At 39.1% G+C, this 121,896-nt stretch overlaps 5 protein-coding genes and 1 long non-coding RNA gene across 7 annotated transcripts in view; 2 read left to right on the plus strand and 4 right to left on the minus strand.

Moving 5' to 3' along the window:
- The window catches only part of ITPKA (inositol-trisphosphate 3-kinase A), a 69,764-nt gene extending 63,377 nt beyond the window's left edge, over window positions 1-6,387 (minus strand). The window contains exon 1 of the mRNA XM_058162056.1: window positions 5,569-6,387. Within this exon, the coding sequence (XP_058018039.1) occupies window positions 5,569-6,021 (453 nt within the window). The 5' untranslated portion in view covers window positions 6,022-6,387. The remainder of the gene's footprint in view (window positions 1-5,568) is intronic.
- Window positions 6,388-26,766: 20,379 nt separating this feature from the next.
- Window positions 26,767-57,560, minus strand: RTF1 (RTF1 homolog, Paf1/RNA polymerase II complex component). Its single transcript, XM_058162055.1, has 18 exons — window positions 57,344-57,560; window positions 46,198-46,308; window positions 44,891-45,038; window positions 42,439-42,640; window positions 40,518-40,638; window positions 38,339-38,450; window positions 36,339-36,474; window positions 35,767-35,944; window positions 34,556-34,638; window positions 34,121-34,208; window positions 33,914-34,021; window positions 32,097-32,174; window positions 31,135-31,256; window positions 30,820-30,877; window positions 29,457-29,534; window positions 28,572-28,667; window positions 28,179-28,290; window positions 26,767-27,590 (listed from the first exon to the last, which is right to left on the minus strand). Exons 1-18 carry the CDS (start codon window positions 57,419-57,421, stop codon window positions 27,484-27,486), a joined length of 2,016 nt encoding a protein of 671 aa, XP_058018038.1. The 5' UTR covers window positions 57,422-57,560; the 3' UTR covers window positions 26,767-27,483.
- Window positions 57,561-57,685: 125 nt separating this feature from the next.
- NDUFAF1 (NADH:ubiquinone oxidoreductase complex assembly factor 1) lies at window positions 57,686-68,698 on the plus strand. The gene is made up of 5 exons (XM_058162058.1): window positions 57,686-58,419; window positions 60,507-61,080; window positions 63,130-63,315; window positions 64,514-64,588; window positions 66,964-68,698. Exons 2-5 carry the CDS (start codon window positions 60,583-60,585, stop codon window positions 67,102-67,104), a joined length of 900 nt encoding a protein of 299 aa, XP_058018041.1. The 5' UTR covers window positions 57,686-58,419; window positions 60,507-60,582; the 3' UTR covers window positions 67,105-68,698.
- Window positions 68,699-68,843: 145 nt separating this feature from the next.
- Window positions 68,844-82,845, minus strand: NUSAP1 (nucleolar and spindle associated protein 1). The gene is made up of 12 exons (XM_058162057.1): window positions 82,633-82,845; window positions 82,093-82,149; window positions 81,613-81,786; window positions 80,485-80,656; window positions 79,480-79,554; window positions 75,760-75,872; window positions 72,619-72,684; window positions 72,331-72,530; window positions 71,799-71,980; window positions 71,424-71,537; window positions 70,921-71,011; window positions 68,844-70,455 (listed from the first exon to the last, which is right to left on the minus strand). The coding sequence occupies exons 1-12, from the start codon at window positions 82,732-82,734 to the stop codon at window positions 70,368-70,370; spliced, it is 1,434 nt and encodes a 477-aa protein (XP_058018040.1). The 5' UTR covers window positions 82,735-82,845; the 3' UTR covers window positions 68,844-70,367.
- A 127-nt stretch (window positions 82,846-82,972) lies between these two features.
- On the plus strand, window positions 82,973-105,063 carry OIP5 (Opa interacting protein 5). 2 transcript variants are annotated; one of them, XM_058162060.1, is made up of 5 exons: window positions 82,973-83,451; window positions 85,675-85,741; window positions 89,806-89,925; window positions 94,284-94,365; window positions 103,822-105,063. In XM_058162060.1, the coding sequence occupies exons 1-5, from the start codon at window positions 83,118-83,120 to the stop codon at window positions 103,972-103,974; spliced, it is 756 nt and encodes a 251-aa protein (XP_058018043.1). In that variant the 5' UTR covers window positions 82,973-83,117; the 3' UTR covers window positions 103,975-105,063. The 2 variants fall into 2 exon arrangements, with proteins under 2 accessions (XP_058018043.1, XP_058018044.1); XM_058162061.1 differs by having other exon boundaries at window positions 82,978-83,391.
- Window positions 105,064-112,905: 7,842 nt separating this feature from the next.
- Window positions 112,906-121,150, minus strand: LOC131187619 (uncharacterized). The gene is made up of 4 exons (XR_009152588.1): window positions 121,023-121,150; window positions 117,085-117,193; window positions 115,912-115,995; window positions 112,906-113,274 (listed from the first exon to the last, which is right to left on the minus strand). It is a non-coding gene; the product is annotated as an uncharacterized LOC131187619 (long non-coding RNA).
- Between the last annotated feature and the right edge of the window lie 746 nt (window positions 121,151-121,896).

A 121,896-nucleotide genomic window follows, 5' to 3' on the forward strand; every position in this document is an offset into this window, starting at 1 on the left:
CTGAGAGTATTTCAGCAGCTTGTGCACTTCTATTAGCATATGTCAGGTCAGGTCTCCTTAGCAAAAGGATGGCAATCTCCCTCTCCCTGAGGCAGGTAAGAGAATTCGCTAAAGCAGGGGTCTCCAACCTTGGCAACTTTATGATTTGTGGACTTCAGCTCCCAGAATTCCTCAGCCAGCATGCGCTAAAGTAAACAGATTTCAGTCTATTATAATAAACACATTAAATGACTTCCATAAAAATTATGACTAAGAGCTTGTTCTTCTTTTAAAAATTGACTTTATATATTAGAGCACCTGCTTAACTGCAGAGCAGATTTGTGAAGAACATATTATTGCCAAAATGGGTAAAACACATGGGCTAATCTTTCCAGCCCTTTCCAAACAAGTCACACTCACAGTATGAAGCATTTTTAAAACTGTTATCTTAAGACAAAAACTTTGTATACTAGAATACCAGCCGATCAAGAAACTGTTAAGTGTATTCTAATTTAATAGTAATACTATATCAGAATCCAAATGTGACTCAAAAGGCTGTAAAAATTCAAATAATGACAGAGTTATAAAATGGCTGGCAGCTGTTATAAAAGATTTTTAAACTCATAAATATTTTTATATCTAGAAACATAACACAGCTTCTGAATCGGTGTTTCTTAAGTGTGGCAATTTTAAGATGTATGGATTTCAACTTTTAGAAAGGAACGTGCTGGCTGGGGAATTCTGGGAATTGAAATCCATACACTTTAAAGTTGCCAAGCTTGGGATACACCACCCTAGATATACGAAATAATTTTTCAAAGGAAGAAGTCCATTACATAACAATGAACACTGAAACTCATTACACTGGTTTTGCACTCCTAAGACATCTACTAATTTCAGACTGGAAATTACCACCCAATGTATGAAAATTGTTGTATTAATGTATTGTTTATTATTAGAGGTTTTGCCCACCATTAATTCAATTAAGTTGAATACACTACTTTTAGTCATGCCTGAGAGTAGAATTTAATTTAGATGTAACGCAGGTTCTGTAGAGAAACACAAGCAATTACCTGGGGTAAGAATGCTCTGTATTGACTTTACGAACCAGTGCTTCCATATATTAAAAGTAAATCTGCCCAACTATTTTCCAAGCTTTGATAAATCAATACCTTTTCTCAACTTCTGAGGAGTTTAGCACAATATCAAATTTGCATCTTTGTTTCCCTTCCATTCCTGTTGATATTTATCCTAAACATTTCCATGGAGGAATGGAGCTGTGTGAAATTGCTTTGCTTCCATTTTTAGATCCGAGTTGTGTACGCATCATCTGAAAGGGTTCCCTTCTTAACTCCTCCTTCCTGATTCATGGCAGACCAACTTTTATAGTTATGTTCCTGCCCTTCAAATCCAGTTAGGAAGCTGGATTTAAAGAATAACTTTTTAAATTCTTTAAATTGAAACCAATTCAATCAATTCTACTGCACCTTTAGTAAGAATACAAGCCTACCTTAAAGAAATATTATGAGGATTTCGACACTCAGGATTTGTTTCTGAGTTTGGGCGAAAACAGGAAGCTGAAGTTAATTAGCTCAGGAAGGATTCAGGCATTGTATGCCAAAAGGGGAATGGAAAGGGTCTGTATGAAAAAGAAAGACAATGTAGAACTGGACAACCATAGCTAAGCCCTGGCAGCAGTCTTTGAGACTGTGACATTTGGGGAAAGCATGCACGCTGCCAGACTCAGCCAGGATTATCCCATTCACATGCTATGTCTCTCAACATGGCCCATGAAGATCAGAATTGGTTATAGGGAAGATATAACATAAACTAAAATGCCCTCAGACATCACCAGCCTAGAAGTTTAGATTCAGTTCCAAAAAAGAGCCTTGGAGTACATGAGGACACAACTGTAGCTTAAAGAAGTTGACTTTTTTTCTCCCAAACCATGCTGCTGCTTGATCCTGAGAAAAAAGGACACTTGTATTAAGAAGCCGCAAACAGATGTTGCATTCATGTAGACTTCAAAGCTGCTTTTTTGAAACTGAACCTGAAAGCTCTGGACAGCCTTAATTCCTGCACAGTCTCAAATATTACTATGTCTTTCCTCCCTCCCAAAAAATGCTGCTAAAAGATAAGTTTTCTTTAGAGCAGGGGTGTCCAAACTTGGTCCCTTTAAGACTTTTGGACTTCAACTCCCAGAGTTCCTCAGCCAGCTTTGCTGGCTGAGGGACTCTGGGAGTTGAAGTCCAAAAGTCTTAAAGGGACCAAGTTTGGACACCCCTGCTTTAGAGCATTATAGCCTTCCTCTTGTTTTCATCCTCAAAACTGAAAGAACAATTTAAAGAAATACTAAAAGCTAATCTTCTTGGGTTCATAAATTTTATGCCAAATACTTCATATTTATAGGAAACAATTCTAGTCGTTCCTGGCTCAACACCTGGCAAAAGATTCTGTAATCAGTTCCTAAAGTTGTTATGCAAACAATGAAAACTCTTGAAGAGTCACTGTGTTTATCATCTGTTTCCATTATTAAAATAATTCTTTGTTTTTTTTATTTATTATCTTACACAAGGGGAAGGACGCATTTTTAAATACCTAGCTGATAAAAAGTCTGAACTGGACCTTGTGAATTGCCATTAAACCAACCATTCTGGCTTTGAGATTTTGGAGCTATTGCCTCTGATGCTCTTGGAGCAGCTCGTGGAAAGGCTGGTCACATCAAGCATATCTCCTGCAAGTGGTTAATGATCAGGGTTGCATTATTGAACAGGCAAATAAATTCCTGCCTAAAGTCTGTGATTAAAAAGTGTTGTATAATTGGCCATTTTCCTTTCAGATTTTCCAGTTACAAAGAGCTCTCCTCAGAGACCATGATTTTTAAAATAGCATTTCCATGCTGAAGGAAGTATACTCGTGACGTCTCGCCTGGATTACTGCAACGCTCTCTACATGGGGCTTCCCTTGAAGGGCATCCGGAGGCTACAGTTAGTCCAGAATGCGGCTGCGCGGGTGATAGATGGAGCCCCTCGTGGCTCCCGCATAACACCCATCCTGCGCAGACTGCACTGGCTACCTGTGGCCTTCCGGGTGCGCTTCAAGGTTTTGGTGACCACCTTCAAAGCGCTCCATGGCATAGGGCCGGGTTATTTACGGGACCGCCTACTGCTACCAGATACCTCTCACCGACCCGTCCGCTCTCACAGAGAGGGACTCCTCAGGGTGCCGTCAGCTAGGCAGTGTCGTCTGGCGACGCCCAGGGGAAGGGCCTTCTCTGTGGGGGCTCCCGCCCTCTGGAACGAACTCCCCCCAGGACTCCGTCAACTTCCGGACCTCCGAACCTTCCGTCGCGAGCTCAAGACACATTTATTTACCTGTGCAGGACTGGCTTAGATTTTAAATTTATAGGGGTTTTAAATTGGTTTTAATATTTATATTTCCATTTTTAATAATTGGGCATTAGAATAAGTTTTTTAATGATTATTTTAATTTGTATATAGATGTTTTATATGCCTGTGAACCGCCCTGAGTCCTTTGGGAGATAGGGCGGTATACAAATTTGAATAATAAATAAATAAATAAAAAATAAAAATAAAAAATAAATTATTTTTCTTCATGTTAATTTTAAAGCAATATTTATATGTAATGTACAATACTGTGTGTGTATAGGTGTATTAAGTGAGGCATCAAAACCTCTAAGTTTTCCAATGATCTAGAACAGGGTTTCCCAAATTCCCATGAAGTGACACAGACAGAATCCAGGGAAAGATCAAGTGAAGAACCTTTTAGTTGTACATTGGTGCAATAAATCTACTTTTCCTAAAACACTAGTTTCAAGTGAATAGCATGGTGTGGAAGATGCTCCAATTTTGTTTACTTTTTGCTTTTATTAAAAAATAAATTTTCATTGCATTGTTTATATTGTTCATTTGGGTTCATGTTGATGTTTGATTTTTTTAGAGGTGGTTTGTACATTAAGATGTCACTAAAGAGAATGAGAAAAAAAGTTGTGAAACCTATTAATAGACAGAAGCAGAAATGAAATTTCAGGTGAATTTACTGGGCTGTCCAAGGTTATCACTATGATTTCTTATTTATACATTCAGTTTCTAAGATCACGACTTATAGGAGATATTACCGTCAGACGTGTTTCGCATATATTTTCAGTTCTTAAAATTCCTAATATTTACTAGACACCCAGCTTATTTTCTTGCTACAACTGAAGACCAAAACTAGAATGAATTAGTCCAATCAAGTTGTGATTTAGGAGAGCAAATGTGTCGAGACACACGTTGTGTTTCCAACTCAGAAATTTTGGAGGTTTGTACCAGATTGTTTCAGATCAGCCATAGTCTGCAGAAAACAGCTGGACCACTTTCCTTTCTCTGCATTTTGGACTAAGCAAAATCTGAATGGGCAAGTAGAACAAGGCTTCTTCCTTCCCCTGGGAATTGCCAGGGCTGCATAATCAGCACCCATCTTCCCAGCACCTTCCCTTCCTCAAGCCACTGTCACCAACATCCCAGCGTGATAGAATGATACATCACATCAGCCTGTCTGCCACCCTTCTCCCAATAGCTTCTCTGTTTCTGAAGAGAATGTTCTTGCCTTTTTCTGCTCCCCCTTTAAACCTTCCCCCTGAAACAAAACAGGCACATTTTGTTCTAGGCACAGACCAAAAAGCACCCAAAACATCAAGTTTTGCCTTGCACACAGACTCCCTGAACCAAAGTATTTCCGATATGGGACCATTCAAAACCAACATTCCTACTTTTTCTTAGCATACTCGCTTCTGAGAAATACCTGCAATTTATATGTCCTCCATCAAGGGCTTCAGGCAGAAAGGCGAGGCAGAGAACATTTGCTAAATGTTGAGTTATACACACAAAAGAAGAAGAAGAAAGCAACTGGGATTGTCCACCCAAACTGTTTCTAAGAGGAAAAAGCTTACCACAATACACAGTATTGTCAATCAAACTGTCCATCCATTCCACAAGTGCTGCTTCGACCAAGGGTCCCCTGTGAAAACATCTGCTTTGCATACTTTGAGGTTCAGGGAAACTGGTTTCCCTAAGCAGTTGACATATAAAGAGTGAAACATCTGACAACTACAGGTGTGGTGTTTCCCCTTGAGTCAACACACGTTCCACACAGAGAGGAAACCCTGCATTCAAACTGATCATACTTTTAGATAATCTTTCTCCTACTTAAAATCTACGTGGCATTTCTTTCAAAACGCCTATTCGTTGATTTCAGCTGCAACCATAGGCGCAGCTTCTCCGAAAGGAAGACCCCCCCCTCCCTTTCTCTGAAACTGCCCGGGGGTGGTGGTGAAGGCCTTCTTTTGGAATAAGGAAACCCCGCCGCTCCCCGTTTGCAAAAGCCAAGGAAGGAAAAACGCCCAGCCAGCTCTCGATTAACCAGGTTGGTATTTCAGCAATCCCGAATCAACTCGACTAACTCTTCCAAGGGCTTCCAAAAAGGCCGTTGCCGGCAAGCCAGGCAGAGCCCGTCGGCGCCCCTCCTCTTAAGGCAGAAGCCCCGCTCCCGGCAGCGGTCTCTCCCGGCTCTTCCCTGGCCGTCGGGTACCTGTTGCGTCTCCTCGCCGTGCTCCAAGTGAACGATCCCTTGGCTCCTGCCTTCCGTGTCGCTCAGCAGGTCATCCTCGGAGTCCTCGAAGAGCGACGACGAGCCCGTGGAGGAGAGCGACGACGTCGAGAGCCGCCTGGAAGATTGCAGCAGGTGCAGCGAGCTGTCCGTGGTCAGCCAGGCACCGTTGGGCTCCGTCGGAGGCAGCAGGGCAGGACTGCGCTGCGCCTCTCCGCCGTCCTCCTCCGAAGTTACGGTCAGCTGCGGGATAACCGCTTGGAGCACCCCGTTGCGGGGACGGCAGCTCTTCCGGGCAGGCTCGGGCAGCTGCCGGCTGGCCATCGCGCAGCGAGCCTCGAAAAGCGAGCACAGCTCCCCCACGCTCAGCTGCCTCCTCCGGCCCAGCTCCGGGCTGCTCCCGCCGCTCCCGTCCTGGGCTTCTCTGGGATCCATAAGGGAAAGCGAAGGCGTTAGCGATGCCGGCACCGCGAAGTGTGCAGGGGGTCGGGTCGCCCAGGCGGAGAGTCCGGGGCAGCGGAGCGCTTCGGCGACTGCTCCACCTGGCACCTCGGCGCCGGGAAGCACGCGACTGAAGAGGGCTCGGGCTGCCGCTGCATGGCCGGCCTCAGCCCCGTCAGGCCGATCCCGCCGTCCTCTGACTCATCCCTGGGAAAGTGCCCGAGTTGCTTCACCGCCCCTCAGTCTGACCCATATGGGTAGATTGCTCGGCAGCCCCACGCTGCTCTCGGGCGGCGTACGCAACCGGGAGAAAGGAGGAGTCTGGAATGTGCGTAAAGGAGGGCCTCGCTCGCTCGCTCGCTCACACCCACACGGAGCCTTTGCTCTGTTTGTTTTGAGGTAGCGTCGCCTCTCCTTTTTTTTTTTTTTTTTTGGTTTCTCTTTCAACGAAACCTGGAAATGTCTCTCCAAATTCAGCCGATTTAAAAAAAAAAAAAAAAAAGGAGAAGCGTCACCCCGGCAAGCCGCAGACCTGTCAGGGAAGCAAGTTTCTCTCGGCTAATGCAACTGCTTGGCCCCGCCTTCCCCTGGGCTCCTGGACGGTACAAAGTACGGCTGGTTTCCCTCGCGTGTTGCGCGCCCTCGGCCCCGTCTCGCCAAAGCTGGAGCGTCTGTGGAGATTCTCGGTCACCCTGGTGGTGGTTGTCCCAAAGGTGCTTTTTTTCCAGAGGCAACTGGACTTTCTTGTTGTTGTTTTTTTCTTTGAAGACCTTTTGCTTCTCATCCAAGAAGCTTCTTCAGGTCTGACTGGATGATGGAGAATGGAGGGATTTCTTCGCCAAAGGACTTTTCCTTGGAGATCTTCAGAACTAACTAACCCACAAAACCAACTCTGAGGGGCGTGCATAAGTGCAACCTGCGTGCCTACCGTCCCTGTCCTAATATTCCTTTTTACTTACACTTTTCATGTATCCAAATTATGTTTATACTTTTACTTGTTATCTTATATATCAGGGGTCTCCAACCTTGGCAACTTTAAGCCTGGTGGACTTCAACTCCCAGAATTCCCCAGCCAGCAAAGCTGGCTGGGGGATTCTAGGAGTTGAAGTCCACTAGGCTTAAAGTTGCCAAGGTTGGAGACCCCTGATATATATGATTGACAAAATAAATAAATAAATAAAAATTACACATATTGCCTTATGGGTGAAGTATATGATGGAACAGATAGACCAAATCAAATGCTGAATTATGTATAGATAACTGGTACAGCTTAGTTAGAGCTGCAACTAACCCAAACGTCTAATACGTTTCGCTTCACATCCAAGTAGCTTCTTCAGTTCTGACTGGATGGTGGGGGAATGGAAGGATTTATATTTCTTGCAGACAGCTGGTCATTTGCATTCTTTTTTAGAGAGTCCTACTTGGAGGTTTGTCTGTGAATAAGCTCCACACACATTTGCACTATTAGGTGACCCTGAGGACACAGACAAACCTCCAAGTGGCCTCAATAACTCTCTGCAAGGAATATAAATATTTCCATTCCCCACCATCCAGTCAGAGCTGAAGAAGCTTCTTGGATGAGAAGCGAAACGTCTTCAAAGGAAAAAATAAAGTCCAGTTGCCTCTGGAAAAACCACCTTTGGTCCTCCCACAAGATGGTTTTACAAATGCCAGGAAGGGAAAGGAACCTCAAAATGCAGTTATAAGAAGCGAATGAGTCATAATCGCTGTCCCTACATGGTTCAAGTAGCCTGCCCTACTTTGAGTTATTTAAAACTTAGAGCTTTGTCTATTCCGTCCTGGTGCTTTGCAGACAGGGCCCACTTTAACTCCCCAATTACCTTAGAAAAGCTGCCTTCACTGTGGATGTAAATAAAATGATACCTTAGTTTTTCAATGCGGGTCATTACTGCTGATCTTATTTTAATTAAATATATATTCTGAGTACTAAAAGAATTTGGTTTTCATTTTTTCTTTTCCTCCTCCCCAGTAGTGATACTTTATTTTTAGTTTGGCCAAAACTCTAAGAAGCCTTGATAGGAAGAGGTTTATTGATAAAAGAGGAAAGTATATTAACTTGAGCAGAAATTCTATATAAAAGGGATTGCAATCAATAGCAAAAGGTTAAATACAATTATCATAAGCAGAAACTGGAATCTGTTTATCCACCTTTCTCTCAACAATTATCTAAAGCCTACAGTCTAGATAATATGTACAGGGCTTAATTTAATAAAATTAATTTAATAAAATGAGGCCATTCAATTTGAAACTAAACTTCAGGAATGCTAAACCTCAGCTGTCAAGCATAGGGCTGCCTCTACAGACAGACAGAGTAGCTTTTGCTTTATCCCCCTCACTTACTCCAAATTATTACAAAATTTGTAGGTCAGGAATTGACAACTGCAATCTACAAGATCAAATTTTTCTCCTTCCATTACATAGGTTTCCATAGGTTTCCTATGGTTTCCAGCATAACTTTTTTTCCCAACAACTATCACCATTACCTCCTAGTAATCAACATATTTCACACCTTCAAAGCAGAGCAAAAAAACCAAAACCATTATTTGTAATATTCCTCATACTTAATACCCCTACGTTTGTTTGGAATTACAGTAAGTATTCTGCAATCAGTTATGTAATCAAAACAGGTTACTGTGGAGTCACTGCATATTGGTCAGAGTAGCTCCTAGTAAGACTCTTTGAAAATAGTACATCTCTAGGCATCTTTTGTCCATTGTCCTTGGTGCCTGAGAGGTTTCTTTGCTTCCCAAGGACACATCGCAGCATAGCAAATTTGTACACAATGATTTATTGTAACACATACCTTTCCCAAAACCATGTCTATGGAGTTTCTTAGTCATCCAGGTCATAGTTATCCCAAAGGTGCTTTTTCAAGAGGCAACTGGACTTTCTGGTTTTTCTTTGAAGACTTGAAAGAAGCTTCTTTTTCTTCAGAGCTGGCAAAGCTTCTTGGATGAGAAGTGAAACACCTTCAAAGAAAAACCAGAAAGTCCAGTTGCCTCTTGAAAAAGCACCTTTTGGTTCCCCAACAACAGGCTATTGCTCTGGGACAAATCCACCTTTCTAGGTTTTGCAAGGTGATTTTGCCACATAAATGTATATTTTAATACTCGGTCCTTTATGCTTAGCCTTTTAATGCTCAGTTCAAACAACAGATTCAAAGTCTATAAAGTAGTATACAACCTTTGTCTTTTTCCAAAAGTTGCTGCACTAGTTAAGATGATGTGCTGCTTCAGTGTGATTGTTCCTTTTGTACTTGCTGCCAAGTTCCAGTCCAAGCTCCAGCAGAACTCCCAACAGGATATGTTGCTCACCTTAACTTGTGGTCCTGCCAGCTGAATGATAGTCCACTTACTTGTTAGCAATAGCCACCATTCTCCACACACTGTCTCCTTTTATCACTTTTTCTCCTATACCTGTTCCCATTGCCTTATAACTGCTTTTGTAAGCTAAGGGCTGGGTGAGATGAGGCTTCCTCTGGATGACTGCACATTCTTGAAAACTGTTGTGACCCAGTCCCAAGTAGGTAGTAGAAAACTCAGTCAGTGAAAAAACAAACAAACTTTATTCGTACAGCTGAGAATTACTTCATTCTTAGCATAGTTCAACTAAATTAAAATAAATTCCTCCCAACACAAATTTCTCAGTCCTATTACCAACCTTGGTTTAATTAGGCAAACTGCCAAAGGCCTTTTTTGGCAAAAGTTCAGAAGACGCTGATAAGAAACAAATGCAGCAAGACAAAGATATCAATATTGTTTTCCAGCAAAGAGCCCAAACGCCATTGCTGGTCTTTTAAGCCTTATGGGAGGGGCCAATAATCTCTTGGCCCTACTCCCGAGTTGTCCTCTTTGCTTGAGCTGCTCTTGCCTTTTGGCAGCTCTTTTCATGCGTGCATTAGGAACAGACTCCTCCTGTTCCTTTGCCTCAATCTCTGGAGGCTCTTGAGTCCGCACCTCACTCCCCGATGGCCCTGGCCCCACCTCAGCCTTCGATGCAGAGCCCTCATCCGGGCCTTCCCCAGCCTCCAGGACTGGCCCACGCTCTTGCTCTTCCTCAGCCTCATCGCTGTCCGACTCCATTGCCAGCTTCACAGACTGCTGGCAGACCATAACACTAACACCAGAGTGGGGCTCAATTATCACAGGCAGCTGGAATGCCAGTTTGGATGTTTGTGAGCAAAGTTGTGAGTGAATGTATGTATGAAAGAGGGAAGTGGGAGTGGGAAGTGTTTCTGCCTGGCTGCAGCTGCTTTTTCAAATTGTAGACAGTAACCTCAACTTTACTTTCTCACAGTGCCCAAGATGCAACTCAGCTTTACAATTATATGGTATCTGAAGTGCCCAATGGAAGAATACAAGTGTACTTTTAAAATAACACTTTAGCAACTCTATGATTCAAAGAGACTAATGGCAAAGGGAGGCAATTCCTTATTTGATAGGAGAAGACAAAGAAAAGCTCACATTATACACATATCACATCCAAGCTTATCTCTTCAAACATCACCTCTTTCGTTTTGAGATCTCATCAACCCATCCAGCCATAACCTCAATAAATTTAAGAATTTCTTCCTCCTTTCCATCTGATTCAGACATTCTTCATTATCATCTGTCTGTTGGTCTGTCTGTCATCTGTCATCTATGTGTCTGTCTACCATCTGTCTATCTATGTCTATAGAGATTCTCAGTCTTCCAGGTCATGGTTGTCTCAAAGGTGCAGGGACGATCCTACTGCAGTTCACAAGAGAAAAGCCAAAAAGCACAGTTTAGATAACGAGTGAAGATGTAACCTTGTCATTTAATGTTAGAGCTTGTCAGTTTTTCATGCAAAAAGCATGCAAATGTTACATGAAAAACCAATAAATGGAAAGTTATTGGTATTAATAAAAAGATAAATGTATAATGATTGGTGGGGCACCATTCTCATTGCTATATCACATTTTGCAGAAATGTTATGGAGCATAATCTCACATTGCCCTCATACTAATCTATTAATAACATCTCTTCCAGGTAACTATTTGGATGTAATATACCAATTTAATGTCACTCTCCTTGCATCTGATTCAAATCCACACATCGTTTATAAAATGGCAATTTTTTATTCTGGGACAGTTTATTAGGAAACAAATAATCTAATTTGGGGTTCGAATAGTTGTTTTACAGGCTTAAATGCAGTTCTGCTGCTATATTATCTATTTTATAATTTTTATAATGCATTGTTGTTTGTTGTATTTGTAAGGTTTTCTTTTTCACCTCTGGTCTAGAACTAAAATGAAAATAAAATATTTATCTATCTGAATCACATTTGAAGGCATATAGACGGAAATAAATAATAGATTTTATATCAAATTAAGACAAAATCACATGCAAAAATTCCCAGATGCTTTGTTATTGAGTTCTCAGATTATTGTACCCAATTTTTACTCTGTTGTTACCATCATAACGTTTCGTTAATATCAACATTACTGCTAGAATTGTTCAGATTTAATGAATCAAAAGAGCATAATTTATTCAAATTTGAAGAAAAAATATGTTCATCCTCTGTTTTCACTCTTTGAGATCCTAACTTTTGCTACTTTAGGATGTTTGATATATCTTGACTCATTGAATATTTCTTCCACTCTACTACCCAGAAAACATATACAAAAGCTCCTTATAATATCTCATGACTATATTGCTAATTAATTAGCCACACTGCTAAGTATGTGCAAAGGAAATGGGATCCAAAGAAGAAATGTACATAGATTTGTATTAAATGTTTTGTATGTTACATTAGACAAAATTGAAAACAAAAATGCATGTTTGGGGAAACGTGCTCCAAAATGCAGACAGATTTTGGCACACAATTATTAAATCTCAAATCCAACAAACCAATGTTGACATGTTCTCAAAAATAAATAAATAAATAAAAAAACAAGGAGAAGCTGAATCTGATATATTTGCAAAACCAAGAAACTCACATTGATACATTCAACCCTCCCTCGTCTTTCTCTTTCCAAAGTGGAAAGCAAAAAATATTTGAAGGGCAACACATTTCCTGAAGACTGGATTAATGTTTGATGGGGATTAAAATTCTGTAGATTTCCAGGGTAATAATCTTCCTTTCTTTTTTCTCCTTCCTTTTCTTTTCTGAAGGAAAAAAAAAGCTTGAATGATAACTGCAAGGAATAAATTAACTCAGTGCAGTCCCAGAGGCAGAACGATACTGCAGGGGTCTTCTGCATCATCAACTAACCACAGCAGGAAGATGCCTTGTCAACAGTTTCAGGAAGATGGATTAAGTTGTCTTCAAATTTCCCCCAAAAACCCTAAAGATAACCCTTCTGAATTAGTCTTTCGTGGTCTAGCTTTAAAATGCCATTTCCCACTTTCTGCCAACACAAACCTACCAGTTTGGACAGTCTGCAATGTCTCATAGCAAAAAGTGTTTAGGACAGGGAATTTTTCCATCCATCACTGGCCATCTCAGGCTGCTGTAGACATGCAATCCCCATTCTGGCTTGATTTTTAAAATCTTTAGATGATTTTATGAGTTTGTAATCTTTATTAATTTTAAAGGGTTGATCGTATTTTAATATTCGGCCAAATTGAATAAGTTTTTTAATGTTTGTTTTTAATATTGTATGTTTTGTTGTTGTATTTTATTCTGGCTGTAAACCGCCCTGAGTCCTTCGGGAGAAGGGCGGTATACAAATTAAAATATTATTATTATTATTATTATTATTATTATTATTATTATTATTATTATTATTATTATTATTATTATTATTATTATTATTATTCCGCCCTGATTTCTGGCTATTGTTTTGCAAAAAGTTTTTTTTTTTTACAAAGAAACAAGGGCCTCCCCACAAGCACAAGAATCAACCCTATCACTTTTCTTGCCAACCTGGACAGATCTGCTAGGCCAGGGGTCAGCAACCTGTGGCTCTGGAGCCGCATGTGGCTCTTTCACCACTCTGTTGCGGTTCCCTGTCACTCAAATTATGTGTCACAACTGCCAATGTGCAACACCTGCTGGCACACGATTTATTGAGCTTTTCAACCCCGGGTAGGCTAATCATGGATAAATCCAAGAAAAGAAACGTTTCAGAAGAAAACAGAATGTTTAATTTAACTACATATGCTAGTTTTGTGGCCGCTCAAGAACTAGTCAGGCATGGGAAGGGTTTTGGGGTTCCTGGTGTTTTCTTTTCTGTGGGAGACGGGTCCAAATGGCTCTTTGAGTTTTGTGGCCGCTCAAGAAATAGTCAGGCATGGGAAGGGTTTTGGGGCTCCTGGTGTTTTCTTTTCTGTGGGAGACGGGTCCAAATGGCTCTTTGAGTGTTTAAGGTTGCTGATCTCTGTGCTAGGCCTTGGAGAATTGTCTAGCCACAAATTTTCCTGTCTCACAGAGATGCTCCATGGGATCAGAGAACTATCGAGGGGGGAGGGGAGGGCATGCTGTATGGAACTGAATACTTTCAGACATGCCTTCCCAAAGACTTCACAACATGTGCCCAAAGTATATTTCTAAGCGTCACTTAGGTACTGGTAGTCCTCAACTTATGACCACAATTGAGTCCAAAATTTCTGTTGCTAAGCGAGACATTTGTTAAGTGAATTTTGCCCCACTTAATGAACTCCCTTGCCACAGAATCACTGCAGCTGTTAAATTAGTAACACAGTTGTTCAGTGAATCTGGCTTCCTTATTGACTCTGCTTGTCAGACGGTCGCAAAAGGGGATCACATGACCCCAGGACACCACGACCGTCATAAATATGAGTCAGTTGCCAAGCATGTGAATTTTGATCACAAGACCATGGGGATGCTGTAACGATCATAAGTGTGAATAACTGTCATAAGTCACTCTTTTCAGTGCCGTTGTAAGTTTGTACAGTCACTAAGTGAACTGTTGTAAGTCAAGGACTACCTGTACTAATGGGGAGGGGAGGAGCTTTACACAAGAAGTGGGTCTGCTATCAGCTCTTTCCCCCTAGTGGGTTCAGAGAAATGGTGCCAAAAGAATCGTTCTATCCCTTTTGCCAAAAGTTTTTTTTTTGCAGAAAGTGAAGAGGAACTAAAGTGTCTCTTGATGCAGGTGAAGAAGGAGAGTTGGCTTGAAACTCAACATTAAGAAGATGAAGATCATGGCATTCGGCCCTCTCAATTCCTGGCAAATAGATGGGGAAGAAATGGAGGTAGTGGCAGATTTTATTTTCCTGGGCTCCAAGATCACCGCAGATGGGGACTGCAGCCAAGAAATTCAAAGACGCTTGCTCCTGGGGAGGAAAGCTATGGCAAATCTAGACAGCGTACTAAAAAGCAGAGACATCACCCTGCCAACAAAAAGTGCGTATAGTCAAAGCTATGGTTTTCCCAGTTGCAATGTATGGCTGTGAAGGTTGGACCATAAGAGAGGCTGAGCGCCAAAGAATTGAAGCCTTTGAACTCTGGTGCTGGAGAAGACTCCTGCGAGTCCCTTGGACTGCAAGGCGAACAAACCAGTCAGTTCTAGAGGAAATCAACCCTGACTGCTCTTTAGAAGGCCAGATTCTGACGATGAAACTGAAATACTTTGGCCACCTAATGAGAAGGAAGGACTCACTGGAGAAGAGCCTAATGCTGGGAAAGATTGAGGGCAAAAGAAGAAAGAGACGACAGAGAACGAGATGGCTGGGTGGAGTCACTGAAGGAGTAGGCATGAGCTTAAATGGACTCCAGAGGATGGTAGAGGACAGGAAGGCCTGGAGGAACATTGTCCATGGGGTCACGATGGGTCGGACACGATTTCACAACAACAACAACAATCCCTTTTGCCATCTCTGGCAAGAGAAGCAGAGAAGGGAGAAGAAAGAACATGGCAGGGTTTGGGGAGGAGGAGATTATAATCTTGGTATAAAAAAGATTCTCCCATAATGTACTGCACCCCACACACCATGTACACACACACACACACACACACACTTCCATTCACATGGTAAAGAAAGTGAAATAGAAGTGGCTCTTTAGCCAAGAGTGGCCTATTCCATAGAGAGGTGACTGTTGAAATTAAGTTAAACAAGGGATGCAGTGGCTCAGTGGCTAAGATGCTGAGCTTGTCGATCGAAAGGTTGGCAGTTTAGCGGTTCGAATCCCTAGTGCCACGTAATGGGGTTACTTATCCAAGCTTCTGCCAACCTAGCAGTTCAAAAACACGGAAAAAATGCAAGTAGAAAAATAGGGACCACCTTTGGTGGGAAGGTAGCAGCGTTCCGTGCGCCTTTGCCGTTTAGTCATGCCGGCCACATGACCATGGAGAGCGCTTGCTCTTCGGCTTTGAAATGGAGATGAGCACTGCCCCCTACTGTCAGGAACGACTAGCACATATGTGGGAGGGGAACCTTAACCTTTACTTCAGAGGGAAACAACCACCTTGTCCCCAGCCCCTCCTCTCCCCATTTCCACTTCTGTTGCTGTGAGTGGTAAGGGACGCCTTCAGCCACCAATACCCACACCAAAGGAAGTATTCCTCACCCTGCCTTTCTCCTTCCCTGTGTTTCTATTGCAGACAGAGTCTTATTCTACCTCACAGCTGAAATGCAGGGGTTAGAATGCAGATAGTAGGTTTTCATCACTCTGCTAAACAAATAATTCCCTCAACACTGTCAAACTATTTACTAAATCTGCACTACTATTAATCTTCTCATCATTCCCATCACCCATCTCCTTTCACTTACGACTGTAACTTTGTTACTGGTATCCTTACGATTTATACTGATATTGATTGTTTCCTGATTGCTTATTTGTAGCCTATGACGATCATTAAGTGTTGTATCATTTAGTGTAAAATTTGTACTCTATGACTATCATTAAGTGTTGTAAATGCTGTACCTTGATGAACGTATCTTTTCTTTTATGTACACTGAGAGCATACGCACCAAGACAAATTCCTTGTGTGTCCAATCACACTTGGCCAATAGAAAATTCTATTCTATTGTATTCTATTCAAGGTGTCGTATTTTCCTGTCAGCTGACATACCGGAGAGCGGTACTTATATATACTATCATGCAGAATAACCCAAGTGTCTGATGGCAAGAGAATCTCAAGGTCACCTCCCACCCCCTTCCGTTTTGCAGGGAAAAAAATAGTTCTGCAAAATTGGAGGAAGGGATATGAAGTTTTGCCTTAGCAAAGAGCACTGGGTAGTCGGATGATTTAAGGTAGTTTAAACAAATACTTTCAATTATACATAGAATGGTCCGATTCTGCCCTCTAGTGGTCAATTACTAGAAAACTGAAAATACATTCTATGTGCATTCAGTACTCGGGTAACCCTCCATTTACAACCACAAGTGAACCTAAAATTTCCATTGCTAACTGAGACGGTTGTTAAGTAAGTTGTGTCCCACTTTATGAACTTTTTTTGCCACAGTTGCTTAAGCAAATCACTGCAGTTTTCTGCAGCCTTCCTCTACAAGAGGCCACATGGGGCTGTCTCAGAAATGGGCCCCATTTTGGTAGTGACCGCATTTCTCAGATTACCAATCCCCATCCCCCAGAGTTTTGAGGGGTCCTCAGTGCTCTCTGAACTTGGTTATTTTCTTGCAGACATTTCATTACCCAGAGTAGATAAGATCAGTGCTAGTAGCGAGAGAGTTTTGCTCCCAATTTATATTCTAGTGGCTTGCCTTGTCAGGGGTCTTGGTAGCTCTTTGATTGGGCTATTATTGATTGTTAGCTTGTTTGGCAGTTTTTGATTGGGGTGTTGTTTACTTCTTGATTGTTGATCTTGGTGTTAATCTCTGTCCATTGGGATATTGATTGCTGGTAGGGAGGTGTTTTGGTCTTTTTGTTCCCTTTTTGGCTTGTTAGTTTTCTCTTTTGCACAGTATATAGAAGTTGTTTATGGAACACTGCTTACAGAGTGAGATGGCGCCTATTACATTTGTGTTTCCTGTTGCATTTTGATCTTTGTCTAGAGCCTATTTTGATTGTGATTTTGAATTACCAAAAGAGGACTGTGTGAAGGACTTGACTTCCTTCCCTGAATTTCTATCCTACCTCTTCAGAGTCTCACTTCCACTTCCAAAGAATGCCACAGGGAAAACCATTGCTGCAGAATTCTGTTGTTTGTAAGTATAGCATATCACACCAAAAAGGTAAAGGTTTCCCTGTCAATTATATATGACTCTAGGGCAGGGGTCTCCAACCTTGGTCCCTTTAAGACTTGTGGACTTCAACTCCCAGAGTTCCTCAGCCAGCTTTGTTGGCTGAGGGACTCTGGGAGTTGAAGTCCACAAGTCTTAAAGGGACCAAGGTTGGAGACCCCTGCTCTAGGGCATGGTCAGGGGTGAAAGATAAAAAATTTCCCAACCAGTTCTGTGGGCATGGCTTAATTGGTGGGCATGGCTTGATTGGGTGGGCATGGCCAATAACAATAATTAATTAAAATAATAAAGTACACAAAACAATAAGAGGTACCAAAAACCAATTTCACACACACACTACACAACACAACACAACTGACTCACACACACACACAAAATGCCACATACAGCTTTGTGAGATTTTGTGTGTTTGTGTGGTTAGAGTGAAACACTACATAAACACACCAAATCTCAGAAAGCTGCACAAATATTTTATTTTATTTTAGTTATATTTTTAGATAAAAGCAGCTAAATTTAAAACTTCATTAACTTTAAATTGCTATGTCTAAAAAAAAACTCCTAAAAAAAACCCCAATTAACTATTTTTTTAAAGCTCCCCCCCACAAAAAAAACCCCAGTTACTTACCCAATTGAAGAGACAAGGCAGGCAGATTGAGTTGCTCACCGATGAGATGGATTGCAGGCAGGCAGATTGAGTTGCTAGCTGATGCAACTAATTGCAGCAGCCAAAGCAAAGCAGGAAAAGCGAACAAGCCTGAAAGAAGCAGCAAGCAAGTAGGCAACTGTGGACTGGGAGATTGGGTGGGCATGGACAGAGGCCCCAGGGATTTTTGCTACTGGTTCTCCAAATTGCCCACCCCCATTGCTACTGGATCGCCCGATCCAGTTTGAACCAGGAGCAATTCACCCCTGGGCATGGTGCTCATCTGTTTCTTGGCCGAGGGAGCCAGTGTTGTCCGAAGACAATTTCTGTGGTCATGTGGCTAGTATGGCTATACACCAAAGGCACACCAAACACTGTTACTTTTCCACTGAAGTGATACCTATTAATCTACTTGCATTTGCAAGCTTTTGAACTGTTAGGTGGGGGAGCTGGAGTAAGTAATGGGCACTTACCCTATTGTGTGGAGCTCAGGCCTTAGCTCTACCTGACAAGCTCAGCATCTTTAACCACATAGCGTCTGAACATTTTTCCCAAACCCCTCATTTTATCTTATCTAGTTTATTGCATATTTCTTCACTGCTGGTTCCTTTACTATCAATTGTCAATCCTAAAAGGCAAACACTGATTACCAATTTAATGTCTTCATTGTCAGCAAATAAGTCTTGTTGCTATACCTGCTTTCATTTGTTTGTTTCTCATCAGCATAATAAAAGTTATGGATGTTCCCTCCTCCAATTTAAAGGTGCTCATATTCTTCCAATCTCTTGATATAAATTCAGCAAATAAGTTGAATAAATAAAGAAGAGAGTACCCAACCTTGTGTCGCCTTTGCTGACCAATATGTTTTGCAATGTTTTGTCTGGATGCTTCAGGCTACTTTCAGATAATTTTTTCCTTAAATCTGGATGATTAGGATATCTTATGAGGTGAGTGAGCCCAGCTGGTATCTTTAAGTGGTGCAAATGGATCTAATGATTGCTTCTCCTGGGTGCTTTGTCAGTTTACTGAGCACAGGAGTCTCTTGTCTATGGAGATTCTCAGTCATTCAGGTCATGGTTGCCCCGAAGGTATTTTTTTTCAAAAGGCAACTGGACTTTCTTAGAACTGAAGAAACCTCTTGGATGAGAAGCAAAATGTCTTCAAGGAAAAACAAAAAAAGTTCAGTTTTTCCTTTTGGAAAAAAAACCCCCATCTTTGGGATAGGCTGCTCATGTTTCCCTATCATGAATCCTGCAAAAATAAAATTTGGTGATGCTATTGGGGGGGGGGGGAAGAAAAGAAAAGAAAAACTACTATACAAACTTCTCATAAAACTAAAACCTCATAAAACAAAAACCCTACGGCATCTCAGAACCCCTTCACAACTGGATAACAATACTTTCTTCACATGTTTTAACCTCATTGTGCACTGGTTTACCCTGTCCTCTATTCCTCATTTGACACCTCCCAAATATATAGAGATGCACCATTAGCAGAAAAACAGGTGCCTGACACGCATGGTCACATGCAAATATCCTTAGATGTGTTAACTTCCATACACAGAAGATACCGTAGATTATAATCGCTGAAGATGAGGTGGGATTTCAATCTCCATGCCATGTGAAAGCTCCAGAGATCAAGGCCTTTGTGACATCCATGAATCTTTCTCAAGTAATATGCAGATGCACTGCTCCTTATGTTTTCAGTTTTCAGCAGGTGCTTAATCCTAACTGAAATTTTAGTTACAAACAAAAGAAAAAGTACCAGGCAGAAGCATCTTCATGACTAGTGCCAGCTTCTCAATGTCATGCTTGATAGTTTAGATGGTGTATTTGGGTCCTTTGGCTTGAGGATGGAAGAGATAAGGTGAGGGAAACTGGATTGGCTAGGAAGAAGGGGCAGGTGGTGGGCAGAAGGTGATATGGTGGGTGACTGGAGGTAGGCTGCTCTCAGGGCAGGAGACCTCAGTATTTATTACTGATGTCACCTTCCAGCCACCTGTGCTTTGCCCCAAGTGTCACGGTTCCGAGCAGTAGTGGGTTTCACTTACCTTCGCTACTGGTTTGGAACTGTGAGCGCGTGCGTGTGTGCTTGCTTTGCTTGCGCAGAGCTTCTGTACATACGCAGGGCATCCATGATGACGTCTGGGTGGGTGGGCGGAGCCTCCCCGCCGCCACTATCAGTTTACCTGAACCGGGAGAAACCAGTAGAAACCCACCACTGGTTCTGAATAATGCTCCCAATTAGTTCAAGCCTCTGAACCCAAGGCCTGGTAATCAGAGCTCCGGAGATCCTGGTTTTCTGCTTAATACTCTAATCACCACTTAGAATGAGACAGCAAGTTTGATCTTGAATCAGAATGTGTACTCTCTACCTGTCAATCCTAGTGGGTCCCCTGGTTTTTTTTCAGTAATGAAATGGCCCCAACTGATGCCTTTAGCACTACTGGATAGGATTACTTCATAGTAAAACAATGCAGTTATTTCTCTGTCCTTATTGCATCAACAGAGAACTGACCAATCTTTTTAGAATGAAAAGTATAGGTGCCAGTCACCAGACCTGGGAAATTAAATTATAAACAAAACAACTCTTGAGGGGAAGTTAGTTATCCATTCTCTTGAAAAACAAATGTTTCATTTTGAAATTTCTGATAAATGATGTTCTAAGAAGGGTGTAAGAAGATCCCAGGAGAAGATCCCAACTTAATTCCCCCCTCCCTTACCTATTGAGGTACTTAAGTCTGGGCTCATCCTGTATGTCTCCAGAATTATCAAAGTAATATTCTTGACAGGTCTAGGGTAACTTACCACAGCCAAGTTGCCATGGGATAACTCACTGTGGGACAAGAGTAGGAGCTGTCCCGCAGTGAGTTGGCCGTGGAGAAGTGTCTCATTCTGGTTTTGGACATCCTGAAAAGGTGAGAATAGAATAGAATAGAATAGAATAGAATAGAATAGAATAGAATAGAATAGAATAGAATAGAATAGAATAGAATAGAATAGGATTAGATTAGATTAGATTAGATTTTTTTATTGGCCAAGTGTGATTGGACACACGAAGAATTTGTCTTGGTGCATATGCTCTCAGTTGTACATAAAAGAAAAGATATACACAAAGTTGCATCTGAAAAAATCACAAGACTTCTGGAACACTGTCCTTTGGACAGATGAGACCAAAGTGGAGATGTTTGGCCATAATGCACTGTGCCACTTTCGATGAAAATCAAACACAGCACATTAACCCAAATGTCTTATACCAACTGTCAAGCATGGTGGTGAAGGGCTGATTTGGGCTTGTTTTGCAGTCACAGGTCCTAGGCACCTTGCAGTCATTGAGTCAGCCAAGAATTCCTCTGTACGCTAAAGTATTCTAAAATCAAATGTGAGGTCAATTGTCCGACAGTCAAAGCTTGACCGACATTAGGTCATGCAACAGGACAGTAATCCCAAGCACAATGGCAAATCTACAACAGAATAGCTGAAAAAGAAAAGAATCAAGGTGTTGCAATGACCCAGTAAAAGTCCAGACCTCAACTCGACTGAAATGCTGTAGCAGGATCTCAAGAGAGCTGTGCCAATGCCCACAAATCCATTCTATTGGGAATGGATGGGCCTTCCACTCCTGGCCAGTGGTGAAATGTAAAATTTGTTACTACCAGTTCTGTGGGCGTGGCTTGGTTTGTGTGTGTGTGTGTAATGTGACTGGGTGAGTGTGACCAACTTTTTTTTTTTTTTTTACTTTTAAAAGCATTTTTTCTACCACCTCTTCGGCTGAAGTGGTTGTAGAAAAAATACTTTTAAAACGCTCCTCTGACGATCCCAGCTGAGCCGTGCGATCATCAGAGCCTTTTTAAAAAACTTTTTAAAACATTTTTTTCGGCCGAAGGAAAAATGCTTTTAAAAGTAAAAAAAACCACACCTCTGATAATTGCGTGGCTCAGCTGGGCATGGGGTGGGGGAAGGATTTTTGCTACTGGTTTTCCGAACCACCCACCACCATCGCTACCGGATCAGGTGATCCAGTCCAAACCAGGAGCATTTCACCCCTGCTCCTGGTCCTTTCTTCCCAGATTTGCAGAAGACTTAACATACGGTCTTTTGAAAATGGACAGCTTGGACCAAAAAGAGGAAGAGGTTTTATTAAAAATGCTGCAATCCAGGTTTTAAGAGACTGTTTTTGATTCCACAGAGACAATTTAAAGTGACTTGGTTTTTGCTATTCCCAGTTCAGATGCCTTTACAAAATTCTCTTTAAGACTTATGAGAATTCATAAGGAAGGGCCTTGATTGTGGAGCTTCTTCCCTGGAGTTTCTCCCCCTGTTCCTTACTGCTTCTTTTGAATGAAAGCAGCTTCTTTTAATGAAGAACACACTTTTGTATTCTAATGAGGTATTGGACAGAACAGCCAACTGATATCAGATGGTTTTTGACTGATACCATCCATTCCTTTGCTTTTTGTTTTTTATGTCAAAATATTATTTCATGAAAGCTGGCATTCCAAGAAATACTTGGAAAGTGGAATAACAAGACTTATTTTTTACAATGAATTCCAATGACCTTAAAATGTTTTAGCACTGCAATTTACAATAGCACAGAAGAGAGTTGAGCAAAAATTTAAGAAAGGTTGCTGTGGATAAGAAAGATCTTTTTTCTTTGGCAAAAATGTCAGTTCATCCCTCACATAATAGTACGGAATTTTGTATGCTTGAATGGAATAGTTACGCATAGATCATGGATTGAATAGCTTTGGTCCTCCAAAAATATTTAAAGGTGTTCATATTTGATAAGCCAAGTCAAGAAAAAATAAAAGCAAATCCCTTGTTGTTTAATAAACAATTTAGCAGGTAAAAATTAAAAAAAATCTCAGTGAACTGAAGCAATATTGTAAAGAAGAGTGGACTAAAATTCTTCTGCAATGATGTGAGAGACTGATAAAAGTTTTTTTTTGTTTGTTTACATTTATATCCTGCCCTTCTCCGAAGACTCAGGGCGGCTTACAGTGTATAAGGCAATAGTCTCATTCTATTTGTATATTTTTTACAAAGTCAACTTATTGCCCCCCCAACAATCTGGGTCCTCATTTTACCTACCTTATAAAGGATGGAAGGCTGAGTCAACCTTGGGCCGGGCTTGAACCTGCAGTAATTGCAGGCTACTGTGTTCTAATAACAGGCTTCTTAACAGCCTGTTATTAAGTCATACAAAAAACATTTACTTCAAGTTATTACTGCTACAGGTGGTTCTACAAGCTATTAAATCATAAAGTGTTCTTAGGTTTTTCACACATGGCTCTTCCATTTTGGTTTTCTTTATTAAAAAAAAAGATGACATGGTGTAATATGTCCTGTTTTGTTTATCTGAAGCTGTATTTACCTATTTTTAAGAACTGCTGAGGACCAGATGATTTTTATTATGTCCTGATATGTAAAACCATAGAACTCAGAGGGTGTACTTTCTTTTTCACATGACAGTATATCCCAGATAATGTGCCATTTCTAAAACCACAAACAAGAACTTTGCTTTTTCATGCTAGTTAGTGAAAGGCTATAGCTCTGGTTTTGCCAAATTATACCCCCTCCAAGATTGGGAATAAATTAGAATAAACTGTCCCTTCCTGCCCCCTCCCCCAATATATTAGTTTATATTATAGAGATACATGGCTACTCTTAAAAGTGTTAGTATAATTCCCCACATTTAATCCTGCAATTATCCTTGAATCCAACATTCCTTGATTTGCTTCCTTATATTGCATATACTTATGTTTTTTTACGTCAAAATCTGATCTGCAGTTTGCTTAATTTTTATGACATGTTTTCAAGACTCATTCTTACCACTATCTGTACCTTTCTGATGTCCCAATCTGATTTATTGAATCACCCTATGGTCTCATTTGGTTTGCTACCACTTTGAGTTTATGTTCCACATTTAGGAACATAAATTTATGTTGCGTGGTATAATCAGATACCTAATTATTTTCAGTATCATAGCCTAATTATGAGCTAAGTTTTGGGGACCATGATTATTGCAGTCAAACCACGAATTGAAATTATTTTGGGGAAGCTGTTATATGTTGTAGTTTAGCTCCTTATCTTTATTTTTTTAATAATAAATTGTTGTAGTTTAGGAGTAAGTAATGGCTAAACACCATTTAGTGTTGGCCATTTTATGTGTATTTATGAAATCCAAACCTATTGTGATATAACATTTAAAGAATTATTTTTGTGGTACTTATTCTAGAATAAGATAATTATAGAAACTACTTTTTCCTCCTCTCTTGAAATTTATTCTGTATAACAACACACTATTTTCATCAGTATTATAATTCTCATGGCATATAGCAGCCGATGTTGCCTGTTATTCTTTAATTATATATTTCTATCTTTATTTTGGGCTTTTAAAAATAGTAGCAGTTCATGGCTAAACATGTCGTGTTAACCAAGTGGCTTTTCTGTTTTATGGGTGCTATTTCCCACTTCAAAAATAATTATACTTTATTGCTAAAACTGCTTTAACGTTTTGTGTGCATCTGATTTTATATTCTGCTGCAGAGGTGTGAAACTAGAGGTATATATGACTTGAAGAATATCTAAAATGGAATGAAATGTTTTTTTAATATGATAGAAGCAAAACACTATTAATTACATGGAAGTTAATCATTATACATATATAATTAATAATTTCAATTAAGATAACTTTATTTATTTTAATCTACTCACTTCTGCCTATTTTTAGAGGACTGCTACCTAGCATGTCCTCAAAGCTTAAGAACATCTTTCAAATTCAAACTCAGAAAGTATGTTTGTTCTCCTGCTTTTATGTGACTGATGTATTTCAAAATATAAAGGAATTCCTAATGTATCTTCTAGCTAATTTTGATCTACCCAGAATTGCCACAGTCATAAAGCATTAGAAACATAATGTCTGATAAGGTAACTGAAGAATAACTTTGAAAGACTGGGGACAACTAAATTTAAATTTTTTACTGTTGTTGCTCAAAAATAAGAATTGTGTATTTTTGGTGACTGATAGCCAAAGGACTGAACATGAGCATCTTTATTAAAACCAACCAGAGTTTATTTATAGAAGTCTATACATTGTAACGAATGCTGCGGAGACATCAATGAATTAAAGCAAATAAACCCATCCCTCCAAATGAGACTGTGGTGTCATCACTCACTGTCACATGCACTTAAAGAGGAGAAAACATTACACCTTCATACACAATTAGTTCCATAGCTATCTGAGAAAAAATACTCCTTCGATGTATTATTCTCACTGAAAAAGATGGTGTACAAGGACTCAACTATTACCTCTGTGAAAAACAGAATCTCATTTCTGAGTTTAGTACATAGGGGATACATTGGGACAGCTACCTCATTCGTGTCTTTAAATTCCCCACTTCTTTTGAGTAGTTCATCTAACTCAGTATTTCAAACCTCAGGAACATTAGGATGTGAGGACTTCAATTACTAGAATTCCTCAGCCAGCATTCAATTCTGGAATTTGGTCCACACATCTTAATGTTGCTGAGGTTGAGAAACATTGCTCTAACCCAATTGGAGGGGAGGAAACCAATGCTTTATTTACAACTTAAAGAGAAAAAAAATCTTCTGCACTTTGATTATAAGGCCAATGTCATATAGTCTACCTCTGGCTACAAAAGTCTGTCACGGACTGCCATGATATAATTAGGTAGAAACATAAGACGCTAAATCTTTGCTTGCTCTTTTCTTTCTCTCATGTCACAGCTTTATAGAAATTCTTGGGCAATCAAAAACCTGTAAAAGTATTGCAAATCTATTTTTCTACATCAGAAATATTGGTATTGGGGAACTGGCTACTACAAATGATATTGGCATGGGGGGAAAAAATCAAGTGATAATATTGCTTATTTACACAGTATATCATGATGACTCCCAGTTATACACCGGCATATTCCAGAAATCCATTTAAAAAAATAACAGTCCACAAAAGCTTGAGAAATGTAGTTGAAAAAAAAAAAGAAAAACAAAACAAACCAGAATGATTACATATTTACACAACAGTCCATAAAGCTGTGGACTATCTAGTAAATAAGCCATACACTTCACACAATGTGACAAGAACAATCTACGGAGGAGTTTCCCCTCCCCTTTCATTTCATAGGTTTTACACAGATACATGTTCCCCTTGCATTAAATAAACAATTAAAGAAAAAAACAGATTAAAGCATCAAGAAGGATACTCACAGATCATAGCCACGATATTCAAATCTCTGTTTAGATGTAACCACAGATATTCTGGGCTTAAAAATGCTTCATGTACGGTCTCCTTCTGATTCTTGGGTCAGGAAAATATCCTTTGTTTAGGTTTCCCAAATTGGCACTAGTGAAACCTCTCATTATTCATGTACCAAATTCAGTATAACCCATGGTAGTTCATTCTGAAATTTTTCTAAATGACATTCTAAAATGTCATTTATTTACACATTGATCTTTACCCCTGAGTGATTATCAAGCAGTCATGTTTCCTATTCGAGCACTCCACATGTACAATCCTTTGTTAAGGTTCACAACCACACGTGTTGTACCTACTAATGTTATATAGGTCAAAAAACTGCAATTTAAAATAATCTCCCAATTCTACCATATTCTTCCCATTCAGCATTTTCCCCAAAAAGTATGCAAACAAAAAGATATCTAGCCTAGCCTAGAAAAGATGAGGCTGAGCAGCAAAGGGGATGACCACACATATTTCCATTTCGGGGAGGGGGAAGGGAAATGGAAGAGAAGATCCAAGTAGCAGCCAGAGAAGACATAGCATCCTACCTTCCTATAACAGGTTATTCAACAGTATATATATTACTGTATTATAAAACCAGATATGGGAGGGAGAGACGGGAGGCATTTTTATAAAAAGAAAACAGAGAAGTGTGAACTTGCACAGCTATTGTTAGCCAGGCCCTTTTTGTTTGTTTGTTGTTTTTTTTAAAAAAATCACATTTACTAAATTGCCCCTGCTGTGTCAGATGCTCAAATGTAGCTGGTAGAAATTCCAGACATCTTTAAAGAACTGTGACAAATACAAATTTACTGCAGGTTAAAAATGATAAAAAAACATCTGGAAAAAAGTTCACACAGCCCACCCCACCCCCACAAAAATGTACACTTTCACCCGAAACCTGTTTGTAAATATGTCCCTCTCCAAAGCTAGGAGCAAAGGGAAAGAAGAAGAGAGAAAAGTGCAGGTGACCTTCACAAGAGGTCTTGTGCCACTCGCGGGTAAATTCTCCTTGCCTGGGATGGTGGAAAAGCAAAGTGCTAACACTGCTCGGCCACCAACAGATTCCTGCAGAAATCCAGATTTCAAGTTAACACTGAATACAGACAGCCAATTCCAAACAGCTGTACTTCCAAAAGGAAAAAAAATTCCTTCCCCTCCCTAAAAATAGCATGGATCCATATCTGTGTATCGCAGGAGGAAAGAGCAATAAGGGAAGTCTATACAGCAAAAAGTCAGTGATTTATATTACAGATGGCTGGCAATTTTAAAGAGTCTCTTCCTAGCTCTGTAGCTGCTGCTCCAACCCAAAAGGGTCAACTGAAGTAGAAGGGAAGAAAATAAAGGGGTGTAGAGAAGATCATGTAGCATGCAGGATCAGAAGCAGCAGAGAATAGGAATGCTCAGATCAGCCCCCGCCTTTTCTTGTAGTCCTCTAGGTTCAGTGATCGCCGAGGGGCACCATCTTTTGCAGGGGGAGCCTTAGAGGTGATGGCCAGTGTTTTGGACTCTGTGGGAAGACAAAGTGCACACAAACAAATAACTCAACTGGGGGAAGAAAGCTGCTGAGTAACAGGCAGCTAAGCCAAAATAATTTTCTTTAGAGCAGGGTTCCCAACCCCTGGTCCATGGACCGGCACCAGCCCGTAGCATGCCAGAAACCTGGTCCGCACAAGCAAAGCTCCATCTGTGGGATGCAAGCCGTATACTAAATCACACCCCCACCAGTCCACAGAAAAAACTCTCTCCACGGAACTGGTCCCTGGTACCCAAAAGTACGCTTGGGGGCTGCTGCTTTAGAGAACAGACTTTCCTATCGTAATACCCCTTGATATGTTGGATTATAATTCCCAGACTTCCCATCCTTCAGTTCTTCATTATAATTATTAATTTAGTGTGAAATAGGCAGCATATAAGTTTGGTAAATAAATAAATAAATAAATAAAATACATAAAACTGCTAATCGTATTAGCAGATGGTGGTTGCTTACCCACATTAGGTTTTTGCTCAAATACTACACTTTTGTGAGAGCTGTCAGCAAAATTTCCCCTTTTTCTCTCAGTTTGCTTTTCATCCCTTCAAAAGCAGCAGCACCTACCTGAACTAGGAACCTGAAGGTCAATTTTCACATCAAAATCGTGCACTTTGAAAAGATCCTCTGAGAGATCACTGGCTGATTTTGAATTCATATCTTTGTCTTTACCCTGGCTCTATAAGAGAAATACGTTTTTAATATTGTTAAAATATGATTTTAATAAGTTTTTAGTATTTTAGTAAGTTTTTTATATTGTTAAAATAATATTAAAAGACTTGTGGGCTAAGATCAAAACTGCTGTTACTTTATATCTTGGCTCAGGAATTCTGGGAGTTGAAGTCCACAAGTCATAAAATGGCCATAGTTTCCCACCTCTGCCTTATATGACTGGAATTCTACAGAATTAAATTTGTTTAAAACTACAGGACAGGACATAATGAACACTTGAGGACTTGCCTTGGTCATGTCCTTTGGAGCCTCAGGTAACACACCAGATCCATATTTTGCATTTAGTCGAGCAATGATAGCAGCCTGTACAGCAGGATCCCTAGACTGTGGAAAAGATTTATTATTGGTTGGACTACTATTTCCCTTTACAATGTTATCCTCATTTGGTGTATTCAATAACTATATATAATTAAAACAGAATGTACTGTCTTTTCAAATACAATTAATTTTCAGTAATTTTCAAAATGTTGCCCTAATCTTAAAATAGGTATTTGTATATTAATATAATCTCTATCACTTTACTGTCACTTAGAAAGATGGTAAAAACAGAGTTCTTCCTCGCACAGTGACACTAGTGAATGGGATTGAAGGGCATTGATTTTGATATTGTTTTTTTCTGCTTTTATAATTTAAGCCACTTAGAATCTGACGGGTAAGCAATATATAAATAATTGTATATACTGTGTCATAGTGGCACAGTCATTAGAATCCAGAATTGTAGGCTAAATCTGAATTCCCACTTTCAAAAGTTCAATCCTGACCAGCTCAAGTTGACTCAGCATTCCATCCTTCTGAAGTCAGTACAATGAGAACCCAGAGTGTTAGGGTTATATATACTGACTCTGTAAACCATTTGGAGAGAGCTGTAAAGCACTATGATGCGGTATATACGCCTAAGTGCTATTGCTATTACATGGAATTAAATTAATTCTGCTGAAAAATCTATGCTTTTTTGCATCTGATTATAGACCAAAGCATTATATTAATTTTAATTCATATTAGCTTATGCTTACTGTTACGTGTGGGATATTTGAATGGCGACTGATATCCAGCATCTCAGATATAAATTCCTAAATATATTCTTCACTGCACTCAACTTTGCATTTTACTTACATTTGAGACTATTGTAGGTTTACATTGCCGTCTAGTAAAAGGATCCATTTGCTGGTTTTTCATACTGTGGCTTTCAGCCTTCAAAAACATAAAGTACAAAGACACATTTTTTATGTTAAGCTTCCCTTTCTCGGCATTGCCTCAATAACATATAGAGATAGACTAGCTTTAGAATCAGGCAGCCTGCTTCATTCCAAATAAGCTCTTTCTTAGGTGGGGTTCTTAGCTTCATAAGGTGCCTCTGATAAGTCAATGCAGGAAAAAGAATCACTCAAGAAGCCTTTGGACTTTTTATCAAAGGTGAGCTATGGTTCCTGGTAATGAAAAAAATATCATCTCTGCCGGTTATTAGAGTTAACACTAACCTCTTGTATTTCTGATTCTTGACTCAAAGAATAGGCTCTAGGCATTCTGGATGTTAATTAGCATTTCTTAAATGATTGAAATGAAGCCAAAATACCGTAGAATCAAAGAATTCTGAGCGGAAGTAGCCCTACTTTTGTTCTGCAAATGTTGTGGAATATGCAGTGCCATAACAGATGGGACTGAGAGCATTTCTTAGCTCACACAGCTAGTTTGTAAATAGATTTTTGTGTCTATATATGGTTATCAAGCATAAAAAGTAGCTCTGCCTCCTACTCCTGCATCTTGAAGACAAGGCACTTTTTCAAATGCTTGCTCAAATTCTGTAGAAACTCACTTTTTTGCCCATCCCAATATTTATTTGTTGCATTACCATTGCTAATTCAATCTCCTAGTTGAGATTCTGTGGAAGATCACTTTAGATCAGGGGTCTTCAACCTTTTCAACTTTAAGACGTGTGGACTTCAACTCCCAGAGTTGAACTCTAGGAGTTGAAGTCCACAAATCTTAAAGTTGACAAGGTTGGAGACCCCTGCTTTAGATCGAACCACTACTGGGACTTCAAAGTAATCCCCCATCGTTTACTAAATGTGACATTCAGAATTAGCAACCCTCTAATTTCAAGGTCTTTTTTTTCTTTAAAACAATGTTTCTCACCCCCAGCAACTCTAAATTATGTAGACTTCCCAAAATTCCCCAACCAGCATGCTGGGTTCATTATTCACAAAAGCATATTTTGCTATCCCAACTTTATAAATGGACCAGGAAGTTTTTTTTCTTTTGTCTTTTTTTCTAATACAAATAGTGTTATCGTTTTCTGCCATCAAAAGTGAGTACTTTTTAATCAGCTCATGGCTTAAAATATTAGTACGGCAGTTTAGAAAATCATATACAACTGAACAAAGCAGTGGTTTCCCCAAATGTATTTGTTAAATTCAGAAAGCCGCTTTTTCAATAAAAATGCATTTTGTTTTTCGTTTGCTCCATGAACATTACTTACCACTAAAGCTTTTTCAGATTCCACAATATTCCATTCTCTATTTCTCTGGTTGATATAACTGAGAAAAGAAAGATATTTTAATGATTAACTTTCTCAATCTGCTGTCATAAAGTATCTTCTTCTAGAAGTCATATCCTAAAATGTATTCCTGCTTTCAATAATTGCAAGGAAGCATCATTTCTAAAAATGTAACAAATTTCTTATTAAAAACCATTAGCATGATTTCTCTGAAATAATATCACCATCAACCCTGCCCTAAATTAAGAAGGGGATCTACTGATGTACTTTTCTTTCCAAATTTTGTTAGATACCAACCTGATGGCTGAAATGTTTTTTGTTCTCTGACGATCTAAGGCTTCTGCTCTTTCTTCTAACTCATTAAGCTGGTCTTGAATTTGTTTTGCTCTGTCTTGATCTCCCAGGTCTTCTGCCATGGCCTTTAACAAAGAATTATTTATTAGTATTGCACTCTCTCCATCGTACCAGCAGTAATGGTGACAACTGATTAAAAGGTATAAACATGTTTTATTATGTCAAGTAGTTCTTGATATAAGATATGTTTCAATAAACAAATTCCTTGACTAGGTTATATCTAGGAATCAGGTTATACCTAAATTAGACCCATAAGAATGTAACTGAAATATTTTTGCATGTTGTATCTCTTAATAGTAATAATTTTAGTTATTCTCTCACAATGTAAGTTGTAATATGCCACCTATTGGCAGTGATGAAGACATATGATGATTTACACATAGTCCTCAACTTAAGACACAATTGGGACCAGAATTTTGGCCCCTAAGCAACGTGGTTGTTAAGGACGTCATCATGTGACTGAACCCAATTTCATGACCATTTTTACTGCTGTCATTAAACGAATCACAGGAATTGTTAAGTGAATCACGGTCATTAATCAACTGGCTTTCCCAAGGAAAGAATTATGCCCTCTTTTTCCATCTTTCATTGCATCCCCCGCCTTCACTGTTAGCATCATAGACACCTGTTGTTGCCAAGGAAACTCCCAGTCTTTTTTTTGTTTGTTTGTTTTTTACTCCTACCCCAAACATGTCTACAATTCTGTTTGGTCTGACACAGGAACAAAACAATCCAGTTTCATTCTAAACCCAGAGCAAAGCATCTAAAATATGCATTTTGGTTTATGTATGAACCAGCTGAAAACAGCTGCTCCATGCACAGCACTGTTTTAGGTACAAGGCAATTTTCTCTCAAGAAGCCCAAGAATTTACTGAAAATCTAGCACTTTAAGCAATACTATTTACCTTTTCTTTTAGTAGCTGAGTTTTCTTCATGGCATAGTTTGGTGGTGCTTTTCGGAATCTCTCCTTCTCCTTTACTATCTAAAAATGGAAAATGAGAAACTCAATATTATATTTAACGCAAATTTCTTGATGGTTGGCCAACAATCTCTGCAAATAACCCTTGTGGCAGTTTTTATTTTATTAAACTCTTTATAAGACACATTATACTGCTAATTGTATGTCCTTCTTAACCCTATATATCTTATCTATATTTATGTAGTACAATAATACCGTTTCCCCGAAAATAAGCCGTAGCATGGTTTTTTTACACGTGCACCTAATATAAGCCCTACCCCACAAAATAAGCCGTACTTAAGAGCCTGCACATCCAACTGGAAACCCATTCTGTCTGGTTGCTTGCGGTGCTGTGTCCACAAGGTGAGGCAGGGGGAGGAGCCACCCCAAGCACCCCACACCAGCTTACCTTGGGGCCCTCATTGCCAGGCCATCAACACCCTGACACCTGCCTCGTGGCGGCAGCACTGGCAGCAATGTGGAGCAGGAGTCCACATGGCCGCTGGCCCATTTCTTCTGCTTGGTTGCAGCTGCAAAGGAGCAGGAGGCCGAGTGATGTGTTGGTGCTGCCACCACAACACGTCAGGTGTCGGGGCACAGGTGGCTTGGCTGCGGGGGCGCTGGGGTAAGCCAGTGCAGGGTGCGGGAAACAGCTCCACCACCACCCCGCCTCATGGCAGTAGCACTGGCGCACCACGCACCCTTCTACGCTGCCATGAGCAAGCAGAAGAAGTGGGCCTCCTGTACATGGGGGAAAAAATAATACACCCTCTGAATTTATTTTGGACCCCCCCCCAAAAAATAAGACCCGATCTTATTCTTGGGGAAATACGGTAATAAAAATACTTTAGAACATAATCCGTTATGTTGTATAGTGGCTACAAGTCTACTGATAGACAAAAAACTATTAAGAGTAAGCTCTGCTTAGGAATAATGGAAAAATTTATTCTTCAATGGTTATACTAATTAGCATAATATATATGCTAACATATGCACTTTTGTGTGAAGTGTCTCATAGCTACAAAAAAGTAAAAATGTGTATTTTGGGAAATCAACATGAACATTTTACAAATTTATTTCTTAAAAAAAATCATAAATGAGCTGGAACAAACTAAATATCAGAATAAGATCATTGAAAACTATTTGGGATTTGACAGAGTTTGATAATCCTGACTATAGAATATATTTAATAAAGCTATTTTAAAATTGGAAATTAACTTGTCCAGAGATTATTTTTCCAGAGTTGATCGCACAAATATCTCTTACTACTTTAAATTTCTTGTCTATTTTGTGTGTGTGCCTTTGAGTCAGATGCCTTGACCCTGGTGACTGCCTGACGAAATCCCTGAAGTTTTCTGGGCTTTTTTCAAAAGTGGTTTGCTTCCTAAGGCCAAGAGTGTGTGACTGGCCCAAGGTCATCCCGTTGGCTTTGTGCCTAAGATGGAAAAAGAATTCATGATCTCCCAGTTTCTAGCCTGATGTCTTAATCAATACATCAAAAAGTCTCTAAATACAGAATCTTTTTTTATAGTGATGCTCAATTCTGAAAGGAAAAGTAACGTCCGGAAAAAAACAGCTGAGTTTGATCTAATCAAAGGTACCAACTGTATCTTTCATAACATATAAATATGGCTTTCAAAATCACATTATTTTTATAGAACCAAAATATGGCACCGGAGAATGTCTCTTTTATAACCTCACCTACCTTTACATTATGGACCAAATGAATGGTTCCAGCTCAAAAGTACATTTTCTTCATTTACCTCCTCAATGTCCTGGTCATTGAATTTATAGTTGAGGGCTTCTTTGATGGACACTTCTTTCTTGTTTATTTCGTCAAGGGTGGGTAACTGCATCCCAGCAGAAAACATCTAATTGAAACAAAAGGGGGGGAAAAAAGATGTCATTGAATTTTATTCACTGCGCAGCCCTAATTTCTTGATAAAGCAATTGAAGAAGTAGAAACTTACGGCTTCCTTCCACTTCATGAATTCATTCTCTGTGAATTCCTGATTGGAGACAAACTCTAAGCGGAACACACGTTGATCATTACCATGTCTTTGAAAAGAAAAAAAGATTAACTGTAGCTTTATTTATCACCCAAATTTTGGAGGAAGGAAGAGTGATCAAAACACTCTTGGACTGATTACTTTTTATTAGTATTAAATCAGTTCAGTTCTACTTTATTACAAAAAAAATGTTCTAAATGCACTTTTACTGCTGAAAGTAAACTATTGGTCCCAACAGGACAGACATTCTTTACTCCAATATTTGTTGGATTTTTCATTACCCTAGAACTTATCCTAAGATGAAGTGTATCAATTTTCTCTTGATTCAGGATAATTACACACTTTTTATACAAGGATACCACACCCTCAAGATGATAAGACTTTCAAATATCTCACCTTAACTGCAGCCCTTTGTTTGTCCTGGTAGCTCCAAGCTGATATACTTTTGCTGTCTCTACAACACCAGTTATTTCTGCCACCTAAACAAATGGCAATAAAACAAAACAAATGACTTTTAATATATACATACATTTTCTCAGCAAAGCAGAAAAATCAAAGCAAATCTAGTGAGAAGTGATAATAGAAGGAGCTGAAGTAAAATGTAAAGCATATTAGCTAATTTGCAATAATATTCTTAGTTTATCATACACTTGAGACAGGATTACATAAGAACTTCATTTAATTTATTATCTGATAGGAACTTACAATTTCTTCATGAATGGGACAGAAAAAAATTTAAGATTAAAAAAAGGTTAAGCAAAGCTCAACAAATGTGTATATTCTTCATCTGAAACAATACACAACATTCCATATTAAATACTTAAAAGATGGTTTGCAAATGGAATGACTCCTTCCAGCGGTGGAAGACCAGTATCTGGCAGAATGACTATGCTTATAGTCTTTTTTATTCATTCCTCCATTCTTGTTTTAATTACTTCTTTTAAAAAGCTAATTTGGAGAACTGGTGTTCTCCAAAGGAACAGATTTGATATAAATTATTTCTAGGGGGAGAAGCTGTAAAGGTTTCTTTCCTTACCTTCCATTTTTGAGGATTTAGTCTGGACCTATCCTTATTTTTTTAAATTGAGTTTGACTGCTCAAAAATATTTTAATTATTCAACAAAATTATCTATCTATCTATCTATCTATCTATCTATCTATCTATCTATCTATCTATCTATCTATCTATCTATCTATCTATCTATCTATCTATCTAATCTCCCTCCCTCCCTCCATGCATCCCAAATATACCAGTACGATAAATAAAGGAAGATTCCCAACTTCTCTCTTTCCCTAAATTGGAAATGAAATGGTCACAAAGTAAACAAATGATTGAGAGAGAAACAGACAGACATTGCAAATATTATTGGTTGATGCTGTCCCATTTACTTAAAGTTCTCTCATGCAGCGATGTCAGTGTTACTCTCATTGTGGCATGTGTTGTTGTCTGGTAAGGAAATCTAGCCACAAGTGTGCACATTGGTTAGAAAATGAGCCGTACCATTAATTACCAGCTTTTGCATTGTATTTTGAAAAAGCACCATGAACAAAACTTGCTTTTCTTATGACCAACAAGAATAAGGGAAAATACTCAAGGGTAGGCTTACTCTGTAAACTGGTTTGCTGTTGTGGTTTCCTATTCCAATGCGCACAAAGCAACCAGTGACTGTTTTGGCAAAGAAAGGCATGTGACACCATCGCTCTAATTTGTGTCGGGATAATCGAACCCGATTCAGTTCTTCAGGTAGAGACACTGGTTGTGATTTAGGAGGAATTTCTTCTTTCCTGGTTTGATGGGAAAGCAAAAGCAACTGTAAGGAAATAATTCACATCTTAAAACAGTCTGAAATTACCACATTCATATACTAGAAAATAAAAATGACTAAATTCATAAAAGTGCAGGCATTTTAATTAAATATATTGATTTTTAAATTAGGGGCTCAGTGAGCAATCTCTAGAATGCTGTGAGCACTATCAGTTTTATTAAGTTATTTAACTAGATAAGGGATCCATCCATTCTATTATTTATTATATTTACAAATCAGTTTTGTTTAAACAATAATTAACCAAACTATGAAGACAGAAATCATTAAAGTAGTAATGTAAATTTCCAGATCTAAAGAAATACTAAACGTTCAGTTGTATCTGCTACATATCAAAGCAGATACTGAATACTTACTCTTCTTCTTCATCAGAAGATGAAGATCTGGATGAATGATCCGTTTTCTCACTAGATTTATCATCTTCTTCCTCTTCTTCATCATCTGAGTATACTTCACTTGTCTTTAATGGTTGCTTCTTTGCAAGTAACTCAGCTACAATGGAAAAAAAGCACATCTGGATGTATAAAGCTGTATCTGGCTTAAGTCTGGTCCAATGCAATCTGCTCACATTCTCAGGTCTTTAATGGAGCACTTTTATGAATTCTGCCATATATATCCAGCACTGACAGTAAATTTAATGAGACGATATAAGTGCTTGTAAATGAAGTTGGGCTACAGGTACAAATGGAGGATCTTGTTGATGTACCATCTGTCCTGCTGTTTTCCAGGACCTTTTATTGAGCTCCTATACCTTGTAGCATAAAGTAGGCATGTGTTAGATATCTTGGTTGTTTCAAAGCAAGTAAACATAATATTAAGATGGAAAATATTATTCTGAGTTGTCTGCTGTGGCCAGATTACTCCCTAGAACTGTCACCACCCAGAACATCTAGAAACTGAGAGGTCCAATTAAAACGGTCTGCCCCAGGCCCTTTTGGATCTGATGTGGATTTTTCCCTAAGCTGATATTTCATCGAGTGCCAAAATAAGCTATGGCATCTGGAAACAACAAGAGTACTTGATATGGTCACCGCCTAGTAACCTTTTTCTGTCTGCCAATCCCAGATTAGCTTTCTGGGAACTCTAAGAGATGAAGCAACACAAGCAATGCTTGGAGCATCCAAAGAGCACCACAATAAGTAAACTTGACTGAGCTCATGTTTGAGCCTACATAGAGAGAACAAAGTTGAAGAATCAATTTGTCGCCATTGTTATATCACTGGGTTGTTATAAAATGGCACAATTTAAAATTGCATGCCCCCTGTTTGGAAAAAATTAAGCTGCTGTGACTCATTCGCACATTTTTTCAAGAGTTGCTTAAATTTGAATCTAGAGAGATTGAGTAATGCTTTACAATATGATCTAAGATTCATCTTAATGTAATGGACTTCAATGAAGTGAGTATGGAATCTCTGATATTTGCTCTATCATTTATGGCTTGGATCCATGTCTCTTTTTTGGCTCCTCTGGGTAACTGTGAAAGGCCTGATTAGCTGCACTTTGGGGAACTGTCAACATTTTTCCAGGAAAGGAAGTCATACCAGATGCCAGTGGGACAGCCTCTTGTGAAGTGGCTTTCCTTGGACCTAGGTATCTTGGATGATAACTGCCACGGTCCCAAAATAATGGTTGAATCCTTAGAATCCCCTAAGGAAGACATTTATATGGACTTCTTCCATTCTAAATTCAGGCCTAGGCTTGGGACAGAAATGACATTTGTTGCTTGGGGGATGACAGTCAGGATCTGGATTGGGGAACATTCTCCCCTAGCTCTACCTGATCAAATATATTTCTATGCAATAGTTTTGGAACTATTTGAAATAACAAGACAGATCCAAAACAGCTCTTAGCTTTTTTAAAAAATACAAGGAAAATGAGTTTCACCGTGGGATAATTACGTTCACTGAAAAATAATTTAATTCAACTGTAAATATTACTGACCTGAGAAATCTACAATATATTTAGAAATATTAAAAAAAGTGATAGCTAATTTAGAAATCTGGAAAGGGAATTGACAAATTAATGGGAGATCAAAATACCAATAACAGGCAGTCATAATGGTCATTGCACTATGTCCAGGATGCTACGATGCCTTTGAATACCACTGCTGGAGAAGGACTTGCTGAAGGATATCTCAAAAGCATCTGGTGAGCCACCACGAGAAAGAGGATGATGGACCAGATTATGTTTATGCCTTCCGTCACAACTAGGAATATTCAAAACAGTCAAGGATGTCTTTCCATCTTATAAATGGTATATAAAGAGTTAGTAGGGAGCTCAGTGGAATCTACAGTGTATGGTTTATGTTCATCCTATCTTTTTTTTCTTTAACTAAACAATATATGGTTGAACTTACCTGTTCTGTTCTTTCTTTTCTCCCTTTCTGCTTTTAGTTCTTCCATAGCCTGGGATTTCTTATCCAATTTTTCATCCCGTTTTGACCGTCTCTCTTTATTATGTGACATTACCTATAGAAACATATAATTCCAACTATCTTAAAAGATATTTGGTTAGATTTTACCAAGAGATGAGTCTTTGCAGTAGTATTTTGCCTGAGGTTTACTCTTTTATTTTAGTATTTTTAAGCAAAAATCTTTATTATTTTTCCATACTTCTGTCAATTTGTTTCATTCAAGCTCATAATTCTTATGCTGTTTAATTATCTTTTGATTTTATTTCTCTGTATAGTATTAGCAATTTTATTGCAGTTTAAAATGCAGGTTATTTGAAGAACAGGAAATAAAATATATTTTTACTGTTGGTGGAAAGGGAGTTTATTTTAATTTTATTAATTAGTTTAATAAATATCCTGCTTTTCCTCCAGGAATTCAAAGTGACATATAATTTTTCTTAAAAAATAAAATAACATTTCTAAAAAAATATCCTTAGTAGTTATATCATTAGTATAAACTACACAGCAAAGTATTGCTATAAACTGTACTATATAACTAAAAAAATTAAACCTAATCTGCTATGCAAAAAGTTATATAATTGTTGAAATCCACCGTGAATTTGCATGAATTAGTGTCAGGCTAATTCACTAAATAAGCAAATAAACTTAAGTTTTTAAAAAATAATTACACAATATACATTCAGATAAATAGTTAAAAATGTTCAATTCAATAATTTTGATGCATAGATTTTTAAAAAAAGAATATAAATAATCAAAAGGAAAACCAGGTTTTCAGCAACTGTTCCAGTCAAATGTAACCATAAAACTAAGAGAACTTAGAAAGGGGAAGGGCATGTTAAAAATAAAAGAGGCAATTACAATTAATGTTTTTTTTAAAAAAAGAAACTAAAAAGAAAAATGATTAAGACAACTAATATTGGCATTATCTCAAGCAGGGGAAAATTAATCCTTTGTGACAAACTAATCAGACATTCTGAAGTTAAGCGTAGATGAACAGTCTTATTGATATAACTCTTTAAACAACTTAAGATTTTATCCACCCTCTTCAAACATTATATTGTTAAATAAATGTTTCTTTGTTTATTTTTCAACCTAATCTGTGTGTAAACATTCTAATATCATGCTTTGATTATCTGGAATATATTGGTCACCAAGATATGTAGATTTTCCAGTTGTTGGCATATTTCATTTTGTTCGCCCCACTTGAACCAAACCTTCCAAAACCCACAATATCCTTGCCAGTTCATGTATTCCTTTTAGCACGCAATCTACCACAACCTAAACAAAACAGTCCATTCAAGTCCTGACTCCTACGAATAAGGAAGCAGCAGCTACTAAGACGATTGCTGGACTAGGTGGCAGCCACAGGATGCACATCAGCTCTTCTGAAGCACCATCACCCACCCCTCACCAGCATTCACCTGATCCCAGTCCTCCATTCAAACAGGACTCCTACACCTAGAGTTGCAGCCACAGCCACTGCAATGCAGAAAACAGGCCAACTACCATCTTTTTCCAAGAGTAGACCACAAAATGGAAGATGGCAAACAGGCTGTGGCCCGCTGCACATTCAGAGGCAGGCCAAATACCACCAGACAGCTTCAGCAAAAACAACTAAACCACAGCCCCACCTGCCACGCCACTTCACACTATTAAGGGCTCCTAATGCCAAGATGCTGCTGTCTGCAGCCAGTTTGCCAATCCCGAAGCTTGGATAGGTCCAGGCAGGGCTGCTGCAGTTCCTTAGCCATGCATTACTGCTACCACTTCTCACAATTGAGTGGATTTTAATACTGTATTATTTTTCAACATAGGCTGGCAAATAATTTTATGCCAGCTTTCGTTCATGTAACATTGGATATAATTCATTATGAAACATTTGCATTTGCTTTTGCTGCAACAGGCAAAGCAGTTATATTATCACAATTAGTTTTATCAAAGATTGCGGTACAAATAAGAGACACTATATAAATACTATATTATATTAAAATACTTGATTACAGCATTAGGGACTAAATATTTATCCAGTGTAGTTAGATGAATGGTAATTTAAGCAATCTTACAAATATGTTTAAAGTAGTGTCAATGTTTTAAAATAAAGTGTTATTTGTATGTTTCTTACCTGGGATTCCTGGATCTGTGTGAGCTTTTTCTTTTCCTGTTCTTCTTCCTGCTTTTTCCTTTTCTTTTTTTCTTTCTTTTCTTTCTTTTTTGCCGTCTTTAATTTTTTCTTTATTTCAAACCTGGGTTCAATCAAAGGAAAAAATACATAGGAGTCTCCAACTAATTCAGGAAGGAGCAAACTGGTAAACTGAATTCAAACTTAATGTAAGATATTTTTTATTTTTTTAAAGGCATGATTAAATCTTTTGTAACAGCAAGTGTTATACCACTGCGAGATGGGTTGCATACAAATTTAATCAGTAAATAAATAACAGTTGCAGGAAATGAGATTTTTTTCCAATTTAAACTATGCAAATTACTGGCACTATTAAGTACTTAATTGCTTAATTCCAAAGTAGAAACTAATATGTAGAATTAAGAGATATAATGCTTTTTTAAAGAAGGAAAATAACTTTTGTCATAAATAATGTTCATATATTTTATTTATTTAAGTTTATTTATAACTCTATAGCAACTCTGGGCAGTGTATAGTAAAAACATTTGAAAAATAAAACTCCCCAAAGAAAAGCAATGTTTAAAAGAGAAACATACAGGACCTGCCACCCACTTTAGCTCAAGGCCTGGGGAAACAGCCACATTTTAAAAGCTCTTTTGAACAGGTAGGTGTCATATGTATGTTGAAACAGTCAGACGTAGAGCTGTGGAGAATCTGCCCACTCTTCCTCACTAGCAAATGTAATGGCAAGAAATCAGGCCAGCCTATTAGCTGTTTGGAATAGACTGGATTTTTAGTTTCCTGCTGATAATGACAGTTGGATCCTAGTAATTTGCTGTGAGTTGTTGCATGTACAACATGTAGTTCTTACGACAAACAAATGTAGATTTGTAAATGCTTTTACATTTGGAGGTTTAGCCAGGTTTTTTTCCCGAGAGACAGTCAAAGTTATGTTTATGTGAAGATATGCTATATATATTTTGCCTGAACTGAGTTGCATTATTATTTCTATAACATTTATTAACCTCTCAATTGTTACTAGTGTTGTGCAAAATGAGTACCCACTATATAAAGTGTTTTGAGTATGAAGATGGCCAGGAACAGATCAGGCAGGATTGAGAAGTGCTTTTGTTTGTGCACAGCCCTGGAAAATATATGTTCCAACAAAGGTGCTCCAAGCTGGGATACTGGAGGAAAGGGTAGCAGCATCCAGCAGCAGAGAGAAAGGAGGCACACAACAGCACAGAATTCAGAGGAGTGTGAGGTAGTGATGGGGGGAAGACAAGGTGGGTCACACAGGTTGATCAGACCTGTGAATTCAATTGTGAATGGTGACTAAGGGAAAGCAAAAGGAAGATGGATACTAGGAGAATTATTAGGTGAGCTAGAACACAACCATTAAGAGGAGCAGGGGGAAAGGGACTACATACACCAGCCTTTCCCTCCTTTATACTCATCCATATTTGCTTCAGCTGAAACCTCATCCACTTTGGATGGAACATGACTCACCTAGAATGGTGTGACCGAATGTCAGAGCAATAACATTTTAGTCCATGCATGGAGCAAAACCACATTTCTCATTTTATCCAACCCTCTGATTATACCCCATTATTTCTGTCATGATCAAGTAATAGTGTTGCCTTTGTGGGGGGAGACTTAAACATGGATCAATAAAAGTGAAACGAACAAGGTAACGTCTTATACTTTAATGATAATTATTTATGCATCTGCATTCCTTCTATGGCTTTGCTTGTTTTTCACAGACAAAACCAAACACTAACCAGAAACCAATTTGCTGACATTTTGTCAGAAACCTGGAAAATGATATAAAGTAAAAGGAAAGAAAACATTTACCTTAAAAAGTCCAAAATGAAAAGAATGTTGCATAAATACAGTAATATGAAATGGCTGGAGAAAAATTCACCTTTTCTTCAAAACTTCTCTCTTCTCTATTCGATTAAACAATTCCTGTTCTCTTTCTTTTTCTGTCATCTGTTCTAGGCGAGCTCTATCTTCTTCATCACCCATAAAATCCTCCCCGTAGCCATCAGTAAACTCATCTTCAGAGGAAGTTTCAGAGTCTGAGCTACTGCAAGAGCCATTAGTTTCAGAGTCAGATACTTCTCCTGAAAAAACAAACAAACCAGAGAGAATCATGTACTGGAAGGCATTCAAGGAACTCATAATTATGAAAGGCTCATAATAATTTCTTCTTACTCATGCATCTCCATTCTGCCTCTGCATACCCAGTTACATTTGGATTCTAAGCTTTTCAGGCAAATGCCTACCATTTAAGCTATTTTAGAAAACAATACATAAAATAATAAAAATAGAATGCCTCCTATGCTTGTGAGGAAGTCAGCATGTATCGCTGACAAACCTTGAAACTGTTAAAGAGAATACACTTAATACATCCTTGTTAATTATTGCTGAACTGTGATTACTTGGATTAACTGGATGCCTATGGAGATCCTCGGTCCTCTAGGTCATGGTTGACCCAAAGGTGCTTTTTCAAGAGGCAACTGAACTTTGTTGTTTTTCTTTGAAGACATTTAGCTTCTCATCCAAGAAGCTTCTTCAGCTCTGACTGGACTGTAGGGTATGGCAGGATTTATACTCCTTGCAAACAGCTAGTCATTTGCATTCTTTTTGTAAGTCATTAAGGTCACCTGGAGGTTTATCTGTGTCATCAGGGTCACCTGAGTGGTGCAAATGGGTGTGGATCCTTCTTAGAACTGTTGAAAGGACTGTGTTGTAGATTGGAGATAGATGAGGTCCTATCCCTCCTCTCTGTTGAGGGAGGGCTGTTTAATTTTGACATAGATGGCCTTTGACCCATCTTTCAAACCAGAGGTCTTCTCTGTCCAAAATGTGGACTTTGCTGTCTTCAAAAGAGTGAGCTTTGTGTTTTAAATGCAGGTGGACCGCTGAATCAAGTCCTGATGGGTTTGTTCTCCTATGTTGTGCCATGTGTTTATGAAGTGGTTTTTTGTTTCCCCAATGTACAGATCTGCACATGGCTCACTGCACTGCACATATACCAACTGAGCAATGTGGTATAGGCAGAATAGACAGGACAGAGAGTATGAAGATATTCGATGAATAGGATTGGTATAAACTGAACTTACCTATATTTTCTTTTCTTTTATTAGCTCTTTAGCTAATAAATTCTGTACTTATTACAAATGTGCTTATCTTAAACTTAACAGTGATGTGTGTGTGTGTGTATCTTAATATTGGGTTTACTTAAGTAATATAAAAATAAAAAAATTACTTTGAAAGACATTACAGGTATGAAATGCAATATAGAAATTCCTATTTGCATGTAGCTATAGGAATATAGGTAACAGGACGAGGTCCAAGTTATAAAAAATATAGGTAAACATCGCTTAACTATTCTCTTGTTTAATAACCATTTGAAGTTACAACATTGTTTTATAACCAGCCCTCACATTTAAAACCATTGTAGCATCTCCATGGTCATGTGTTCATCATTTGGACACTTCACACTTAGCAGGCATTTACAACTGTTGCATCCCATGTTCATGCCATGGCCATTTGTAACTGTCATAGCCAACAAGCAGTCAGTGAAGAAACTGGCAATAAAATTGCAGATTTCATTTAATGACTGTGGATGATTCATTTAACAGCCTTGACAGAAATGAGGTTATCAACCCTATTGCATCACATTTCATTTAATGACCACATTGCTTAGAAATAGAGCTGTCAGTTCCAATTGTGGTTATTAAGCAAGAGCTTCCTATACGAACAGGAAATATTTAGAATTGACTTTGAAAATGAAACTAATTATCTTTTGAATAAAGACATAAAGCACTTTTCCTCTGTCTTCTTTATAGCCAAGTCTAAAAAGAGCTTGAAATGGACTTCTATTAACTTTTGGTGTATCAACCAGGCCCATGGTTAACAAATTAGCTACAGCTATAGTTTTCAAACTATGTTCTCTAGGAACCCAAGGGTTCTGTGGGAATCATCCAGGGGTACAACATGACATTTCTATTTACTCTGTATGAAATGTATTATTTTCAAATAATATGTATTACCTGAAACAATTTTTAATGGATTTTCACTGATTTTTCATACTGAGAAATTGGACAACTGAAATTTGAAGACTACTGAACTAGAGAAAAAAAAATCTAATCTCAAAAGAACATGACTTCTTACGATACCCTGAATCTCAAACCAACTTACAACACTTTAAACAAACTTATTTGAACCCAACTTGTACAGTTATGGCTCAGTAGACTGTACAAACCAAGAAAATTGGACTGAGTTACTGATGGGTAAATATGCTATGTAAATTCAGCCCATATATGAATTCTTCCCATCACTAATACGCTCATCCTTTTTTTTGTTACCTTCTTCTGGTGCTGAACTCTCTGGAGAGGTATCTTTATCAGAGCTGCCTGATGAAGCTGCTTTGTTCATCTGTTTCTTCATGGCTCCCTTCTTCTCTACTTTTGCAGCTTTTCCTTTCTTTTTGGTTTTAGTACCCCCTACTGTCCACTGTAGCATAAAAAGAAAGATGGGAGTTATGAGACAAGGCTGAAGTATCTTCAAAGATTTCATGAAATGAAATGGACAGAAGTTTGGATTTTAATGTAAATAAATAATGTAAATATATGTAAATTTACATATTTGTTTTCTGAGGTTTTCGCGGGTGTTTGTATGTAGGTCTTTGGTTATTCGGGTTTTCTCCCGCGTAAAATTGGAAGTGTCTTGGCGACGTTTCGACAAAGTCTCATTCGTCATCTTCAGGCTTCAGCCTGAAGATGACGAATAAGACTTCGTCGAAACGTCGCCAAGACACTTCCAATTTTACGCGGGAGAAAACCCGAATAACCAAAGACCTATTTACATATTTACATATATATTTATATGTAAATATATATTATGAACAAAATTTATTTTAATTTATTATTATTAAAATTTATATTATGAACAAAATTTAATTTGATGAGTTAAAAAATTACAGCTACAAAATAAAAACAATATTATATTATAACTATATACAAATAAAAAGCAGAATTAAGAGTTTTATTTTTTTAGAAAAGCAAATGAAGAACTGAACACGTATTTTATATACTGAAAAACAGCTTCATTTAGATACAACACTAAACCACTGTTTGCTACCGTTTATTACTATAAGAGCAAGAGCAATTGCCTCCCTGTAATTGGAAAACTCCACTTGAACCTCAAACTATTATCAATTTAGCATGTCATTCAAAATTTTAGCTACAGGTAACTACATAGTGAAAAGCCAATTTTATTAGTTGCAGTTTGCCAACAATATTGCACACTTCTCTTAAGCATTTTCCTTCAATAAATAAAATTCAGATGAAAATTATATTTACATTGGAGATGATAGGATTGAACTTCCTGATAAGTTAGATAATCAATCTTTGCATGTTGGAGTTTCCCTTTAAGATTTCTTTGTTTTAAGAGCAACCATTTTGAGAAACCATTATGAGATAATTTTTCCACAGGAATCAAGGGAATATTAGCTACTCCCCAGCTGATATACACTGTCACAAAGCCATGCAGTATCAAGTATATTTAGCCTTCACAAACGTGTTTCATATTTAATGTGAATAATCTCAGCAGCAGAACTGAATTAATTCATATTACTTTGTTTTATTAAATTTACAGTTAAACACAAACTAACCTCAATATCACTATCTGAAGTCTCAGAGTCTGAAGATGCTGTAGGCTTGCTAGCAGGTGCTTCCTTTTCTTCAGAATCACCACGTTTCCGCTTGGCCAATGACAGGAGTTCCTGGAAGAAAATACAGAGTTCCTTAAGCATGAACTCTCTCCAAAGTTGAAGAGAAAGAATTTCCACTCAAATACTCCACTCAAATCTCCCATCTGAATCCTAACAGAAAGTTAAAATAGGATGCTTAAAGGAATGCTTAAATGCTTTAAAATAATCTGTCATGCTAAGTAAGGTCTGCCATACAAACCAAAATGAAAAATGTACATAGGAAATGTCCTTCTTATTAAACTCCTACTCCTTCGAATTTCTTTCTGAATAAAGTTCTTGGGAGCCTGACTTTTCTTAGTTAATAGGAGGGATTCTTATTATCTGCAGTATTCTATTTTTATGTTTTGATTCTTATTAAGTAGGATTGCTCACCAGTTTCACACAATATTAGAACAAAGAAAGGCAGAACTGAAGAACTGAAGAAGTACTAACACTATGTCATATGTAGTTCCACAACTTGGTAGTAAAACCATTTTTCTTTTTAAAATCTGACTTCAAACGGTTATCAGTAAAGCGTTTTCAGACATTTAAAAATGCATTATAGCAATAGCACTTAGACTTATATAAAGTTCTTTAGTGCTTTACAGCATTCTCTAAATGGTTTACAGAGTCAGCATATTTCTGCCAAAAATCTGGATCCTCATTTTACCGATGTCAGAAGGATGGAAGGATGATTCAACCATGAGCTGGTCAGGATCAAACTCCTAGTTGTGGGCAGTTAGTCTGCAATACTGCATGCTTACCAGTGCACCATCGGGGTATTAACTGAGTATTTGGTATTGGTGAGTGATGTGGTGACTCAGTGGCTAAGATGCTGAGCTTGTTGATTGAAAGGTTGGCAGTTCAGTGATTCGAATCCTTAGTGCAGTGTAACGGAGTAACCTCCCGTTATTTGTCTCAACTTCTGCCAACCTAGCAGTATGAAAGCATGTAAAAAATGCAAGTAGAAAAATAGGGACCACCTTTGGTGGGAAGGTAACAGTCTTCCGTGCGCCTTTGGTGTTTAATCATGCCAGCCACATGACTACGGAGATGACTACGGACAGCACTGGCTCTTCAGCTTTGAAATGGAGATGAGCACCACCCTCTAGAGTCGGGAAAAACTAGCACATATGTACGAGATTTGGTATTGATATTATAATAACTAAAGATTAATTGAAATATTTGGCAAAACAAAGATCAAATTCCAAGATTACACAAGGAATGGGAATTCCCTTTTTTTAACCCATGCAATTCTTTAAAATACTTTGGAAAAGTCACTAAGCTTCTGGATAGGAGAGGGAGGCATATGCAGAAAGTTATAGTCATAGGAAAAAGTAAGTACACATTACTGAAATTCTTAACTTGTTAACACACTTTAACATATAAATATTTAATCTTCACTTCAGTAATATTGATAAAGGGAATGATAAAACAAATGTTATATCTTCATTTACATGAAGTCCATTGCCTAATTTAAATAAACATAAATGTTCACATTTGGAAAAAAATAAGTCCATCCCTATGTTTATCACTACCTCAAATAACTAAACTTAGAATCATGTGCCCCAGATCAGTGCAAATGATTGCAACATCATTAGAGAGAATATGGGAGAAAGGACATCTTAGCAAGTTCAGCCTGAGGTCAGAATGCAAATAGCTGAAAGAAGTCTGTAAGAACTCCAGAATTTCATTTTATAACTTGGAGATACCACACACACACACACACACACACACACACCCAATCATAGTGCCAAAGTGCATGAGACTACCATTAAAAAAAGCTGTACAGATTCAATCTGCAGAAGAAGTTCTGCCAGGAGGAAACTATGCTAGACAAATCAAACTTTACTCCAGCATGAGTAAAGTTCTTATGAACACTTAGGCAAAGACTAAGACTTCTGGAACATTGTGCTCTGGACAGACAAGGCAATGACAGAGCGATTTGGCCATAGTATCAGAAGGCATGTTTGGCAAAAATCAAAGATAATATTTTACTAGAAAAAGCTGACACCAATTGTAAAGTGTGGTGCTGGAAAATATGGTTTGGGGCTTTGGGGTACTTGAGATTGCTTTTCATTTTAAAACATCTTGCTCATAATTTAAAGTCTTTTAGGAGGTCTGAATTTATAAACATTTCACAATAAACTGAACTACATTAATTTGAGATGATTTAGAACCTGCATTCTTTGAATACGTTTATGGTACAATTCTTACTAAACCTTTTGTTACTGAAACACAAACATGGGGAAAAATCACTCAACTTTAAAATTCTGTTGAACAACAAACCACAGATGCAATAAGTGTGTTGAAAGAAAATAAAATCGTTTGAAGTGAAATGGCTTGTATATAGGTTCTGCTTTGCAGAAATAATGTATGATATTTAAACATCCATCACAAAACTATTAACCCACCCGTAATTGATAAATGCAAATTATTTAATGGAGTTCCTCTGACAGTAGGAAAAAAGAGTATTAAACATTTTTTTTCCTTTCTCTAACTGTTCTTCCAGGGTAAAGACATTTTTCAACTTGGAAGTTACAAATAGACTGGGACCAGATGAAGCTTAAAAAGTATTAGTCTTTTTATTATATATAAGATATGATTTTAAGAGAGATGGCTGCCTTTGGCTCAGGGTGGTGGTGGTGAGGAGTTCTGCACGGCACCTTCAATACACCCCTTCTGGTGTATTTTTCTCAATTTTATTTTCAGGGGTAATTATACTGCATTTCCCACAAATTTTTATTGTTTTTATTTTGACTGCATCTCCAACGATCCATCTGTTAAACTACTGAAGTTCGCAGATGACACAATAGTGATTGGTCTCATTCGAGACAATGACGATTCCACATATAGACGTGAGATCGAACGACTAGCCTTGTGGTGCGACCGTAACAATCTGGAACTGAACACACTCAAAACTGTAGAAATGGTGGTAGACTTTAGGAGAAACCCTTCCATACTTCCACCTCTCACAACACTTGACAACACACTATCAACAGTAGAAATCTTTAAATTTCTAGGTTCTATCATATCATGAGATCTAAAATGGACAGTTAACATCAAAAACATCATCAAAAAAGGACAACAAAGACTGTTCTTTCTGCGCCAACTCAGAAACCTCAAACTGCCCAAGGAGCTACTGATCCAGTTCTACAGAGGAATTATTGAGTCTGTCATTTGCACCTCTATAACTGTCTGGTTCGGTTCTGCAACCCAATAAGAAAGACACAGACTTCAGAGGATAATTAGAACTGCAGAAAAAATAATTGCTACCAATCTGCCTTCCATTGAAGACCTGTATACTGCACGAATCAAGAAGAGGGCTGTGAAAATATTTACAGATCCCTCACATCCTGGACATAAACTGTTTCAACTCCTACCATCAAAATGACGCTATAGAGCACTGCACACCAGAACAACTAGACACAAGAACAGTTTTTTCCCGAAGGCCATCACTCTGCTAAACAAATAATTCCCTCAACAATGTCAAACTATTTACTAAATCTGTACTACTATTAATCTTCTCATTGTTTTCATCACCAATCTCTTCCCACTTATGACTGTATGATTGAAACTTTTTGTTGCTATCATTAAGGGTTAAATTGCAACCTATGACCATCATTTGTGTTGTAAATGTTGTACCTTTGATGAAGGTATTTTTTTTCTTTTTCTTTTCTTTTATGTACACTGACAGCATATGCACCAAAACAAATTCCTTGTGTGTCCAATCACACTTGGCCAATAAAGAATTCTATTCTATTCTATTTTCCTTGACTATCTTTTTCATTATGGGGAGGGGGGGATTTGGGAGAAAAACTGTTGCCCTTAAATTACAGAAATCATTCTATTCTATTCTATTCTATTCTATTCTATTCTATTCTATTCTATTCTATTCTATTCTATTCTATTCTATTCTATTCTAATTTCTATTCTTCCTTAAGAGCTGTGGTGGCCCAGCCAGTGATTAAAATGCAGTACTGCAGGCTAACTCACTGGTCATTCCAGGAGTTAGATTCTGAGCAGCTCAAGGTTGATACATCCTTTCATCCTTCTAACAATTTGGGTAAAATAAGAATCCAGATTGTTGGGGGCAATATGCTGATTCTGTAAACTGCTTAGACAGGGCTGTAAAGCACTGTGAAATGATATATAAGTCTAAGTGTTTGCTGTCTATCCGTCCCAAAGTAATGTGATCACCTTTTAAGCTCTTCTGACAAACGAAGTCAATGCAGAAGCTAGATTCACTTAACAACAGAGTTCCTAACTTATCAACTACAGTGATTTGCTTAACAACTGAAGCAAGACAGGTCATAAAATGGGGCAAAATTCACTCAATAAATGTCTCACTTAACAACAGAAATTTTGGGCTCAATTGTGGTCTGAAGTTGAGGATTACCTGTATATAGTACCATAGTTGCACGGAATGATTAATGTTTTAATTTCCATTCTAAGAGAATTAGACAACTTGTCCTGAAAGTGTTGTTTTTGTTTTTTTTAACAGAAGCCCATGTTCTGTCATGTGACAAAGATCCTATTTAGAATATGGCTTATATAAATATTTATACTGGGGAAAACTCAAACTTTACTTAAGAGGGTCTCTCTTCATAGCCATTAACTGTCTTTTCTGATAAAAAGTATTATTCAGTTATGCTTTCTCCCCTACAAATGAATGCAATGTACCCCAAAATATTCAAAATGTATGACTTCAGGTGAGGATTTATGGCAAAGTAGATGTCCCTGAAAGAGTGGAGGTGGAATGGCAATAGATGTGGTGGCCAGATTTGTGGCCAGCACAGTCTTTTTCGGATAAAGGACAGATTGTGAGATTGTGAGTTGTGAGTAGACTGCAGAATTCAGGATTCTTGTGGTTGATTTGGGAATCAAGCAGTTGGGAGTTAAGGGAATGAAGCTCACAGCCATAATGTACCCTACAAAGACACAAGGTTCCCAGAGTCTCATTGCTTAATCATTTTTGGAAACTACTTAACCGCTTCTCAACTATTAAAAACCTTCAGCTCATCAAGCTTTATAACATTTACTGAGTTACCCCCAAATCTTAGAGAAAGAAATTTTAAACACAAATTTAAGGATCTTTTTAAACAGGGTTGTTTTTTAAAAATAAAGAGCTAAAAAATTAGAAAGTTGATTTCTGAAAGTTACGAATGGACTAAGGGTCCAGATGAATTTGAAATAAGATTCTGAAATTAACTGTAAGAATCTTTCCCATGAGAAAATGCTATTTTTTTTATTCTAAAAGAAAAATAAGATGGGACTTTGAAGACTGCCCACTAAAAGGAACCAGAAGAAATTAAAGACTACAATTAAAGGAGAAAAAATATTTAAATTCAAATTAGTATTACAAAATGGAGCAAAATACTTTAGTGTTGGATGTACACAACTATGAGTCCAAAATGTCTGTTGCTAAGCAAAACAGTTGTTCAATGAGTTTTGGCTCATTTTATGACCTATCTCATCACAGTTCTTAAGTGAATCTGACTTTCCCATTGACTCTGCTTGTCAAAAGGTTGCAAAAAGATTACCTGATCCTGGGATACTGCAATCATCATAAATATGAATCATTTGTCAAACGACCAAATTTTGATCAGATGATCATGGGGTTGCTGCAACAGTTGTAAGTGTGAAAATGGTCATAAGTCACTTTTTTCTTTGATGTTGTAACATTGAACGGTCACTAAGTGAACTGCTGTAAGTTGGGGACGACCTGTATTGAAGAATATTTGTGAACAATGGTCTCAGAAGTTAACTTTAAGAATATCAGCAATTATAAATAAATTGTTTGAAAGAGGATCAAGTTTTACCAAACAAGACCGACATTGATTTGAACATGCATTTAAAAATGACAAACTGGATGATGCCTTATATAATTAAAAAGGATATACATTACAAACAACAAACCAAAGTGTAAATTGGATAACATTTATATATTGGATTTACAAAAGAGAAAGGTTTTGTGAAAAGGACAAAGAAAAAAATGAAAATAAATCAAGTCCTAAGTCATTATTTGAAAAAGTTAAAGATCAAGACTGTTAAAGGTAAAAGGAAGAATATAAGGTTTATTTCATCAGGGTTAAAATAGACATGCTATCTCTGATAACCATTAGTGGACTTACTGACCAGGACCGAATGATGAGGCTTTAAATATTTGTTTACAAATAAGAGATGAGATATGGAAAGAAGAGATCATCTGTTGTATATTAAGTTACTAACATTGTTTTATATTTGTTGGAATGAAGAGGGAAGTCATTTCTTTACAGATTTCTTTTTCTTGTCATTCCCTTTCTTTTTTTCCTGCACTTTGTATTTTTTATTGCTTTGTTCTTTTTAGTTTGCATTAGTTTTTACTTTAATTGTAATGAAAAAATTAATTTTATTAAACAAAATTTTCCAATTAATTTTTATAATTTGCATGACTGACAGAATACTTAAGATTTTTTATTTGTATTCTTAAGCTGTAAAACCTAATATTAAGGTAAATTCAAAGTAACTCATCAAGAATAAACCAACCATTCCTACTTGTACAATTTTCTACATAACGTAGAATAATACCAAAATGATGCATATAGATCGAAACTGATTAGAGAAAATTGAATTGTATCCAGTAGTATCATTCTATGACAGAATAGGTTTTTCTTTCCCTCTCTTTGCTGGTGCACAGGTTTAGTTCAAAGGACTAGAAGATTCACTATAGACTATCTGAAGGATTTGTTTTCTGAGGTTTTCACGGGTATTTGTATGTAAGTCTTTGGTAATTCGGGTTTTCTCCCATGTAAAATTGGAAGTGTCTTGGCAACGTTTCGACGAAGTCTCATTCGTCATCTTCAGGTCTCAGCTTCGTGCTTCTGGAAGCAATGTGTGATCACAGCTGTTTCTTCCTTTTAACTGCTAGTGGGGGTTTGAACTGATTGGGTGGGAACTTGGCTGTGCTTTGATTGGATGGGGTTTTTTTTGTGCTCTGAAGGATATCTCAATAAATGAAGAGTAAAAAGAAGTGCCAACACATAGCAAGATGTAGGCTAGTCATTTTATGAAATGAATTACTTCCATTGAATTCAGCAAAATTGGTTTCAAGTATATATATTTAAAGAGAAATGTGTTAGTTTTGTTGATGTGCAAATACAGTATACATTTGGAAATCATCTATTGTTTTTCAGAGAATTATAACTTCCAAAGTAAAAGTAACTCATGTTGTAGTTTGGATTGAATAAGAATTAGCAGCATTGTAAGCTATGAACTGTTATCTTGTACAACACATAACTTTATCTTTATTTCTCTTCCATGAAAGATTGGATTAAGCATTACAAAAATGTAATAGTATTTCCCAAAATGACGCTTGCATTCAAATTGAAGATAGCACAGCATTAGCCATTATAAAAGCACTTACAAAGAAATATAATCAGAAGAAAAAGTAAGAAAAAAATACGGTGACAAGAGGAAAACATAATTTCAATTGTGAAAATGCATTCCTTAGAGTTGCTCAATACAGATTTAAAGCACATGAGCCCACCTAATATTCACCAGAAGTACAAATATTTTCTATTCTTCTTGAAAAGGAGTTGGAGCAGGCAGTAAATTTATATAGTAAAGCAATAGTGTCAGATACAAACACTTTCATGTATCTTGTTGTAGGGGAATATTTGTAACAACTGAATTAAAGTAGTGGCCCCACATACAAAATGAAAGCAATATATGATCTGAAACCATCTACTAATAGTTGTTTTAGATACTATCCTTCCCTGGCATTGTTTTGATAAGCCATATATCATCACCGGATGTTAATCTCGCAGCCCGTGGGCAGGATGCGTCATGCACTGGCCATGCCCATCTCCATTTTAGCGAAGGGGGAAAAGTCGCACATGTCACATATTTTATTTATTTATTTATTGCATTTGTATCTCCCGAAGGACTCAGGGCGATTAACAGCCAATTTAAAAAATACAATAAATATACAATAAAAACAAAACTAAAATTTATATAAATAGTGGCCAAAATTAAAAACTAAGTAATATAAAAACTAAAACCCCATTTAAAATTACTTAATCAGGCATGTCACATGACAACGTGAGTTTGACACCCCTGTACCATCAGATCATCTGAACACCTCATAGTACTGCTGAAATATCCTAAGAGGCCACACATACACCAACCTCATGCCCCTGCAGCATAGACTGGTAGAATGAGACCATAATAATCCAAATTCTACAGAATAAAGTTGATCTTAGAGATGAAACTATAAACCATCTTGAGGCACTTGGATTTACCATAATGTATCATTCTGTTTACATACGTATTAATTACTAGGAGATATTGGACTTGATACACTGCTCCAAGTCTGCTATAGAACTTCATATATTTGATCTCATTTTTTCTCTTTTCTTTTGCTAGAGAAAGAATAATGGGAAAGAGGGTAAATTTCTACACCTCACTATTTAAAAAAATCTAGGAGCTATCAATCCAAGAGCGAAACTGCTATGGGTTCAAAATATGTGGCTGGAGGATTGAATCTTAGGAGCAGAAGCCATCAGGATTGGAAAATGCTAAAAATCTTTAAATCTAAGAAATATACTCCATCTATTCTAGAATATTGTCAACAACTTGATATGCTTAATCTTACAGTTTTCATTAAGCGAAATGCATATAAAAATTTATGGAATTTCCTGACTGACAAGACATTATAGACACTATCATGAAACCTTAAGAAAGAGTTGGCCATTTTGGTACTGCAGTTACTTGTGAACAGCTTTTTTACAAAGCCTTTTTCAGTAGTTAATATCTGAAACTATGTCCGATGGAGAGTCGAGTTTTTTTCACCAATTTTAAATTCCTTATGTTATCTAATACAATAGATCTTCAACAAAAAGAGGAAACAGCTGGAAAAAGAGATTCCTTATATGTTGGTGGCTACATTGGCTTTCCAAATGAGCACATAAAAAACAAAACATAGGAACTGTTCATAATTACAATAAATCGAACAGAAATACACGCTTTCACAGATAACCATTAGCTGGCCTCATGCCACATCATTCATGCCATCTCCCATTCCAAACAGTTGACATCCGTGAAAAACAGATAACACAGGCATCTTCCTGTTGAAGCAAATTCAGCTTATACCCTGAAAGAAGTGTTTGTAAGTTATGAAGAATATTAATATTGAAAATATTTTGTAGCATGCCATAAAATATGTGACACTGATTTAGTATAAGAAACAATTCTAACTTTGAAGATGAAATGAAACAATAATGGAAACTTGTAATTTGAGTTAAAAAGAGGTAGACATAAAACCTCAGGAACATATGATCAATACACCTCCAAGAAAAAAAGAGATTTGAAATTTTTACGTTTCTTATGTTTCTGTTCCCTATTCCTTATTGAATATGCTCCGCAAGAAACTGTTTTTTGTATGCTCAGCTTCTCCACTATAAAGTTCCTTTTCTTGATAGAAAGCTAAGGAATCGAGATTTAGAAAAGTTCATCAGTAACTATTTCTCTACTGCTGCTTTTTCCAATTTAACATACATCAGGTATGTTAAGATTATGCTGTTACCATCTGCATATACAGCCACACCGATGCCAACTGGTAGTGATAAGAGTTTGTTAAATTTAGAAGGCCCTAGACTCAGGAAAACTGTTTTAGGAGGAGACAGAGAAGATATCAGGCACTTTCACAATCAGATCTGGTTTCTTTGTTGAACAGATATTACTCTCCATAACTTATACACTTCAGGACTGGCAATCAAATCCTATTTTTCAATCCAACAGTAATACAAAACATCATTTCTTTGCTGATTATCATGATTTCCACCCATCCCTGATATTAGGAGAAAACTCTATTGGGATAAAATATGTTATCCCTATTGCCAAACCCATTGTGCCTCTCTTCCCAGTCATCTGAATTTTATGAACCTTGAGGCAGTCCTTGGATGGTGTCAAAATAAAAAGGGAAATAATTCGATAGCACTGGTACAGCCAAGGATGACTTACCAGTGTCTCTCATAGTCTGGAGATGAAATGACCGTAATGTCATGGGAAATCAGAACAAAAAAACCTCTGTGGGCATGTTTGTACTATGGTTAGATACAAGTGGAGACATGGACAAAAACTGATACTCCTATCCAAAATGTATATTATCATTTACTGATTTTGGCCTAGTTTCTATAATAGTTGCTCACTGTTCTATGATTATATGCTTTCTATACACAAAGATCAACCCAGAAGAATATGCATATTAATGGAGAGGAATGACAGAATATGTGTCTGGTAATAACTAATTGGGCCTAGGTCACAAGAGTTACCCACACTGGTGCCTTATTGAAAAAGGCAAGCTTAGAGACAAAATTAATCTCAGTATATAAAAATTCAGCAACGAGTGCACAGTAAAATAATCCACATGAGGGGAACCTTCTTTGCTACAAACAGAAATATAGTCTCTGAACTCTATAAATGTTGCAGAGACATGAAAACTGGTTAAGTTCAAGCAAAGGTTGCAAATCAAGAGATGGGACCCAAAATCTAGGAGAATTTTATAGAGTTTAGGAGGAGAAAAAAGGGCAGCACAGAGAAAGTGGTCACATCAATTCCCATCTCCCATCATTTCCACAGCTATTAGGGGGTAACTCAAACCGATGTCACCCTCACGGCTCTCTCTCCAAGTCACCCCATACTCTGCATCCTGCCACCTGCCAGACTGGATCCTTTTCGCCTCACTCCAAGCTCTTCTTCGTCTTCGCTGCCTCGACACCCCCGCGTTTCAAAAGCCCTAAAAATTTACTCCCAACTCCTCAACCCCGTTTGTTGCCAGAGTCCTCTCTCCGCTACCCTGATGTATATATGTAAATCCACCCGCTTTCCCCTCTCTCGGGAGCCGCACGACTCCCCTTCCGCGCTAGCCCGGGCAGAGAGGGAGAGAGACAGAGAGGGAGACGAAAGCCGTTTGGATGCGAGGGGGAGTAGGAACCATTACGGCACCCATCCAAAGCGATCCAGGCAAAAGCGAGGATGGAGCCCCGGGGCCCAGATCGGCGGTGCTAGTAGCCGCCACTACTCTCACCTGGTCCAGGTTCTCCTCGCTGCCGCTGTCTTCGGTATCTGAGTCAATGAGGACCCGGCCTTTCCGCTTCTTCACCATGGCGGAGCTGGCGCCGCCGCTCCCGTCCCCTCCTCACAGCGGGCCCAGCGGACGGTGTGCGGCACTTCGAGCGGCAGGCCTTCGCCAAAGCCAGCGAGCCGCTCGCCCGCCCGCCCGCCAGCCAGCCAACCCGGGACACAAAGGGCACCGAGCATGCGCCATGCGACGCGTCGGATGTAGGCGTGGCCGGCGTAGAAAGCTCTACTGGCCGTTAGGCCCTGAGTCGGGGGGGGGGGGGAAGGCGGAGTTAAGGGGCGTTCCCCCGTCAGTTAGGGGACAAGTCGTGCTTGTAGTCCCAAAGGAGCCGTCGTCGGGGGCAGAGAGACCAATGGTGGGGTGGTTGCCTTAGATGGGTGCATGTTGTTCTTTTTCTTTTTTGGAACCAGTGAAAGCTTAAGACCCATTTTATAGGCGGTATAAACGCTTGGCCAGGCCCGTCGTTGTAGGAGAGGGCCCGATGGGATTTTTGGAAACCCCTTGTAATCCTGTTGCCGTTTACGTCAGTTATCTTCGACCAGGCTAAAAAAAAAAAAACGATCAGTAAACGGAACATCACTCTTTCTCCACCTTTTAAAAAGCATTAAAAGCTACAGGTTTTCTAATCGGAGGGGAAAATGTCCGTATTCTGCATTTACGCGAGGTAAACGAAACGGAACCTTAGTTATAGGCTGTCGTTCCTTTGAGGAGTCCGGACGACTTTCAGCGTTGGACTCGCCGGCGTAGAACTCTGGCCGAAAGACGGCGGCGAATGCAAGGGGAGTGAAGGGGATCGCATTTTTAAAGGTTAATTCCCGGTTGAACTACAGTACCCGTCATCCCCAGTCTGCACTGGTAGAACGTACCGCACGTTGTCTGGGAAAGACCGTAATCTATATTGGGAATGAGAATTAAGTGAAACTATTGGTTGCAAGTTAGGGTTGAATTTACTACTTTAAGAAAGCAGCCAAGACGACGGAGAAGAATAGAAACGGAGTGAACTGAGTGCATTGCCCCATTCGGTGAGTTTACTTGTTTACATTATCTGGTTTTTCCTATCTAATGTTCCTTAAGAGTGAATAAATGTTGAAAAAAATATTTCAAGCTTAGGAAACCCTGCTTAGAGTTTCTGAGAGAAGAGAAACTTCTCAGGGTTTATCTCTCAGCATCCATAACTCTTTTGAATCAGAGGCCCCAATTCTAGAATAGATAACGGTTTTTAAAAGGCACACCAAGACTCAGTCAATCTTAGGTCAATCTTTCCTCAGAAAGCCAAGCAGAATTTGACCTGGTTAATAATTGGATGGGGGACCAGCAGTGTTGGTGTTCTCATTGCTGGGTTTATGTGTGCGGGTCTATTAAAACACAAATAATTACATATTCATTTTCTTTCATTTCCTTTTGCAATAAAGATATCCCAAATGAAAAGGCTGACATTTTTGTTTTAAGAATATTGTGTATGTTTAGCTTAGTGGGTGTGTGGGTGTGTGTATGGGGGGGGGGGAGAATTTACTGCTGTTTTTTTTCTTCAGTGGATCTGGATGGATCTTACATGTTAAATATTTATTTATTTATTTATTTATTTTTCAAATTTATATACCGCCCTATCTCCCTAAGGACTCAGGGCGGTTCACAGGCAGTTAAAATACATATAAATACAGATTAAAAACAAATATTAAAAAACTTATTCTATTGCCCAAATTTAAAATAGTATAAATAATAAAAACCCCTTAAAACCCATAACTTTAAAATCTAATCCAGTCCCGCGCAGATGAATAAGTGTGTTTTAAGCTCGCGACGAAAGGTTCGGAGGTCCGGAAGTTGACGAAGTCCTGGAGGGAGTTCGTTCCAGAGGGTGGGAGCCCCCACAGAGAAGGCCCTTCCCCTGGGTGTCGTCAGACGGCACTGCCTAGCTGACGGCACCCTGAGGAGTCCCTCTCTGTGAGAGCGCACGGGTCGGTGAGAGGTATTCGGTAGCAGTAGGCGGTCCCGTAAATAGCCCGGCCCTATGCCATGGAGCGCTTTAAAGATTGTCACTAGCACCTTGAAGCGCACCCAGAAGGCCACAGGTAGCCAGTGCAGTCTGCGCAGGATAGGTGTAACACGGGAGCCACGAGGGGCTCCCTCTATCACCCGCTGATACACAGTTAGCCGCATTCTGGACTAACTGAAGCCTCCGGATGCCCCTCAAGGGGAGCCCCATGTAGAGAGCATTGCAGTAATCCAGGCGGGACGTCACGAGGGCGTGAGTGACCGTGCATAAGGCATCCCGGTCTAGAAAGGGGCGCAACTGGCGCACCAGGCGAACCTGGTGGAAAGCTCTCCTGGAGACGGCCGTCAAATGGTCTTCAAAGGACAGCCGTTCATCCAGGAGAACGCCCAGATTGCGCACCCTCTCCATCGGGGCCAGTGACTCGCCCCCAACAGTCAGCCGAGGACTCAGCTGACTGTACCGGGATGCCGGCATCCACAGCCACTCTGTCTTGGAAGGATTGAGCTTGAGCCTGTTTCTCCCCATCCAGACCCGTACGGCTTCCAAACACCGGGACAGCACTTCGATAGCTTCATTGGGGTGGCCCGGTGTGGAAAAGTACAGCTGGGTGTCATCAGTGTACAGCTGGTACCTCACACCGAAGCCACTGATGATCTCACCCAGCGGCTTCATATAGATGTTGAACAGAAGGGGCGAGAGAATCGACCCCTGCGGCACCCCACAAGTGAGGCGCCTCGGGGCCGACCTCTGCCCCCCTGTCAACACCGTCTGCGACCGGTCGGAGAGATAGGAGGAGAACCACCGATAAACATTTATTTTACATTTATTTGATCAATTTTTCCTTTTTTTGTACACTATTTTTTTTCCTGTTTAGTTGTGTGTTTAATATGCTTTTGTTTTGTTTGTTTTGTGATAAAACAATAAATACTATTTTTTTTTAAAAAGAATATGCTGTATTTCATATGCTATCCATTTTGTTTATGCAGCTCATATATTATTGAAAGTGTTACTTACAGTAATACAGTTAACAAGGTATATACATCTTGGTATATTTTGGAAAATAAATGGAACTAAAAACTTTATTTTTAAAATGTTTTTTTATTTGTATTATGACAGGTAAAGGTAAACTGCATTAATCAGAAATAACTACCAGTTAGTTTGGATAAGGGAAGCAGCTCATCAATATTCATTTATGGCTTCATTTCTCAAAATGCTGGATTTTCTCTCTTTGATAAACAAACCCTATTGCCAAAGTAGCTTGTTTAGGATCTTTGCAACTGGTCATCATGCAAGGTGGTACAGTGGCTATCAGAGACCCGGAACATCTATTGAGAAAATTTCACCACGGAAGACAATTGATAACTTAAAGAATGTAGTGGAAGAACTCAAAACACAATGTGGGCTTGTAAAGAAAGAAGTAGTTGATTTTATAAAAGGGTTTGACCAAAAACCACTAGAAGATTATATATTGAATCAGACAAAAGTGATATGGGAATTTCGTAGTGAAGAAGATATAAATAAATGGGTGCTTGGTTCTGATGCAGCGATTGGAGGGAAAAGTGAAATTTCTATGAAGCTAGATAAGAATAAACAGTATGCTATTGTGTCTGGGAACCTCAATACTGCTGTACCTAAAGACGGAATGACAAAATATAGTGGATATTGTGCCATAATATCAAAACCAGAAATGGTGAGTACAATCTCATTCACATTTAAATGAATGTTTTATTCTTTAAGACAAAACTGGCTTTCATTTTGAATATTTCAAAATTCTCTTCTAAAAAAATACGATTCCCATTTTAATACTATTTTTTCAAAGTGAAGAATAATAGTAATGCTGCATTCTTAAATATATTGGGCTGTAATTCTCCACTGTTAATTCTTACTCCTGTTGGAGTGGCATTCAACAGCATAGTAGTCGAGATAATCTGTACTTATAACCTGCAGGGCTGAGAAATTATCAAAATGGGATTTGGGACATTACAGGAATTGCAGGAGAGAAGAGAGGATGGAAAAGATCTGCAGGATAAGTATGCTTAACTCAATGGGATTTTAGCCACTAACTTGGAATTAAAGTAAACATATATGGATTGTGGTATTATGTTTTACACAGACTTGTAAAGTGGATCCTTGACTTGCAAATAAGAAATTACAAAGTGCTCCATTAACCTCAGAATATGCTTAGATTACTCCCTTGTTTAATAACACAAACTGCTTTAACAGCAACTGCTTTAGCTGGAAAAAATGTGCCACATTCCCTATTTAAGTGTCCTTGTGTATGCTGAGACAGTGAAATACCTCTGTGAAATATTTAAAATAAAATTTCCCCTGTTATAAATGTTATAACATGCTTTTTCTTAGATCTATATTATATCAGGATAACATTCTTATAATGGCTAAATCATAATTGCATTAGATTAGATTAGATTTTTGCTCCACAAGCACTTAAAAAGCCGTTGTTTCTTTATTGTAATGTAATTGGCTTTGAGTTGTGAACCCATTCAAACAACCTATTGTTTTTATCGGTTTATAAGAACCTAGCCAATTACATTAATTAGGTGTAATTGAATGATGTGGTTTAAAATAAAGTGGTCAGCCATTTTGTTAAGAATTTAAATCTCAGACAAAGTATGAAAAAACATTAATTATAATTTTCCACAAAATACAGATATCTTTTTAAAAAATTGCCAAACCTGTTCTTTTTGCAATATAGAATGAGATTTGCTGTTCAATCTTGTCATGGTTGCTCAAAAATAAAACTGCTGCATTTAATTGAACCTAATCGTAAATAAATTAGTGATGAGGTTGACTTCAACGACCTTGAAACACTAAAGAGGAATAGTAATCAACAGAGACTGCCAAGTATCCCAAGGACTTGGACAAAATCAAAAGTTTAAAAAATTCCTGTAAGGCCACAGCAATCTAGTTCCCCATTGTTGCCAGGAAAAAACTTACAAATATGCCCAAATAGTCACCAGGATTCAGGTTTGTCTTGAGAGAAATTTTGCCTTTATTTGTAATGTTAAGGAACAGTTCATTGAGCAGCATACATTTTTAAAAGTTTTTTTCCCCCCAAACATTTAACATGTTTTTAAAGCCTACTTCATAGCCATTTTATCTATCCTTCAACTGTGTTGGGGCTGTGCAGATTGTTTGCTTTTTCAGTGATAGTGATTAATAAGCAAATTGACACGGCTTGTAAAATTAGACTCAGTTATCTGTTGTGAAGTAGTGGTACAGTGTAACATGTCAAACGTTGCTGTAGATGTTTGGGGAACAGATGTCTAGAATTTTTCTGTCTGCTGCACTAATGTTGCATTCTGTCATCCTCAAGTGTCACCTAAAAGCAAGACATATTGGTCTAAGTATGTGTGGAAATTGGCACTAACCACAATTTTACTAGCCTGGAAATTTGGATAGTTTCTGGTATCTTCTCCAAGAATAATAATTTTCTCAACGAGGGTGGGGTGGATACAAATTGTGTCAGTGCAGTGGGGTTTGTGTGTGTGGCTCTGTTCAGTTGCTTATTACGATAAATTTTTGATAAAAAAGTATTGTTTCTGTCAGAATCCACTTGTCATGACAGTTATGTGAAAAAGACAGAGCAGATTAATAGAACAAAAAAACACCTCAGCAGTGAACAGTATAATATTAAGAAAGCCACATATAAAGGAGAAGGTAAATTTGCCAAGTGTAATAATTGGTGGAATATTAAAAGTAAATGTATATATTTTGGCAGCTTGCTTTTCATCGGACAAAGGTACATGACTGGTCAAATTTTAATAGTCTATACCTGCGTGTCCGTGGTGATGGTAGACCGTGGATGTTAAACATCAATCCAAGCAAATACGACCCTACTTCAGCGAACGATTGTTATAACTACTTCATATTCCCTCGAGGGGGGCCATATTGGGAGGAAATTGAGGTAACAATTATGACTTTTTTGATACTATTATAGAAAGTATGGATTCCGATATTTGTAAAAATAGGTAAACAAGAATCTTTGAATTTAAATTTTTGAAATATGAAAAAGATTGTTTTCTTATGTGATTTTTTCCCCTAACTTGGATTTTTTGTACAAAATTTGAGAATTGCAAATTGCCACTTACCCATGGAGTTCTATTATTCCAGATGCTGTAATACTTTTGGATTGAAAATATTTTTCTTTATTAAAAAAACTAGCATACAATTGCCTATGCAACTATAGTCAATTGAGACAATTTACTCATCAAAAAATAGTGAAAAGGTTGTATGAAAGAAAGTGAGAATTGGTTATATCGGGAGAAACTTTTAAAAAATGGGTTAAATGCTATAGATAGGTTAGTTAAGAAATGTGTGTGGTAAAACAATCAAGAAAAGAAAGGATGTGTTCTGTCTCCCCCCCCCCCCCGTCCGGAAGATACGTGAACTGACTCAATTAGCCAGCAATTTAGTCCATGGCAGCTATTGGCTCTGGCAGCAGACCAGCGAATGTCTGCCAAGGTTTTCTTTATCTTCCCTGATGTTACCTGAGCAACCAGGAAGTCAGGGACAAACAGCAATCCAGGCCAAATGCTCAGTCAAATAGTTCAGCTCAAGTTTTCTCCAGTCAGTTTGTTTTGTCTGTCACGAAGTAATAGAGCAGGCCCTCCTGCTTTTATACCCGGTGGGGTGTGGCTCCGTGACTCAGCACTCTCTAGGCCTGCCCCATCCCTTCTTTTGTTGTCTACGAAATCTGATTGTCCACAGCTGGGTCTCGGTCTGGGTCTGGAAGTGTTGTCTGGGCGGGGGGGAGATACAGGAGACAGAGGCCTCGGCACCTCCTCCACCTGGCCTGCCTCTGACTCCTGGAGCTGAGCCAGAGAGGCCGGCCCTGCAGAGGGGAGCACCGACGGCCCTTCCCCACCACTCTCTGAGTCACTTTCTGGTAGGGGGCCAGGCCCGGGGGGGGGGGAGGAGGGCTGGAGCCACAACAGGATGTTAATGAATGTATATTGAATAGAAATGTCAGTGTTCATCCCAAGATATATAGTATGTTGTGGTTTTGTCAAATAACAAACAATATATGAAAGAAAAATGAATGTATTGAAAGAAATATTCAAATACTCATATTTTTCAGCTTATTTTTAAATTCTTTATAACAGGTTCCATTTTCTAAGTTCTTTTTTACAAGCCGTGGGAGAATCCAGGATGGCCAGTATGAAATCTGGCCAGATAGGGTAAGTGGTTTTTAAACTTGCTATTGAAAATGCACATCTAAGATCTGTGATCAAAGTTCTTAATTATTTTATTCACTGAATTTGATTTATATCCTTCCTTTTTGCTCTGGTAGGAATCAAGGAAGCTAACTAAACTAGACTAACTAGACTAAACTAACTAGAATAAAAAAGTGTTAAAAACTAAATAAAATAATATATATGGATGATTGCACTCACTCTATCAAGTCCAGGAAGATTATTCACTTGGGGAAGAAATGTGTGTTTATACATTTCCTAAATAAGTTTCAGGAGGATGTATTCCACCCAATATCTTGTTGTCTGGAAATGTAATAAGCATTTCCTCTTCATCCATCTCATTACGAAAAACACCGAAGAATACATTATCCAGGAATAATCCATGTGGCACTCTGTTTGATACCCATCACCAGTTTGATGGGGAACCACAATTTGAGTAGACTTCTCAAGTCAGCTGTGCACAAATTATACCATTCAGACCATACTTAACTAGCTTGTTAATCAACATCATGAGGATTTTTATCATATATTTTGCTGAAGCCAAGGTATCTTATGTCTGTAGCATTCTCAATTAAGAAAGTTTCTCAAATCAAATAACAAAATAAGTTAGACCAGGTTGGTTCTTGACAACTTCATCTAAGATAGTAAGTACCAAAGTGCTTACAAATGAAACTATCACTTTTTCTGGAATATTCCCAGGTGTGTCAGACTGTTTGAATTAAGACGTTCAGAACTACAGTTGAAACACTAAATCTTCTCTTTTCCTATTTTGTGAGGACATTTGCATTCTTACGGCCCTTTGGCACTTTGTTAGTTCTCCATAATTCATTAAATATGATATATATCAAGCATAGTATGTATCAGTCAGTCAGCTAGTTCCTTCAGTTCCCTAATATTTTTTTTTTATATTTACATTTATATCCTGCCCTTCTCCAAAGACTCAGGGCGGCTTACATTGTGTAATTCATTAATATGAATTTAAACTGGCTCTAAATATTGAAACACTTCTAAAGTGAAAAGATATTCCCGAATTGTCATTTTTCTGACAATCTCTGGCTTCATTCTGACTGTTCATACCTGGTGTAACATAGGGACAGAAAATGAATCAAATACTTCATTTTGTTTTCCTCCTTGAATCCAGACTCTAGTCACTGTTACTTTCTATGTAGCTAAGACAACTAGAACATTAAAAGCAAGTATGACAGTTGGATTCTTGGTGTTCTTCTGGTTTTCCTGAAGATATTCCATTATTAACTAAGGGCCTAGGCTAAAATCAGTGTGGTATGGGAAAACAAGCTCAGCAAACACCCTGAACTACATAATATTCTCTACTGTAACAATTATTACAGATCTTCTATGCAATGAATAAAGTGTCATTGTTTAAAGGCAATGAGGCTTAGCAGTATGTATTATATGATAATCCATTCTAGTTAGTTTGATTTAATAGTTAAAGTGTTGGACTAAGAGTGGAAAACCTGAGTTCTACTCCTGGTTTAGGTATCAGGGATTTTGCTGTTTACACCAGATCGCAAGTTTGACTAAAAGGAAAGTTCTTCCAATAATGAAAAAAAAGAACGAATATGAAATGCATAATCTATTTAGTCTTAACTTGAATTATGTGAGATTTACTCTACTGTACCAGATTGCAGTTCAGATTTGGATAGCCTTTCTTGCAGACACTGCTCTAATTTACTTATAAACTATTATATGTCTTAAATCCATTTCCACAAAGTTTAATATTTTTAAATTATTAACGAAATATTAAAGCAATATACAATATACCTGTTTAAAAAGTGACCCAAGTTTATTCAAATGTTTGTTGAGGTTTCTTTTAGCAGGTAAAGTAAAAAAGGAGTTTTAAATATTACTTTGAGCTTGCATTAAACCAGGACTTATAAATGCATTAATAGACAACATGAAGCAGTTATCTAGAAATTAAACAAAAACCAAAGCGTGAGTCCAGGAATATATTTAATAAGTAGTAATGCCTTACTGCTTACAAAAAACAGCCTTGCTGAATTCTTTGGATTCCCTGGGTCACATCTGCCTATACTATTTCATTATTTCAAACTTTTATCCTTGAAGGTGCATAGATTTTTGGTGGGGGAAAGACTGCTGAATCTGGGTAATGGAGGAGGAAGAGGAGGTTTGGAACATTTTTGAGATCTCGGTAAATTCTGTTCTTGAATTAAATAAGTTTTGAATGTTGCTAATCAAGAACTATGTAGATGAGGTTTCATCTTATTTATGAATAAATTGTAAAAACATTAATTTAGGCTTAATAGACAGGAGATAAATAAATACTGCATGACTTTAGCAATATTTTTGTGAAAATAATACAAAGTGATTTTTTTTAACAGATCAGCACATTGGGACTTACTCTGGCTGATAAAGTAGATGGTCCATTCCAGCTGGATGTAGACTTTATTGGATTGTTCAGTGACAGATCGCATACAGAAACATTTGCCTATGAACTCTATGAAAAAAATCCCAAGAAATAGAACAAGTGGAGGACAGTCGTTCCTTTCAGTTTAGAATATTTCTGCAATTGCATGCCATTCAGTAGTAAGCTACAGTTGAATAGTGGACTTATCAGTGAATACAAGCTACATAAGCAGTTATGGAAAAACAACAAAAATCAGCATAGTAAAATAAGGACTCTGATAGTGCCATCTAGCATGCAGCCATTTAGCCACCACTTGGATTTAAATGGTGAAGGGACGTAAAAGTAATGTGCACATGCTTCCCACCCCCAATTAATAAAGAACATCTGTATAAGAAACAGAACTGAGCTTATCCTACTTTTAACATGTAGTTTTTTGAGTTACATTGACCAAAAGAAAATTACTGAATTCCTTTTAGCTGAAGGAGAAACATAGTACATAATAAATTGATTGCAATCAAGTTGTTTTTGATGTCTAGCAACTGGATATTCTCCATGATGATCTATCCCTAACCTATTTTAGATTTTCCAAAATTGTATCCATTGCCAAAGTCCATCCATCTTGCTGTTCATCGTTTTCCTATCTTCCACTTTTTTCAGCATTAGAGCCTTTTCCTGAAAGCTAGGTTTTCAGACATGTCTGAAGTAGGATAATTTAAGCCTCTTCATTTGTGACTCTGGTAAGAACTCTGGACTGATTTATTTTGTGATCCATTGATCATTTTTATTTCTTTGGCTATCCACCTTCTCGAGTCTAAAGTTTAAAAGCATGACTTCATATAACAGCATCACTTAGCAATGGCAATTCCAACAGTTCCCATTTGATAACCAAATCTCACTGGTGTTTGGACAAGGACTCGACTTAATCTAATGATTGTGCCATTCCCAATGTGGTTCCCTCTCCCAGCCCCAAGCTTCGGTTAAGAAAGGGATTGCCTCATTTTCAATTCCCCCGCACTCATCTATGGCTGCCCTGCACAGTAGCACTCCTCAGTGGCAGTGGTGGCAGAAGTAAAGGCCTGGGGGCTTAGTTTCGGCCTACTGCCCCTCAGCTTCAGCCTGTCACAGGACCCAAAGATTGCCATCTCAAACCCTACACGGTGGCCAGCCACCTTAGTGCCACGGTGCAAAGCTCCAGCAATCCTGTAGGCCCTGCCATACCCAAGTTGATTTCCAATATGTTTCACTAGTGGTGAAGCATGCCCAGCCTTATCTTATTTAAGGCAGTTGCTTGCCGCACTAGGCCTTTTCCTCAAGGGTGGTTGTGCCATTCTCCAATTATGTGTTGTATTTAGGCTTCAGATTTCTGAGGTCTTCTGAAACTTTGTGATAATGCCACACCTATGGTCTCCAAATAACAAATGCTGTTCTCACAATGCTTTCAGAAAGCATCTAATGCCTACACACTAATGCTTTTCATGCCACTCTTAAGATCATTTGGAAGTGTGGACAGCCAAACGGGTAGAGATGTGGAGGGAGTCGAGATAGGCAGGTGGATGGAATTGAAGCACCCCTGCAGCCTAAGAAAAATGATGGCTTGTAAGTGCCCAAATTATGATGATGAGACTCCTGCATTGAGATTAACTTCAAGCACAGGACATGAATATTTGTTGAAAAGAAAATTGCTGAATAAATGGTTGTTACACAATGAATACCTGTAGTTTGTCGTATTTATATTTAACTTTAATCCCACTTTTCTCAACTATTATAACTAGGGTTTGCAGATTCTTTGTATTTTTGGCTATTAAGGTAGTGTCATCAACATAGCACAGGTTATTTATGTTTCTTCTTCCAACAATATTATAGCATTTCTGAAGTTATAACTACAGCCAACACGTTGGTTGTCCCTGGAGTTCAAATACCAAAATGATATACTCCCGTTAAATTAACATTTAAATAAAACAACCCTTTGTATGATAACTGAAGACATTTTTGTAACAGAGGCAGAAAGGTGAGAAAACTATGTTTCAAAAGATTTCCACAATGTTTGGGGGGAAAAAACCTGCTATAAATGCAAAAGGCAATTCTCTTTCATCAAGTTAGTTGATGTCAAATATTTTCTAAAAGTAGAGTTTAATATGAACAGGAACTTTGATTTAGATAATGTCACTGAAGAAACTAGGTATGAGCAACCAATTAAAAGATTACTGCTTGATACAACTCTCCAAAATTTCACCTTAACCTCTGTTGTATAAGTGACTTCAGCTCCTTTCCTAATGATTTGCTCCAGATGCGTGCTAGAATACAAAGCATTAGAAAAAGCACAGTTGAATAAACTACATAATCCATTATTACAAGCATCAGTTATGTGGATAAATTGCTTTAGGAAAAATATTATTTTATGATTATGGTACAAGAACTTAACAGCATTTAATTACAGCGGTACTGCTTCAATAAATAAATGAACAGGGATGATGTTTTTGGCTAATTTGTTTAATTTATTGTTTGGAATGGTATGGAAAACATCACATTTGGGTGATATTTATATAGAAATACTGACAATCGAAATGGGTTCATGTTTTAATCCCCACTGTATAAGGAATTTTTTTTTTTAGGATAACTATATGTATATTTTGAAATCAGTTTAGAAATCTTTTTACCAGTTTAGGAGCTGGTTCAATAGCTAAGAAGTTGATCTATTTTGAGTAAGAAATACCAATATTTTAAATTTAAATAATCTCAATATATACTATACTCCAATTGGGGAAAAGAGAATAGAAGATAGGTTTTTGTTTTTATCATAGACTTCATTGTGGTATCTTTTCTTTTTGACATGCTAATTAAATTGACAATTCTACTCTAAAAAGAAAAATCTAGTCATCAGAATATATGTACAATGAAAATAGTTGACTGACAAAAGTTGACAACATGACGAAGCTGTATAGTCGTAAAATTAAAATGAACTTTTATCTATAAACACAATTATTTTAATTAGTACATTAAAACAATTTTATAAAAAATTCTCATTAAATGAATTTAAAATCTGCTGTATGTCCAGAGGATTGAATTTTTTGATAAAATAAACTTCGATCTAGTTGTTAAGAAATGTTTCCAGACAATTTAGGATATAGTTAAGGCATATACTAAGCAGATTTGAGGGGAAAAAAGAGCTGCCCTTTTGAAGAGATTTCTAAGCCTTCTAAGACAATAGCATTAGCTACTGGATAACAATGTAAAAGTGACAAGCTTCTATGTTCATATTAAAATAAGATTACTCAGTCTAGATAACTTAAGTATTTCAATGCAGAGACAAGAATTATTTACAAGAAAGTAAAGATTTTCAATAGTAAGATTATCTACAGAACAATTTAAAAGTCAGCTTTAAGCAACAGTCAGCCGCCTCACTGTGCTAAGCTTTTGGTCTTTTCTTTGTTTTCTTCCTTGTATGTGTTTCTCCCGTCTCTCATCTCTGTTAAACAAAAAGATGACAAAATAATGTTAGCATTAATGCACAAGAAAGTAAAATGAAGGCAAAGTTAATTCAACTATTGAAAACTTCATGCAGTAAGTTACTTGGCTTTTTTCTCTGTGTGATCTAATTTTTGGCACAGGGCCATCAAATTTCTTTTAAAAAATATACTATAAAGAATTTTAAGAAAGAAAGGCTTTGCATTTGATCAAATTTCTAGGTCTCTAAAAAGAAAAAGGTATAAACTTCAAAGTTATCCAAATGTTAATTTGATGAAGGCAGAGGATGACAGGATAATGACAGCACTTCACAGGACTTCTAAGAACTGACATTTATTTATTTAGGAAATTTATATTGCTATCTATTCGCACATGGCAACTCAAGGTAGCTTACAGAATATAAAACCTCATATAAAAACAAAACTAATAAAAGAAGAGTCATATAATAAATTAATATAATACTTGCCTGGTTTGAAGAGATGGCTCTTTGTAATATTTCTTGTGGGAATATAGTCTCTGGTGATTCTCGCCAGGGTTGCCCCATGGTTTCAGTTTTCCTATATTGATGGAAGGAAAATGTGTTACTTGTCCCTTTCCTATTCTCATCTGCTACATCAGGTCACACAAATAGCAAATATTTCCCACGTTTCTTTTGTGAGAAGATTTTGCCTGTGAGGCAAGTTAATACATAGTCAAGAAACAGATATTATCAATAGATCAGCCAGAGATATACTTGTCTGAGATAAGAACAAACTCAAAAAAAAAAGAGTAGCTTGCTTTAACTTAGTTTCCATTAATATGCCAATTATACATAAATTTGAGAGTAATGATATACATTAATATGTATAAATTACCTTTGGAAAAATCAAGGCAAGTTGCAGGCAGTATTTGACTAAATTCTGAATTTGTTTGCAACTGCTGATGTTTTCATGCTCTTTTACACTGAGTTATTTTTAAAACTATGGCTACCTTTGTGTGGCTGATAAGTAAGTGGTTTTGATAGACTTGCTTGTAGATCAAATACTGGTTTCTTGATGCTTGTTGGTTCTACAGTCTGATTTATACTCTTGAAAGGTGTGACAGCTAGAAGGAGAAAACCAACGTATTGATAATAAGCAACAAGACCAAATTTATTACTCATTTAACTTTTGAGTTTAAAATGTGAAATAACACTAGAATACATTCTTTTTATACCTTTGGTGCCAATTAGTATAGTATAAAATTACACACTGGAAACAAAAGGAACATCATCTTGACTGTGTAAAGATTCTGCATCAATGTCCTCCACAACAATCACACGTAAATGAACTGCATGTTATTAATTATAGTTCTTTGAAAAGTTACCAGAATTCATTGAAGTTTCTGTTGTCTGACAGTTTGTTGCTCCGCCTTTGAAGTCTTTGCTAGTTATACATTCACTGCTTTTCTGATTATCTGGAGTACAGTTTTTCAGAAACGAAGATTTCCTAGCTGGAGTCTTGGTAAGGGAACGTTTCTCTTCATTGTCTTTTGTAGATTCAGAGAACCTAATAAAAACATAGATTTATAGTATTTAATGGCTCATAGTTTTATATACTTTTTCCAAATAACTAGGAGCATATAAAAATAATGAAACATTTGAATATCCTGTCAGAGAAAACATTGGAATTAACTCAGAACTCTGTGTTTAAAACTTTTTGTAGATTCTATATTTCATCGTTCTCTCAAATGTATACATTATTTTTACACTGAGAAAATGAGAAAAAAAAAAGACTAAATCCAAACAATTATTTTTGTTTATGAAAATATATAAATTTGGATTCTATGACTTTAAATTTGGTAATTCACACATTTCTAGATGTAAGCTATTTTTATTTAATGCCACACATAGTCTTACCTGACATTCATTTTAGTTGTAGAAAGGCAATTCAGTTTGGTTGAACTGAAGGATGATTTTCGAGACAGAATACTTTTATTTGCAGTGCCAGGGGAATTGCGTATTGAACGTCGCAGTTTTATTGGAGTGCCTGTGGCAGAAAGCCTATTCTTTTGAGAAGGGGGACTTAATAAAAGCCCTCTGGAACTGGAATGTACCTGCTAAAATGAGGGAGATTTCCACATTTTAGTATATGGTTTGGTTGAAAGGAAATTTAAAGGAAGTTCTTAACGGAAAATTTATTCTTACCTTTGAACTGGTATTTAGATTTTCTTTCTGAGAAGTCTTCAGAGACTTCTTAGTCTTAGACAGGATCTGCAATTAGAGGTCTAGGATTTTTTTTCCCCTCTTATCAATTGCTCACAATAAAATACCACAGTGCTTTTAAAAACCAATGTTAGGCATGGAGATAAACAAATTGTCAAACACAAGCAAAATCTGTTAAAAAATAGTATTGCTTTTCTTTTTTGCTCCAGCTCCTCTATTACCACGAAAAACAATGAAAACTTAAATTAGGAACTTATATTTGTTTTAAGCCATGGGTTTCTTGTGATGTTCAATCTGAGCTAAATAGTCATTGGGAAGATTTGTGAATTTTTCAGAAACTTTAAGTAGTACTTGTAGCTGAGGGTTGATATAAGAGGTTCTTGATAATCTCTGAGGTTGGTTTCTTTTCTTGAAAATGTCACATTAACCAAGGATAACACTGCCATATATCAAAAACATCTCAGAAACTACCAACATTATGACCACATGGAATCAGCGTAGCACACAAACCAATTATAACCCTCCAAAACATCCTAAGTAAACCAAAAGACCCAGGAGTCACAGAAGAAAAACAGGATTCATTTACCACATCCAATGTAAAAATTGCAACAACCATTATATAGGACAAACAGGCAGAAGACTAGAACTTCAAGTAGCAGTTAGAAGACATGATGTAAACTTTAATTCCACAAAATGTGGGCAGATTTAGTCATAGTTTCATTGACTTTCTTTGAGGGCTACATCAGGGTTGTGTTTGACCTTGGGGGGGAGGGGGGCATGGCCAAGGTGTATGTGGCCAGCTCAATGTCACTCGTGTCCGGGGCGCCTATGTGGTGGCCAGAGTGCTCAGCTAGCAAAAATATGCTCCTGAACTCTGTTTTCAGCTGTGACAGTCTCCTGCAACCCTCTGCCAGCGAAAACAGAGCTCAGGAGGGCCATGTGGGGCCTTCCTGAGCTCCATTTTTGCTGGGAGAAGCACTGCAGGCCAGTCCTTCACTGTTTCCAGGCAGCCCTCCCGGGCCAGATTTAAACATCCTGCGGGCTGGATCCGGCTCCTGGGCCTTGAGTTTGAAACAATCAAGCAAAGAATACCCAAACAAGAAACTGCCGAACAATAATTTAAAAGCCCAATCAAAGCTCCAGGCCCAGCAATACTGATAGGCAAGCCAATAGAATATAAACTGAGAGCAAACTGCATTCATTAGTAGCAGTATTGATGTTACCTATTTTGGATAAACATCTGCAAGAAAACAACCAACTCATAGAGCACCAACGACCCCTCAACGTTAACAGCTCCAACAAAAAAGCTGTTTCATATCAATATTCTAGCCAGTAGAGAGCCAGTTTGGTTTAGCTTAGAAATCAGGAGATTGTGCGTTCTAGCCCTGCCCTAGGCATTAAAGCCAATTAGGTGACTGTAGGTCAGTGATTCTTTTATTCTTTCTCAGCCCACATCATCAGGCTTGGGCAACAAGCCAACCAGTCATTTCCTGTCACAACCAATCGATCAACACTCAGTAGATCAGAAACAAAAAAGCAGATCCCACACTTGCAGGAAAATGATAGCAAGAAAAAAAAATCAGTACTCTAACCAAAAAGTGTATATAGACACACGTTTTCACTTCCTGCTGAAAATCAGATGGGTTATGACAGATATCTTTAACCCAAAAACATTTTTAAGCTTTCGTACCTTGATTGAAAACATCCTTATCTCATTCCATCTACTTATCTCTGAAGCTAAGAAAATACAGAAGAGCTTCTGTATTTTCAGTATAGTTAGGATTATTTGACAGACGTTTTCATAACAGGATCTCCACAAATGGTTAGTGATAGATGACAGCTAGAAGAGTGTCCACTAAACTGAGTAAGATAACCAGGACATAATTACTACTGTAGCTGGCTCATTGACTGTCTGATTATATGGGCAACCATTAGATGAAATGTTAAACAATGTTTTCCACAATTCTGTACGTTCCTTAATTTCTGGACCAACTATGTTTGGAGAAGTGAAATTACTATTCCTGTTGTGACCCAGACCCAAGTAGGTAGTAATAACTTAGACCGTGGAAAAACAAACTTTATTCGAACAGCTGGGAATTACTCCATTCCCAGCGTTGTTCAATTCAAAAGTAAAACAAATGCCACCCAACACAAATTCCTCAGTTATCTAACAAACCTTAGTCCAATTAGGCAAACTTCCAAAGGCCTTTCCTGGCAAACGTCCAGAAGCCACAAAAACAAAGACGTACACAAAGCAGAAGACGCAGCTACAACGTTGTTTTCCGGCAAAGCTGAAACACCAGTGCTGGTCTGTTTTAAGCCTTATGGGAGGGGCCAATCATTTCTTGCCCTACTCCCAAGTTATCCTTCTGCTTGAGCTGCTCTTGTCTTCTGGCAGCTCTTCTCATGCGTGCATTAGGAACAGGCTCCTCCTGTTCCTCTGCCTCACTACTGTCAGGCTCTGGAGGCTCTGGAGTATGCACCTCACTTCCTGATGGCCCTGGCCTCACCTCAGCCTCATCGCTGTCCGACTCCGTTGCCAGCTCTGTAGGCTGCTGACAGACCACAACAATTCCTTCTTATTCATCATCCTTCATCCTAACTGCTCGAGTTGCTATTTTGAACACAATAATGGCTTTTCCCTAAACCTACAGGGGCGGGGGGATTTTATATTTCCACAGCAAGGCCTCCTATGCAACACAACACAAGCTCAGGGCTTTTCTCCCTGTTTATTATATATGTAAGCAGGACACACCACTTGTATTTGCTAGTTAGGCAAAAATATTGTTTTTCATATTGTTATTATTAGAGAACAGGTTTTCCAGAACTGTGAACAAATCAATCAATCAATCAATCCCTTAAACGAATCATTGGACTTACCTTTGTTAAATTGGCCAGGGTTTCAATATTTCCAGTAAATGGGAAGCTTGACCATGACATAACTATCCCTATCTTTTGAGGGGCTCAAAGAAAAAATTGATAAGACTACCTCCAAAGAGAAGATAGGCTAATTTTTTTAATAAGACATCTATACCTTCTTCTAAGTAAGACTGAATGAGGGACATACCGTAATTTCATTCAATTTAATCTTCATGTAATTGAGGTAGGAGAAATATCACTTACCTTGATCTCATTAACTGCATTGCTGAAATTACACATCATTTTATTTTTCCTTTCAATGTATTCATCAATAGATAACATTTTCTTGAACTGAGCCTCATGAAGTTTCTTAAAATCTACAATATTGAAAAGTTTATTATTCAGATTTTTCTTATCATTATTGCCAATTCATTGTAACATGCAGCTTAACATTAAAATTAAATATTTACCTGATATTGAAACAAGAACAGTCAGCTATTTTTTTTAAAGTAATAGGTTCATGGGCAAATGTTTTAAGGCACACCCAGAGAAGACATACAAAGCGACAAATTATTTTTTTAAAACAAAGGAGTAAATTTATTTTGGAATGTTTATTTTAGTTTTCAATTTAAATAATGCTATAAACTATATAAGGCATACCAAAAGTTGAGTCCCATACGTAGCATGCCTGGAAATGGTCTGTAAACAAAGCCCCATCCGCACATATGCAGGATCTAGGCAGCACGCAAATCCAGCCTCCCCCAGTCCACAGAAAAACCGCCCTCCATGGAATCGGTCCTTGGCAGCTGAAAGGTTGGGGGCTGTTACCATAGACCAATCACATTTCATTAACTTTTTACAAAAAACTATACTTTGGAATATTCAAGTGTCATGTGTGAAATGAACAAGAAAGCATTCAGAACAAAGTAGCATCCATTTTGAACATTTAATGTAATTTAGACAATAAATTGCCTGTGGGCCCTGACTTTGATATACCCTGTATATTGTTTAGATTCAATATATATTTTCTTTCCCTCTAAGTTCAGTTATTTCTTCCCTTCCTCTAATACACACACAATGTGTTCTTTCATTTTTTTCGCCATGAAATAACAGAATAAGAGTTGGAAGAGATCTTGGAAGTCTTTTAGTCCAACCCACTGCTCAAGCAGGAGACCTTATAACATTTTAGATAAATGATTGTCCACTCTTCTTGAAAACCTCCTGATGGAGCACCCACAAACTCCTGGAGGCAAGCCACTGATTAATTGTTCTGTCAGGAAATTTCTCCTTAGATCTAGGTTGGATCTCTCTTTGATAAGTTTCCATTTGTTACTTCTTGTCCTGCTCTCAGGTTGATCCTCTCTTCTTTGTAATAGCCCTGTGATGGCGAACCTGTGGCATGTGTGCCCAAAGTGGCATGTGAAGCCATGTCGCCCAACACATGCAGCCTTGCCTGTTTGTCTTCTGGGTTTCTGGCACGCACGTGCATGCAACGAGCAGCTGTCCTTCATGTGAGTGGCGGTGCCGAAAACTGATCCGTGCATGCACACTAGCCAGCTGATTTTCAGGTGGACATGCATGCCAAAACCCAGAAGTTTGGCTTTTCCGGAGTGTGATCCCTTTGTGGCATGGCAATGCCGGAAACTGGCCTGTGCAAATGTACCGGCCAGCTGATCGTCGGGCGTGCATGCATGCTAGAACCTGGAAGTTCGGCTTTTCCAGAGTGCAGCCCCGATGAGGGTGTGCATGTGTGAGCGACGCTTCCACGCAACCTGTTTGGCATTTGGTGCTGAAAAGGTTCGCCATCACTGTAATAGCCCCTTAGACATTGGAAGACTACTATCATATCACCCATAGTCCTTCTCTTTGCTAGACTAGACATACCCAGTTATTGCAACCATTCATGCTTTAGCCTTGAGTCCCCTAATCATATTTGTTGTTCTTCTCCGCAGTCTCAACATCTTTTTCTACAGCTCACTCTATCTGCACACTGTTTTATTCTTTTTTGCTGTCACCAAAGGAAGGATAGAGGGTAATGTGCAATCATATGCAGGGGTGAAATACTCCCGATTCGGACTGGATCGGCCAATCCGGTAGCTATGGCGGCGGGTTGTTCAGAGATCTGGTAGCAAAAACCCCTCCCCCCTGCCCACCCAATCGCCCACTTGCCGCTTCTTTTAAAAAATGTTTTAAAAAAAGGCTGACGATCACAGCTGAGCTGCGTGATCATCAGAGCCTTTTTTTTACTTTTAAAAGCATTTTTTTACAACCTATTTACTATGTACTTTTAAAAGCATTAAAAAGCATTAAAAATGCTTTTAAAAGTAAAAAAAAAAAGATGGCGCGCCACAGCTGATCACCCCCCCATGCACTGTTCTACTTATCCCATGTCTCCTTTTGGCGTGCACTGTGTGCATGCACCTCACATTTGGTGCGTTGTGCACACAGTGCACATGCGCAGCCAGCGAACTGGTAGTAAACCAATTCAGATTTCACCATTGATCATATGCACTTATATATTATATGCATATGATCTATTTTTAAACAGAACACTGATTAAAAATGCCTATAGAATAAAGTAGCTATTGTTTTAATATTGGGGTGGTGGTGTTCCTCACTGTTGCTGAAAAGTTTCCAGTGTAATATATTTTCCCATTTCTCTCCAGTCTTTTGATTTATAAACAAGTATATTCTTGTTTATATTCTGTGTATTTGTTGTTGTTAGTTGCAAAGTCGTGTCCGACCCACTGCGACCCCATGGACAACGTTCCTCCAGGCCAGCGGTTCTCAACCTGTGGGTCGGGACCCTGTTGGGGGTCAAATGACAATTTGCCAGGGGTCGCCTAAGACCATCGGAAATATGGGAAGTACACTTGCAAGTCGAAGAATCGCGCTCCAATGGTTGACTCCACAAGCCAGCTGCAGGCTCTTTAAATCGCTAGCCGAATTTGGCTTCAGGCACGAAGAATTAAAAAAGAGAGAAATCTTTGCTCTGATGTTTCCCTCTCAAGCCAGCTGCAATCACTCCCAATCGCTAGCCTAATCTGGCTTCAGGCGCAATAAACTTAATAGGGGAGGAGTCTTTGCTTTAATGCCTCCGTCCTCAAGGCAATCGCAAGCAGTTCAGATCGCTAGCCAATATGGCTTCAGGCGCGATAAATAATTTTATGATTGGGGTCGCCACATCATGGGGAATTGTATTAAAGGGGTCGCAGCACTATAAAGGTTGAGAACCACTGCTCCAGGCCTTCCTATCCTCTACCATCCTCTGGAGTCCGTTTAAGCTCACGCCTACTGCTTCAGTGACTCCATCCAGCCACCTCATTCTGTCGCCCCCTTCTTCTTTTGCCCCTCAATCTTTCCCAGCATTAGGCTCTTCTCTAGTGAGTCCTTCCTTCTCATTAGGTGGCCAAAGTATTTGAGTTTCATCTTCAGGATCTGGCCTTCTAAAGAGCAGTCAGAGTTGATCTCCTCTAGGACTGACCGGTCTTCTCCAGCACCTTCTTCAAAGGCATCAATTCTTTGGTGCTCAGCTTTTCTTATGGTCTAACTTTCACAGCCATAAATTGCAACTGGGAAAACCATAGCCTTGACTATACGCACTTTTGTTGGCAGGGTGATGTCTCTGCTTTTTAGTATACTTTCTAGATTTGCCATAGCTTTCCTCCCCAGGAACAAGTGTCTTTTAATTTCTTGGCAGTCCCCATCTGTGGTGACCTTGGGGCCCAGGAAAATGAATCTGTCACTACCTCCATTTCTTCCCCATCTATTTGCCAGGAATTGAGATGGCCAGATGCCATTATCTTAGTTTTCTTAATGTTGAGTTTCAAGCCAACTTTTGCACTCTCCTGCTTCACCCGCATCAAGAGGCTCTTTAGTTCCTCTTCACTTTCTGCCATTAGAGTGGTATCATCTGCATATCTGAGGTTGTTGATATTTGTCCTGGCAATCTTAATTTTACGGTAATTATATTAAAATACATACCTGGGGTGGTAGAAATTATTCCTTTTTTCCCCAATTTAGTTTTCTTCCCAGAAAGAGAATCCAGTAAACTTTTACCTGCAGTAAACATATGAAATAATTAAAAAGATTCATAAGCTTCTCAAGTTGTAAGTTGGTCAAACTTCATTTTGCATAGTTCCATCAAGCATCACAGTTCATGCGTTCAATCAGCTTTAAATTAGATTATTTCGCTCAAGCTACTAATTTAAAACGTAGAGGATACAAAGCCACATTTTCTTTTAAGCAGTTTGTTATTATACAAAAAGTCCTTGTTTAACGACCCTAAGTGGGACTGAAATCTAAACAAAGCAGTCATTAAGTGAAACATCAGGTGAAAGGACCACTTCGCACAACGGTTCCAGTTGAGTCATTAGCCAAACACCTTATATATTTCTGGCCTTGGGAAGTTAGTAGCTACCTTAGCTGGGCACGCCTTGTCAGCAGCGGGAGGAAAATAAAGGTCATCTGGAAGCAGTGGGAATAGGGAGCACTGGCAATAGTCAAGTGATTGGGGGGGGGGGGACTTGAAGCACATGTTGAGGTCCTAAATGGAGAAGCTGCCAAGCATCCAAATTTTGATGATGTGACGATGGGGGTACATCAATGGCCATAATTTAGAGGATTGGTCAAAACATTCGTTCAGCCGCAGTCATAATTTCAAAATCACTGAACTAACGGTTAAGTGAGAACTACTTGTAGTAGGTGCTATCCTGCTTGTAATATGGATTATCTAGTCAGAGCTAAAACATACCACAAAATACTGCACATTTATAGTATCTGAGCTTCCATCACATTGTTTAGGGCTGGATTGTTAGGGCAACACCAAATACTGCTGCTCTCAGATTTTGTTCCTTTTCAAACTAGTTTCTGAAAATTCTATGTGCTTTACAGATGACAAAAGCGAGTGATAAAGATCAGAAAAGCTGCCCACACAGTTGTCCTAAATGGCAAAGCAAAACAAGTTTTCCACTTATAAATGCACATTACTTTCAACTCCTTTTTGCCTAGTAGAATTTCTTCCTTTTCGCTGACTTGGAGTGACAAAGTCTTCTAAGTTTCCTGCTGTTCCACTGCTTTGTGATTCATCATTTTGCTTTATCTTCAGTATCTTTTCAAATCCTGCATCCGGGTTCCCTTCAGAATTTAACGATATTGGAACCTGCAATTCAAAAATATAGGTCAAATTGTCTCTCCCTTCCATTATAAATGCTTAATTAAATACAAATAGATCTGTTGATGGTTCATTTAATCCAAGTGGAATTTTATATAAGCATAAAATGGTAAATGGGATCTTACATATATGCAGGATGTGATAGCACCCTCTAACACCCACACGCCACATTCGTTGCCTGAAATTCTCTCTTCCCATTTAATGATCTGGGATAGGTGTCCCTAAGCAATACAATCATGCTGTAAACACATTGTTTTATGATGGCATTCCCAGGCCCAATTGCCATCATAACCTAATATTACCCATATATTCAAATATATTCAGGAAACCATATACTGGAACAAAACCTAAAATTGAAATGTTTTGTTTGTGCTCCCAAATTTATCATATATAACCAGAAGAATTACTGGAAGCATATAATGGAGTTTCACTTCAATTTTCTCACACAGGCAAAGTATCTATGCAAATGTGTTCATATACAATTTCTATTCCACTGAGTACACTGTTATTACAGTAGTTCCGTAAAATATATAAATCTACTGACAGAAAAGGGACACTGTTAATAAGGCTAGAGAAAAGTTTCAGAAGCATACATAGAAACTTCAACCTTCTGGCAATAGAATAAATGTTGCAAAATAAATTACATGGCATTTCAAAAGTTATGTTCCGTTAAACAATTAATGTGTGGAACTGAAATCCATACATCTTAACATTGCCAAGTTTGAAACACGCAGTACTAAATCAGTATTGTTCAGCCCGGCTTTAGTGAATAGATTACTAATGTAATAAAGTCAAAAAAGTCTGCTGAGTTCATAAATTACTATGAGATATATTATATTTCTATTTTATACTCTTCTGCCAGCTCTTGATAGTCACAATAAATCAACCAAACTGAAAAACTAAGAACTTTTATGCATTTTACCATTTCATATAAATAGTATCACCTCTTTCTCTGAATCCAGTTCCATTTTTTCTTTATTAAGATTTTCTTGTGTAGTTTGCTGGGCATTATCTTCTGTCCATTTTCTATGCCTTTTGGTGATTGTGGATAGATTTATGGAGATTTGACTGCCATTCTTTTCCTCAATATCTGTACATGGGGATGTCTTTTTGATACCCTACACAAAAGAAAGCCATTTTCTGATCATGTTCATATTATTTATTTCAGTGACAAACTGTAAGGTATTATTCAGTTAGCAACAGCCTATAAGCAGCTTGTTCATAGCAGTTTATGCCCCTGAAACTGTTATGCTAAAGAAAATCAGATGAATATGCTGGTAGAGATGAAATTACTTCTACAAAATCCATAGCCAGACAGCTAAATAATGTGCTTTCATTATATCGAAGGAACAAGAGTTACTCTATTTTAAGATACCATTGCTAGATATAATGCTAATTAAATTGTCAAAATGTTGTGCCCTTACCGTATTTTCATTTTCTTCACAGAAGTGCTTCTTTAATGCATTTAACAGCTTGGCTGCCTAAGAGAAAATCATTTGAGAGCAATTATCAAAAAAGGTTGTTATAAATCAAGTTACTGCAACAAAGGTCATAAAAGCAAGTCAGTTGTCGAGCATCCGAATGTAAATCACATGACCATGGGGATGCTGCAACGGTCGTGTGAAAAATGGTCACAAGTCGCCTTTTTCAGTGCCGCTGTAACTTTGAACGGTTATTAAGCGAACTGTTGCAAGTCGAGGGCTACCTGTACTACATCGGACTCGTTCAGCCCTGCTTTAGTGAACGGACTGCTTCGCGTAATAAAATCCAAGCAGTCTACCGAAGTCACAATCCTGCAACGGCAAGATCCACGACTCGCATTACGTCCATTTCCAAGTTTAGTTCGAGGCGGGAACCTTGCTCAAAAGGGCTGGTCGGGAACCCGATGTCCCGGCTCGCTACTTTCTACGCATCTAAGCCCACTATTTTTGCTTCTCCACCCGCATGGCCAGCCCAGGGCTCACCTTGAGGTTAGCCTTTAACCCCACCGACTTGGCCAGGCACTGCAATTCGCTGTATTTGAGCGCCTCCAATTGACACGAAGAAATCACCTCCATGACTGGCATTTACAAGCCCAACAGTCAATTAATTCCTTCTTCTCAGAGACGCTAAGATTGAACCACGAGGGCCTCTTCGGTCCCGCCTCTATTTTCAAACTTCCCAATCGTGGCGAGGTCTCTGCGGAGCCCTTGCTGGTAAAGCCAATCAGATTCCAGGATGAAAACGGGGCGGTTTTGTTATTTCAGAAACCTACCTGAAAGCTTCGGTGCTCGAATTCTCGCAACTCGATTAGGTAAAAGCGAAAGACGAACAGGCGTCTTCTCCAATGAGCGGGGAGAGAGAAGGGGGTGGTGGTCCTTACTAACCACCCGGACACGAGCTCAAAGGGGTGCAAATCGGCGTCGTAGGAAGACGGGAGCCAAGTTTGAATCTTTGGCGGGAGGCTGTGATGTCCATACGGAAAAAACTGCGGCTTTTGTTTGAGGAGCCCCAGGTGGGCGGCACAATCACGGTAGAGCGGGCAGAACCCGGGACGCGGTCCGGTTGCCAAGCCCAACGAAGCTCAACGAAGCGGGAGAGCCCCGGAGAGCGAGTCCTGGGCGCTCGGCGACTCAGGCTAGAGGACTGCGTGATCTATCAGTGCCGGCGCTGCCGGGTCGTATTAGGAGACTCGCTCCACTTGTGCGCGCACGAGGAGAAACTCCGCCTTTTTGTTTGTTTCAGTGAGTTGATCGGGTGTTTTGCCACGCAGAATGAACATACTAAAGTCGAAGTCCCAGGAGGTGCGAATCGGCGAAGTTTCGAGGGGCACCGAAAGTTAGTTAGTAAGGCAGTAGAAAAATGCGAGTCAATCTGCATCAAGGATGCTTATGGGGCTCTCGCTGGCTAGGACATACAGGCGTTGTGCTTGTTAAGTGTGAAACCGTCCGTGGCCATTTGTCTCCAGAAAGTGGAGGGGGTGTGTGCGTGCGTGTAAGAGCAAAACATCGTACTTGATTTAGACGCGTTTTCCTCTAACTAATTAGCATTAGCATAATTCGTCACTTTTCTCCCTGTAGAATTTGGATAAGCGTCATTTATGGCTGAGCCTTGAAATAATTAAAAAGAAACCTTGCAGCAGTCTATACTTGAAGGGCTGTCACAGAGGAGGGGGCCAATTTATTCTTCATAGCACCTGAGGGCAGGACAAGAAGCAGTAGGTGGAAGCTTGTCAGGGAGATCCTACTTAGAAATAAGGAATTTCCTGACAGTGAGAATGATTAATCAATGCAACAGCTTGCTTCCCGGAACTACGGGTGCCTCATTACTGGAGGTTTTCAAGAAAAGATTGGAGAACCATCTGTCTGGGATGGTATGAATGAATGAATATGAATGAATATTTTAATTTGTATACCGCCCTTCTCCCGAAGGACTCAGGGCGGTGAACAGGCAGATAAAATACAGATATACACAATAATTAAAACATCCCTTAAAAAACTGATTTAAATTTGCCCAAATATTAAAATAACATACACCCCCATATAAGGACTCCTGCCTTGGCTGGACTTCTAGGTTGGACTAGAAGACCTCTGAAGTCCCTTCTAGCTGTATGATTCTTTTTTTTTTTTTTTGTTTACATTTATACCCCGCCCTTCTCCGAAGACTCAGGGCGGCTTACAGTGTATAAGGCAATAGTCTCATTCTATTTGTATATTTTTTTACAAAGTCAACTTATTGCCCCCCCAACAATCTGGGTCCTCATTTTACCTACCTTATAAAGGATGGAAGGCTGAGTCAACCTTGGGCCGGGCTCGAACCTGCAGTAATTGCAGGCTTTGTGTTCTTAATAACAGGCTGTTCTTAATAACAGGCCTTACCAGCCTGCGCCATTCACCGCCATTCTATCGCCTTGAATAGTATCCAGACACCCACTGGCAACTAATGCAGCTCATAAAGCAATAATGTTATAAGTACCAAATAGCTGACATTATTTACAACTTGTGCAGCTGCATCCTGTACCAGCTGAAGTTTTTTAATGTTATTTAGGGGCAGCTCCGTATAGAGTGTACTGCAATAATTCAAAGGGAGGTCATGAGAACATGAATGAGCATAATTTATTGCACAACCTGAAGGTGTGCAAAGGCCCTTTTAATCACGGCTATCACCTGCTCTTCTAGGAGAAGCCAAGAATACAAGAAGAGCCCCTCGGATTGATTCCCAAGTCAGTCTTGAGGCAATGCTACCTCATCTAGGACCAGATGTAGAAAAATCTTGGCACCGGAAGGCCCAAGCACCTATGTGTCTGATGTACAAGTAGCATATAAATTACTGTAATAAATAAGAGCAGGCTAGTTTGTTTAGAGCACAATAGGAATTGCAGATTGGTTCTTTTCTTGAATGTGGTTACTGTCACTTTATTTTTTATTGAGAGATAAATACAATACATTTGGAAGGGAAAGTTTATTCAGGAATAAATCAAATCAAATCAAATGCACAACACGTGTACCATGAGATTGAATGAGCCTCCCTTGGTGCAGCCCCCCCGCCCCCGAAACACAGAATATATCTCAATAAATAAAAGAAAAAGAAATCCCTAAACCCAAATAAGTAATAACTAGCACACATTCCCATATAGATATGTATATAACATCATATTATATTACACCCGTATGAACATGTTGCATGTTGCATAGGGACAGTGTACGACATCCAAAAGTCAGGTGGTGTATGTGTGTCATCTACCAATAGCTGTCTCTTCTTGCAACCCAAGAGTCTAGAAAGATTGTGGGCTGTTTTGTTTGATGGGGTTTTGTTTTCTTTTTTGCAAAATCAAAAAGTATTGTTGCCTAAACTAAAAAGTAATAGTTTTGAGAACCTTTTTATTGCTAATATGAAGACATAAAGTTGGTCAATTCTTGTTACAAAAATGATCCCAAAAAGTGAATTCTCCACTTGTGGGAAACCACTAAGACAAAAAAAAAAAGTTTGTATTGCTGATATTCCAGTGCTGCTTTTATTTTCTGCAGAGGTCACAAAAGATGTTGTTGTGGAAGACAACTTGATAGTCTGTGTTGAAGGAGACCTCATTGGTTGGTGAGTATCTTTTTGAAAACCTTTCCAATGTTTACTTGTGATTTAGTTAAGTGTTTTGAATGCCTGTAAGACAACAATGTAACCTTAAAACACATGCAGATTTTTTTTACCAAAAAATCCTAATCCAAATATGCTAAGAGAAGGAAAGCATTTTTGCCTTTACTCTAGAAATTTTCTACCTTTATCATATTTAAAATAACATACTTAAATTTCAAATGCTCTATCTGATTTTTCATATGGAGTTTTTGCCATAGATCTTATGTATCACATTTCATTGACAGTGTGATTGCTAACATTCTTAGTTTTTTGAATGCTCATCTCCTTCAGAGTTCATCCTTACCTGGTAACCATTTTTTGATATCATGTCTTCATGGAATTGTCTCATATCCAACCAAAAATGGCCATATATGAACATTGTCTTCATCTATTCCACTGTTAAAGCCATATTTTACATCTTCAGACACAAATTTTGCCATAGATCTTACCTAGCATACTTAATATTCTTAATGTAATACCACTGCTCCATGAGCTACATTGGCTGTCAGTCTGCTTCCATGTGTAATTCAAGGTGTTGGTAATCATCTGTAAGCCCTTCATGGCATGGGTCCAGGTTACTTGAGGGACTGTCTCATCTCAAAGGGATTCACCTGTCCCATCCGTGCCAGCAGAAGAGGCATGCTATGGACCCCTGTCAGCCTGATTATTTCCGTGGGAGGGATCCAGGAAAATGGCCTTCTTTGCCCTTTCACCTGCCCTGTGGAACATCTTGCCCCTGGTGCGAGGTGGGCCCCGACCCTCCTGATCTTCCGAAAGAACCTAAAAACCTTTCTCTGCCATTTAACTTGGACCCCTGTGGGTATCACTGTGGAGGTGGTTGATCGATTAACAACAGATCCAACCCCCATCTTTTAATTGGATTGTGGTATTCTGAATTTTATATTAACTTATGTTTTTAGTTTATATAGTTTGTTTTTTTATGATTATAAGTCGTTCAAAATTATCTTGAGGTAAGATAGGTAGGCGACTGATAAATTTTATAAATAAATAAATCAAACAAATAGGGGATAATCTGGTTTACATTAATCAGCTATGGACATTCTCCCTCTGCTCTGGTGTTGAGATGTGCCCTCCATGGTCAGTATAGCTGCAGGAGACAGTGGCCTGCATCACTGCTTTCTGAAGCACTTGCCAAGTGTCAGCTCCTTATAAACAGGCTTACTGTTCTAAAGTTATCTAAGTTTAGACTATGTTTATGATTCTTGAACTGTTTACTATTTCTGTTGGGGTCCTCATGGAAATTGGTTTTTCACCAATAACGTGATGGGCAGTTCAATAGAGGTCTTGGTCAGTGCCTGGAATGTACTTATGGACCTCAACCCATACTCATGGATTTGGCAGGAAAAGCCCAATATGTATATACCGTATTTCCCCAAAATAAGACCCTGTCTTATATTTTTTTGAACCCTGAAATAAGCACTTGGCCTTATTGCCATGTGCTCAAAAGCCCGATTGGGCTTATTATCAGGGGATGTCTTATTTTGGGGGAAACAGGGTATATCAGCTGTAAAAAACAAGAGAGTAAAATAAAAATACAAAAGTCCCGAAAGAATAAAAGTATTACTGATTGATGTTCTATGATTGCAAATTCTTTTACAAGTGCAGAACCAAGAGCTAATTACTCATGAGGCTCAAGATACACAGATTGTAGGACTTCCGGTTAACATCCTGGCGCTATCGGATGCAAACAGCAGGGCTCTGCGATATCACACTGAATCCCCTCATTGGAGGGCCCAATAAGGGGCTAAAGTCACCCTGCAGGGGTGACAAAGAGTGGAGGGGTGCCCTGTAGGTCAAGGAGAATGGCGGCTGTCCTGCTTGACCCAAGGCTAATTCCCTCTCAGCCAACAATAAAGTGGAGTGGCAGCTGTGAAGCCAGGGTAGGCAAAGAAACAAAGAATGTGCTGGAGTGTTGTGGATGAACAGTGACTAGAACTGGTGAGGTGACTTTTTTTACCTAAAACCCACCCCAAAGAAAATTACCATATTTTTTGGACTATAAGATGCACTGGAGTATAAGACACACCTTAGTTTTTGGGGAGGAAAATAAGAAAAAAACTGATTGGGGTGGATCAGCCTCCCGGAATACCCCCAATCAGCTGTTCCCAGAGGTGAACTTTAGCAACAGGTTCATTGGTTGTGAGCTCTATGCCTTGCTTTTTTTTTAGCCTCTCAAACAGAGGTTTCAGAGGCTTTTTTCAGCCTCTGAAACCTCTGTTTCAGAGGCTGGGTGGGGCTACATTGGGTGTATAAGACACACCCAAATTTTCACTCTCCCTCAATAGGGGGGGAAAGGTGCATCTTATACTCAGAAAAATACAGTAACTCTGGAAAAGAGACTCTGAAAAGTTTGTTTAAGAGGCAAACAACTACATAGAGAAAAATTACAGACCCAAATGAGAAGATTTTAAGAAGAGAGAGCAAAACCTTTAAAAGATTAGATCTCTCATTTTTACTGGCAATAAGGCATTTTAAAATCTGGAATTACTTGTCAGAATTTTGATTATCTGTTTGAATGAATACAAACAGAACCTGTTAGAATTTGTGCAATGTTGAAATTAAGCTGAAAGTGCCACCTATTGGTAAATGAAATAGACAGTATACTCTTACAACCCTGGGAAAAATACTGATAAAATAGAGGAGAAAGTGGAAATAACACCTGGAGGATTGCTGTGGTATCTGTTGCTCTATACTTATCTGCTCCAAGACTACTAGAGTTTTAATGGTGAAAATACGGAAGACATCTAATTAAAGTGACTTTCAAATCAGGAGTTATGATTGAACTTATAGAGTAGACTTTAGGAGACATTCCTGGATTACCTAAAAAGAGCTAAACTGACTAACTATGGAACATAAAGAACTATATTACTGTATTCCCTGAGGAGAAATGTCTGGACTTAGTAAATGGTTTTCAGGTCAACTTTTTGAGATCAAAGATAATTGAGATTCTGGGGCAGTGATAGACCACTGACAGACTATTAAGCTATACTGGGACTTTTTAAAGGAAGATGTTTCAGCAGGAAGAAATAAGTGGGTTTCAAAAAGAAATGATGTCGAAGTTTCAAAGCATTTATATCTTGACAAGGAATCACAGGGAGATAATGGATTTAATGAATAACATAAATGGGAAATTAGAAAGTGCTCCACAAGGGATAATGACTAATGATCAAAAAGCCCAGGAAAAAGAGGAGATAATAAAGAGACGAGGGGAAAAGATAAAATGGACAAATCAACAAATAAAACAAGATAAGAAAGAGAAGGCAATAAAAACTTACAAAGCAATTCAGGGACAATACATGCTAAAAGACCAAAAAATGATATTGGATAAATAAAGATATCTTTGAAAAGAAAATAGAGATTTGGGCAGATCCTCTGGAGGCTTCGCAGTAAAAGATAGTAGAGATGGAAGAAATACTTAAGCTAACCAGGAAAGATAGAGATAGAGATGAAGACTCAAGGGAGGAATTTGGGAGGCAAGTTAAAAAACGAACAAGAATTGAAATATTAAAACGGGCAAGAGATGATGGATAGAGGAAATGTTATGTAACAAGATTAGCTTTATTAGGAGCTAGAACAGGCAGAAACAAGAAATAGGGAGAATAGTATGCGTATTTTTATATAATATACTAAAAGTAATAGCTAGATATAAAGATTAGATGTTGAAAGATGGTGACACTATGTTTTAATGATATTGTTATTGTCATTGGAATGGGAAACTAAAATGTTGAACAACTAAATAATGAAGGCCTATATTTTATCACAAATACGTATAATAACATAATTATATAAGTATCATCTAAATAACAAATAATAATACTATCATTACTACTTGTATTTAAATGAATGATACCCAGAGATGCCTCACTGTTCATGTATTGATATTGATATATTTTCATATATATTTTCATTGTGTGTGTGTGTGTGTGTGTGTATAAAGATACACAGACTGTAAAGATGTATGGAACATAATCTAGAATGTTTAACTGATTTCATGTTTTTTTTTCCAGCACCTACAACACATTGCATTGTCAGTCCTGTCAACTAGACATTGGCTTTATCCTCTATAGTTCAAAGTCACTGGCTTACCTGCGAAGCCTCTTTTGCCTTTTTAAGGACAAGATCACATGGTTAGTGTTCTTCAAATGCATATTGGTATTCAAATTATGTTGGTATATATGTATTAATATAAAGGGTAATCTACTGACTGATATAAATATGGTCAAGTTCAGATACAGAATTGAAAACTTTAATAAAAGGCATCTAGAATGCTTAAGACCTAATGTATTTCAAAAAGGCCAAGGTCTTGCTTGTTTTGGCTGTTAGTATCTTGTATATGCAGTCTTTGGCTGTTATATCAAAATATTTAGTTATATTGTACAAAAAAAAATTTCAATGTTTATCTCACCAAGAGTTTATCCCTAGCTGGTAATAATTTTTTGATGTCATGTGCTTAGAAAGTTGTCCTCATTTCATATCCAACCCAAAACAGACTTATATAAGAGTTGTCTTTAGCTGTTCAAATTTTAAAGTTATATTTTGCACCAGATTCAGATTTTCCAATAGATCTTATCTAGCATACTTCATTGACAATATGGTTGCTAATATGAATAGAACTGGGTTACTTTAATCAGCTATGAATATACTTCTGCTCTGGCCATATAGCTGCAGGAAAGACAGAGGCAGTGTCGTGTCCCACTCCTCCGCTGACGGCCGGGTCAGGGAAATCCGAAGCAGGCATGCCTCTGCAGCTCTGCCAAAGTCCTAGCAAAGTTCTCAAGGCAGGCAGGAGACCAGAAAGTGATTTCAGCAAGATAAGGTAGACTTTGCCTGACTCAGAGAATGCCAGAAAGCAGATCCTTTATATAGGCCATGGGGTGTGGCTACATGACTCAGCACTTATCCCGGCCTGCCCCTCCCTTCCTTCTGTTAACGCCGCTTATCAATTCTCCTGAAGCGAGGGTCACTCCAGTCTGCAGCTGTTGGTAATTGACCTTCCTCAGGCTCACATGCTGTGGGGGAGGGGGAGGGGTCTAGTTGCTCCGTTTGCCTGGGCATGGAGCCAGGGCTGGGGGCTGGAGGCGCTTCTTCTTCCTCAGCCTGTCTGGGCATGGAGCCAGGGCTGGGTCTGGGAGGCATGCTAGGACATTCCTCAGTGTTCGGAAGCAGATAAGAAGGCCCCGGCTGCGGGGAAAGCGGACGAGGCACAACAGGCAGCACCCTGCAGTGCTAGACATTTGTCTAGAAATAGAAGTAGCATTCTCTTAAAGTTCTAGTCCTGTACTGTATAGTTTAAACCATCATGGATACCTTACATCACGTGTGTCAAACTTGATTTCATTGAGGGTCACATTAGGGTTGTGTTTGACTTCGGAAAGCTGGAGTTGTGGTAGTGTGTGGCCAGGGGTGGGCATGGGCAGGGGTGGGCATGGCTATGGTGGGTGTTTGACCACAGGCTCAAGATACATTTTTTTCCTTTTCTTTCTTTCCACAGTTCTTTAACCATTATCCTATCTCTTCTACCAGATATTACTGGCAAACATTTGTTACTTATTATTCATACTCCACTAAACGTTTTATTTCTAAATTTATACCTCATTATTTAATAGTAAATTGGTTTTCAAGGCAGAAAGGCTATTTCTACTATTGTATTTTTATTATTCAGCTAATAATAAAAATACAGTAGATAAATAACATGATAAAACAGCATGATAAAATTTCCAGGATAGTAAATAGAAATGGCTGTCAATTATAGATTGATTGCAGATTAAATGGACCTACTGTCAACTTGCGAAGCATTCCTGACCTGCTCTCGAGTTGCCCTAGATAGGGGGATGGGAAAACCGAGCTTCACAGCTGCATTGAGGAACTTGCATTTCAGTCAAAACAAAGCACATTCCAGCAGCGTCAAGGTCATCTCCAGGGGGGCCCACAGTGGCCTGAGGGAATGACTTCTACAACCAGTGTAATTGCTTTGTTGGGGAGTATATAACAGAAACAGAATTGGAAGGGACCTTGGAAGTCATCTAGTCCAACCCCCTGCTCACACAGGAGACCTGTACTAGGGATTCGAACTGCCGACCTTTCTGATCGACAAGCTCAGTGTCTCAGCCACTGAGCCGCCTATGTGACTGATGACACACCTTGGGGGGAGGGGGAAACAGGGTCAGCCAAGGTGCAAATTAAGTGAGGTCAGAGTTGGCTTCACTTGGTTCGTACCCACATGAAGCTCCTAATAAGTTACTGGATTTCTTTTGAAGCTTGGCTTGAGGCTCATGATTGGTCGGGAACCCTGACACCTACAGTATGTAAAATCTGGTATTAAACTGTAGTATTAACATAGGATGTTGCTTGTTTTCTATCCGGATCAGGCACTTACTTGAGGCCACATAATTGTAATCCAGTCCAATCCTCCTCCAAAATTGGGCCATGGAAAGATCCTGCGCGGCCCCCACAGGGTCCATTTTTTGCCTCCTGCAGCACTCTGCTGGTCGAAAATGGGTCATGCTGCTGAAGGCTGTGGAGGCTGAAAATGTGTGGCCCATTTTTGGCCGGCAGAGTGCTACTTGAGGCCAGGGAGGCCAAAAATGGCCCTTGGGGGGCCTCCACACGGCCCATTTTTGGCTGGCAGAGTGCTGCAGCAGGCTGAAAATAGGCTGTGTGGGGCACCACAAGCACTCATTTTGGCCAGCAGAGGCACCGCTGGCCATTCCTTTGATATTTCCAGGTAAGCAGAGTGCTGTGGAGGCCAAAAACGGGCCGCGTGTGGGCCGTCCAGAGCCTCTGTGCGGCCCATTTTCGGCCGGGAGAGTGCTGCAGGAGGCTATGTAGGCCAAAAATGGGCTGATCCTTTGATATTTCCAGGCCAGCTCTGCGGGCCAGATTTAAGCACCTTGTGCAGGGGTGAAATGCTCCTGATTGGGACCAGATCGCCTGATCTGGTAGCAATGGCAGTGGGTGGTTCGTAGAACCGGTAGCAAAAATTCCTGTGCCCCCCCCCCCACATGCCCAGCTGAGCCGTGCGATCATCAGAGTTTTTTTTTTTTTACTTTTAAAAGCATTTTTTTCTTTGGCTGAAAAAAACGCTTTTAAAACTAAAAAAAAAAGCCTCTGATGATCGTGCGGCTCAGCTGGGATCGCCAGAACCCTTTAGAAGCATTTTTTCTACAGCTTCTTCAGCCGAAGAGGTTGTAAAAAAAATGGTTTTAAAAGTAAAAAGTAAAAAAAAAAAGTTGGCCACACCCACCCACATTACCCCCACCACCACCAAGCCATGCCCACAGAGCCGGTAGTAACAAATTTTACATTTCACCCCTTACCCTGTGGCCACATCTGGCCCGCGGGCTTTGAGTTTGACACCCCTGCCTTACATCATTTTTGTCTTTTATTAATGGGGTTCATGTGATTGCACTTTTGCTTTTATTACTTTGAATTAGGGCAATGCCATTTTGGCTTTATGGCTTCATAGGGTATTTCCATGTGCCACCATTCACAATTGGACTTGTTGCCGGCCTTTCCATTTCTCTATAGTGGTAGTAAAGATAGAGCTCCTTTGTCAATTACGGTACTCTTTTCTACTTTACCTTGTGTCCCTACTTCATGTCTGCAACCTGTTAGCTAAGTGCTCTCAAAAAATGCACTAGATTTGCATTCAGGATTAATTAGTCTGCATTAACAGGTCACAAACTCAGAGCACCTAAGTACCTGCAGCTTGTTAATCAGATAACTGAATGTACCATTTCAAGAATTCCCTATGGTCACCTAACCCTTCTCCACATTTTAAGGATGGCAGCTGCTGATTTCTTTGATAGCGGTGGGTTTTTGTTAGAAGGGGCAGTAAAAACTTGGAGAATTTACCAAACACTATTCTTAAACACTATTCTTAAAAGGGACGTGGTGGCTCAGGGGCTAGGAGGTTGAGCTTGTCAATCGAAAGGTCGGCAGCTCGGCGGTTCGAATCCCTACTGCTGCCGTGTAACGGGGTGAGCTCCCGTTACTTGTCCCAGCTTCTGCCAACCTAGCATTTTCGAAAGCATGTAAAAATGCAAATAGAAAAAATAGGGACCACCTTTGGTGGGAAGGTAACAGCGTTCCGTGCACCTTTGGCGTTGAGTCATGCCGGCCACATGACTATGGAGATGTCTTCGGACAGCGCTGGCTCTTCGGCTTTGAAACGGAGATGAGCACCGCCCCCTAGAGTCGGCAACGACTAGCACGTATGTGCGAGGGGAACCTTTACCTTTACCTTATTCTTAAAACAGGACCACTTCAGTTGCCAGCTCCTTATTGTGACAGATGGCTCAGCAGTCAGAAAATATTATGCCAATGTATTTCTCTTCCGGCTCAGGGATTAATGGATAGCACTTTCCTGAAGTCTAATATTGTGTGTGTGTGTGGGGGGGGGGGGAATTCCCTGAGTTAAGCACTGTAAACTCTTCATTTTCTTTTTAATAAGTCAATATTAAAATATTTTTAACATTGGTTCTAGTTACTTGCTACAAACTACCGCTACAGTAGAAGCTTCAGAAGTAATCTGTCCTGTTGTGACCATAAAGGAACATGTAGAAAAAGTAAGTGTTTTCTGGCTTTAATTTTTTTAAATCTATATCTGTACAAATTGGAATTTATTTGTATTTATATGATTTATATTTATACTATAAGGAATGAAAAAAGATTATAGTAGAAAACATACAAGATACTCTGTCCTCTATTTAGTTTTTTTGGGTTTTGCCACAAGCAATAATAGATCAAAAATTGTTCCATGTGTAGATATGTCAGCATTAAGACACACACACCCCAAAAAGAATAGGGTGGGAAAAGATTGTGCTACAGTGGATCGCAAATGGCATGGAACATGTTGAAACAGACCAGGCTTACGTATCTAATTGTGACTTCATGGCAAATTCTAATATATAACTGTTTACTTTTCCATGCAATGTCCACTATGTAAATTAAAGATTCTTCTATAACTATAATATGAATCATAATGTTAGTTCAGGATTGGGAAAAACATAAAGGCCCATTTATGTTCTATCAGTTGAAGTGTTATGAAAATTTTTTACCAAATGGTGGCAGAGTTTATTGTCTCCCCACCCCCACATCCCCAAATTAAAGACTGGTTCCAATGGATTAAGGGTGGAAATAAGAATGAAGAACTTCCTTTCCCACTGGGTTAATACTTCGACAGGACAATCATGCCTTTTTTCCTGCTGGGGACTTGTGACTCTAGCCATGGGTAGTACTCTGTACTTGTAGCTCTATGGACCGGGTTGATTGTAGAGACGCCCCCTCTGCTGAGTCTCCCAGTTTCAACTCGGTCCAGAGCTTGTTTGGAAAAAGAAAGGGTTGCTCTTCAGCAAAAGAGTTTTTTTGCTGAAGTTAGAGGTTTGATTTCCTTTATTTTTCTTTTCCTTTTGCTTCTTATGTTTGATTGTGTCTCTCTCCCTTTCCTTGGTGCCATTTTTTTTTTCCTTCTCTTCTCCCCTATTCTCCTGATCGTGCTGGGTAAATCAGCTGGGCAGCGGTTTGAAGCGGCGGCCATTAGGGCGCACGCGAACACTGCAAAGAGCCTTTTTGCGGCGGTTCGGCCGCTTGCCTTAAAAATGTGCGTTTGAACTAGGGGACCCCAGAGGACATCCAGAGGGTCCTCCTTTAATCTACTTCGCTGAGAGAGCGCCAAAAAAGTGCCGCGTGGTAAGACTGCGGCGCTGAGTTGGTATCAACTCCGGTGGAGATTTTTAAAACGGAACTTCAGTCCCTGCAGTCTGGGAGCTGAGGACTTCTTTTTAAAACCCAGACTGTTTAAGGCCACCGCTCTCCTGAGAGGCTCAAGAGAGGGTGGATTCTGTAAGGCACCAAAGGCTGGCTCGGGCGTTAGAATTTCGCACCATTTTTGGGAGCCAATTGGGGGGCAGCTGGTTTCGGCGGCCATTTTGGGAGAGAACAGGCTGTTTTTGGGGGGTCCGGTTTCGGCCCTTCAGCCATCAGAGGAGCTTAGGTTGGATTATGGTATGCTCCTTAGGCCAAGACACAGCCGGGTCAGGCTGTTACAGCCAGTATTCATCCAATGTGATTCCAGATATTATGGCATATCTGCTGCAAGGTGCCTATCTACTGATTCCAGTCCTATGTACTTGGGACGGTTTTTTGGCACACCATTGACTCCAATAGCAGCTGGTTTCAGCTTGCAGGAGAGTCAAGCTGAATGGTGAGACCAGCACAAACTTACTGGAAGTTGACTGGCGGTTTCGCAGTCACACAGAAATCCTATCAGATATGCAGGAATTATGCCTTTGCAGAACCTCACATTCACAAGGTTCTGGCGACCAACATCCCTCATAGGCATAGAAGATACAGAAGGACAGCTGCAGAATGCCTTGGAAAGAAACTGACCAGGAGTCTCAAGGTAACAGTAAAATGAAAGCATTTTACGGTTCAGAGGAACCAACACATAGAGTGGCCTGTGGATTATTCCTTCTTGCCTGCCCCTGCAGAGGTAGAATACCAATCAAGAGTTTTGTCATCTTTTCCTGGGAGGTCCAGAGAAGAGATGTGCCATTCCAGGCCACACCAGGGGCTATCAGGTCCTCCTGATTCAGGGAGGTGGCAACCACAGGGACAGACAGGTCACTAACAGTCCAGCACAGGATTCTGAGGCTGGACCGAGAGAATTGGGGCTGATAGTCAGCTACATAGCATGAATTAACATAAAATAATAACAGAGTTGGTTGGGACTTTGGAGGTCTTCCAGTCCATACCCCTGCCCAGGCAGGAAGCCCTACACCATTTCAGAAAAATGGCTATCCTACATTGTCTTAAGGATCCCAGTGTTGGAGCGTTCACAACTTCTGCAGCAAGTTGTTCCAATTATTGATTGTTCTAACTGTCAGGAAAATTCTTCTTAGTTCGTCATATATATGGCTCATATATAGGAACTCCTTAGACTTCATATACAGGGCTCAGCGGTACACTGGCTGAACTCTTTAACAGGAAAGCTACCACTACAGGTATTTATTTATTTATTTATTTATTTATTTATTGTTTATATTTATATACCGCCCTATCTCCCAAAGGACTCAGGGCGGTTTACAGGCATTTAAAAGCAATAAATACAATCTAAAAACAATTAAAAAACTTATTCAAAAGCCTAATAATTAAAAATATAAAAAATTAAAACCCAAGTTAAAACCCACAAACTAAAATCTAACTCAGTCCTGCGCAGTTAAATAGGTATGTTTTAAGCTCATGCGGAAGGTCCAAGGTCCGGAAGCTGACGAAGTCCTGGGGCAGTTCATTCCAGAGGGTGGGAGCCCCACAGAGAAGGCCCTTCCTGGGCGTCGCCAGGCAACATTGCCTCGCTGACGGCACCCTGAGGAGTCCCTCTCTGTGAGAGCGCACGGTCGGTGAGAGGTATTCGGTAGCAGTAGGCGGTCCGTAGATAACCCGCCCTATGCCATGGAGTGCTTTAAAGGTGGTCACCAAAACCTTGAAGCGCACCGGAAGGCCACAGGTAGCCAGTGCAGTCTGCGAGGATGGGTGTTATCACGGGAGCCACGAGGGCTCCTCTATCACCAGCGCAGCCGCATTCTGACTAACTGCAGCCTCCGGATGCCCTTCAAGGGAGCCCCATGTAGAGAGCATTGCAGTAATCCAGGCGAGACGTCACGAGTGCGTGGGTGACTGTGCACAGGGCATCTCGGTCCAGAAAGGCGCAACTGGCGCACCAGGCGAACCTGGTAAACGCTCTCCTGGAGACGGCCGTCAAATGATCTTCCAAAGACAGCCGTTCGTCCAGGAGGACGCTAAGTTGCGCACCTCCATCGGGGCCAATGACTCGCCACCGATGGTCAGCCGCGATTTAGCTGACTGTACCGGGATGCCGCATCCACAGCCACTCTGTCTTGGAGGATTGAGCTTGAGCCTGTTTCTCCCCATCCAGACCCGTCGGCCTCCAGACACCGGGACAGCACTTGATAACCGTTGGGGTGGTCCGCGTGGAAAGGTACAGCTGGGTGTCATCCGCATACAGCTGATACCTCACGCGAAACCACTGATGATCTCACCCAGCGGCTTCATGTAGATGTTAAACAGAAGGCGAGAGGATCGACCCTGCGGCACCCCACAAGTGAGGCGCCTCGGGCCGACCTCTGCCCCTGTCAACACCGACTGCGACGGTCGGAGAGATAGGAGGAGAACCACCGATAAACGGTGCCTCCCACTCCCAATCCCTCCAGCCGGCGCAGCAGGATACCATGGTCGATGGTATCGAAAGCCGCTGAGAGGTCTAATAGGACCAGGGCAGAGGGATAACCCCTATCCCTGGCCCTCCAGAGATCATCCACCAACGCGACCAAAGCCGCTCTGTGTTGTAACCGGCCGGAAACCGGACTGGAACGGGTCTAGATAGACGGTTTCATCCAGGTGCAGGGAAACTGATATGCCACCATACTCTCTACAACCTTCGCCGCGGCGGGTTGGAGACCGGACGATAATTACCTAAAACAGCCGGGTCCAGGAAGGCTTCTTAAGGAGGGTCTCACCACCGCCTCTTTCAAGGCGGCCGGAAAGACACCTCCACCAAAGAAGCGATCGAATCGCCTGAGCCAGCCTCGTGTCACCTCCTGAGTGGCCAGCACCAGCCAGGAGGGCACGGGTCCAGTAAACACGTGGTGGCATTCAGTCTACCCAACAACCTGTCCATGTCCTCGGAGCCACAGGGTCAAACTCATCCCAGACAATGTCACCAAGACCACCCTCGGACGCCTCACCTGAGTCACCGCAATCTTGGTCCAACCCGTCCCAAGCTGAACGATTTTATCATATAGATAACGTTAAACTCCTCAGCACGCCCCTGCAGCGGGTCATCCCGCCCCTGGTGAAGAAGGGAACGAGTCACCCGGAACAGGGCGGCTGGGCGGTTATCTGCCGGCGCAATGAGGGAGGAGGCGAGCAACGCCTCGCTTCCCTCAATGCCACTAGGTAAGTCCTTGTATAGGACTTCACTAGTGTCCGATCAGCCTCTGAACGGCTAGACCTCCAGGAACTCTCTAGGCGCCTTCTCCGCGCTTCATCCCCTCAGCTCCTCGGAGAACCAAGGAGCCGGTTGGGACCCGCGCCGGGTCAGAGGCCGCAAAGGCACGACACGATCTAAGGCCCCGCGCGGCCCGTTCCCAGGCCGCAACAAGTTCCTCAGCCGTGCCGTGAGCCAGACCCTCAGGGAATGGCCCAAGCTCCGTCCGGAACCTCTCCGGGTCCATCAGGCGCCTGGGACGGAACCAACGCATCGGCTCCGTCTCCCTGCGGTGTTGGGTGGCGGTCAGAAAGTCTAGCCGAAGGAGAGAGTGATCTGACCATGACAAAGGTTCGATGACTATTTCCTTTAAGTCCAGATCTCTCAACCACTGACCAGAGACAAAAATCAAATCGAGTGTACCACCCCCAGTGTGGGTAGGGCCATCAACTACTTGCGTCAGGTCCAAGGCCGTCATGGAAGCCGTGAACTCCCGAGCTGCTGTCGATGACGAGCCGGAAGAAGGCAAGTTAAAGTCCCCCATGACTAAAAGTCTGGGGGTTTCAACTGCCACCCCAGCAAGCACCTCCAGGAGCTCGGGCAGGGCAGCTGTCACGTAGCAAGGAGCCAGGTACGCGACCAGCAAGCCCATCTGACATCTATGGCCCCACTTCACAAGGAGGGATTCACACCCGACAATCTGAGGTACAGTGGTCTCCCTCGGCTCCAGACTCTCTCTAATCACAACCAAGACCACCTTGAGGTAGTCCTCAATGGAGTCCTAAAATATGACTGAAGGTTTGGCTTGAGGTAGAGTCAATTCTGACTCGTTAGCGACAAGGTCAGGTCCAAGGATTCCTCTCTATGGAGAGGGAAAGTGGGATCAGAGTCATCAGATGAGGAAAAGGTTCTGTATGATCAGCCCGGTTATGGGTTGTTGTGGCTCCATGGTCACGCGATGTCTACTGGACAAAAGCCATCCTTTAAACAGGGTGCCCTTCGCAACTGAATAACAGAGCAGCTTGGCAGGTTCTGGATCAGTCCGGTCCTCAAGGCCGGCCAGAGAGGCGGAGGTCATTCCTGCTCCGCATTTGGTTTGAAGGTTATCCAAAAGCAGTGGGTCTCTCCGGGCACTTATCACATCTGGCATCTTTTGAATGACAATTTTTTATCCATCGCCAACCTTGGCAGAGCTACTCAAGGTCCGGATCTGGAGGAACTGGTGTTAGCCTTATCATTGTCAGCAACAACATTGCCTGAACCAGAAGAAGTGCTGACGCCAGATAACTAAGTTGGAATGGCCTCTTGACAGGCTCACCAGGTGGGGCCGGGGGGACAGAGCTGCAATGGCAGCTTCTCTTTTCGCCAGAGCCTTGATACTGTGGCTCAAGTGGCCACAAGGTTAGGTACCAACAAAGGACAGCAGGGTCCACCAGTTTCCAGAGAGTGTGGTAACAGCAGCATTGGAGAGCTCAAGGATAGAAAGAGATATTGCCAGCAATAGGAAGCCAGAAGGAGGCACGGGTGCTTTGGCCTTCTAGACCTATCATTTTTTACAGGGGATCAGGCAGCTGGATACCAGAGAACCAGTTCCAAGGTCAGTCGGAACAGGCAGGTCAGATTCCCTGACAGGACCAAGGCTCAAGGACTGGAATAGATATGGCGCTCAATCCAAGAGTCATTCCAAGAAGGGGACAGTTGCTCCTTCGTCGAACTGTGGACTACGCTATCATTGGGGGTCAACCAGGCCGCTGCGCAAACCTACATGAGGCCACAACCTTGGGCACTGGGGTAAGGGAGACCTTTTGTCAGGGCTCTCCCTTGAACCTCCCAGAGTACCTCTGCAGTTTCTGGTGCGGTAGAGGTCTCGAGATGCAACAAAGTGACAGTTCAGGGGCACCGCTCTTCAGCATTGGCTGCTACTGGAGCAGTGGAGACCGTCCCTCAATCAGAAGGGAGATGAATTATCAGGGTTGTTGGTCTGGAGAAAACCTCGGGGGGACGGCGACCTTCTGAACCAAAGGGTTTAATTCAGGCAGTGGAAGGTCAGGATACACTCCGCTCAATTCTACAGATCGTACGGCAGGGGGGACTCTTGACATCTATCGATCTGAGGGAAGCATATCTGCTTCAGATACATTGAGATTATCGAGGGTATCCGAGAGTCTGTTACGACAGGCAGCTCCCACAGTATCGAGCCCTTCTTTTGGTCAGGCATCAACTCCCGGGGTCTTCACAAAGATCTTAGCGACACTGGGGGCGTTTCTACAGAGCAGGTCTATTCACCTTCCGGCTTACCTGGAAGATATCCTGGTGCGATCCAGGTCCAGGGAAGCAGAGATGGAAAATAGGAGGGTGATAGACAGCTGGAGGCAAGGAGGACACATTCACTTGTCAGGTATCCCCATATCAGAGAGACTGAAGGATATCAGGGACCTGATCGTTCATAGGACACCAGTCAGAAAGGTGTCATAACACAGATTCAACCCTGTTAGGCAGGTTGATAGCATGCACAGGGTGGCACCTGGACCAGGTTCATGTCAGGCCCCTACAGTGGTTCTTGGAAATGTTCGGAGGTCAGGGATAGCCACCTCCAGAGTCAGGAAGGACTCCAGGACTGTTAGATCGTCCTTCCGCTAGTGGATGTTCAGACAGAGAGCCAGGGGCTGTCTATGGTAACCAGGAGTGGAAAACAGGGACCATTGACGCCAGTCTCGTATTAGAATCTCAGGGTCTGAATCAGTAGCCAGAAGGTCTGGCCCGATCAGAGGTACAGAGAAGCATGAAGGGGTAGTACTGGAAGGCAGCCGGATGGGCGCTTAGGCAGTCCAGACTTCCCCTCAAACACCAACAGGTGTTGCTTATGATAGACCATACCAGGTCTAGGCCCATATCAATAGACCAGGGGTAGAGGAGGTAGATGAGGGGTAGATAAGGTAGTCTGAGGTGGAGACAATTCTGGTCACAGGGCAGAGCGCATTCTTGTTCCCTCAGGCGGAGCATATAATAGGGACAGACTATGTCACAATAGATTGGCTAGGCAGGGCACCCATAGACAACTCAGAGTGGCACCTGCTGCAGCTTGGCCCAAGGAGAGGGCAAAGAGGTCAGACGGCTGTCACTCATCCATCAGCTCCAGTTTCCACAGGTTCCGGACCATGGAGTGGAGAGAGTTGGTGCCCTTCGTGGCCAGAGGCCACAAGATCTCTGGTAGGACTTCTCCCCCCCACAATGTGGTCACAGAGGCGGGGCAGGATGTTACAGCACAGAGCAGTGAGTGTTATTGCTCCATACTGGTCCAGACATCGGTAGACCGTGGATCTGGTGAGTTTGCTCAGCGCACAGACAGAGAAAATACCATCAACAGGGTCACACTTAGTCAAGGATAGATTCTTATCCAGGGATACAGTGGACTGCTGGGCGGTTGAGGGGAGCCTGCTGGAAGGACGGAACTTCTCCTCAGCAGCAATAGAATGCTTACAAGCAGCCAGAGGTCTGTCCAGGAGAAGGATCCAGGACCCTACCTGATGTACTTCAGTGTATGGAGCGCGGCCCAGAGGAGCAGGCTGACCAGATTAAGGTACTGCAATTCGGGAAGTTATTACAGGCAGGGTTGGAGAAAGGGCTATCCCTGCTGCCAGGCGTTGGCAGAGGACAGCCATTATGTCAGTTTAGTGGGGAAACAGAACTTCAATATCTCAGGCTCCAGAGGTGAGGCCTTCTTCACAGTGGGCCACTAGGGAGGCAGGCGGTAGTCCACCATTATTCCATATGGACTCTTCAGAAGGATTGCAGGACCTTACCAGAGAGCCGTTGAATTCATGGAGGGTTAGACGGCGAATTGTTTCAGGTACATACACTTCCAGGGGCCTTTACATGGGCCAGGAGGATAGCGGGGTTGGCTGCATGTTGAGGCGACACAGTGTATTACATTCAGGCCACGGGGTGTTAAACTAGAACAGGCCTCAGGACAGAGGTTCGATGGGGTCTTTCAGACCATATTCAGACAACCCGGACATTAGTTGCAGGGCGACTTCTTTGTCTCATATGTACCACCTACATGGGGACTACAACTTAGTGCCACTGAGGTGGACAGATTGATACATACCACGATTGCCCGGGCCCACGAGGCATAGACATTACCACATCACAGGGCAGTTATGGCTCATTCAAACAGATGTGCGGCCATGGAGATCGGCAGGGCAGCAACATGGTCAACTCCATCGATTGTCAGCCATCATTATAGTCTCGGTGCTTCCGCCTGTATGGAAGCTGCACTAGTCATCAGGTACTACAACAAGTTGGAGACGCCCACTGGAGAGGACCAGAAGATGGCCCACCCTTGAGGGCTGTCAGCTTTGGTAAGTCCTATGGCTGGAGTCACGAGTCCCCAGCAGGAAAAAGGGTGTTGGTCCTACCTGATACACCCATTTTATGATGGGGACGAGTGACTCCAGCCCCACCCTGAACCTGGGGTCTGGTCAAGGGGGACGTCCGTGGGTGTCATTACAGGTGCGATATTGGCATGGTATCCTGTGACATCGCAGGATGTCGTTGAAACTGGGAGACTCAGCAGAGGGGGCGACTCTATAATCTCTACAATCAACCCGGTCCATAGAGCTACAAGGACAGAGTACTACCCATGGCTGGAGTCACTCGTCCCCATCATAAAATGGGTGTATCAGGTAGGACCAACACCCTTTCAGTAACATTACTTCAGTGAGTGACCCTACAAAAGTGGGTGACTGAATTGCATTCCTCAGATGTTGCTCAGCTATGCTTCAGTTTAAAAAATTAAACTGAAGCTGTTCAATTAAACAAATTAACACTAAAATTCTCTTATTACTATATTATGCAGTTGAATACTGAAGGTATTAAAAGAAAGAATTCCATTTCTGCAGTACTGCTTATATGAATATTTTAAAGTTACAACATAACATTGGTCATTTTTAAAGTATTTGTAAAAAGTCAATTTGCTTGATATTCTGTACTACATTCTTTTTACACTTCTTTGTAGTTAAAACGAAGTCTTGTACAAGTTCATATGCGCATGGAATTGCTAATTAAGAAACTAGAAGAATTCAATCAACAGAGGATTATATATGAGAAGGAAGACTCCTTCTGTAAAGGAAGACCATATGGATACACAAATAGAAAGCTGAACAGTTAACTTTTTAGAGTTGCCTACCTCAACTAATTGTTTTATAATAATTTGTGTTTGTAACTGAAAATGTAAATTAATATGGCTTTAGACTGACAAATAGGTGATAAAAAATCCTTTCCTAGCACGCTCAAGGGCATATAATGTTTGAGCCTGAACAGCTATCCCAAATCATTTAACTCCTACATGCAAATATTTCTATATACTCTAACAAAAGCCTTTAAACATTGCATAACTGCTCTAAGATTGCATTGTGAATATATTGGAAACTAGATAGTCTAGCTGAAAGAAATAAACATTTACTTTGTGCATTCCTTTAGAGGTTATCTTGGTTTTGTTTACATTTGAGAAAAATATGTTCTCAGGACTCAGCTATAAATTGTGTTCAGTAACAATAAAATTGGTCAGAAGATGAAATATTTTAAATACTAGATTAACATTTTACCAGAAACATTTTAAATTATTGCCAAACTACCAAAAGTAACAATGTTTTGAGGAAATAACACTTTTTAATTATGGGGAAACCATTATGAAATCGCTAATGTGCATTGTAATGTGTTTGTTATGTTTTCCCTTTGTCAGAAGGCTTACAGGCAGAACACTCTTTCCCAGGTTATTGTACTTTCCAGATTGAAATATAGACGGCAGTGGATGTAGTATTTTTTTTCCAGCAAGTATGCATAGGATTTATATCCATAAAATATAAAAAAATGTTTTTTTAGTCAAACTGATCAGAATCAATTTAGTCAGTAGAAACAAATGCTTATAGTTTTTCTGCAGAACACCCTGAGGTAATTACTTCTTGCTGCCTAGTTTGGAAGTAGAAACTGAACAAGTTTCACTTTCCAATGAACAAGAATATAGGAGCTCTGATTAATTGTAATGATTACATGCAAGAATTCCAACAAGTACTTTACATAAGTATTTTTAGATATCCAATTTTTGGCAACAAACTCTTGGCCATTTCTTTCGTGAACATCCAGAAGCTTGTCTCTTGTGAACAGCAAGCACTCTGTACTGTTCATGCTTTTGATATTCATCAGTCTTTACTTCAGGTTAGTATACACACTAGGAATAACATTTCTGTACTTGTTCAGAGAATACACACAAAAACATCTGACCAAGTTTTAAAATATACAACTCAATGATTCTTTAACATAAACGCATTCCCTTTTATACTGAGGGCAAAGTGAAATGGTACAAGAGAATTTTGTACATTTAACTGTTTCTAGAAAAAAATGACACAGACATTTTAGTGCATTCTCAGCTCATGCTGCTTTATTGCTAAAAAATTATACACAGGTGCAGAGTTTCAAAGCTCATTTTTGAGCAATTATTCTTTGTCAAAAGAATACATTTAACACATTTCCCTTCCCCAAATATGCATAGATATAAAAGCAAGCTGCCATCTAGAAAATATTAGGTATATACATAAGACAAACTGTTCACATTGATATTGTATATAAGGGAGTAGATTATACTCTTGTCTTTTCTTATCCAGATGACTATCTGTTAGTAAAAGGCATACCTATTTGCTAATCATTTTGTAGGTTATCTTCAAGACTTAACTTTTGCTACCAATTCTTCCCAGTTTTCAAACACCAGAATAACATTTTATTTTGAAAAAAAAGTATATCCATTTAGTAGCCCAGTCTTAAATCCTACTCTTTATAGTTGAAACACCTGCAAACAATCTACAACAGAAGTCAACTTTGGAAGGAAAAATTTAGAAATGAGAAACTTTATTTCACTTGTTAAAATAGTTTGCAAGACTTCAATCACAACTTCAATGGGTCTACCAGTAGTAATATGAAATTACTGATTACTGCCAATGGCTGTACAAAAATATGGTTGGAAATGTGTATAACTGGGAAAGTTACAAAACCAAAAAAGCACAATTATGTCTTAACAAATATTCACTCCTAGAAAAAAGGTCAAATTTTGAGATACGCTGGTACTCAGATAAGCTAAGACTGCCTTTTTGCAAACTAGTGCAATCTAAAGATTCAAACTCGAGATTTCTTTTTTGCACATCTTAATAGGAAAAGTATGTGCCAACACAGACTTTGCTGCTATAATATTTCTAGTATCTACACGTTTTGCTGCACCAATTTTTCAAAATTGAGTCTTATCAATCCTCTAGATCAGGGATGTCAAACTTGATTTCATTGAGCGCCACATTAGGGTTGTGTCTGACCTTGGAGGTTGTGGGCAGGGTGGGCACAGCCCCCAGAGCTTTTTTTGCTGGCAGAGGGCTGCAGGCCATTACAGCCAAAAACGGGGTGGGGGGTACATGTTGCCACCACCCCCCAATCGGTTTTTGCTTGCAGAGGCACTGCGGAGCCAGTCCTTCAGTGTTTCCAGGCTGGCCCCACAGGCCAAATCTAAGCACCCCACGGGCTGCATCCAGCCCACAGGCCGTGAGTTTGACACCCCTGCTCTAGATGATAAAAAAAGCTACACCCTATTTAAATACAGCTTGAACAAATAGTTAAATATCTCCAATTTTCATAATATAAGTTATTATTATTGCTGGTTTGAAACCAGTTCATTTTAATCCAGCTGCCAAAGTGATGGGGGGGGGGGAGAGATTGAAAAGCTACACCTGTCTTAGAAAGAATTAATACCTGAAAAGTATGGACAGCTTACTCATTTTAATTACTCATTGTTTTTAGCTGCAACAGGCTCTGGCTAAATTTACTATCTCTATTTAAAAATAACCACAAACCCTAAACTGCTTAGATCATTTTTATTGCCCCATTTGGGATTTATATATTCCCTTTTCTGCGCTCTGAAACTCTGCACCTTTTTGTTTGTACAACTGCAGCAACCAAGAAACCCAAATTGCCATTAACCAGGTTCATATCATGTAGGCTCATGAGCTGCTACGAACTTGGCAAGAGGCTAAAAGGGTTCGTTCTACTGATTCCTTTTTCTAATACACAGTTTTGGCGTCATGCTTCGTCCCTTCTTTGTACATTTTGCCCCTTTACTAAAGAGGCAGCATGTTGTCTAAAAAAACTGAGAATCAAAGCAGTAAATTCAAGCTATTGGTATATTGGTTCCTATTGCTTCATAATGTATAAATGCATATATCAATTTACTGATAATAGCTATAACACTATACATTTTAATCATGCATAATTAGAATGCTATCTCTAAAAAAAGACGGTTTGTGAGTCTGTGCTTGTGCCAGTGGTTTTTCCCACAGAAGTATTCCATCCTGATAGCTTTGTAACCTTATCTGTCTTCACCTGCACGGAAAAGAAAAGAATTGCAATATCCAGTCCTTAAGAAATACTACACTTTATGGAATATTTTTTGTGCTGTGAGTTGGAAAACTTGGAAATTCCATCTAAAACCAGGTAGGAAGTGCTCACATTCAAAGCCTCCATCATTCATTTCCCATGTTCCTAGAATGAACTCAGTTCCTCTCTGAACAATAGCTTTCTTCTCTAGAATGCAAGAAATAGTCATCCTAATCCTCCCATAACCAACATGCATTCTCTCTAATCATTTTCAGGTTCCAAAAACAAACCCATGCATAAGTGTACTTTTATTCCCCTTTATTAAGAGATATACCAATGTATTTATTCCAACAATCTTTGTATAAATCTATGCACTATGCATAGCTACCATTTTTCCACATTTCTGGAACAGTTAAATTCCCTGCTTCTCCCTCTATATATGGGCTTCTCTTGTAACCCATCCCAATCATACAAACTGAATGCAAAACCTCAATCCAGCTTAGCTTCTCTAGATCTTGATTGAACCATCAAAGAACTACTTGCAATCTGTATTCCAGAAGCCTGTTTGTAAGAGCTATTTTCTGGCACCTAGGTGTCAATATTGTGCTTGAATTCTTACATGATTTATTGTTTTTCAAAGTGCAAAATAAAGGAAAATTTAAAAATCCAACGGGAAGTCTATATTAAGAGGGATTTCACCATAAAACTTAAAGTAGGTGCTGATTAAAATATTTTTAAAAGTACTAAAATATTGATGGATGAAATGCAAGCTCTATGGAGTCTTTCATCAAGAATTGTATTAATGTTTCAATGAAACTGATCTGCAGTTAAAAATTAAGAGCTATCAAGAGAATTATTACAATCAAAGAAAGGAAAAATTACAGAGAATAGGCAGTTTAAGTACAATGAAGAGCCACTTAAGAATTTTCTCTCATCTGCACTTAGAATTATATTTCAGTATTAAATTTCCAGTAATACTATAGTTCCTTATCACTTAGATCAAGGCAGTAATGTACTCTTGGATGAGGCTGTGATTCAGATGCTTTAACAAGCAATTAACAACAGTCTAACTAGTTTTTCCAGAATAGCACCACATTCAAGTCTTTCATGCAATCCTGAGTCCTCACATTCATGACTCAGATTACGAGAGTAAAATTTTCTACGAGCAATGTTATATTCAGCCTAGCACCAGCTGAGCCAACAAAAAGATTTGTAAATTAGCTGCTCAAAATATGTGAGCAGTGAAAATTGTACTGATATAGATATGAGATACCTTTAGGATTCTGCAAATGGGTATTTAAATAATCATGTAGGCAAACACAGTAAGTGCAAATAATTTTCCAGGGTTAAAAAAATTATTTCTGAGTTTAATGAATACCCCCTATCTACTATGTGATAAAAAGTCACCTGAACATATGAACTATTTGTCTACATAAATGTTCAATTAAACTTCTGAACATTTTAGAAAACTTGTGCTAATTTTCATTGATCAGTATAAATACGAAGAGCAAAAAGTTCTATAGAATGTGTATAAACATGCATGTGTATGTGTATATGCATTTTATTTTAAAACTGCCACCTTATCCATGTAGGTAAATGATAGATAACAAAGAATGTAGAACAAAAATAAAAGTTAAAGCCACTTTCTTTAAATATATGTTCCAGCCTTGCAGATGAATCTGGTCAATCGAATCCTGCTTAAGGCAGATTTCTATATTAGATTTACAGTTTACTTGGTCTTCGGTTTGCACATGCATACAAAATTAGTGCAACTAAATTTTAAAGAGGTATAAACTGCACTCTCTAGAATGATGAAAGAAAGAGTTTGCCAGGCAGAGTAACCTGAAAGTTGCTATCCTTCTTCCATGTCTACAAGTAGCTTTATAAAATTTTTAAAAAGTGAGACCACATTAAATTTGCTTATAAAAGAAAATGAATAAAAGAATTATACAAGCACTACTTTTAGAGAAATTCACGATTTGGTTCAAAAATTTGGATCCCCAAACTCCTAAATTATATCCCTGGGTAGAACCCAGCCTCAAGGATTTTTCGTTACTTCAGAAATGATAATCAATTATCTACAAACATTCTGTGTTAAGTTTTCATTGGTTTCATACATAATAAACCTCTTTCCTAATTATATCAATTTTGAAAAATAAAATTATTCTGGAATTTTTGCCAAGCTTCGCCCCGTAACATTCAAGCATTGTTTTGTGGTAGAGAGGAACTTACCAATCTTTTAATGAGAAATTCAATTTTCTGCAACACAGAGCACAGCAAACCTATTTGGTTAATACCATTTATTCTACTATACTATTCTTGCCAATGCAAGTTAGGTCCTATTACATGCAAACAGTTATTGCTACTAAAGTTCTATTTATTGTCATCTTATGGCTTTATTTGCATCAGGGATTTTCCCCCCTACATACTGTGCTATTTTGCATTCCAGTTTCAGAGGTATTTTTCCATCAATTCTCCCAATCATCAGCCCCATTTCATTCAATTATACTGCTTTTCACAAGAGAGCCCCAAAACTCAGGTCCTTACAATTCATCTCCAAAGGACACACCTTGCCACTTTCATGAGAAAATAAGAGAGAGAGAGAGAGAGAGATCTTTAAAAGTAATTCTGCAGTTCTCTGGGTTAACAATTACAGTACAAGTATCATAATATGTTTTGCCAATAAAGAAACACAAAGTCAGAGACATCTTTTCTCTCATCAAGGTGGCCATTTATAGAGAAGTTCTTTTTTAAAAAAAAAAAAAGATGCAGTATCCCCTTTAAGCTAAAAGTAGCATTTAAACCATAAAGATCTACAAAGAACTAGATTCATAACTTAAAACTTGACTTGTTTAAACCAAAATAAAGTTTAAAGCAGATGAGTTACCTAACTAAAGTAGTAATTTCAGAAAAGAGGGGGGAAACTTACTAAGATTAATTACTGTAATATAAATATAGATATTTGGATGCAAGAAATAAATTTGACTAAATATTTAATTAGTAAGAAAACTCCAACAAATTATCAAAATAGCGAGGTAAGCAAAAAAAAAAAAAGATTTTAATAATTAACAATGCTAATAACCTAGATGCATTCAGAATTAGCTGTACAGTGATAGCATTTCTAGATTAGTCAATTTTGCAAGATGCTACTCTTGATTAATAGCTGCCACATTGGCAGATATGTGCAAGCCCCAATCTATCATTCAGTTTCTACAAGCAACAGTTACACTGCAAAAGGTTACCCATTCCTGTCTTAATGCAAGCACAACCAACCAACAAATCTGATTCAAAAACATACCAAAACTTTTTGTGGAAAAAAGCATGAATGGGAAAGACTAGTCATATGCTTATTCTAGTCCCTAAAATTTAAGAATTTACACTATCAGTTATTTTTTTCTCATTCCATGATTCACAAGGGGTTTTGTTAAAGATGATTACTTCTATTAGGGTTTTTACATGCAGTTTAAGTGCACTCAAAATATACCTGGCTGATTAAAGATTATTTTCATGCAATCACTATGAAATTCACATCTCACTGATTCTATGCAGCAGTTTCTTCTACCATTGCCTAGAAAGGACACTGCATCTTTAGACCATGACCATAACCATGTCAGTTTCCTATAAGTTACATCATCAGCTTCATTAATTTGTCACTCTGAAATCGTAAAAAAGTACTACTAGGCTCATGCACTGATCCTAACATGGCACTACAGTTTTGCTACAAAGCACTAATGCTTATGGAACTATACACATTTTAAAATGGAAGACATTGGTGATTTTGTTGTTCTCAAACAACTTGTAACATTTTGTCCACAAGTATTAAAATATATTTATATGTATATATTATACTATTGCACATGCCCCATATTTGCTTCATCTTTCAGATGTGAAAGATTTCCTGCCAAGGTGGACAACAAATGATTATGTAAAACTTAAAAAAATATAAGGCAATATTGCCTGTGAATAGTACTGTTAAGGAGATGTACATGGATAACTAAACTAAAATGATTTCCCGGACATAGAGAGCAGTGTTTTTTCCCCCTCAAATGTTAAGTTTACTCTTAATGAAGCCATATTCAATAGAAATAGATGCATTATTACAGTGGCATTTAGTGAGAAAGGAGATAAAGTTGATTTTCTTCTTAAATAATATGATCATTGTCTAATGATTTGGGAAACTAAATTACATTTCCCTTCTGTACCAAAGTACTGTATTATCTTCCCCACAAAATATCTCTGAGGTATAAATAGCTAAAACAACATCCAAATTACTGATTAAATTCATGCTACTTTCTAATTTTTAGTAAGAGTTGCAGAGAACAACTTCATTAAATTTTACATCTGAAACCTTGACAAGCCCGAAAGATATCCACATTATTTTAAAATTTAAATTTTTGTATGAGTAAATTTCTAAGTTTTACAACTCTTTTGACTATTAAATATTTCATTTTTGTTCTGTAGCTATAGATTTTAAGCCCTCTGAAAGTGTTCTTTTGCAAAACGTAAAAAAAAAATTATACAAGTAGTCCTTATTTAGTTCCTATTAACTATGTCACAGTTACAATGGTGAGGAAAAAGTAACTTTACAACCAATCCTTGCATTTATGACATTCACAGGTCTGTAAAGCAAAGGAAAGCTGAAGTAAGATCTCAATGACAGGTCAGTGTCATTTACTGCTTTAACAACCAAGATGCCAGTTCGTTTGGTCACTAAATGAGGACTACCTCTACTTCATTTTTATTCAAAGAAAGAAAAAAATGTTTACTCTTTTATCATATCTAAGCTAACACAACATGATGACAAGCAAACACAAATGCTTTGCTAGATATATTCCTGTTATTAAAACTATTTAAAACATACAAACATCCCAAATGTTCTTCTAGCAGCCACAGCTTTACCTTTGAAAATAACAATCAGCCAAAAGCCAAAATTATCAAATGTACTTCCTTTAACTAAGATTGAGGATATTGTTAAAACTATTAGCGAACCTACATTAACGTTTTAATAAAACTGAAATAAGGTGCTCCATGGCTCAGCAAGGAAGAAGACATAGGCCTTTGCACCCATTGTGGCAAAAAGCAGCTTTTATCCCAGCTTGAAACAGTCCAGTAGAAACAAACACGATGCAAAGAATGTTCTGCATGTTTAGAACACAATTCCCACCTTAACTCTGGGTGACTTATTGAGAAATAATAAAAAAGCCCTTCCTGAGCATGTCTAACTTTTGTTCATCTAAGCAGTGGAGTTTTACATACAAGGTTATACTGGCATTGTTGTTCCTTTCAGGAAAAAGCCTGGACAGTTCAGTCATTGTTCCTTTTATTGTTGAATTCCTTAGGAAAGAATTGGGATACCAAGTAAATTCTACTACCCAAGGCTTTCTATACTTTTAAGTCTCCAACCTTCATTTTGTGGGACATATTATTAATATTCCCACTTTCCAGCTTTTATGTACATTCAATTATACATAACTTGACTGATGCAACTTTACATAGTTGTATCAAGATTTACTTGCATCAAGATTCCATTAAAATCTAATTATAAACTGGCTCTTTTAGGAAGGAATTTTTTCAGTGGAAAATCTTTCAAACTATTTCTCTCCTTTTTTTATAACACATGTACATTCTGGTCCTTCTGCCATAATTTTTCATCAAGATTTCCGAGACAGTATTTCAAAAACATACCAATCTGTTTAGGTTCTCCAAAGATTTTGTGGTGAATTATTTTACTAAAGTACATTGAATGAATCAAAGTGTCAACAAGAATTGACAATTGCTCATATTGTAATGCACAATCACTTTTAGAGGGCAAAAAACATAAGCAAAGGTCGGTTCACATGGAAGTCCATATATTCATTTTAGTTGCTTAGCAAGGGTTGTACTTTCCACCTGTATAATTCTGCTTCATGTGATGATTTTTTATGATGAGCTGTAAAAGGCTCAAAGCAGCATTTCTTCATTTCCATTTAGAGAAATAAAGGAACAGTTTTCTTCTCAAGATGGGCATTCATGAATAACAACTCTTTAAGAAACAGCATCTCCTGGGTCAAAAGGAAAAGACCTGGAATCAAGCACACACAAATTATTTTTTTATACCCCACCTTTACTGTTTTTACAAATAACTCAAGATAGTGAACGCTTCCAACCAACCTTCTTCCTCCTATTTTTCCCACAAACCTATTTTTCCCACAACCTATGAGGTGAGATAAGCTGAGACAGAATGACTGGCCTAAGATCACCCAGCTGGCTTTCATGGTTAAAGCAGGACTTGGGGTTGTCACACAACCCTAACCCTAACCACTAGATCAAACTGACTCTCAGTTAATATAATGAATCTGAAAATAATATTTTATTTCATAGAAACTTGGCATTGTAACACTGGAAAATAATCTGCAGATGAATTTAGATAATGTGAACTGGAGTATTGTGCTATTAATTATGGTCACATTCTGTTTACTCTTAAGACTCATTCATTTCTCATACACAGCAAGACTACTTTACAAGCCTAGAATCTGAAGACTATGTTTGCCTTCTGATACATAAATAGCACTGGAAAACATTGCCATGAAAAGCAACCGAGTATGGAAAATAAATCTTATTTCTACTGCATAAAGCAATAGCGTTTAGATGTATATATCACCCCACAGCGCTTCACAATGTAGAAGCATTATTTGCATATGAAAATATGTACTGTGCTAAATGTACAATATAACGTAGTGTAACATCTGTAAAATAATTACTGATAATGACTGAGTTGAGGTCCAAGACATTTATCATTTGAAATGCAGGAGAGGCTTATTTTAGGAATTAACACTATTTAATTGAATAGTGCCATGGAATAAAAAACAACAGAAAACAAATTTTAATGAAAATAATAATAGTCTTTAAGTCACTAACAATAACAAAGAATGTTCAGTCATTTCAATATGACCTATATTATGAGATTGTAAGCAAAGCTTGCAGAAAAGGATGTATTTTCAAATGACAGTTTGAACCAATTCCAAAATACACATACTAATTTTCCATCCCTGCATATTTTTTTATTTCCCTCAAAGGTCTTCAAGCACTTTTGAAGTTTAATAGCTATTAAGGAATAACATTCCTTTTTGTAATTATTGTTAGTAAAGGGTGTTCAATTTTTTTATTTCCATTTACACTAAAGCAAGAGTATTTGTAGAAGCAAAAAAAATTAAAAGTGTTTAATGATTATAGTCAACATAAGTCAAAAGTAAGATCATAAAAAGCAAATGTTAAATCTTCAATGGGTGACACTTTGTTCTAAAAGATTATATCCATTTATTGTTTTAAGCCTACATGGTATCGAAATAAACTGTTATTAACAGATTACAGAGATTCGTAACATTCACTTCATCCATAAAAACAGAAGTTCCCTAAATGATTTTTGCCCATTCAGTGTCAATGTTGGGAATCTACCACAATAGAATTCCTGACAAATTAACAACTAAGAGGGTGGATTCATTTTAAGTGATTTAAAGAAAGCAGTTTAAATCAATGATATAGATCAAGTTTCTTTATTTCTAAATAAAAGTAAAAGTCTTTAAAACACTAAAAATTTAATCAACCTAACAAAAAGAACATTGTGGATATTGATGGAAATTTTACTGAAAAAAATGTACAGTATATCAATGGTATAGTTTTACTATTTATCAGACTATTAACTGTTGAAAAATAAACATTCATCTGGTATAATTTGCTTTTAATTTAAAAGAATTTAATTTTAAAAAGATTTTGGAAAGTGGCCTTTTCACAGTGCTAAGAAATCAACTCTTAAAGATCTGACAGTCTTTCGAATATCTGCAGTCAGTCATTCAAGCCCTGATCATCTCATGCCTGGACTAATGCAATGTGTTCTACCCTTGAAAAGCATTCGGAAGCTACAACTGGTGTAGAGTGCGTCAGTTCAGGCAGATTTTAGGGTCTCTCAAGTGATCCATGTTAAACTGCTGTTCCACAAGCTGCACTGATTGCCAGTTTGCTTCCCAATGCAATTCAAGGTGTTGGCTATTACCTTTAAAGTTCTGCATGGCATGAGTCCAGGTTACTTGAGGAACTGTCTCATCCCAATGGGACAAGCTCACCCTATCAGTGTCAGCAGAGAAGCATACTGTGGATCCTGACGGTTAAGTAATTCTGGCTGGCGGAGTCCAGAAGAGCCTTTTCTACTGTGGCTGTGGACCTGTGGAACATCTTGCCCCTTGGGGCGAGATCTGCCCCCACCCTCTTGACCTTCTGCAAGGGCTGAAGACTTGACTCTGCCAGTTGGCCTGGGGCCCCAATGGGGGAGTATCACGCTGGAGGTAGCTGATGGATCAATAGCAGATCCCATCTCCCCTCTTGTGCATGCTGCTCCCTCCCCTCCCATATTTTAATCATCATCATCATCAGTTGTTGTCATTTTGTTGTTAATAATAATAAATATCTTTGCTATGGTTCTCCTGCTTTTAACATTGTAATTCATCCAGAATCATCTCGTGACAAGATGGGTAGCAAACAAATATAATAAAATAACTATCAGCACAGCATCAAGCTACTGATAATACCAGAGGTCCAAATTAGACTGGAAGGTTTTAAAAATGTCCTGAAAGAAGCTACTGGCAAACAATTTCCACATCATGCCAAGAAAACTACCCGTCCATAACGTTACCAGGAAGCAAGATTAGCTTGAAGGAATGTTTACCTTTAGGATTTGGATCATTCCTGGATTTTCTTCCCTTTTGGATGATAGGGACATTTGCTTGCTTCCAATTCCATTGCAATTTCTCTGTGAATGTAGAATTTTCATAAATTATAGAAAAGTCCTGATGAAGATATTCTAGGATTAATTCTAAAGGAGACATTCATATAGAGCAGGGTTCCCCAACACCCAGTCCATGTCCCAGTGCTGGACCACAGCCTGTTGAGAATCAGGCTGTGGAAATGGTGAGCAAGTGCACCTGTGAAGCTTCATTTGTGAAAGTGGTACGCGTATGAAATCATCCCCTCTCCCCCCCGCCCCAACATCACCGCCACATCCGCCAGTCCATCATGCTGGAAAGACTGGGGACCACTGAAATAACAGAATGTGTTCACAGAACATATAATTTGGTTTATTCTTCTGGAATACATAATTGCATTGCTATTAAATTTCATTGTTATTTTCACTCAATTCTCTAACCTATTAAGATTGCTTTTAATGGAGGGGAGGGAACTTGCTTTCCATCTAATTTTCATCTGGAAATTTGATAGGCATTCTCTGTTTCCTTATTCAAGTCACCCCATTTTATACCCCACTCCCAACATGATGAGGAATTACTAATAAGTACTGTCTATTTTCAAACCAGCTATGTATCCATTTCTTTCTCATGACATCCAACCCAAACAATACAGTACTAGCTTGCTAAAGCAGAATCAAATGGAGTTAGTTAACACTTCACTGAAATCAAGGCATATTTCGCCCATTGAATTACCAAACTGAAATTTGGTAACTGATTTCAAATTACAGTTACCCAATGAAAAAATGAGAGAAGATTAGCCTAACAAAATTTATTTTTGAAAAGTCCATTATAATTTGATAGTTATTTCAATGTTTTTAAGATGTTTACAGGATATTTCTTTCAGATGTGCTCTAGAATCTCCCCATGTAACAACGGAAGACACCATTCTGACATTTCCCCAATTTTCTTTCTTTGAATATAGGAGATATAGCTTTTATCCAATTATCCAGCACCTCATAAGTTTTCTAGAATTTCTCAAATATAAAACATAAAAGTTTGACTTATCATCAGCAAATTCCTCTAGCACTCTGAGATAGGTACATCTGTCAAATCATAAAGGAACAGGCCACACTATTCCACAGACAAAATGCACTTACCTTTCATTTCATGCTGCACTGAGCATTTTATCACCAAGAACTTTTGCCGATAGCTTTCAGTTAATGCAAATGTTGACTGCCAATTACTTGGACCGGTAGGGGCACAGACCTGTAAGGGAAAAGAAGATATTAAAAGACATATTACATATTGCTGTCTCCTATCTGGTAACCATTAAAGACCATTATGGTATTTCTTCATATTGGAGCAAATCTGCACAGATATACATTAAAATCATAACTGACAAGTTTTGACTTTATACTGAACCTTTCAAATGCGAACAGCATTTATCAAACAGAAAAGTGACAAACAAGCCAGTATTGAACTATAAAAACCCAGACGTGAATCACAAAATTCCACCTTACTTATTTTGGCTATGTCATCTGATCAAACTCACTGAAGTCAAAGGAAACGAGGTCGCCAAAAAAATGGTGGTTAGATACCAATAGCCAGAGCATAAAAGAAACTAAAAGAAGCTATACAAGATGGATAATGTGAAGACAACTGGTCCACAGAATCTCTTAAAATCAGACATGATTGAATGGATAGCATCATCATCATCATCAATATTTCTGAAAGCTGATATAAACACCATAATTTGGATATACAATTGGTAAATAATGGCTCATTAAAACCTTAGCATAGTCTGCATAAATAGTTCTGGCTTGTATTTTCTTTCACCTTCTTCATCTCAGGCAACAGTATCTAATCCCAATTAGTGTTTGCATTTATCTCTGAAATTGGACAAGTAATTAAGGAGCTGCACTTGTGGGTGGGGGGGAGTTCTAGTTCCCAGTGAAAGTACATCCTTAGTCTCTGAAGCCCATGTTTAAATTTGGGAAACACTGTAGAAGGAAATGTTATGTATGTCATAGTGAGCTCTTGAAATTGTAGCATATAAAACTAACACATAAGTCCCCACACTAAAGTGTGGTGAATTTCCAAATCTGTTTGGAAAAAATAGATACACATATTTCTAATCCTTATAGACATTTAGTAACAAATTTACCATTGACTATTCCTCCCTAAATGCTTTACCGGATCAGGTCCCCCAAAAAGCACAGTGTTCAGAGTGAGAGGTTATAATTACAGTATTATCAATTTTATATCCGTCTTTCCTTCAGAAGTTCAATTTTAATTTTATCTCCTATCACTGAATATAACTGGCCTCAAATCATCTAATTAATTTTCTGACTGAGAGTAGATTACAATTTGGGCCACCCCAGTCTTTGTCCAACAACTTATTTGTTACACTACACTAGCTCACCAGATGGTCCTTTTCGAGATTTTTGTGCTCAAACCAGTAACGTAAAACAGAAAGTTTTCTATTCTACAAAAAGCCTATTTTAATTTTTAAAGATGTATTTATTCATTACAAAAACCATAATACACAAAAAATAATCATATTGACCAGTTTCAAAGTTAAACCCTTCCATGACTAAGCTTAAGAAGTATATTTATAATGCTCCTAGTGTCACTAAAATAACTACATTCTGAATACAAGTATTCAGCTCCTTCATATTTTTATATTAAAAGCAATAAAATATATATTAAATTGTCATACTTTTAATTTGAATAAAATATTTAAGCTATGTAAGTTGCACTTTAAATTTTTTTTCCAAATGGTTCATTTGAAAACCCTTGAGCTAATACCCTGTTTCCCCCAAAATAAGATATCCCCTGATAATAAGCCCAATCGGGCTTTTGAGCGTATGTCAATAAGGCCAAGCGCTTATTTCAGGGTTAAAAAATATATAAGACAGGATCTTATTTTCGGGGAAACACGCTAGAAAATATAAAACTTATTATTAGGCAGCATTTCTGTCAGGTCATTCTATTTTGTGAGTTCTTTGGAAAAGTCATGCAAAGTAAGGCTCCAACAAAACTATTTAGAGGGATTCAAGATGTTTTTAGGCACCAATGCCCAGCTGGGTTCCATGGTTTCCATCTTGGGGAAAAAAACCTGCTAATTTGGAGATAAGTGTCATCTCTTAAAAAAGGGCCTAATCTAGAACATTCTCTACTGATCTGATCCCCTGGAATGAAAAAAACCCAATTACAATTTTTAGTTTCATTAATAAGGCTAGTAAAAATAACTTTGCTGATAAGTCCTGTTTCTCAGTATCTGTCCTTTTATTCAATGATATTTCAGCAGCTGAATAAATACTCAGAAGTACTCATTAAAAACATTTGGCAATATCTACTTCAATAGATGCAGCTGCTTTCAGAGTACATGCTAATGAATACAGTACATATGAATCTATTCAAAATTCAATTCCCAGCCATCTGCAGAATTCTCTAACAACTCTCTATTACATCCAACAATATCTATTCCCTAGATGTCTCAGCATTTTCTAAAACTAGTCATTACCGACTTCATAAGCTCATTGTTCCTATCATTGCTCTTTTATTCCTATTTTTTAAAGAAAACACTGTTACTCTTATAAATATGCATACACCACTAGAAACTACCTTGAAAAGAAACCAGGAATTCAAAATGATATTTTTGATATTTCTGATATTTCTGATATTTCTGATATTTTTTCAACTGATATTTCAATGTCATATATCTGCCTACATTTTGCCCTCTTACCCATCCCCATCCTAATTTCCAATTCAAATCACAAAATATCGGAGGGCTGTAACAAAGTGTAATTCTGAATACCAAGAAAACAAAAGAATAGCCACTAATCCAGTTTCATAAAATAAAGGGTCAGCACACACTGTTAAACTAAGAGATCGGTCTCTATACAAAATACCATGAGCAAAAATTTTAAAAAAAATAGACATAAAACAAAACTCTGGGACAGGAGAGAAAATCTCAATTAGAGCCTTCCTATGAACCTTGAATCTGTAGAGATGAAAGCGGGAGCCAGAAAAAGTCTGGAATTTCATATATTGATGTGTTTATACCAATAAACCAAGTACAGGTAGTTCTCGACTTACAACCAGAATCGAATCCCAACATTTTTATTGCTAATTGAAACATTAATTTTGCCGCATTTTACGACCTTTCGTGCCACAGGAGTTAAGGGAATCACTACAGATGTTAAGTTAGTTACGTCAGGGGTCTCCAACCTTGGCAACTTTAAGCCCGGAGGACTTCAACTCCCAGAATACCCCAGCCAACAAAGAATTCTGAGAGTCCACCGGGCTTAAAGTTGCCAAGGTTGGGGACCCCTGAGTACATGGTTGTGAAGTGAATCTGGCTTCCTCATTGACTTCAGAAAGTCCAAATGGTGGTCATGAGACCCCAGAGACAACCTTCCTAAATCTGTTGCCAAGCCTCCGAATCTTGATGACGTGGCTATGGAGGATACTGCAACGGTGGTAAATGTGAAAAAACGGTCGTAGGTCACTTGTTACAGTTTACAAGAGTTAGTTGTTGTAACTCTGGTCACTGAAGAAACTGTTGTTAAGTCGAGGATTACCTGGATCAAGCTTGGAGTACAACCGTACTGTTCACGGCCCAACAAAAACTCTCCCCCCACCCACCCACCCACCCTCTGGCTTTCATTAGCCCTTCTAGTGAGAAAGGCTCGCAGTCGCAGAGCTCGGTGGCACCCGAAAAGCGCCACGTTTAACCAATCTCCGTTTCCTCCTTCCAGCTGCAACTGCAGCAGTGAAAAGCTTCGCCTTTGGGATCCTATTACCCTGGAGCCCATTATACGTGGCACCCTAAACCAGGGAGGAAAAGAGCAGGGAGCAGTTTCGAGCCTAGGTCGGAAGAAGAGCTCAAGGTCGGTTCCGTAATCCTGGAACTTGTTCTAATCAAGAGGCGCGCGCGATAGCGGTGGGCACACACAGGGCTCAGATCCCCGTTCACTCCGCGAATGAGCCAAGGCAAAACAACTCCTGCACCGAGTCGGGCTTATGTCCAAAAAGGCCCGGTGGTCGCAACCCTCTCCGCCACAGCGATTGGCTTTCCCCGCTTTCTTACCCCAGCTGGGGCCCCCGGGCCGCAGCCCGCAGAGGCTCTCGCTCCACTTCTTCCCCTTCACTCCGCCATCTTCCCCTCCCTGCTTCCGGTCACCCAATCGGAGCCCGCGCGAAAGGATCACGTTGCCGACGCCTCTCCTCTTCTATTGGGCCGAGCTCTCATCGGTCACCTCCCGCTTTTGGTTTTTATTGGACGGCCAACATAGTCTTGCGCCGCCTCCGCAACACGGGAAGTCCATTGGCCAAGCGAAGGGGAGGGGAGGGGAGGGGGGGTCACGCCTTCCTTCTCCTGGAATTGCTCCGCGGCGTCGCAAAGGTGGAGGGTTGGTGTGTTGAGACATTCCCAACGCCTTGGAGGGAGAAACGACCTGCGGGATGGTTGGCGGCCGAGTTATATTGGAAGCGACGCGGAGCAGAGAAGAAACTTCAGTCCACTGGGCCTGCGCCGGTCACGGCTTCTTATTTCCTGCCCTTGCCTATTTTGCGCTCAATCAACAGCCACTCACGCATGCGCAAAACGTTCTCATACCAGTGGTCCCAGCTTTGGAATTGGAAAAGCCTGACTGGAATTGGCACGGGGGTGGGGAGGACCGGGGGCGATTGGAACTCATGGCTTACTTTGCAGTCATCAAACGCTGAATCGCAGTGCGGTCCACGGTTCAGCATGTGGGGTGAAGAAGACGTTCGTGATTCTTAAAGCCATAGATTACATCCTAAGGGTTCTTTTTTTTTAATTAAACCATCGAATGGTTTTACTGTATTGTGAGATCACTGTGAATGTTAGTTCACACATGTAGTCTTCGATTTACGACAGTTCATTTAGTGACCAGTTACAGCAGCACTGGAAAAAAGTGACATGGCCATTTTTCACACTT

The sequence above is a fragment of the Ahaetulla prasina genome, chromosome 1 (assembly GCF_028640845.1).
Source record: "Ahaetulla prasina isolate Xishuangbanna chromosome 1, ASM2864084v1, whole genome shotgun sequence".
NCBI lineage: Eukaryota > Metazoa > Chordata > Lepidosauria > Squamata > Colubridae > Ahaetulla > Ahaetulla prasina.

What these genes read in the sequence shown, in the direction of transcription:
- NUSAP1 (XM_058162057.1), bottom strand. Translation starts at nt 82,734, where the DNA reads ATGCCAGTCATGGAGGTGATTTCTTCGTGTCAATTGGAGGCGCTCAAA. An exon ending in GTGAAGAAAATGAAAATACG is followed by an intron (nt 81,787 to 82,092) that starts GTAAGGGCACAA and finishes TCTTTTGTGTAG; the next exon opens with GGTATCAAAAAGACATCCCC. An exon ending in GAGCCATCTCTTCAAACCAG is followed by an intron (nt 70,456 to 70,920) that starts GCAAGTATTATA and finishes TTTGTTTAACAG; the next exon opens with AGATGAGAGACGGGAGAAAC.
- NDUFAF1 (XM_058162058.1), top strand. Translation starts at nt 60,583, where the DNA reads ATGGCTTCATTTCTCAAAATGCTGGATTTTCTCTCTTTGATAAACAAA. An exon ending in CATATTGGGAGGAAATTGAG is followed by an intron (nt 63,316 to 64,513) that starts GTAACAATTATG and finishes TCTTTATAACAG; the next exon opens with GTTCCATTTTCTAAGTTCTT. An exon ending in ATGAAATCTGGCCAGATAGG is followed by an intron (nt 64,589 to 66,963) that starts GTAAGTGGTTTT and finishes TTTTTTTAACAG; the next exon opens with ATCAGCACATTGGGACTTAC.
- OIP5 (XM_058162060.1), top strand. Translation starts at nt 83,118, where the DNA reads ATGTCCATACGGAAAAAACTGCGGCTTTTGTTTGAGGAGCCCCAGGTG. An exon ending in TAAAGTCGAAGTCCCAGGAG is followed by an intron (nt 83,452 to 85,674) that starts GTGCGAATCGGC and finishes TATTTTCTGCAG; the next exon opens with AGGTCACAAAAGATGTTGTT. An exon ending in GAAGGAGACCTCATTGGTTG is followed by an intron (nt 85,742 to 89,805) that starts GTGAGTATCTTT and finishes TTTTTTTTCCAG; the next exon opens with CACCTACAACACATTGCATT.
- RTF1 (XM_058162055.1), bottom strand. Translation starts at nt 57,421, where the DNA reads ATGGTGAAGAAGCGGAAAGGCCGGGTCCTCATTGACTCAGATACCGAA. An exon ending in GAGTTCAGCACCAGAAGAAG is followed by an intron (nt 42,641 to 44,890) that starts GTAACAAAAAAA and finishes TTGTTTTTTCAG; the next exon opens with GAGAAGTATCTGACTCTGAA. An exon ending in AACAAAGGGCTGCAGTTAAG is followed by an intron (nt 34,209 to 34,555) that starts GTGAGATATTTG and finishes TTCTTTTCAAAG; the next exon opens with ACATGGTAATGATCAACGTG.